Raw genomic sequence first — 128,835 nt, 5'->3', positions numbered from 1 at the left:
ATCATGGTCGATTTTTATTTCCTTATAGATACCATGGCTGTTTCTCAGTAGAAAGGCTGCAGCCTCCGGAGGTCCCATATGCAGGCTGAATACGTCATCAAGCCTGGTTTATTTAAGTCAACTGAGCATTACATTCACAAGTCATAAGCATATTAAAACAATTTACGATTAACTAAGAATAGTCAACTTTATAATAGTTCATATTCTAAAATAAGACGTATGCAGCCTACAAATGCAACCTCCGGAGAATGCAGCCTTTTGTTTGAGAAACGGCCATAGTTAAAGGAAAACACCACCTTTTTTCAATACTTTACTATGTTCTTACCTCAACTTAGATAAATTAATACATGCCTATCTTTTTTCAATGCATCCACTTTTAATCTTTGTACAGCGCCTGGTAAATGTGTTAGGATTTAGCCTAGCCCCATTCATTCCTTAGGATCCAAACAAACATTTTATTTTGTGCCACCATACTTACTGGTTTAACTACTCATGTAACAGTCTTTAAATAGGGAAAACATGGAAGTATTTGGTGGGTTCTAAATTCATCCCTGTTTGGATCCTAAGAAATGAATATGAAGTGCACGCATTGAGAAAAGATAGGTATGTATTAATTAGGCTAAGTTGAGGTAAAGATATTAATATTCTCACTATAGTAAAATATTGAGAAACTGTGGTGTTTTCCCTTAACACATTAGGATAAGGTTAGGGTAATCATCATGTGGATTGTTTCAGATTATGCACTCACACTAGTTCTTTAATTTTGTTGCCTTCTAGTGAAGATTCAGAAGATGAGGAGATTGTGGAAATGCTAACCTCACCTGTGCATTCTGACTTCGAAGATATTGTAAGTATGCCAGATCAGTCAAAGGACAAGTCAAAAGTTAATAGTTTTTGCTATTGTTTTAATTTTGCTTTTTTGTAATAAATTAGGATGAAGTTACCACTACAGATATTCTTAGGAAATTTCAGAAAGACAATCTTGATTTGGAGGACAGAATGATTGTTGTGGCCAGACGAAGAAAGATTCTGCACAGTGCATGTACTGCATTGAAAAGCAGCTACTTTGCTTGGCACAAATCACCACAAATTGAGTTTGTTGGTGAAAGTGCTGATGATTATGGGGGACCTCGTAGGGAATTTTTCAGGTTAACTCTTCTTTTGTTGCTGTTGCAGTTCAAATTTATACATACATCAAAAATGTAGCATCAAACAGTTTTTGTTTTTCTTAAAGTCGCCATGAAACGGAAGTAGCGATTGCCTTATTTTCCCCGTGGTGACGTATATCCGAATGAAACGGCTTTTGAGATGAAATAAGGCAGGGCTGGATTTGAATTTGTCCATCGAGATCTGATTGGATCGTTTGAAGTTGGGTCGTGTTGCTAATTGCTAATCACTGCGATCTTCTCCCGGACCCCGCCCACCTGCCATACTTTTGACCGGAAGTGAAGAGAGATCGTTTTGAGGAGGGGAGGAGATTTGCATTTTTGATTAAAGATTATGAGCACACACAAATTTTTAAAAAATAATGAAGCTCACAGATAAGTCATTTGTTAATAATACCACAATATTAAAAATACATATATAGTTTTTCATTTCAATTTCATTGCGACTTTAAAGTTATAGCAGAATGTTTTGTCTTATAATAGTCTAATACTTAACACATATTATAGGCGTTAATTTTAATGATAATTCAATCATTAATTATTTTTTTGGTTTTGTATTAGGCTTTTAATGCAGGCTGTTCAGTCTTCATTTGGAGTTTTTGAGGGGAAAACAGGCAAGATGTTTTTTACTTACGATCAATCATCTGTGGAGATGAGAAGATATTACACTGCAGGAAAGCTGATTTCTTGGTCTCTGATGCACGGAGGATCAGGAGTTAAAGCACTGGATACCACATTATTCAAATTAATGTGTGGTCAAAAAGTTACAACAGAGGACTTTGACTGGCATGACCTCCCAGATAGTGAAACTCAAGATAAAGCACGACAGGTACCCATCTTACATAAGTTTAAATAGAAAGCAGTTAAGTTTTGTGAGGCTAATGCAGTTTCTCTTAATTAAGGTATATCTCTGTCAGACACAAGATGAATTGAATGGAATACAATCCAGCCTTGGTGAATGGATTGCTGACTGTGGTGTTCCTGGAATATACAGTGCAAAACCTAAAGATATGAGACGGATATATGGGCAGGTGATAAAACACTACATGTACCTCAGGTATGAAACTCAAAATAATTTTTAACAATGTTACTTTTTTCAGATTGCCTTACAAAAAGTAATAGTTTTTTTCATATTTTAGAACAGCAGACATGATTAATCAGTTTAAGGATGGCATGAACTCTTGTGGCAACTTATGGAAAGTTGTTGAAAGAAACTGGAAGGCTTTCCTTCCAGTGTTTACCAATCAGCAGAAGCCACTCTCCAGAGAGGATTTCAGAGCTCTCTTTACAATATCCTGGAGTGAGGAGGGAAGCAACCTTAAAGATAAAGAGGAAGATACAATCTTCTGCTGGGAGTTATTACTGAATACAATTCAGGGTAAGCAGACAGGTTTTATCCTAATCATGGAATAATATGCATGTTTGAGCTGCTTTAATTTAAAAACATCTTGCACTGACATTTCTTAACCTATATCAGTGCCATTGTTTTGTCTGAAGATGCACACCGGTAATATTTTTTTTGTAAGGCATGTTTGTAAAAACTACTTAAATGTCCTTATGTAACTAAACCCTGTCCGGGTATTTGCGTCTTAAAATCTACCATGATTATGACACTGTTGAAAGCCTGGGACAAGCAGTGATGCAGACAGTAAAATTACTAGTGCTGTTAACTACATGTCTCTAATCTTAAAACTGTTGTTAAATTACTAGCTGCAACAGACTTTTGTAGTTGTTTTTCTCTTACTGGTATCTGGATTAGTCACAGCTTTTTTTCCTCATTTTACAGAAAAACAATCAAAAATAACCTTTGAGGAGATCTTGACATTTGTAACTGGAGCAGACAGTATTCCCCCATTGGGCTTTCAAGGACAACCAACAATTGACTTCTACACACAAGAAAATCGCAGACTTCCATTTGCATCCACATGTGGCATGGTTCTGTTTTTACCTAGAGGCATTCAAGAAGAAGAGGAACTAGCTGACATGCTCAACACAGCACTCAAAGGGTACCTTGGATTTGGAAAAATTTAAATTAACAAATGAGATAAATGCTTCCATTCTAAAATGTTCTAACAGAATATTACAACAGGAGTTAAAGTTGTTTGCAAACTTTCTTAACAAGTTCAAAAATAAGTTCAATGTTGAACATCAGAATGTTTTGAAAATAGCCAATTTAAAGGGTAAGACCCTTCTGATGGACATTAAGTAGAAAGCAAAGCACTTTGGACACTAAAAACTGCTGGGCATTAATTATTTCATAACATCTCCATTTTGTTTGGTGAATGTTTTGAAAACCAATAAAAAGTGAATGTAAAAAACAAATCTCTTTATTTTCGTTTCAATATTGCACAACCTCAATTTACAAATTTAAGGTAATCATTAACCTCCTAAGATCTGAGCTTTGGTTTGTCTGTCTTTCAAATTTTGGGGTAAGGAAGAACCAATAAATAAGAACCAAATGTTTTTCTTTAAACATGAAGCAGTGTAATTGTCTACATTTGTGTAAAACAGGTTGCAGTTACACAAATTAAGTATTAAGGTGCAAACAACAAAAATGTGATGTCCACATATGTGGACACGCCAGGTCTTAAGAGGTTAAAGTAAAACAAGGTGATCCACTGTCATGCAATGTTACATAAATGTGCCATGTTTTAATAGTTCTGTTTTGACTTCATTTAAATGGTTTCAATACACATTGTAAATATTTTAATAGGTTGTTGTGGAATGTTGAGAACGTCAATGAATATGTAACTATATAAATGAATGAATAAACAAGTAACTCAAAATAAAAACTCCATTTCCAGTTGAAATGGTAAGAATTTACTCTCCCTGATGGACAATAGTTTCAAGGAAGCTAATGGCTTGCTCCAAAAGATCAGTTCCTAAATCATCACGTCTTCCACCAAGTGGATTGACAAGCTGCACAAGTTGTTCTATTTGTCCTTCTTGAAGGTTGAATTGGTTGGCAGGGATCTGAACAGCTTCTGGCCAGTGGGACACAGTTTGAGGATGTGGGGTTTCAACTTCAGCAACTGGGGGAGCATTCGTATCTGGAGCTGGTTCCTCATCTGCTCCAAAAACTCCACGTATGCCAGTCTGGTTTTGAGTTGGCTGTAACAGACACCCTCGAATAAAGATCTGGTGTGGAGACATGTGTTGTTCAGTCCTCAGCTTGTGGTGGTTCCATTGATTAATGAACAGTTGGAGAGCCCTGTTGATTCTAGGTATATATACATAATGTAATGCCCAGAGATGCATTTCATTGTTAGAGTCAATTTTACCCTCACTCTCCAAGAGCGTGAATAAGGAATAATAAGTATTGGTGATGCCCCGCCAAACATCACCCCACAATCTTTCAATCCTTTGATTGTGCGTGCTCCTTCCTCTCAGAGCACTTCCTCTTGTTGAGCCTCGGAACACATTCATAAATAGACAGACGGAATTGTTCTCCCCTCCATTATCACAGCGAACTCTTGAAGGTATTCCATGTTTGCCAATAGCATCTACAAAGCTCTCAAAAACTGTGTTGCTGCGATTGTTGTCTGAAGCCTTTAGGAAAACAACAAGTCTGCTGTAGCCGTCTATGCCGCCGTGTATTACAATTCGCCACCTTCATAGAGATAAAGATACATGATAGTAATAAAAAAGCATATTGTAGCACTGATAAAACTTTCATCTTTTGGTGAACTACCCCTTAAAATAGGTCACATCACTGATATTACAATAAAATTATTTAATACAATTCAAAGAGACTAGATAACTTCTTGTAATGAATGATAAAAACCTAAAAAAATCTGAAAAAACTATGGGTACCTGATTAACTTATGATTGCCATCCAAATGCCATAGTGCTCTTCTGTGTAGCCTGCGTGTTGTGACTCTCTGAGCTGCTCCGACTGGATTGGTCCTGATCAAACTTTGTCGCACTCTGTGACGCTGCACTATTATCCCTTGACCTGCCAGACGTGCTCTTACTGATTCTGCCCCAAGCTCATCGTTTCCTCCAACTAGTTCTTTGACTTGGTTATCAAGATCAGAATCAGACATATCAGTATATCTGTCTCTCAGTGAAATACTGAATTTCCTGTTTGTATAAAAAAGTAAGAGAGAAAATGAGATTGAATTATACAAAACTATTTCGTGTAGATCTTGTTAAAATCTCAAAGCAGTTATATCAATGCAATAATGTATCAAACTCAGATACAATGCTAAGTAGATTATTTTGAAAACTATGATACCAGTTACTTATTTTACCCTTTCTACTCACTCACATTTAGTTAAACTCCCTGGACTATTGCATTTTCTGGTTTTAACCTGTGCCTGCTTTTGACTTTGTTATTGCTTCTGCCTATTAAATAACCACACATGGATAAGTACAAGATACCAGTTAAAGTGTTGAAGATACCATTCATTAGGGTAAGACTGGCATATAGTCACTGAAAGTGCCAATTTTAGCAAATTTACTGTGTAACATGGAATTTGTTCCATCTTTTTTATATTATAAGCATATTTGATTTATTCTTTTAGTGGTTACAAACATACACATTTGGATACGCACAGACACATCAATGGATGATAGATGAAACATCATGGATATTGCAATGAAGTTTCAGGTGCACTAAAGATTTGTACATTTTGGCTGCCTCCAAATACCTAACTTGCGGTCTTGGCCACTGGAGAGAGCATGCACGCGACAAGTGCCCAAGACTTTCCATGTCTTCAAACTAGCAAAGTGAATGCACACTAAACCCACACTCTCTCAAATAGCGCTTTGGAGCGGTATTCAATGATAAGCGTATCCCATCATGCATCATGTTCTGAATGTAAATCGTGAGACTTTTGCCCAAACCTCATGAGATTTCGAAGAAACGTATAAATGGATATTACATATTATGTTAATAAAATGAAAAGTGTGAACATTTCATTGGTGCCAGTATGTTTTTGGTAAAATATCTGTAACTGCTTTTATCACATAATTAGAAACAACATTAATTATGTGGTATATTCAAGGACTACTGAATAAACAAACTTTAATAAAGCTGCATGCTCAAAATGAAGAGTTTGTACAGGTGCAAAGAATTCTGCTTCTGAAAGTTTCAGGTAAGTAGATAATAATCTTTAAATGCTAATTTATTTATCCATTTGTTTGTGTGTTCATTTTATTTGAAGAGAAACTTAAAATATATATTTTAAGTAGCCTAAATAAAAAAATTAATATGTTTTGGTGCAAATTGCTGCCACTACCTTTATTGACATTTTTACCCTTGCTAAGTGTGTCCCATCTTACATGCACGCTGGGATCTTCACGCCCGTCGCCCACTAGAACACTTCATGTAAGTGGTCAAGTGCAAAGACCGCAGGTGTGGTTATTTGAACACAGCCTTTTAAGACGACAAACTGAAAACAACAATCTCACCTTAAACGCCGCTTCACAGTTCGTTTGGACACTCCCAAGATTTCTGCCATTTGTTTTGTCGAAAAATTATATTCTAGCAGAAACTGCAACTGCTCTTGTGTGATAGATAATTGTGGACGACCAGATGAACCCCTTACCAATGGAGCACTATAAGCCTGGAGAACTAGGGTAAACAAAAAAGAAATTTTTAAAAACAAATTTGATTGATTAATGGAAGAGTCAATCTGGCTATTTGAAGCATACCGTCCTGTTGGGGCAATGTTTCCAAAGCATCCAGAAATTCAGACACATGATCCAGGATGCCATTTGCTGTTTCAGGATCCAGCAATCGTCCTCTGGACCATACCACACTTCTCGCCATTGTCTGCATTCTGTATTAAGTAACAAAATTTGTATCAGGAGTCCAATAACAGAATATTTTAAAAGAACGGTGTTCAAATTCTGCCTGTAAATTACTGTAAATAAAGCAGTAAAACAGATTTGTCACGTTACCTGCTTGTCCACAATGTACTTACATTTAACATAACATTTTCATAATCAAAACACTGGGAAGGGGTGCCCAAACTCGGTCTTGGAACCGGTGTTGTGTCGAAGTCTGTTCGCCCTATGTTCCCCCTATTTTTCCCTTCAGTGTAGTGTTTTTATGGCGTTTTTATCACGTTATAGGTTTTATTATTTATATATTTAAAGTTTTAATGGCTACTGAGATGTATATGTGTGCATTTCTGTAATGTATCTGTATTGTTCTTAATGGTAAGTCAATTATTTTTACAGTATGAATCATATTATATGTATAATATTTATTTAATTATGTATGCAAACATTAAATTTTTAAAACAACCAGTAAAGGAAAAAAAAGAAAAAGACAGGCTATATTTTAAAAGAAATACCCTAATAGAAAACTGTCAAATGTATGAAATATTTAATAAATTGTATTATAAAATACATGATATTATGCCTTTTTAGTATAACCAATTCAAATCTTTAATCGTTCTAAATGTAACGTGATGAAAACGCTATAGCAGGCACTACACTAAAGGGAAACATAGGGGGAACTGAGTTCGACACAACACCTGTCCTGCAGAGTTTAGCTCGAAGCCTTAGTACACCTGCTGGAAGTTTCTAGTATGCATAGCAAGACCTTAATTAGCTACTTCAGGTGTGTTTGATTAGGGTTTGAGCTAAACTCATGACACCAGCCCTCGATTTCACGTTATTGGAAGGCAGCCATCTTATAAATGTAATGATTTTGGACATACCTTGTTATAACAACATTCAAATCATCATTTGTTTGATAAGACGAGACCAATCGCATGCAGTCCGAAAAGGTCCTTTGGCAATTTAATAAAAAATTTCTAAGCGCCATTTTAGAGAACAACAACTAACTTACTTACTTTCCACTAACTTACACTAGGGCATGCTGGGATGCATGAGAAACCATGACAAAAGGCTTGTTTGAGATGAGCAAATTCTGCGCAGAATCGATCACCGGTGATCAGCGCAAGATGCATTCCGGTTAGAAAAGTGTCCGACTTACGTCCGACTTGCTCTGATGTCACGCTGACGTGTACAAAATAACTCTCGCGATGGAGAGGTATGTATGGAAGGCCAACAGGGAAAAAACGTGTTAAAAATACGTGTTAACACGCACTACGTGTTAACGCGTAAATCACGTGTTAACACGCACTACGTGTTAACGCGTAAGTGCGTGTTAACACGTAAATCACGTGTTAACGCGTACCTACACTATGGAAGGCCAACAGGGAAAAAACATGTTAAAAATACGTGTTAACACGCACTACGTGTTAACGCGTAAATCACGTGTTAACACGCACTACGTGTTAACGCGTAAATCACGTGTTAACACGCACTACGTGTTAACGCGTAAATGCGTGTTAACACGTAAATCACGTGTTAACGCGTTAGAAATCATGGACATGGAGTTTTACCACCATCTAGTGGTGTGGCGAATCTGACCTAAATACACAGAACGGACAGATAGATAGGATTGTAAATTGAAGTATTTTATCCTAAATATATATTTTTAAAAGAAATTAACAGTGAATAATGATCATAAATAGGTTACAGCTTGGATTATATATAATAATTATAGTATCATTTAATTTTGTTATAAATAATTTTGTTAGCTTTGTGAATTAGGCAATAGTCCCAATTTCTATTTACTTTGTGTCTAATGTCTTGTTCTTTTAGTACCTGCCTATGGAAAGAAATATATTCTTAAAAATAGAGGTGTTAAATGATGACACAGTAGTGTCACACAATTCTTATAAACAGTAGAGGATGATTAATATTGCAAGAAAAAATTTCTTTAAACACTACTTAACCACAGGTAATCTAATTAAGTTTATGTTAATAACAATTGGTTAATAGCAAGATTATGAACGTAAATGGAATGTATGCTCAAGCAGATGGTACATCTGCATCATTTGTGAACACACACACACACACACACACACACACACATTATGATGTTCTACGTATGAAGTCTTTGGACTACCTGCCATCATGATCTGATTGCACTTAAAGCTAGTTCAGCTAGTTTATAAATGCCTTATAAAGTTTTTCACTAGTGTCATACACATATCCTTAATAATACAGTATAGCAATACCACATATAATTACAACCAATTTAGCATATGAACAACAGATGGAACTCTATATGTATGGCCTAATGGGAGAACATCAATGTCATTGTATAGAGCAGTTAGGCTTTAAAACATGCTTTTTGAGTTTAATTAATAATCTTATTTTGTGTGAAGGAGGCTCTCTACTACAAACCTTTTAAGCTTTTTTTTTTACTTTTTGGCACGCGTTGCCTCAGACAAAGTTTCCATATCAGAAAGTATGTGTCATAGATCAATCTGAGGCTTCCAATGGATTAGTCAAGCTCAGACCGTTTCTTTGTCATAGTAACTAGAACTACTCTGCAGCAGATACTAGAACAATTATGCAAATGAAATAAACTTTTGATGCTTTTTTTCTGTGTATTTTCTGATCTATAAGACACTTTGGATGAATGTATATGCTAAATGAATAAATGCATATGTGATGACTGGAAAAAAAGAAGAATGGCAATAAGACACATGTCTATAGCTTTGATTGGAATAAAAAAAAAGTGCTTTCTTGTTTTCACCTTTATTTTTTTCCCATCTGATCCTTTTTAAGGAAAAGTAAAAGTGACATAATGACCAATGTATGGTAACCCATACTTGAAATGTGACGTCTGTATTTAACCTATCAAGTGAGTGGTGAACACGCACTGCACGTCGTGAACATACACACCCAGAGCAGTACTGCAGTGCCCGGGAAACACTTGGAGACAGGTGGCTGGCTCAAGGCACCTCAGTCGCAACCTGTCAGCCGTGAGACTCGAACCGGCAAAACTCTCAGGTTATAAGGCCGACTCTAACTATTAGACCATGACTGCCTATTATCTTATGATGTAAATATTATGTTATATTTAAGAAGTTAAGCTTTTTTGGTAACTGTTAACAGCCTTTTATCAACAATTCATTGTTTCACATATTGATACAAAGTAAAAGCGTAAGTGCAAGTTGTTTTTAAATAAAACATATATTTTAGTCTAATAATTTTAGGATAAGCCCCTAGGATAAGTTAAATAATGAAATGAATATTTATGATGAACACTTGCTGTTAACAAGAAAGATAAAAACAAGAAGTCATCCTAACAGTGATTAGTTTTATCTTTACTTAGCTGAGCACTTGACCCCAAAAATTTTATTGTTTGTGTTGATGCATTGTGATAGTTCGTAGGAAGAATACAAAAAATTCTGTGGTAATTTTTAACACCTTGGGTGTGGATCTAAGCAGTGTTGATTTAACTCTGGAGCTTTGCTGAAATTAGAAGTAGTTTCAACTACCCTATCCTAAAGGACTGAGTGGCAAGGTAAGGAAAATAACAGGACAAAGAGTACACTTCTATTAGTAATCATAATAACTTCTTACATTGAACTGATTATACTTTGATTTCTGTAATTTTGTTATTATATTTGTGTGTAAGTATGAACAGGGTTGGGAGAACTACTTCAACATAATTTCCAATACAGTTACAAATAACCTTAAAGAGATGCAGTAACCTAATTCAAGTATCACAAAATGAAAGTAATCAAGACTTACCTAGACTACTTCAATGTCAAATATGTAAATAAACTTAATAGAAAAGCATCAAAAGAGTCTTTCAAACTCCAAGCAGATATGAGACAGATAGGCTACTCACTACAGGGGGCTGCAAGAATAAAACAAAAATATTTTTTTTGATTATGCCCTCGATAATCATGATAATTAATGTTGATTAATAGTTTAGTTTAGTTTATTGGTTTTGTTTGACAGGGACCATGCATAAAATAGCTTCTATACCAGGGTTAGCTAAATAGCTAATTTGCACCTGTAGTCCCTGGGCAAGATGTTCATGCACAATTAAAAACACAAACAGGATAAAAAGCCAACAAAATTAACATTACAAGTATAAGAAAAAAACTAAAAAGAAAAAACAAAAAATCAAATAAAAGAAAAACAAAAATTAATTAATGATCACAAACTTGATTAATTTTCAGCCATTTCTTCAAAGACTTTTTAAAACTTTTAAAACTCAAAGAGTCTCTGATATGGAGTGGGATTACATTCCATTTTCTAATTGCTTGATATGAGAATGCTGATTGACCAAAAGTGGTCTAAACTACATTAAAATGCTTAATTGCATTTTTATAGGTAATTCATTTTATAGGCTAAAAGGTTTGACTGGTTTTTGCTTGCTTACTAATTCAAGACATCACACTGACTTTCTGAGTGACATGGAAACAAAAGGTTTTTCAAACTTGGACTAAATTGTATAGAAATGGGCTACACTGCACAATAAAACTCCCTTTATAATGAATGACGTGGGAATTACTTGGCCCGTCTGACCTTTGGATTATAATCAGTACAATCAATGTACAGTGGAGAACACAGCAAAATTGTATTGGGAGCAATTTAGGGGCAGTTTCCCGGACAGGGATTAGACTAGTCCTAGACTAAAATAAATGTAAGAGCTGTACAAACTAAAAAAAAAATGAATTGACATATCTTAAAATACATCAGTGCTCTTTGTTTTGCCTTAAAATGCACACAAGTAATGTTTTTAGTAAGGTATGTTTGTTTATTTTTTACTAATTAGGCTTAATCCTGGTTTAAGAAAACCCCTGTCCGGGAAAACACCACTTAATGTTTGTCATTTAGTGTTTTGCGTTCATATTCTTAACTTTGGACATAGCTTTATTAATATATTATTAAAATGATAAGATCATTAATGCATTGTCGGTAAACCATGCTTTCAATGAAACTGGCTTTAAAAACAATAACTCGTGCATTGCATGTCGTTACCACTAATGATCACAAGATGGCAGATGACTTCTTCGCCACTATCATTTTGAGTCGTATTTTAAAGGAAGATTTACAAGCAATAGCATGCAATGATTTTACTATAGCCAACTTATTAAATGAAGATCCAAAATCAGGAAGCCAAATGCAGTTTGAGATTTATTAAGAATAGTGTGTTATATAACAGGATATAGAAGAGGCAGATCATTATTTTTCACACTCCATCACAGCAGGTGGCGGTATGCACCTTTAAAGTTGGTTCGTAACCCGCCATTAAACCAAAAGAAGAAGATGAAGATTGTAACGTCAGCTCATCGTAAGCATTAGGTAAGTGCTCGCTCACAAGCTTATGAATAATTATATTGCAGCGAATGCGTTACGACAGGCACTGTCATTGTGTGAATAATTAATGATATAGTGATCCAAGCATTACGTCGAGTTTGCCGTAAGCTTACCTCATAGCCATCATAAGCCAGGTACGCTGACGGAAGGGTAACGTAACCACACGGAAGAGCCAAAAAGTACTATGGAGGAATACAAACGCAAAAGCAGCAGCAGTAACAACAACAGAAAACCGTTTTGTTAGATAAATGGCCTTGGGCAAAAGTCTTTATAACTGCAATAACATAAGTTAGTGGAAACAGTGTCAGGCTTTCCCAGATGGAGACAATATAGTGAGGTAAAATTTTAGTGCTGTTTAAATGAATGCGTTGTGTTTGTTATTCATTTAAAAATATGAACATAAAGTTATGACTCATGACAAACTGGCAAGAGAGTAAATAACACAGATCTGTCCAAATATGAGGGAAACTATATTCCTTTGTAGGCCTACTGTGTAGCATTATTAGAGTAAGTTGGTCTATATAATTTCCTTGTTGATTTTACATTAATACTATGATTTTACATTTGAATAACCATTGTTTCAAAAATCATAAAAACAAATCTGATTCTAGTTATTACTAATACAAGCAACTTTTTATGGTTTTCTATATGCTTGTCTTTCACAGATTATTCACCCAGTGTTTATTCACAAGATTGACCGAAGCTTATTTAGATGACCAAATTATGAACAATGACCCACCCTGAGGCTGTAAGAGTGGGCCTGATGAGAGAATGCATACTTGAAGCAGTTATAGGACTTAATATATTCAAGAAGACCAAGCGATCCTTATAGGACTACATGCAAAGCAATGTACTCCAGACCGCACAACTGGACATACAGGTACTTTTTAAAAAGCTCATTATTCTTCTTAACTTAAACATGCATGCTTATTCTTTCTGCTATTGTCTGTTTTATTATTAGTAAACAGTTTTGTTTTAAATTGTTAAAACATCTTTATCCTTTTTCAGATGATATTTTTGTTAAAGATTTTTATTATCTACATGTCATGTCTGTGTTTATTTCAAGTGCAAACAGTAGAACTGTCACAAATTCATATATTTATGACTTTGCACCTGCACTTAATTTAGACATTTTTAAGCATTTAAGGTCAAAATCAGAGTGTAACTTTTACTTTTCATACTAAATGAAATATTCAGTTTTCACTTGTTAACCTGACCGATACAGCAACCATCACACCAAACATTCCAAAACCTGTTTCTGTCTAATGAAACAATCAATGAATTTGGGCAACCAGTATCTGATTGAATACTATAGCTACAAGTGTGTCACAGCTTTGTTCTGATTGGTTGTTTCTGTTTATGTGTTTTGTACGCTGTGTGTTTTGTCATTGGTTTGTTTTGACAGGTGGCCATGCACGTACCAGTCATTGTCTTAAGCCCAGGATACACTGCAAGATTTTTGCTCTCCTATAATATCATTACCTTATCACACTGTGCGACATGGATCATTTAAACTTGGGTACGACAAGCATGTAGACTGTATAATGATGACACCTATTGACTCATAGGTTGTGATGACTGTGACTCCAGTTAAGTGCAATGTCACCAGCATGTGCTAGTGTTAAACAAATACTGGTAAGCTGGTCGACATAGGACCACCGAAGAGCCACGATCACAGAAATTGCCACAAATGTTTCACGATGGTAATCTTTCGTTTGGGACCGCCAAAAATCATGCAGTGTATCCCAGGCTATATCCTCCCCTCCGTCTAGTCATCATCTCATTAATTATGAGATGCGCTGTCAGTGCTTTTTCTTTCTGACTCTTCTCTGTTCTCTCCAGATTGTGCCCTGATGCCATCTGCCCCGTTCTCCCAGCCTCATCTTCCCTCTCTATGCCTAGCTTCACATCGGTTGGCTCTTCTTTGGCTCTCTTCATCCCGTCTGCCTGCCTCGCTGCTCTCCCTGATAACATTTCCTGACTGATGCCTTGCACTCTGACTCTTTCTGCAAGGTGCCATTCTCAGCAGTGACTCAATTTAGTGCCACCCTGCTGCTTGGTGAGTCTCTGCATTCTGGAATTGAGATTTTCATTGTGCATTCAATAAACTGTTTTGTGCCTACAGTTGAGTCTGTGACTTTTTTTGACCAAGTGATGTAAGTAAGGTCTCAACTTTATACCTTTTAATATTGATTTCTAGTTACACAGTTGTCTTTATGATGGGCCTAGCATTTTTTAGAGAGTCTGTATTTCTGTTTCCTATGTCAATACTACCTATTACAATGTTTTTGGTTGAAAACAATTATATCCCTTTGTTGCCAATGTTTGTGGTTTATGGGTTTTATTAATAATCAAATATTAAATAAGATTCATTTACAACTGAGCAAAAAAAAAATCCTTTTGGAGTTTATATTCCATATAATTTGCCTAATTCTTACTAGAGTACATGTAATAAAGTTCTGTTTTCTTTTTCATTTATGTTTTTACTACAGTACATTCTGATTGTATGAAGTTATAAGACTTAACAGTTTACAGGCTGTGATGTGCATTAGGCCTACATATACTAACATTCCTAGGTCACCCATTTCCCAGGGCAGCACAATAAACTTTACCATTTATGTGTTGCAGGCATTGCACTTCTGAGGTCATCACCATCTTTCTTCAGCCAACCAAAATGATTCTCACCAACCACCCCAGCTCTGCTAAGCTTGATGTTGGAGGTCTGCTGTTTTTGAAGGGGGACCACTGTCCATTAAAGGCTTCATAAACCATTTAACAAAATCACATAAGATAGGGTAGTTCATACTCCATGCGATGTGCCATACAATGGAAGGGCCATGTTCTTTATCACATCTGGATACTGCAAAGCTCCTGTCTCCTCAACAATTTACGAACTAATCAATTATTAAATGAAGAAATGCTATGGAAAAGCAAAGATATTTCTTCCTGTGGAGTTTGAGTCTTAAATTTAGTAATTACTGTTTAATGGCATAAATAAAAGTTAAATATTATGTTATTTTAAAAGCATCATGTATCTTTCTTCATTCCTAATGTATTCTACTAGTAGTGTGTCAGGCACTTTAACCCTTATGAAAAAAGCCAAGGAAAATAGAGAGCATCATATCAGAACAACTGTTTATTTGCACATGCAACATTAAACTATGGTATACATCTCTGTTTTCATTACAATATTGAAAAGGATGAGTATTTGGAGTCTACAGTACTGCTTGCTCCATCTCCAGCAAAGATAAAAACATCCCAAGAAAAAGGAGTCATTCACATAGTATTCCTCTTTTTACAACCGCAACACATTTTACACAGACAACACAGCATCTGGAGGACGTATATGATCCTCACCAGTGTAATTTATTGTTTTTTTTTCCTGTGTGTGTCTAATGATAATAAAAAAATTATAATTGATCAATTATACTTTGAAGGATAAAGCAAAACTACTATATTTACTATAAAGCTATCTAAACCAATAGCAGCTTCATAAGACTTACGGTGGGTATCAAAGGGACTAACAAACAAATATAATGCATATGGGTTGACCTATGAAAACATAATGTCCTGTTTTCATTTGTCAGTTACCAGTTAGGCTTTAGAAGCATGATAAAGTTAAAGTGTATTTAAAAATATAGTTTGGAAAAATGTGTGAAAGTGGTCATGAATTTCAAGGGTTGAACGATTATAGTTAACTGTTCAAAAATATGTAGTTGTAGCCTACTAATGCTTTTATAAAATGCTCAAAATATATTTTAGATAACATCCTGTGATATCCAAGCCTTGTTTGTTTCTGTGTTTTCAAAGCTCCACACCAGTAGGTGGTGGTAAAGAAAACAGTGTAGGTACGTGTTAACGCGTAAATCACGTGTTAACACGCATTTACGCGTTAACACGTAGTGCGTGTTAACACGTGATTTACGCGTTAACACGTAGTGCGTGTTAACACGTATTTTCAACATGTTTTTTCCCTGTTGGCCTTCCATAGGCTTGCCTCCACTTTTTTTACTCCTCCCCTCACTGCAGCCGGCTACTCTCGCCTATATTTCAGGCGAGGCAAGCTGCATCTCAAACAAGCCTAGTATCTGACATCATAAACAACGAAGCAACACGTTATACTTACGTTTGCATTCGTACATGCCAACGCATTATCACGATGTCATTCGCGTACAAATATTACGTCTGACGTTTGCATAGGTATTTGCTTACCTGATGTCGTGTCATCCCTCACGAACAAATTCGACGTCTGATGTTACCATCACATCACAAATGCAAATATATCCTTGAATATGGCAATGGCATTGGCTGGTGTCCGGTTTGACGCAAAGACACGAACAAAGTAACCGTATTGATGCGGACAAACTGTACATGTTGAAGCGTCCAAATTTCACGCGTTTCTTGTTAATACATTTGTCCCTGTTCGCGTTCCATAATTTTTTGCCTTTTACTGTACGTTACGTAACCGGTAACCGGAGATTAACATAATGTGCGTGTAGAGCTAAGCTTGCAAGCTAATTGTTTTGTTTTGTAATACTGTATTTCATAAACAACGTACCATATTTACACACGTGTATGTCGAATTATGCAGACTATCGTTTTTTTTATCGATGTTGGTTTAGACATGTTTACAAACTTGCTAAGTTGCTAAGCTAAATACAAATACAAATGCCAGCTAAACTGTTACCAGTAAAATTTGTTCTCATGATCAAACTCAAGAAACTCTAAGTACAGATGATTTGTTTAAAGTTATATGTATTTTACTGTTGTATTTACTTGAAGCTTTCTTAGATTTTGAAACGAAGTAAACACGTAATGTGTGTTGCTAATGTTGGGCCATGTAATATGTAATACATTAACGTTTTAATGAATAGTCTAACGAGTTATAGTCGTTTGTACTCTATTGTTATAATATGTATTTTTGACTCAATACATGTTTGTTTTATTTGTCTATATCCTAGATTCGCAGCTGTACACATCCTTCTACACTGTATGCAAACATGCAACATCATTACACACAGTACAAGGAGTCAGACTGGCATATGAGGAGCAAAGGTGTGTAACACATATAATGTATTTAGCTAGTGAAACCACTACCAGTCTTAGATGTATAACTGATGATGATAAAGTTTTTTTTCTCTGCATAATAATAGAAACCCAGGCAGTAGCATCGTTTCACAATGTTTCCATCACCATCATCAGTGGATGCCTTTGCCGTCCGTAGCCTGAGATTTCAGATTTGCAGCAAAAAAAATTTGATTTTCTCATTTATTGGAATGCTGTGCAGGTATTTAAGTAACTGTGTTAAATAAAGTAGTATTTACTTTTACAATAAATTAATTGCTTGTTTATATTTTACAGGTATTTGTACCTTGCAGCCATCCATTACAATGTCACCAAGCCGTAACAAAAGCAGGAGAGGGAAAGTACAAGGCTATGTTCCCAAAACACACAAGTGACACACCGTAAGCAGTAATGTTTTATTTCAAATACATTCATAATTAAAAACTTAATGTATGAAGCAGGGAAATAAATGATCAAAACAAAAGATTTATTGACTGCAATATTTCTACAGTTATGTGGAGGATGTGATCAGGCTTGTGTTTGATGAGGTATTTGAAGATAAGCTGAAGGAAGCCCCGATTCCAATGGACCTGGCATCACAGTTTGAGAGACCTTCAAAGGAGGACGTGATTGCATGCCATCTTCAGTGCAGGGGTCGTCGAAAGCCAAAATTGTGACCGATCTGATCAGGAAGCTCCAAGCGTATCTGGAGAACAACACACGACAGGATGATAACCTTATAGTGTCGTCTTAAATAGCACCAGCTGACAAAGCTTTGATATGCCATTTATCTGAATAGATAGCTGTAAGAAATGAATTGAAATTTTTTTGAAACAAGAGCACAATATGGTTACTAAAGTATGTTTATTTGTATATTGTTTAACATTTAAATATATATTTGTAATAAATAAAAAAAACTTTTGACTGACTATTATATTTTCTTTAAAGTTACATCTTTTGTTCTTTTGGGTACTTTGTTACTATAATGATACTTTAGTTTTATTGGTTTAAAAATGTAATAAAACTTACTCTAGTCCTGCACCTCAAAGGCTTATAGTCGGTACAATAAATGTTCTGTGTGTAGGGATTTAGACAATTTGTGCAAAACCTGGATGATGAATCACGCAGGTAAGAGGACCTGGAACATGTTGCATTCTCCTTAAAACCTAATAAGTAAAAACATAGCACTTATAAGTAAGCAGTCTTTCATAAAAAAGTTTACCATAGTGAAATAATGTAGAACATTCATTTCAATTAATACTTTTTTTGTGCTACATTTGGTGTTTCCATACAGTTTGCACAGTAATATAGTATGTAACAGTCTTTTATAATAAAGTTTACTATAGTAAAATAATGTTAATAAGTGAAATAGTTTTATAATCATTTCAACAAATACTTTCTATGTGCTAAATTTGGTGTTTCCATATAGTTTGCACAGTAATATAGTATGTAAGCGGTCTTTTATAATAAAGTTTACTATAGTAAAATAATGTTAACAAATGAAATAGTTTTATAATCATTTCAACAAATACTTTCTATGTGCTACATTTGGTGTTTCCATATAGTTTGCACAGTAATATAGTATGTAAGCAGGCTTTTATAATAAAGTTTACTATAGACCCTTTGCAAACACGTGACCGAGACCACGTGACGACGCCATGCTGGACGGCAAAATCACTGGCGCACTAGGTTGATTAGTAATAGACGAGCGGGATTTTTGATTAGTTTTAAACAGTTTAAATATATATTACACTAAAATACATGGCTTCTTATATTAAGGAAGTTGTTGTGCCGTTATCGGTCGAGGTAGGGCATTTGGTAGGTCCTCACAAAAAGCGCTATTTAGAGAAGTTAGAGATAGCGGGACTGGATACCGACCCTTACCTTCTTCCTCCTTCAATTTTCACGGACCTCATTAAATCGCCGAATCTGCCCGACTTCAGCCCGCATGATTTGTACCACTATGTGGTAAACGGGATATCCCCATACACTGGTGCTGATCTTAAGGCTTTTAAAAGTTTGCAGAGCTGCCAACTTCTGAGTCCTAACCATTTGCCAATTGATAATAGTGTGGATTTTAGCTATTTCTGTGTTAAATAGTTGGAAAAGACTGCGTTAAAATGGTTCACAGTACAAATCGAATCATATTTTAGAAATTAAATTGAAATAAAAGCTTTTACTGAGTTTAAATGCCTGAGATTAGAGTCTTTACTATTATTTTATACACTTCTATTATGCTTTTCTTCTGATAAAATCTAATGAATGGGCTACTGGTCTCTGTAACTGCAGATAACAGCAGCTTTGATTCAGTTTATCCACTGAGAAAGAGAAGCGTAAAGTGATGATTTGTGATAGAGGGACTGTCAAAATCAAATAAACCAAATGAGTAGTTTATATTAAACTAAAGCAACAGATAATGTGTATGTCAAGACCATATAATTATATTTCGTATATATTATTGTTTATAGATGTCAAATATCAATTGACGTTTTTTTATTAAAACCTGTCACCGCAAACATCACGCAGGCTTGTACTGCTTGCAAACATGCACACGCGAGTGATGGTTGATTAAAATTGCTGTTTTCTGAGGGTATCTGCGTGCGTGGAATCCGGGCAGGTCTCTGCTTTTCATCCAGACCTTGACGCTTTGTGTGTTCGAAAGGTGCGGAGCTGACTGATCGGCGTATGACATCAGAGTAACGCGAGAGCAAAGGTAAAGGCGGACCCTTTTGTAACATTTCGACTTGCTCTCGCGGTACTCTGATGTCCTCGCTGCCGAACTTCCTGCGCAGCACCACATAAAGTGAAATGCTCTTTGACTCTTTGCAGCAAAGTACCAGCAACATGAGAAGTGGTGGCACGCAAAAGACAGTAAAGGTACGCTAAAATATAAAAGTGTCAGTACTGCGAGCACTGGTTTAGCTACTTACATCGTGAAAATGGATATGTGGCGTGAGAATGGGGCCAATTGCGATGCGTGGGAGTTAGCAGCTATGATTTATGGTGTCACTGCAGCATTAAACAATAACATTCATGTAAAAATAATGTATTTATGCCACTTTTCTGTAATGGTAGGTGCATCATAGCAACACGAAATAATCATTTTATGACCCTAACGAACACAAACACGTACTTGTTCGGCTTGCCGTCCGTCTACAATGGCCCTGTCCCAAATGGCGCACTTCATGTGGACTTTCGGTCTTGTGGCCTTAAATTGCGCGTGCTCGCTTAGTCCACGAGTCCGTAGGGTGTCCCATCTGTCATTTTTATGCTTTGAAGTGTGCTCATCAGCGTCTCCTTTGCCCCCTTGATGCGGTCTTCAGCGAAGCCCGCACTGCAGCAGGCTTCGCGCACTTTGCCAACCCAGAAGTCCTTGCGAAAGGGCAATCAGACCAATCAGACGACGGAAGGGAGGAGTTCACGCTGACGGGCAACTTCTCTACCTATTTCCGGTGTGATGCTCGAGTCTGTCCCAAAATACGACTCCGGTGCACCCACGTAGACTCGCATCAAGGGTCCCTAAAGTCTGGACTACGTGATGTCATCAAAGTGTGGACTCTGAGGAGGACCACAAGTCCGGAGTGTGCCATTTGGGACAGGGCGTTTATAGCACTTCCGCCGTCCGTCATGGCGTCCATAATTCGCGCGAGTAGACCGTGACGTCACGTGCAAGGGGTCTATAGTAAAATAATGTTAATAAGTGAAATAGTTTTATAATCATTTCAAAAAATACTTTCTATGTGCTACATTTGGTGTTTCCATATAGTTTGCAAAGTAATGTAGTACGTTATAATTACCTTTTGGATGTCTTTGCAACACATTTTCGTCTTCGTTTAGCATTCTGGCAGAGCTAAGGACACCTAAAAAAGTTAAATCCAATCGCGTTCATTGACGGAGATCGTTTATATCGTAACGGCCGTCTGAACTCTCTGGATCGAGCTTGAAGTGGTAAGGCAGTACAGACACCATCGTTTATGTAAGGGATAATGTAGAGGCAGCCGGTAGTTATCGGGAAATAAGCCCCGACAGTGTGATCAGGACCCGATAACTACCGGCTGCCTCTACATTATCCCGCTTATTACACGGCTACTTGTCACATAAGAAAAAAACTGGACATGAATATGAATTTGAAACATTTTATTGGCATATTTGTTTTAAATTAACATTTTTATCCTTCCGCGAAACTTTGCACAGATGCATAAAATGATCGTAATACCTTATTAAGATCCTCTGCTTCATACTTGTCTGTCTCCATTTTTTTCTCTTTTAGCCAGTCTTTGAGAAGTTTTAATGCCCATTCTGTATTTTTTTGTGTGTTGGCTTCGTAGCTGTCATGCTCTATTTTGTCAAGTTCAGTCTCAGTAAGCTGTCTGTGTCTTGTCGTGGTTGTCCAGTGTTTGTCACAAGATGGCGCCAAACAAACAGTAATCTTTATTGGCGCGGAGCGATCTTACTCGTAAAAGTAGTACCGGCTATGCGTTATTATTTTGGAGCGGTTATTATTCGAAAAGAACCAACCTGCAAATGTCTCAACTGACCAATCAGAATCAAGCATTCCAGAAATATAGCGCTTGTTTACTGTGACTCTCAGTCAGAACCGGAAAACCCACGAGTAGGGGCGTAACCTTTCAAACACACGCAGAACCCAGTTGACCAATAACAGTTGAGTAGTCATCTGACCAATCCGAATACACTAGACATTTTGGGAGGCGGAGACAGGAACTAAATCCGAGCGTTTTCCAGACATGCAGAAATCGGTGAGGTATGTAAGCAATTTATAAGACTCACAGTGCATTAGTTCAAGTTTTAATAACATGTATGTACTATGGGATATTACAATAACGTGCTAACGTGCTAATTTATTAGCATAATTGGTGCTCTTTAAATCATTCATTGATCTTCAAAAAAATCCTCCAGGTCCTGCAGAATCTTTGCTATTCAGCATCTTCTGCATAATTGAACCCTGAGGTTTTCTATTTAGTATTTTAGTTATTGGAATAAACCTTTTTTTAATAATTTTATATATAAGGAAATTATATAATTATTATATAATTTGCAGACCTCCAAATATTTCAAAACCAATATACCACCTGATAAGTAAACCACTTGTAATAACAAACGTCAGTACATAGAGGGCAGCCTTAACCATGTTACAAACACAAGCAATAAAATAAAGGTGTCTGCGTTGATCCTTAAATGCCTCTAGAGGTCTCAATAGTGCCTTTAACATAATGGTGCGGTCATACCATAATCTCCTTTAAGGGATAGTTCACCCAAAAATGTCACTTTCTGTCATCATTAACTCACTCTCCTGTTGTTACAAACCTGTATAAATTACTTTGTTCTGATGACCACAAAGGAAGATATTATGAGGAGAGTTTGTAACCAAACCGATCATGAGCCCCATTCACTTCCATAGTGGGAATAAAGAATACTATGGCAGTGGATTGGGCTCGTGATCGGTTTGGTTTCAAATATTCCTTAAAATATTTTTATATATATCAGAACAAAGAAATGTATACAGGTTTGTAACAACATAAGAGTGAGTAAATGATGACAGAATGTCCAGGTGAACTATCCATTTAATTAAAAAAATGATTTAAGCACAAAATAAATCATTTTGTTCTCAACAGTGTACATAAGGACTGGAGAAAGGATTTATTAGCAATTATTTATTGGCAAGCAGCCCGGCATATCCATCTCCTGTAGCAAGTCAGAACTGTTTAAAAGTTAGCAAACAGAAGAAAATCTAGTATGTAATGGTTCACAGCGTTTGCATGATAGATTGTGATGTTATGGAGACTAAAGTGAAACATGCAACTGTGTTGTCCATGTTACAACCCTGACCAAAGCCTGAACTGTCACATTGTCGCAGCCCCACAATTTATTACACCATTAACTTTTATCACCATTCCTGCACCACCATCCACCATCTCATACAGTAAATCAAAGCTCTGTTATCTTTTACAGTGGGCATGTGAATGTTTGTGTGTGTGTGTACATAGTACATATCAAGCCTTATCATTGGTGATATATACACTGAAACATCACACATGCAGAAAGCAAGAAATGAGTACAAACTACAGTATGCAATACCTTACAGTCGAATTAAAAATTCCATAAAATCATTTTGAATTTGAAGGGTTTCCCGCAGCACTTTTCAGTTCGGGCAGCCCACCTAAGCTGGGAAACCCTACCGCCTTAACTAGGTTGTTCAAAAAAAAAAAAAAATTAGCTGCAAAAAGGCCGTCAAGTGCATCTCGGAGAATGGCATCTTATACCATCCCTGTGTTTCGGTACCACCGCAGCACTTTTTCAGATCTAGTTTCTTTCTAAGGTTCGAAAAATGCATTTGAGCTGTAATGTCTTCAGGCTGTGATAGCTAATTAACCTCATTGAGCAGACATGGATGAACCCAAGGGCCCGTTTTGCATTCTTCAAATTAAGAGGGCTTCACTTTTCCTTTGTTTTGCATGGAGTCATTAGGGAAAAGGTTTATTGGGGGGAAATGAACAGGGAGCAAATGATATCAAAGCGCATTCCTTGTATGCTTGAATTTTGCAGAGTATGACAAATTGAATCTGGTGCACATACCTAGTTTGAACATTTTCCAATCCCTTAACTCCTACAGTAACTTAATCTATACGGTATAGGATGAATAATAAACAGTGACACGCGTGCTAGATTCAGATTAGTGCTGATAAACAGATGGCAAAAATCATTTAAACCTGAACTATTGACTGTGAAGTGTTTAATAGGCTTGGTTAGGTGAAATGTAAAATGATGTCTGATGTACAGTATGGCTGTGTGTGTGTATTATATGAAGTGCTGTATTGAAACATAAATGAATGTCAGCTGTGAAAAAACACAGAGACCACCAGACTCTTTTTTTATTTTTGTATTTTATTCTTTATTATCTAATATTCCACCATTGTTTGTTTAAAACCCCTTAACTGTCAATATTTTGGATGTAAATGTTTATAGAATCATGACAAACTATATATCATTGAAAAGGTTTAAGCCTCTAGAATACAGATATCATCAGTGTTTTCTTAAATAAATTATGTAGGAAGAGTAAGCGATTCATTTATAATAAGACATTGATAATCCTGCTAAATGGCACTGTCCCACCAGCATCCCGCTAGTTACTTAAGTATTTTGCATATTCTTATCTAATCGTGACTATATATAACTATATATCATTGGAAAGCTCTAAGAGTGTAGTTTTTATTTGTCATATCATTTTGGGGAAGTTTGACATAGTGCGAGTCATTTTCTAAAAGGTCACAGGCCCTCAGGTGGGCCCACTTGTTTTTACATGTAACTAGGGATGTAACGTTTCAATCGCGGTCCCCATTAAAAATGCCTGTCTGAAAGCGATTCTGAATCGCAAGGCAGGGATTCTTTGTTTCATGCACAACTTGTGCGTGTACTACGGCATTTGGTCAGTAGAAAGTCCTTATCAATCTAAAATCATTATGAGTTGGAGTTGTTTATAACGTGCATTTAAAAAAGCAACACTTGTTAAATAAAAATCATTCAAAATATTCTTTATTATCATGAAAATACCTGAAACAATTTGAAGAACAGCGATATAAATATTCCTGTAGACATTTCGTGGGATAGCGTTTGCAATGCTACTTCTTCTGTGGCACAAAGGGAGTTTCTGCATGAGAGCGCCCCCTGGTGTTCGGATGTGCCGGGATTTCACCGTAATTCATTCAAATTCATTCATTGAGAAAACGTGCATTTGCACGGTTAGTCGTTACACCCCTACATGTAACACAACCCTATTCTAAACCTGAAAATCTTGACAAACTATATATCTTTGGAAAGCTCTAAGAGTGTAGTTTTCATATTTCATCACCATTTTCAGAAAATTATGACGTTGTGAGAGTCAGTTTGTAAAAGATCAAGGGCCCAATTTGTTTATACATAATTAGAACACAAAAATCCTATTCTAAACCTAAAAAATCATTGAAAAGCTCTCAGAATGTAGTTTTCATATTTTAGGGTCATTTAATGATAGAAATGATATAGTAACAGTTTTATGACCTTCCCCCTCCTCCCAGAAATGCATATTAATTTATATATTCGTAACACTATATCCTATTATAAATCTTGACAAAATTTTGAAAAAATATATAATTGGAAAGCTCTAAGAATGTAGTTTTCATAATTCAACCCTAACAGTTAACTTAACTCAAACCATTTAAGTAAACCGGTTGCATTAGACCATTTAAGTTTTAAAACACATAAATTTAAGTACTGTGAACGTGAGTCATGTGCCATTATGCACTTATATTTAAGTAGTGTGAACTTAAATATAAGTGCGTAACTGCATATAACTCAATTTGTTTAAGTTCACAGTACGCAAATGTATATGTGAAACTAATGCAACCGGTTTACTTAAATGGTTTGAGTTGAGTTAACTTTTAGGTTTTACAGTGTAATAGTAATGCAGTGACAGTAATTTATTAATTTGTGATGAGTATGCAGCAAACCGCTGACACCTAGTGGCCTTTGTTGGTAAAACATCACAACTACTTGAGACTTATGGCTTCATGGTTACATCATTTCTTTTGTAAAACATTTACATTTTGATAATTTTATTTACAAAATTAATAGTTTTCCCCTTACACATGTACACACACATGTATGTTTGATAAGCTTTTGAATATAGTTTGTTTATAAACCTTAGGGAAATTTTTAAATGTATAAGTATAAATTTGTATAGATTTTGTGAAATACAAGTCGTCAAACCAAGGCTTCTGCGTACCGTAAATATGTTTGTTTTCAAGTTTTTTCCAAAGGCAGCATCCCATTTATATATTTTTTAAGAATTTCCAATTGAACCTACTTTTTTAAAGTTTTGACATGTTATATGTTTACATAACTTACAGTAGAAGAAACAAGTTGAAATTGTTTAACTTCATTTTTTAAGTTAAAGTAACATAAAAATATTGGCTAAATACATGGCTAAAAACTAATTGATTTATAATGGCAAAGTATCATTCATATTGCTCAATTGGTTGAGCATTGCGTTAGCAGTACAAAGGTCACAGGTTTGGTGCAGGGAACGCACATACTGTATTGATCATTTGTATAGCTTGAATGCACTGTAAAGAGATTATATTGGCGTCTAGTGTATTCAAATAGTCTTTTTAAATAAAAGTTTTTCTTTGTTTGCTTAAAAGTACCAACGAATGCATTTATACAACTTTTTATATTGTTCTTTGGTATCTAAATATAAGGTATGTGGCTTTATTAAGTGTAAAAATAATTTCAATCATGTCAATTTACAACCCTAGAATTTGCCCCCAGAGTGAAATGTTCTATTATCTTATTTGAAAGGGTCACGAATTATAATGTTGAGCTCTGCTCTGATTGGCTGTTTCTCATTTCAGTAGCGCTGTGTGTGTGCAAACCTTATATTTGAGTCTGCAGCAGACGAATATGAATTTTAGGAACAATCAATTATTTAGAGATTGTTAATGGCCGTTTCTGAGTGGTAAGTTTGTATTTTGTTAGTATGGACCTGCAAAACGTAAATGTAACGTTAATAGTAGAACTTCAGCATATGACATTAACTTAGAGGTCACAACTTTGTTTTTAGCATTGTAACACTGTAATGTCACAGTCAGTGTTATGTTGAGATTGGCCTGTTTTCCAGCGGTCTTTTGCATGCACGAGTTTTACATAAGAAGGAGGAAACAATTATGTTTGAGGCTCACAATATACCATTACCATGTACAGAACTGTTTTTATTCATCTATGCCCAGGTTAATACAGTTTTAAATTCTATGGCACCTTTAATATGCTACAAAGATTTCATTTCCCTTCAAGGTAAAAACAACCTGTGTGTGTATGTAATAAATGCTGTAAATCAAACTGTAGAAAACTTGCAACCTATGCACCATTTGTTTATATGCATTGAGCCAACTCGCTAAGTATTGGAGCAGCAACGCATTGTGTCTTTCAGAAACCTCTTGTGCCGCAGAGCTCTCTGAGAGAGCTTAGAAGCTAAACAGGAGTCTGGGAAAGTGGAGACTCATAGACATAATAGATGGATCACATGCTATTTATACAGGCTGGCTCGGAAAAGCAAGCGTGAGAGAGGGAAAAAAACGAGGAGTGAAGGAAAGAGAGGGAACATGTTGACTCTGCACTAATCTGATTCAGCTCTCTGTACACTCCCTATGTGTTTTTCTCTTAAGCTTGAGAGAAAATCACACAGATGACTTTTCAATCTGATGATCAAATCCCTACATTTACCTGCTCAATATTGGGCCATGCAGAGTCCATATCCCCAAAATCTCCTTGATAAATTAAAGACGGAACTGTGCAATATTAGTTTAACAGTGTAAGAGCAATCATATTTCTGGAGATAGGCTATTATGCGCATAACATGATACTATAAAGAGGTTGTTTACATGTAAAAAATACAATAATTAAACATGGAAATTGTGGGATTTCTCTTAAATAAGGGAATAGTTTAAAATTCTCATAATCGCCGTAAGGCTACATTTACACGGAAACGATCTGAAGAAAAACCGCAGTATTGTCATTCTTCCGCATTTATACGAGCGTTGTGGGGGGGTCTGCGTGATTTCCACTCTGGAGGGTGGTTTCACTTTTTTGCGTTTTAAAACCCCCAAAAATGCTGTCGCCGTATAAACGAAAGGCACATCCGATAATTTTTTTTACGTTTTCACCCTCGAGTGTTCTCGAGTGTAAACAGGCCCTAAAAAAATTGTTGGTTCAACCTGGTTGCATTAAAAATTTAAGTTAATTCCGCTTTAAAATGTAAGTTAACTAAAAACACATTGTTTTAAATAGGGCTGGGTATCGATTCAAATTTTCCAGATCGATTCAATTTCAATTCACAAGCTACCAAATCAATTCGATTTCGATTCTCGATTAAATTTTCGATTCTGGTTCTCGGACCGGTTTTTATACTCTATTCAACTCAATGAATATAGATTTAATACAAATACTATATTAATAAAAAGAACAGTGAACAGCACAGGGCTCAAAATTAACTTTTTTATTTGGTAGCACTGGTGCTCCCAACTTTAAAGAGTTAGGAGCACCAGCAAAAATTTAGGCGCATCCATCCAAAAATTTAAAGGCACCAAAACTACAATGTATATGTTAATAGATTTATTTTATTAAAAATAAAACGCCACCATACCCAGCATTTAAAATTTGGTCTTCTATTTATTTTATTTTTTTGCTGCATAGATTCCAAAATTACTACCCAAATGCTGTTGAAATAGTATAGCAATAATAATTTAACAATTACAGGTAAAATGATTAAGATTACCATAGGAAATCTAGCAAACACGTAAAACACTGATTAACTGGGACATTACAAAACTGACCTTAAAATAGAAGGCTAATATATATATAAATATTGGTATTGATAACTGCATTAACCAGGATGCTATTACTACTAAATAGGCAATGTTTTAAAAAATACTATAAAAACATACCATCATTGTCGTGTTCCACATCAACATGGACCACAAGGGTGTTTGTCGGATGTCCATTCACCAGCGCATGCGCACATACATCAAACACTCTTTGACAGACAGGTCGGTGTCTCCATCAATAATGAACACATTTATCATGACACTACTTGTGTTTTTGGCACTTTCGCCATGTTTAAGTAAGGTCTGGCGCTTAAAATGTTTTGATTCCGCCACCAACGCCGTTTTACAGGATTTACAGTAAACACAGTAAGTTACATCGAGCCATTCTCATAGCGGAGACACTCGTAATCTTTAAGCCACTCTCTCCGAAAGGTTTAACGTCAAGTCTTATTTTCCAGTGGTGGAGTCGCATTTGAATCCGGATCGTCGTCATTAATTAGAGTAGTAACATTGGCTGTAATCGGCTCGTTCTCGTCACGCTCGTGGTTCGTCTTTCACATTTTCGCGCTTCACGTACCAACGTAGCACGGCAACAAGGAATGACTGACGCTCAGATTAGCCAATCTGCGGTCTTCATTAAAACGTAAGAACTTAATGGTGAAATTTGATTGGTTATGTAACGTTGGAGAGAACACTGAACCTGGGACAGCAGCACGCAGCATCACAATCTAAATCAAGTCGCACCACACAACAAAAAGGGCAGTCGCACAAATGCTCCCAAATATATTTTAAGGTCGCACAGATTAAATTTCGGTCGCATATGCGAGCAAAATAGTCGCAATTTCGAGCCCTGACAGCAGGTTACAAGTGGGTAGTTAATAAAATCGACGAAGCACCAGAAACCGCCATTTTAAGCACTGTATGAATGAATGACAGGCTTGCCTCTTGCTCCTTGGTAACATCGCGCTAGGCAAAAAAGAGGGTGACATCTAGCGAATAGGGCTGGGCAAAAAAAATCGATTTATCGATTAATCGTTTTTTTTTAAAACATGGTCGATTAAAAATCGATTTTCAAAGAGCAGAATCGATTTTTTTTTCATATTTATTTCCGCAAACATTGAACGGAGGAATGGAAGCATTTTAGATTTCGCAAGCAAGACATGTTATGGCTTTTAATTTCTTTTTATTAATTACCCACTTGTAAACTGCTGTTCACTGTTCTTTTTTATTAATATAGTATGTGTATTAAATCTATATTCATTGAGTTGAATCGAGAATCGAGTATAAAAACCTACCTGAGAACCGGAATTGAAAATTTAATCGAGAATCGGAATCGAATCGATTTGATAGCTTGTGAATCGAAATCGAATCGATCTGGAACATCTGAATCGATACCCAGCCCTACTAGTGAAGAAGACTAGTAATTCGATTAATGTTAATCTTTCGTTCAATGTTTGCAGAAATAAATATGAAAGGAAAAACATCAATTCTGCTCGTTTGAGAATCGATTCTGAATCGACCACGTTTAAAAAAACTATTAAATCGAAAAATCAATAAAATGGCGATTAAAATAGTTAAGTTGAACTTTTTTTACCGTAGTTTACTCATGCAATTTATAGTTTTGTTCAGATAACATAAAACCACTGAGGCCATTTGGATTACTTTTATGATGGATGTGTTTATTTGAAGTTTCAAAACTGCCGACTAGGGGTGTGCCGGTTTCAGAATTGGTGATGACGGTTATGACGTGAGACAAATGTGACGGTTCATCACATAACCGTCTGTGGGGGGCGTTTTGCTCGTTTAAATGCTCGTGGATTGACGGGAAAGTGTCATTTTACCATAAAATCATGAATGTGATGCCAAGTGTGTTTTAAACAGTAATAACTTTGAACAATTTAACAGAAAGCAATGAAATATAAAAAAAACACACTGTTGCCAGAAGACTGCGCTGTCACTTTCTGCCCAGCATAAATTAATCCTCTATCTAATCATCTATTTTAATAGTCTTCAGAGAAACAGATTTGTGCATTGGGCTTTTTATGTCTGTAATTGTGTCTATATCTGTCATTACATGGACCAGAACAGCACGAAAACAATGTGGATTAAAAGCGTATTGAAGAGGTTTTGCTCATAAATGCGCAGGTAAAAGAAAGTAATATGAACTTGAGATTGATATTAAACGCAGCCGGTGTAAAAGCACAATGGCCACGCGCAGCAAACACTCTCCGCAGACGCGCTGCACAGTGCTCACCCGGTGTTTGAATAAACTAGACACTGATTAGCTACTTGCTCTACGTTTCTTTAAAATGAACAGCAAGACAACTAGCAGTGAATGTGCGTTCAAGAGAGTTAGTAGATTAGCATGGGATGATTTGAACTTGAAAAGCGGAGTGTACTGACGCCTTTCCGCGGTTAAAACAACATTCCTTCTCATGGTCATTCATGTTTATTTGATGCTATAAATTAACTAGAAGGAAGAGATGATTGGAAAGTTGAGACTTTGTTTAATATGTTAAATCTCAAAAGTAACCGAAAAGTAACCTGGTCTGTCCTGTATGTCAGCGCGTTGTCAGTGTCTGCTCCGCTTTGTATTTTTCACTGCGTGAGAACGTGAGGGGGCGTGTAACACAGACTGTTAACAATTGTTTTAAATAGTATTTAAAAATTCTTTATGATAAAAAATGTTTTAAAAAATATTTTAATAACACGGTTTTGGCGGTTATAGAGTTCTAATGACGGTGTTCAACTATAACCGTCGGTCTCACGGTTATATAATGACCGTCACACCCCTACTGCCGACCACTATTTAATAGCATTTGAAAGCCCCAGGATATTATTTAATATAACTCGACAGTGTTCAGCTGAAGAAGGGAAGTCATCATCTGGTAGGAGGGTGAGAAATTGAGATATTTTTTAAGGTTTTACATAATCGCGTTCCAAGGTTATGCCTCAAAAATAATGTGGTGTACTCTTGGACTTCCTTTTGGAATAGAAACCCAATTAATGATGCATGAATGGGAAATCTGCAGCGAGAACATGAAAACAAAAGGTTGCGTCTCCTAGCACAACAGATTTGCTGGCGCTCTGGTCTTTTACCCTAGGTAACGTTGTGACCCTTGTAGGCCAGGATGCACCTGTGTGTTGAAGCGGAGGTCATTTAGGACACAAAGATCTTTTCAACAGACCACCAATATCCACAGCTCCCTATTTATTCTCTCTCTTTCTCTCTCTCTCACATCCACAGGGAAGGAAGCGCATCGAGGATGTCTCGCCCATCTCCCAAGGCCTCTCAGTGGTAGATGAGCTTCAGGCTTACCCTGCTTTTTAAACCTGGTATGTAAAGGAAATGGCCACTGGCCCATGTCTACATAGCATATGGAGAACCGCACTGGGAGGAAATTAACACAATACTCATTTCCAAGAGTTCAACAATCGCCTGCTAATGATGAAGGACGTAAACATAAACAATGTATTATTACACAAACGTCAATGCTTCAGTCGTAAGACTGGAACACACTGAACCGTTTGTTCCTTTTGGTCAAACAAGTTTGTTAATGATTTAAGACAAGATTTCGGAGAATCGAGGATAGGGAGGTTCAAGGTCCTGGCTCCAACCGCAGCCCTTCGTTCCGCGCCGGGATGCGAGCAATGCTTTGATCAGAGTCCTATCTTTGGACCTGTGCTTCCAGACCCGTGCTATTCAATTACATTTGAGCCGATTCCAAACGTGAAAGGAGAACAAGAAAAAAAGCCCATTTTCATGCTGGCGCGCGAGGATGGTGTCTTGCCGTCTAGCATTGATTTCCAATAAAATAGTCCTGAACATATCCAAATACACACTGAACTAAAACAGAACAAGATTAGACCAAACTCCCCTATTAGCTATTTGAAGTCAAAGCACATAAAATGCATTTCCTGTTATCTAAAAAAAGCTACTTTATGGTTTGTTGATTTTAATGGAAGCAGCGACACAGACGCATATACGTTTCTCCCTCAACAACATTTGCACCCATTTAACGTTTTCGAAGGAAAATGAAGCTGACTTTTAAAGGTGCAATGTGGGACTTAAGTAGGATCTATTTCCAAAAATACAATATAACATACATAACTATATTATTAGTGGTGTATAAACACCTTACATAATGAACTGTATTGTTTTTATTGTCTTAAAAATAGCCGTTTTTTTATCTAGATACACCGCAAGTCCCATTACATGGAAGTCATGTTTCTACAGTAGCCCTAAACGAACAAACAGTTCTTCAGAGTGCGTTTCGTCCATATATTGTCTCAGGCTTTTTCCGAAATAGCCCTCTATACACTCATTTACTATTCCCTACATTAATCCACTAATATAGTTAGCTCGAAGTGAATGAAAATGAGTGAGTGAATTCAGACACCTGGGGCCTCATTTATAAAATGCTGCGTAGAAACCATCCTACATTTGATCTTACTATCATTTATCAAAAATACGTATGTGTGATTCATAAACATAACATTTTCTGTGCGCACCCCTTTGTTTCACATGTGAAATTTGTAAATCACAAATGATCTTGAACTTGTGCGCAGCTGAGCATTTTCAGACCTCCACGTTTAAACAATGCCGAATGAATGTCATAGACATATAAAAGAGCGCTTGCCAATGTTTAAACCTAATTTCGAGCAGCAAGAATGGCAGTTATTGCCAAAAACCTGCACCAATTGGACAAGCAAAAGTGTGTACATCTGCTTAGACCCTGACTCAGCGCTAAGCACTTTTCCACGTTAACTCTTTCCCCGCCATTGACGAGATATCTCGTCAATTAAGAGAAAACGCTTCCCCGCCAATGACGAGATTTTTCGTCTTTCCGCAATACCGCTATTATCCACCAGGTGGTGCCCTTCCGCAACTTTTTAAACCCGGAAGTATTGCCCTATGGCAAGCGGCTGCATGTCCATGTCTGTTTTAAAGATCACTCTGAATGGGATCTCTATGAAAAGTCTGTCACAAAAATGGAATTATCTCTGCTTTTTGCTCAAAATGTGGTGTTTTTGCAGAAACCTACCCATATTCAGAAGCTGATTGCAAAAGAACCACTGAAGGTAGGATGAAAAGCAGAGGGTCTGTTATTTCATTTGGTATATTGTATGTTTATATATTTAAAGAAGAACATTTTCTGGAAGGCATTAAACTTTGGTGAAAATCATGAAAAACGCTGGTGCTGGCTGGCAACTTTTTTAAAAAACGCTGGCGGAGAAAGAGTTAAAGACACTTTTTATAAATATGGACTTTGCCGTGGATTTTTGTGTATCATCAAATCTGTGCGTACGCACGCTTTATAAATGAGGCCCCTGAGCTCGCCGGAAGCGCTGCAGTGTGGGCGCCATCTTCTGTCAAGTCACGAGAATTCATAAGGCACAAACCTTGGTGGGCGAGTTGCAGCTAGCTGTTATTGTACATGGGCTGTACTCTCATTATTGCGGTGCATTGTAGGATCAAATGAGTGCACTCGAAATCTTCACTATGATTTCGTACACCACTTAAAATTGAAGTGCACTGTTTAGGGATATAGGAAGCTATTTCGGTCACAGCCTTAGATGACGACATGTTTGTCTCATGTTTGCTACCGTAGCTTCTCCATGTGTTTCAAAATTGAGGGGTGAGCTGTTGGTTGCAATACACGATCTCACCATAGATGCCGCTAAAACCCCACACTGTACCTTTAAAGCTTTGATTGTGTTTACAGTGCACATTATAACATGTGTTCATGTTTCACGTGTTAAAAGACGCTGTATTTTTCACATAATTTATTTTTATCTGTTAAGCCCTGTTTTCACTGTCCTAAAAACGGGCTGATGTCTTTCTTTTTCTATGAAGTACCTCCTTCAGAAATACGTAACGAGTTCTGATTGTGTAGTTTTAGTGTGTTGTGATTCGATAGCAGCTTAGCTTGCCGTTAGCTTAGCTGGCGACTGACGAATTCCTGTGGGCGGAGTTTAGTAAAAAAACTGTTTTACTGACGTCATTAAAGCAGGAATTAGAGCGCTGTAGTCCAAACCGGCCATTCGCTGTAGGCTTTGAAAGGAGAATTCTGTTAAAGAAAATATATCGACTGGCAGTGAACTTTGAGCTTTATCATTTTACAGGTATTATTGATGCTATTATAGCAACATTACACACTAACTAGGGTTTAAAAATGGGATCAGAAAGAACGTGACCTTTAAAAGGAATACTGATAATTTTCTCACCCCCATGTCATCCAAGATGTTTACTTCTTTCTTTGTTCAGTCTAGAAGAAAATAAGTTTTTTTGAGGAAAACGTTTTAACAATTTAATAGACTTTTTATAGTTTCAGTGCAGTTTTAACGCAGCTTCAAAGGGATCTAAACGATCCCAACCGGAGGGATAAATACAGGTCTTATCTAGATCATCGTTTTCGGCTAGAAAAATTACTGTATTTTTTCGGACTATAAGACGAAATAACATATATAAGTCACAGTGGACTATACATCGCATTTATTTAGAAAATTATTTCACAAAATTCAAGCCGATAAACAGACATTTAATCTGGACAGGCAAGTTATTCAACTAAACAAATGCACACAGAACAGCAGGCTAAATAGTTGTCCGTAAGTTAACACAATACAAACAGTTATTTACACGATACACAATAGCATACAGAACATACCTGGAAGGCTGAATAGGCTAAATTAACAAAACAAGCCAACGCACATCAAGTTCGCAGGTTCGTCATTCCACATTACTGAATTCATTGAATTACATAAATACAGAAGCAGAATATGGCGGACTCACACGGCTGTAGACGGTAATGTTGTCTCTTGCCTCATATGTCAAAATTAATTTATACTGACTTACAAGGCGAATCTGACTATAAGACGCAGCACCATCCAGATTATGAACAAAATTGTGGCTTATAGTCCGGAAAATACGGTAAAAATGTACTTTTAAACCACAACTTCTTGCACTAGCCATGTGATATCGTAGTGCGACCTTGCGTATTGCGTAATCACATCGAAAAGGTCACGCTTTACATGTGTGAAATGCACACTTGTGGACCATTTTAAAATTAAACTGGTACAGAGACATTAATATCATTCCACATACACTGTTGAAGTTTATAAAGTCTATAAAATTTAATGTTTTCCTCAAAAAAAAAAAAAGTCTTCTCGACTGAATAAAGAAAGACATAAACATCTTGGATGACATAGGGGTGAGTAAATTATCTGGATTTTTTATTAAAAAAGTGGAATATTCCTTTAAGGCATTCTGAGGTAAACGAAACTCATGAAAACTCGCTGTGGTTCTTGAATAAACAAAAATGCGACTACATTATGTAAAGAATATTCTGTTAAAATATAACCTTGATATGTTTAATATTGACTGAGTAAGGCCACGCCAATGATTAAAATCAAACTTTGATGCTTCTAATCTCATAACTAGATTATGAAACTCTACCCTGGATTTCACAGACAAGATCACATTTGATTCATTCATCTCTCCCGTTATGTTCCACTGAAAAATAACAGCATGAAGTTTAAAAACCCATGAGGGCAGATAAATGACAGAACGTCTGGAAATCTAAAAGGAAAGCACCTGAAGTTAGAAACTGCGGTTAAAAACCTCCCACCAATCTAAACAGAGCCGAGCGTGAGAAGAATGTTCCAGTTCCTCACAGATTTAGGTTAGATAACACTTTTAGACTCTGATAGAGTCAGACAGGGAGAGAGAGACACCGAAAGCAAGAAGGTGAGTAAGAGTTGGAAATTGGGAAGGAAGGAAATCCTCTGTTGGCCCTACCTTGCTAACGAAAGCACTTCTTTTTTTTCATGTAAGAACACATCCAGAAATAAAAAAAAACCATACGCAACGTCCTTCTCATTCACTTGGCTTTTATTCACATTTCAAATATGCTAACGCTAGCAAGACCTTTACATTCCACTGTGTGCATCAGACAACCAGACTTCCATCTGAGCATTCAGACAGAATAATAATATTAATTATAATAATAATAAAAGCAGCATCCCAGTTTAAAATAGAAAGCCATGTGTGATGAGTACGATAGTGTTCATCTATGTGCCTGCTCGCACATTCAGTTCATTAAAAAGGAACTAGAACCTGATAAATAAAATCAAAGCCAAAACATCTCGAAAGAATCGTCAGAACTAGAAAAAAATTCACACGCACAATAAAATCAAGGTACAAATTCAGATAGAAAAAAGTGACTCGAGCCCACGGAGGAAGAAAATTAAAGTCGAATGCGTATATGATTGTTGGATGTATATGTGCGTATGCATAAGGTGTCCTTGCTGTCAGTTCATATATATATATATATTAATGCTCCCTGGTGTTTTTGTGCGCACGTATCGGCACCTTCGAAGGATTTGAGATGTTGACTCGAGGACAGGTGGGCCCGATCTACAGTAACATCCAGGACAAGAGCGAAAGATTATTACTGTGAGCTTTCAAAGGCATCCCAAGGTTACTGTGCTTGTGAAACTCCACCACCCGTTGTATTCTCCGGGGCGAGACGTACATCTGGAGGCGCTGTACGTGCGGTTTTATTCCTGTAACACTGTTCTCCGTTTTTCTTTCAAAGCCATCAATAATTTAAACTCATGAAAATTAACAAAACAAACAAAACTCAAATTCCACCAGTGAGCCACAATGTAAACATTTTTCCTCCGCGGCCTGATGGTGGCGTTACAGTAGCACCTCAGGCGTCCTCTCGGTGTCTCTACGTGAAGGTCTGCTCTCACTGGTACTGGAGGTAATTCTTCAGAGATTGAGGCAGAGGCAAGGTTTCGATCTCCTGTAGACGCTCACGCCCTAGAGCCAGCCGCGCTGCACGTCGACACAGGTCCATCAGAGGCAAAGGCTCCGCTGGAGGGAGAGAGGAAGAAAAAAAGCAATTGTAAGGGATACATTCACAACTCTATTCACCTTATGTTAAAATATTAGAGTTTGAAGTGCCACTAGGTCTGTAAATGTGTCATAAATTACTCATCCTAATGTCATTAGAAACTCATATATCTTTATTTAATCCTTTAAACACAACCAATGACTTGTGCTATAAGTCTAATTAAAAGATGATTCATTCACGCAACTTACATTTAAATTTACGTATGCGACTTGCAGTGCATTCAAGATATACATTTTTATCAGCATTTCAGTTGAACCCATGTAAAGACACAATGCTCTACCAGTTAAGCTACATGAACTTAATCATCTTAAAGATGGACTGGAAAGCATTTGTTCACTTCTCCCAAGAATTTGCCAGGAAAATCTAAAGCTGCAAGACTTTTGGTATATAACCTAAAAATAGTGGTGGGCGATATGGGAAATATATCATATCACGACTTCGTGATTTTGTCACGATTCTTTTCATGTTGTTTTTTTAAGACTATTTTGCCATTACTGAGCCTTAATACAGCCATACTAATGCCCCCATTTAAAAATGCAGTCCAACAAGGTAACAAATATATGCGCGGAAAGTGAGCGGACAGTACGCGTACAACAGCGCATGCATGAGAAAATATTGAGACAGGACACTCCACTACAAACAATTACACAAATGAAATATACAGCATTTGCACACACACTATCATTTTCTCTTCTTTTATTTTCAATTCTTCCAAGAACAGAAAGCTGCGGAGCATTTTCGTCAATATTATGTTTTATGTTTTTTTTTATGTTTTTTCTAAACTTTGTTTGAAATGGGGGATCGGCTACTTTTCTTCACTTATCCTTAATTCTTTTTAATGTACTGTAAATGTTGCAAATCAGTGCTGCCCTGACAGCCTGGTAACGTTAGAGTAATAATTTGAATAAAAAATAATTTGTATTGCATATGTGTCGTAACACGGCCATCCGCGTTAAGTATACATTGAAAGCTCCGCGGACGTGAAAAAAGGTATGCCTGGCCCTTAACTCTTTCCCCGCCATTGACGAGATATCTAGTCAATTAAGAGAAAACGCTTCCCCGCCAATGACAAGATTTTCCGTCTTTCCGCAATACCGCTATTATCCACCAGGTGGCGCCCTTCCGCAACTTTTTAAACCCGGAAGTATTGCCCTATGGCAAGCTGCTGCATGTCGGTGTCTGTTTTAAAGATCGCTCTGAATGGGATCTCTATGAAAAGTCCGTCAAAAAAATGGAATTATCTCTGCTTTTTGCTCAAAATGTGGTGTTTTTGCAGAAACCTACCCATATTCAAAAGCTGATTGCAAAAGAACCACTAAAGGTAGGATGAAACGTTTTTTTTGTTTGAAAGCAGAGGGTCTGTTCTTTCATTTGGTATATTGTATGTTTATATATTTAAAGAAGAACATTTTCTGGAAGGCATTAAACTTTGGTAAAAATCATGAAAAACGCTGGCGCTGGCTGGCAACTTTTTTTAAAAACGCTGGCGGTGAAAGAGTTAACTTGCCTTCATGTTGCGCACCCCTTGTCGCTTACTTGATGTAGGCACAAATCACAATACAACGATGTTTCTAAAAAAGTGGATCGTGGATACATTTTTATCGTTCACGATCAAATTAGTCATATTGCAAACCCCTACCTAAAAATCAATGTGTCTCATTCATTAAGCATGCATATGCCCACATTTGGGCTTGAGACCCCCAATGTTCTTTAAAGGTCCACTGTGTAGATTTTTAGCAGCAACTAGTGGTAAAATTGTGAATTGTAACCAATGGCCTTAAGGGCTGGGGTATACCCTTTTTCCGCCTCCGAATCATGCGCGCACGTGTCCGCACAGCTTTCCAAGTTTACTCCCCCCGGCTAAACGCAGACTGTGAACGATAAAAATAATTTCTTTTCCAAATTATTACTCTACCAGGCCGTCAAGACAGCACTGATTTGGTGACATTTACAGTACTTTAAAAAATTAGTATAGGTGAAGAACAGTAGCTGATCCACCATTGCAAACACTGTTTAAAACAAACAACAAGACAAGAAAGAACAGGAATCAAACATTATGATAACAAACATGCTCCAAAGCTTTCTGTTCTTGGAAGAAGTAAAAATTAAAGAAGAAAAACGATTGTGTGTGTGCAAATGCTGTCTAGTGCCTTTGTATAATGTTTGTAGTAGAGTGCACTAAATATTTTCACACGCATGCGCTGTTGTATGCGGACTGTACGTGCGATCTCAAATTTTGGGCTGCATGCGGACGGTCCCATCCTGATGACGAAAATGACATCATGCGGACGGTGCATACGCGGACATCCCTAGTATATTTTCGGCTTTAGTCCACAGCTCACCCCCCCTTCAAAGCCCATAGTGAAGCTACGGTAGCCGCAACAGGATAAACATGTCATCGTCTGAGACAACACCCTCTCTATAGAGCAGTTTGTCCATTTAAGACTAATGTAGAAACATAGCAACACAAAATGGCGACCTGCATGCAAGGGGACCCACGGTGTATGTATGTTTTTATTACCTTAAAATGAAAACTTTTATCTAGAGTTCATAATGCAAGGTCTTTATGCACCACTGATAATATAGTTGTGTATATTATATTGCATTTCTGTCAAGAGACCCTTCTAAAAGTTACACAATGCACCTTTAAATCAAGTGTATGACTTTATAGGACTCATAATATGGGCTACCTTAATGTTGTTGTGTTTTTTTTTTACTTGTAAGTTCATTAAAATATTTAAAAAATTAAATTGAAAATGAGTGTTTTAGCTTAAAAAGTGCATTTGTTCATATCCCAGTCAAGAAGTACTGATATCAAATTAATCCATTGAATGCACTGTAAGTTGCTTTGGCTAAAAGTGTCTCCCAAACGCATACAAATTTAATTTCTCCTTTGTGTTCTAAGAAAATAAATCTTAAAGGTTTTGAATGACATAAGGGCAAACGTTGAGCTTTAATCAATCAGTAAAATATTTCTTTACACAAAGTCCCAGTGGTTGTCAAGCATTTCACTCCTTAAAATAGTGGTTCAATAATAGATGGATCCTGCCACCAGAGCTCGGTATCCATCAACAGAGCTGCTGTGCCACAGAGAAACAGGCATGATGCCACATCTCTATTGACCATTAGACCTACATCAGGACCTGGTCTGATATGACTACAGATCACAGAGAACTGGCAGCAAGGGTTGGAGCCAGCCAATCAGAAAAAGCGATTGTGACAGGTTAATAGCACTAGGTATGTGAGGCTAACGATATAAGGAGGAACGGTTATTACAGTCCAGCCGCATTTTACACAATGCAGGCATCCACACTGAATATTTATAGCTGTGATGAAGTCCCACACAGTACAGTCATGAGCTATGCTTTTCTTTATCCTGGCACATTTAACTCAAGCAATGAGTATAACGGTTCTGTAAAAATTGCATTTTGGGGTTTTGCATTACGCTGTGGGTATCTGCACTGCCTCAACACAATGATGAATATAAAAATAAATAAATACAAATATACATTTGGAAGTTTATGTATACACCAGATGGTCTTTCTGCAAAATAAACCCTTGTAGAGTAATCAGGATCCTGGCATTAGGTTGGGAGTTCCTTGTTACGCTTACCGAATAAATGCGTTAATGGATATGCATTATTCAATTGAGCTGAATTTATTTTATTATGCAAGAACAAAGAGACCACTGTGTAGTACAAGAGATATTAAATTAGCATAGATATATAGGAAATGGGTTGACTGGGACAACGGACGAGTTTAAAGTTTAGTCATCATTATACTAAAACATTTAACGGCGACTGACCAATCAGAATCAAGTATTTCAGTAAGCCGTGTACCAAATAAATGATTACAACCACCACAATAATGCATTATCCTGGAGCTAAACGCAACAAAAGATCCTATCAACCAAACGCATTATTTCCTTTTACTTAGCTTGTATTTACTTCTAGCCATATCAAATGAGTTTCTCATGAAGTGAACTGGGCAGATGGCAAATGCAGATCTAGCTGAACCCAGTGGGCGGAGTTTAGGAGTGAGGGGTGGGTCAGAAATAGATGACTGACAGTGAGGTCATAAGCGACAGATGGATCACAGTCCGTACTCTACTGCAAGTAAATCACAATTTTTCATTCCCAGCCTACGCTTGAAAACACACGCACACCAGCAAGCTCAAGGTTAGCCCGAAGTCTTCGGTAATCACATAAAACACTGCAATGTGGTGAAATACACAACACGCATGGTGACCTGAGGATTCTCAGGCTGTTTCTTGTCACTACTCAATCACATTAGGGCTCTGTCTACATGTCGCTTATGGCAGCAAATCAAATTGATGTGATTTATGTGCAATAAATCAGATTACAAGGTTCCGATATGTCAATGATCCTGTTCTGTGCGTTATCAAATTGGGAATGGACTAATAAAATGGATAATAAAACAGACTGCTGCACTAGATTGATATCTTTTACTTCCAAAAAATAAATTGAAATATGAACATTTTATTGTATAAAAGAAAATAAAGCCTATTTACCATTTATTATAGGACCGTTGACTCTCTGCATTGTGTCATTACTTTCATGGGTTTATGTAAATTATTTTGCAACTTGCATTATTCTCAGTAATAATTTTCATTTGATTCTCATGAATGCAATATAGTTATCTTTTCAACAAATAATATGTAAGTACTCTGGTAAATTAAAAGAAAAATGTGTCCTAATATGTACCATAAGTTACAGAACAGGGTTTGAAATTAATACCTGCCAACCCGCCAAATGCGTGTTTAAATCAGCTGTTGTCAAATCACTAGCCAGTTAGTTTCTTAGTAAAGCTCACGTAACCCAAATCTGCACAGTTTAAGGCAAATACTCAAATTCGTGAATCATCATGGCATACTTAATACAGCATTATTGCGCAACATTTGCGCATCTCTGGCCAGGGGCGCCGTTAGGGGGGGTTCAGAGTATGCCAGGCATATGGGCCCATAAGTACGCTAGAGGGCCCCACCGTCATCACTTTTCCGTTTTTTTTTTTTTATTGTACACGTAAATAATAACACTGTAGTAAAATGTAAAGTAAATTAATATAAAACTTATGGGAATGACGTTGTGTTAAGTAAAAGTGAGACACTTTTAAAAAAACAGCGTGCAAGCATGACGATGCAATTACATATTTGGCGGTTCTGGTGGTTTTTAATTTGATTGTGCGGGTATGGATATGGGTGAGTAGGCAACATTTTGGTTTGGGATCAGTTTGGTGGGTTTGCTATGCAAAGTTACCAGAAATAGTCGACAGCCCTACAGTATGACATTTCAAGGTAAGATCTCACATGCCACTAAAAAGCGTTCATGCTGATCCCAAACTGTATGTTTCATGAAAAATAAAAAATATTTGTGTTAATAGAATATTAGCATAGCGACTGCTGATAACTATTGCATTTTAAAGACGGACAATAACTTAATAGGCGTAGTTAAAAATAGTATTTTCTAAATAAACATGAAATAGGAGAATTGTCTAAGCCATAATTGAGTTAAATTTTAAATGACTAAAAGCTGGTTTTAATGTGACAGCGAATCATTTTCAAAGTGAAAGTGATTCATTTTTATTCAGGTTTGCAACGGAGGTTTTGCCCAAAATAGTAAGTGCAGCTATTATAAACGCTATATCAGATTGTTTTTAACATGTATCCTAATAAAGAATGTCTGTTTTATATTTATGTTTGAGTTTTGTTGTGTTTAAATATTGTTGTAATGTTGTTAATGTTTTGTTTTAATTTAATTCCATTATTAAGACTCTAATATTAAACGCCATTGGGCGTTGCAATGGTTTGAAGGCATAATATGACGATACAAAGGGGGTTGTAAGACATCATTTTAAGTTTAAATTAACTTTTGTTTGCTTCAAATATTTGCTTCAAATGAATTTCGTTTAATATAATTTGTCTCTTAATTTTAATCAATGTTTTGTTGATAAGTGTTGTGAATATTAAAGAAAAAGAACATTAAAAAGAACACCGTGCATCTCATTACGTCACAAATATAAACTACTGCAATATACTACGAAATGCCAAAACATGCAGTATTATCTTTAATCGCTTTTCAAAAAACAGCCTTCAGTGCACAGAAATTAAATTTTCATGCCCATCAGCAGCACATTTGATTGCGGCATGCTTTTGACTTTTAAAATCAACGTCATATTTAAAACTTTAGACGATTGTGCTTTTTGCAATTTCTGTGTCACAGGCAAATGGCGTGCGCGTGCGAAGCGCATACTCTTAAATATCAAGGTATTATTAATTTTAATTTTGCCGGCCACGCTTTATTGTCATGAGCAGAGGACGGAATACCACACATACATACAGAGAACAGCAACATAAAGAGAATTTAAGTTATTTTGTGTTTTTCTGACGAATACAGTCAGTTCGTAAGACAATTTTAAATGGACTATATAAGATCATCAATATGAACTCTGAAGAATGAACTAGCCTATTATAGGCTAAACATAATTGTACACATTTAGCTTCTAAAACTAGCTTCCATAGATTTCCATAAATTCAGAAATGCCTCTCCATTCATTATTCTTCTTTTAGTGACCTATTTAAAATCAATTGAATGTTTTCTGCCTTTCCAGATTAAAATGGTATTCGTTTTTCGAATAAATCTTTTTTTTTTGCTTCATTCATTTATTTTTAGTTGCAAATGCGACCTGTAAAACTAAATAAACGCACTCAACTGAGTAATTTTATATAGCTACACATTATGGTATAAAAATCAAACATTCATCTAAAGGAAGGGGCCCAAAATTCTGTCTTGCATACCCCCATTGAAACTGTTCATTGCGCCCCTGTCTCTGGCTTACTTGAACACACCTGTCATTAAGGCAACAAACAATGAGTACATTTACATGCACAGAATAAGCGGATAACTATCAAAAATCTGCTTATTACAGAAAACTGTTTTCATGCGTTTACATGCAAATCAATAAGCCGGCTATGCAGACAACTGCGTTTACATGGGACTTGAAGACTTATCAGGTTTCTCGCAGGCAGTGACGTCACCGCCTATAGTACATAGTAGTCGATCAAAAAGCCAACGGCATATCTGTCTTAAGCTGTAAAGTTGCATCTCTTCTCAGGTCTTCAGAACCTGTAAATGTAACATGAGCTTCTATTTTCACAGTTTCTCTGCCAACTGCTTTAGTCCAGCGGAGACTTTTATGCATTACTTTGCGCTTACTTCAGCGTGTGACGTTTATCTTTCATACGCGGAGACATGCGCACATGGACAAAACCGTGAGAAAGCGGGTTAAGGTGTTTACATGCCACGCGAAATCGGTGTAATGAGCAAAAAACTACCTGTGCCGATCGGTTTTTGCTTACGCCTTTTATGAGCTTTCCCCGATTAAAGAAAACTGTTTTACGCGTTTACATGACCCCACTTGTTATCAGTTTATTAAGCATAATCGGCGTAAGACTGTGCATGTAAACGCACTCAATGACGCCCTGGACTCGAGAGTCAAACATAATAATATGACGATACTTAGCCGGGGTTACTAACCCTAACGTAGAAGGGAAAGTCGCCCCAAACAGCCAAGAGAAGAAGAGGGTTTAATATCAAGTGCAAGTGGCAAACTGGGCATAAATGGCTCGTCTATCAGAGCGTCTCAATCAGTTCCCTAGCTCCCTTGGCTGTGAAACAGTAAATTTATTAGGGGTGGGCAAAAAAATCGATTCTTAGATGAATCGCGATTCGGACATGGGCCGATTCTGAATCGATTCACAAATGTCAAGAATCGATTCTTAAATGTTAGTTTACAAAATAACGTCACGTTATCAGAACCAAAAGGCGGAACTCAACTGGGGGAGCGGTGATGCACACGGACAACTTAAGAGAGCGCGCCCTGCAAGAGTGCATAGCGGAGCTTACAAGAGCAGAAGAGAAAGAACACTTTAAATGCTTGTAGGACTATACTGCATATATCTTTACATTGAATTTGGGGCTGTCACCATTACTCTTTTCTTTTTGAGGAGTTTTAAAAAAAATCCTTGAGTACATGTCGAGTACTCCTTAAAATAGCGGAGATGCGGTTTCGTGAAACAAACTAGAAAATTACAACTGTATCAGAAGCATACAAATCAGCGCTATGCTGCCTCACGCTGCCTCTCTCTCCCTCTCGTTTGCTCGCTCACACACACCATGCGTGTGAATCAGCAACTGCGTGAGGCAAGAATGCGCATCCATGTGAATTTTGGAAGTTAAAGACGACTGAGCTGCAGTGGCCTGGCAAAACACATTTGAGAAGAAAGGCGCAGCAACTCAAAAAGACCTGCATGTTTCACAATTACTCCAAAAGACCATAATGACAATTTTGCGCGTGGAGCAGCAGTTGTGCGATCTACCGGCATTGCCTTTGCGATCGACGTATTGGACACTTCTGCCCTAAACCATCCGCTGACTGTTTAGATATAACATGAATATACTTCTGTAAAAATATGCACATAGTTTGTTATTCAGTCGCTGGGTGCGCTGCATTATATAAATACAGTAATACTGCCAATCACTGTGTATAATGATGATGATTAGACGCTTAACGTTCGTGGAAGTTAATGCCGGTTAACATATAGAATTAATATGTCACGTTAAATTAATATTTTTACTGGTTTTAATGTCTTACAACAGAAACAGGACATGTATGTATATAAGAATGACATTATTTATCCCTAGTTGCATTAAAGTACAGTATATGACAGTTCAGAGACTAGCAAAAGCGCAAACATTAACCTGGCTTTGAAAGCAAATGTGACGTTATGACGTCACAGATATGCAAATTAGCACGTCAAGAATCGATTCTGAATCGAATCGGGACCCTAAGAATCGATTCTGAATCGATTCATGAGGGTCCAAGCGATTCCCACCCCTAAAATTTATATCATGTACAGTGGCTCGGGCACAGGTAGGACACTTGCTCACCATACATTGGGACACTTGATGACTTATTATCCGGTGACATGCATTTTAACTGTTTCCCCGCCATTGACAAGTTAACTCTTCAATTAACAGAAAACGCTTCCCTGCCAATGACGAGTTTTCCGGCAATCTGTAGTTCCGCTATTATCCACCAGTTGACGCTCTTACTCAACTTATAAAACTCTGAGTATGTTTTGATCATCACTCTGAATGCACAGATTTGATCGTAAAGTGTGCATACGCAAATATCCACGGCAAACTCCATATTTATAAAAACTGTTTTGACGTGGGAAAGTGCTTAGCGCCACGTCAGGGTCTGAGCAGACGTACACACTTTTGCTTGTGTGATTGCTGCAGGTTTTTGGGAATAAAAGCCATTCTTGCTGTCGAAATTGGGTTTAAACATTGACAAGCGCTCTTTTTTATGTCTATGACATTAATTAGGCATCGTTTAAAGGCGGAGATCTGAAACTGCTCAGCTCCGCATAAGTTCAAGATCATTTGCGATTTATAAATTTCGCATCTGAAAGAAAGGAGTACACGTACGCATTTTTGATAAATGATCGTAAGATCAAATGTTGGATGGTTTCTACGCAGCATTTTATAAATGAGGCCCCAGATCTCTATCAAAATTATATTTTGTATGCGATTAATCGTGATTAATCTTTGCCCAGCACCATTACCCTATCGATTACATGTTAATACGAACTCATGAATAGGCAGTTTCTGAAACACCCTGTATATCAATAATATGGAGACTCAAACAATTTAAGGTCATTAAGTCATTATTGAAGACTGTGAATATGCTAAATGTTCAGTTTCCATAACAGCAATAATAAAACACCATATGTGAGAGTCTTAAGCATGTGACTCTGCACAGCATCACTCTGCACGGCATCACTGGAGTCCTTACAGAAGTTTGACAAATCATTAAGCTCCTGCTCTTGCACATCATGGACTCCACCATTAGTGCCTTATAAATGACCTCTGGTGCAGAGAGATGAAAAAGAGCTACATTTATTTCTTTCCTACAGTATTGCTATTCCAATCATTAGTACGATACAGCATTGCCTTACTTTTGCAAAAGGTCATGGGTTCGAACCCAGAGAAAATTTACTTTGCTTTAGATAAATTGTCGGCCAAATGCACAAATGTAAATATCGAAGCGACTCATTTTGTAAAACCCAGCTAATTCACACTTTATTCCCAGCGGCCAGCCTCACACAGGGTGGTCACCAGGGGCTATATTTGGTACGTGGAAGCTTGCATCAGGCCATGAAAGAAGCCACGGCACAGAGAGGAGCGTAATTCTATAAAATTATCGTAAACTGATTAATGCCTACGGCTGATTCATTAAAAGATCTGCAGCGGTCACATCAAGAGACCCGCAATCCACCCACAGAGTGAGAAAGTACATAAGCTATCATTACACAGTAAAAGCCAAATCAAAGAAGTGCAAGTGCCAAGATAGACTCGCTCTGTTATGGGCTTGTCGTGAGTAAATGCATCCACTCAGTTTAATTATCCCATGGTGTTAAATGATTCTGTATTAACATCAGATCTGTGAAGTTCATGATCTAGGATTGATCAGAAAGGCTCAACCGTAAGTTATTCATTTCAGCCTAGTCAGGCCCATTAAATACATGTATAGTTTAGTTCACCGTGCATCACTTATGATGGGTTTAAAAGCAATTTTGGATGCGGTAATGATGATGCCATGAACTGCCCTTGAAAGTGGTGACTCAGAAAACTCACATGCATTAATAATTTAATTATGTAACAGAGGATTTTACTGTACTATGCCAGGTCAAGTGTTTGAACTCGGCTAATGCAAGTGTTACTTGAGAACATGAAGTTTATTTAATAGGCTGAACAACAGCTGGACATGCATGTTTACTGGACTCCGCACGTGTCCAACAATGGTTTTATGACATGGAAATGTGCTGTACAGTATCTACGCTGTATAGACCTGGTGAGCAGATTAAAAAATGTGTTGTGCTCACTGGCACCGATCCATGAATGAGGCAGGGCAAAACAATGGGCGCATTTGAAATGGAACAGTGCCAAACTACTTCTAGTAAAAATGCATTATGTACTGTGTTCACTATGTAAACCTTTAACAGTATCAAGAATATACAGTATACAACCAAAGCACACATTAGATACTGTAACCCACAATGCAATGCAGTTTGACAAATAACCAGGAACAATTACTAAACACAGCCACTGACAAATGCAAACAACACCAACCAATCCTCGCTCCATTTAGACCACTTTTAAGGGACATTCCACTTTTTTAAAAATATGCTTATTTTCCAGCTCCATAGAGTTAAATATTTGATTTTTACCATGTTGGAATTCATTCAGCTGATCTCCTGGTCTGGTGGTACTACTTTTAGCATAGCTTAGCACAATCCATTAAATCTGATCGGACCATTAGCATTGCCCTCAAAAATAACTAAAGAGTTTCGATATTTTTCCTATTTTAAACTTGACTCTTCCGTAGTTACATCGTGTACTAAGATGGACGTAAAATATAAGTTGCGATTTTCTAGGCTGATATGGCTAGGAACTAGACTCTCATTCTGGCGTAATAATCAAGGACTTTGCTGCCATAACATAGCTGCAGCAGGCGTAGTGATATTACTTACTGCCCGGAAATAGTTTGGTTACTTATGCAGCACCTGAAAATAGTCCCCTGCTATTGAAAGTAACCAAGGGGACTATTTTCGGGCAGTATGTAATGTCACTACGCCTGCTGCAGCCATGTTACGGCAGCAAAGTCCTTGATTATGACGCCAGAATGAGAGTATAGTTCCTAGCCATATCAGCCTAGAAAAATCACAACTTTTAATTTTCCTTTGATTATTTTTGAGCGTGATGCTAATGCTCTAATCAGATTCAATGGATTATGCTAAATTATGCTAAAAGTGGAGATTAAACCCAGAAATCAGCTGAATGGATTCCAAAATGGCAAAAATCAAATGTTTAACTCTAGGGGAGCTGGTAAAAGAGCATTGGAGTGTCTCATTAACAACTTTTGAATTAAAGTATACTTAACTTTATGCTTTATATTATAGGGGCAGTTTACCGGACAGGATTTAGGTTAATCCAGGACTAGGCTTTAGATATATTAGAACATTAAAGTAGTTTTAACAATCATACATAACATAAAACAATTCTGGTCTTGAGACAAAACAATGGCACTGATATACGTTAAGATATTTTAAAATTAAGAACAAACATTTTAGTCTGAGACAAGGATAAGCCCTATCCAGGAAACAACCTCTTAAAGTCTTGAACATGCAATCTCTTAGATTTTGTGCTATAGTATGAGCTGTAGCCATCCAATGTAAAAATATTTTAAAAGAAGGTCAGGAGAGGTGCAATCACTGTCTGCAGTTCATCCCCTAAGGCTGCAATGTGTGCACGGATCCAAACACTAAGGTCGGCGTGCCTGACCCCTCTGCAGCTTTAAAAGACACATACTCTCTACAGGCAGGGTGCATAACAAAAACAGATTCCTTAATATGCAGATATGCGATGTGCTGGCCAGCATTTACTCATAAACCACCTGAGCCATTACGTTTCAATTAGTTGAATAAGTGAATCAATAAACCAATTCACTGCATCCCCAGATGATGCTGTAGGGAATTAACATTAGCACAAAGAAATTAAAATGTCTCAAAGAGCTGTAGACCAGAATCTTTTAACGGATACATAAAGCCAGATACACTAAACAACTGGGTTGAGATACCAGAGTGCTCAAAATCCCAAAATAAGTCTTTATGTACTTTTATATTACCTACAATAACTACAAACTCTCTATTTTACGGTTAGCGTGATTCCTATTAAGCATTGTTTAATGTCCCTGCTGCCAAGTGTCTTGGATTGCGGATGCAAATTCACTGTGGATCTTTTAAGGTATTAAATCATGTTTATTACCATTTGCAATGTACCAAACAAATATTAACAACCATCAAATCCGAGAACCACTCCTGGCATCAATCTCAGGCATTTACGCGGCCAAGTTCCCACATACTCAGCAAAATGGGCTGTAGCTAAATATCGACTGTGGCAGATTCCAGCCGTCCATACCAAGCCCCCATTTCCTTCGAGGCTCAAAACTGGCCCGGAGATTGGCAGAGATTACAGCTGGTGAGTAGCCGAATGGACGCAAGGTTTTGGAAGGCAAGATTAACAGCTTTGTCATTATGACAGGAGCCTGCAGGGGGCAGTGCACAGGGGAAGCTACCTTACGGGATCGGATGGTTTTGTAATAGACAAATACATCATAGGCCTGCATCTGGAAGGGGGCTTAAAGGGACACCCCAGTTTTTTGAAAATATACTCATTTTCGAGCTCCCCTAGAGTTAAACATTTGATTTTTACCATTTTGGAATCCATTCAGCTGATCTCCGGGTCTGGCGGTACCACTTTTAGCATAGCTTAGCACAATCCATTGAATCTGATTAGATCATTAGCATCGCGCTAAAAAATAACCAAAGAGTTTCGATATTTTTCTTATTTAAAACATGACTATTCTGTAGTTACGTCGTGTACTAAAACTGACAGAAAATCAAAAGTTACGATTTTCTAGGCAGATATGGCTAGGAACTATACGATCAAACTGGCGTAATAATCAAGGACTTTGCTGCCGTAACATGGCTGCAGCAGGCATAGTGATATTACACATTGTCCGAAAATAGTCCCCTGCCAGACCTGGATATAAGCTGAATGGATTCCAAAACGGTAAAAATCCAATGTTTAACTCTAGGGGAGCTGGAAAATGAGCATATTTTCAAAAAAGTGGAATGCCCTCTTAAATGAACGGCAAATCATCTTAAACGCTGTAACGGAGCCACACTTCGAAACATTCTATAAAAGCACCGTATACTAATGTGTAACCCAAAGCCTGATGGATGCAACTTTAATCGAAGACATGCAGTATAGCAGCTTGGTCTACACAAACGCAAACACCCCCGCAAACACACATGTGGCCTGACACACACCATCGCCCACAGATTCCCAACAGCACTTAGACAGAGTTGGAGGAGGCACAGGCTTGTATTTCCCAGAAGCCCTTGAATAGCAGAGAAACATAGACGCAGATGCATGTGTCAAACGCATCTTGCGAATTTAATGACTTAAACATGCAAATAATGGGACAGTGAGACATGACAGGCTCAGAAGTCATCTGTTAAAGCTTTGATTCTAGCATAACCGTATTAATAAAGAATACATTTGTATGTAATGCACCAAACAGACACAGATCACAGCACATGTAGCACATTTTAGGTTATTCGTGGGACCAGTTAGCAAGAAGGTTCACGACAGCCATAATTCTACGGAATAGCCGACCGTTAATACGCCCTACCAGGTGAATCGACTTTTAGACGGTCTGATAATATCAATTTGAGACATTAATGAGTCAGTACGTGCTAATGCCCGCCGCAGGTGATGAATCACAGGAATAGCAGCCGTGTTTTCTTTATGGATGCCGTGGCTATAAAAGAACAGAACCGGCTGCAAATGCAAAGCTTCCCACACTATCGTATCTAAATCAGGAAGCCATGAATGATTCAGATGCGGCACCTAACTCATTAACATTTACAATTTCATTTCTTGCTTTCAGAGGGGGACGAGGTAACTTAAAATAGCTCATCTCTCCGAGCAACAAAGGTGAGTATGGGACTCCCACTGCGTGCGGGCTCAGAGGAGGTACAGATAAATTCCTGTTTATTTGCTTTGGGATTTTTGGCAAGTATACGGATCAGACGGTGGGTCACCTTCAGCAGATTATGAGTGCGGCGGGTCCGTCAGCCTCACTGTGGGAATGCGTCTCGAGTATTTAGGACAAGCGGCATCTACCAACAGCCTTTCTCAGTGTCTTTCCTGCACTGCAAAAACCCAGTAGGAATAGATTGGACTTGACCATCTGTCTCGCAAACTGCAAGTTTATAACAATTCAGGACTCAACAATGATTTTATGTTGGTCCAGTCACAGTCATTTAAAGGATTTAACATAGTTTTCTTTCAATGAAATGTTACCCACACTATCGTATAAGCACTACACAAGCACATAGCCGGGGCCGTCCTTGAGTCCTGGACAGTCATTGATGTATTGCAAACTAGGACAATTTGTTTCCCGTTCTAGTTTGGTGCGTTCAAGTGTTTCTCCGCACGATTAACTTTGGTAAACAACGTACGTCTAGTGTCTAAAGAAAAAATCCTTATGGCATTAAATGAGAATCAATACTGAAATGCACAATTTCATCCATTCGTTTCCTTGCTTCCCCAAATACTGCACAACAGCCATGACTGTAGTGGATCATGATGAGCGGGCAGTGTTTGGTGGATTCTTGCATTATGCAGCACTAATGCATGTTTAATGTGGTCAGTACACATGTAGGCCCGTGTGAGCAATGAGATGGACGATACGGTCATCCAAACATTTCTATCTGACATCATCACGATGCTGAATCGATATTGCAAGAGCAGTCATGGGAACTGACTATAAAAGGCACATGATCTGCAAAAGTGTGTTTGATAAGTGAAGCTAAAAACGCATCTCTAGCAGGTGTGCGTGTTGTACTGAAGATGCATCTGGCGCGTACAGTACTCAGCAAGATGCATTAGACCAAATAATGGGGCAATCAGCGAAAGCCGGCTGGTCCTGACAGAAAAGGTATGAGCAATATTAGATATAATAAATGAAGCACCAAAGTACCCATACAAAACCTAGACATGCTGTCAAACTCTTATAAAGTTTCTGTGAACTTTTCAAAATCAAATCTAGCACTTTTAAAGACCTTTTGGAGACCTTCACATATAAAATTAATGCTGTATGTTATTAAAGAACTCAGAGAAACTCATGCAATCTTAGAAACTCATTCGTTCTTCTACTTATTGTAGTTAAACAAGCTCAAATATTCATTTTAGTCAGGGACTACACTTAATCTCCTAAGACCCGGGCTTTGTTTTTTTCAGATTTCTTCCAACTATTTTAAGGTTAGGAAGACCCAAAAAATTTTAAAAAATTTTTTTTTTTTTTTTAAAAATGAAGCAGTGCATTTGTACATGTTTGTGTAAAACAGGTTCCAGTTGCACAGAAATTCCACACAAGAAAAATATTATGGTGCAACAAACAACAAAAATTTGATATCCACATATGTGGAAATCCAGGTCTTAGGACCTCCTAAGACCTGGATTTCCACATATGTGGATATCAAATAAAGGGATAGTTCACCCAAAAATGAAAATTGTGTCATTCTCTCATTCTCATTTTGTTCTAAATCTGTATTTATATTTATTTTCTGATGAACACAAAAAAATATATTTTGATAAATGATGGTAAGCACACAGCTGATTTTAACCATTAACTTCCATAGTAGGAAAAACAAATACGATTGGAATTCAATGGGTACTGTCAACTGTGTGTTTACCATCATTTATCAAAATATCTTCTTTATTATTAATCACAATACTTCCATTATTTTGTTTTCCTATTATGGAAGTCAATGAATTCAAACAGCTGTGCGCTTACCATCATATATCATAATATCTTGTATTCAAAATAAAAAACCTCAATGATGTAATGATGTAATGATGACGTCATTTTCATTTTAGGCTGAACTATCCCTTTAAGCCCTTTCTGGGAAACCGCACCTTTATAGCCTTAAATGTGATTAAACTGAATAAAACTTTTTTAGGATATGGAGAAACCATGACCTACTAGGCGGCCATGGTGACAGATGGCTTACATCTCAAAACTTTTAAAGGGATAGTTCGGCCAAAAATGATATTAAACCCACGATTTACTCACCCCCAAGCTGTCCGAGTTGCATATGTCCATCGTTTTTCAGACAAACACATTTTAGAAAATGTTTTAGATCTTTTAGTTGATTAAATGTAATGTTACGGGGTCCACGATCTTCAAGTCCAAAAAAAGTGCGTCCATCCTTCACAAATTAAATCCAAACGGCTCCAGGATGATAAACAAAGGTCTTCTGAGGGTAATCCGCGCAGTGTTTAAAAACTTTATTAACGAAAATAAATACCTTCCTATAGCGCCGCCATCTTAGACTCCTGTGTATTCAGGAGAGAGTATTAGCGTAGTGTACGCACTTTTCTTAGTGACGTATGACAAATTCGGAGGGCGGGGGCACAGAGCAGCAGCAGAGTAACCTCCGTAGGCTGCGTTAGCTCTCATCCTGAATGCGGACGCGACTAAGATGGCGGCGCTACCGGAAGGTATTTATTTTCGTTAATAAAGTTTTAAATATGGATATTTCTACAACAACACCGCGCAGATTACCCTCAGAAGACCTTTGTTTATCATCCTGAAGCATTTGGATTTATTTTGTGAAGGATGGACGCACTTTTTTGGACTTGAAGGTTGTGGACCCCGTAACATTACATTTAATCAACGGAAAGATCTAAAACATTTTCTAAAATATCCGAAAATCCCTTACTATCCTAACTATCCCTTTAACAACTCTTGTGTGGTTTCACTAAATGCACTTGTGATCTGTTATCGCACAATTCCTAAACATTTGGGTGTGGACGGTAAACGAATGTTACTCCGTAAATCACAGAAATTCATTCATATCATATTCTGACGTTGGAAAAACATTTAAAAATGTCACGTTTTGTGTACTAAGGAAACCAAGAAATTTATTATGCACTTGGAACAACAGTGCAAGTAATTTATTTAGGTCAACTATTCCTTCAAGAGCAACTAGAGAGTAAACCAGCAACGGCAGCAAAAACACAGATGCATGACGCAAAACTGGAAAGTACGCTTGTGTTTATACGGGTGCGTGCGTGTTTACATGTGTTTGTTGGGGAGATGGGGAACACGAGAAGCGAGTGATCTCGGGAGCCATTACAGTTTTGAAGAGGATAATAGGCTGCTACAAAATTGGTTGCCCTGCAGGAATAACACAACAACATAAAACTCGAAATGTTTGCACATGCACCCGAGACAAAATAAATCTGTCTGTAAAAATAAACCCTTACAGACGGATGCCGACAGACTATGACAGATGGACAGGAGGCCTGAGACACACTATACACTCAGGATAGGGACCCAAAAACAGTCTGAAGTCATATATATGCCTGCCTATGCATTTAAATGCATTTATAGTTTAAACAATTAACGGCTATACTCTACAGCAAGGCCATAACATAAACGAGGAAATTAGCAGAGGGAACTAAAGACCAATAAAGCATAAAACAATGGCCATGGGCCTTTATAACTTATAGAGAGTCATTTACCAGTAGCATGAGTAATTTTAACAGCTTTATATGGACTATAACTCCACTTACAGTTATTGCTCTTGAATATGTTTTCAAGCCTTAAATTTGTACCTTATTGATTACTTATAAGCATTATTACCTCTGCATTTTATAAAACTTGTTGAATTATTAATTATGCGATATTAATTGAGAGACTACTTGGAATGTTTAAACTTAATATTCACTGGACTAATGAAATTAAGTGCAAATGAATGACTTATTATTAATAATAAGCCAAAGACCCTAAAATATACACTGTCCTTCACACATAATGTCAATTCTGTATCACAGTATCATTTAACATTGGATTTCCTATTATTCAAATGATCAATAATCTCAAAGAGATTTTAAAATAAAGATTTTAATGTCCAACAGTATAAAAGATTTAAAGTTTCAAAGCCAAACATTTTTATAGTGGAGTATAAAAGCTTCTTAGTTGTTTATTAGTTGTCAAGATTACTTAATAATTCATGTTGAAAAGTAAATGAAGCACAAAGGGAGCTGCTACTAGAGCAATTATCATAAAACAACAATCTTGTTTGTAGTCTGGAAAACTATTATTATTTTATTTAGCTACTTCTGAAAAAACAAAGGTGATATGGTTGTGAAATCAGATCAGGGTGCTGTTGTCTGTTTTTAAAGAGCACTTCTGAGCACGTTTTTAAATTTCCTTTGGTGTGTAAGTGTGTATTAGCTACATGTTACAACAAACACACGGATTGTAGACAAAAGTTTACTTCCCGGGATTGGTGATGTAGACAAGACCGACATTATCATAATTCCTCCCGCATCAGACTCACAGCCTGTATGTAGGGATGGGACAGTATGAAAATGTCATATGTTTTTAGTGACCAACATTATCACGGATTATTAGCTATATTTAGCCATTTAATATTTCATTTCATGTCCCTGAAATTATTTCTGTGGTGAATAAATAAATCTGTCTAACAAGTTTAACGTGAATGAATACAATAAATTATCCATTAAATGCCTTTTTGTGCAAAAAGTATGTTGCATGTGAGCACCTGTGTCAAACTGATTATGGCTGGACAGGATTTACCGCAAGTTTTCAAAATCACGGTAATCAAACACGGTTGCAATGATAATTACATTTTAAACGATAATACTAATCATCAGGACATTTTATGGTGGTTAATCGTGAAACCAGTAATCGTCCCATCCCTACCTGTATGTTAACTCCTGTTAGCAACCGAATCTTTCAAACATGGTAAGGGGCGTCACATTTCCGGTTGATGTCAGAGGTATTCAGACCAATCACAACTTACAGATTAGCTGACCAATCAGGGACACAGAGCTTTTCAAATCTGTGCATTTCAGGAAGAGAGTGAAATCTGAAGCTTCAAAAATGTACAGTATGTGGAAATAATGTTTTTAACCATAAACCACGTGAACACATTATACCAAATACACAAAATAACTTTTTTTAGGAATGAAATAGGTTTACTTCAAACAGTCCTTCCAGAAAAACGCAGGTTTTTTTTGTGATTGTTGCGGGCAAAAGTCCTTGATCTTGCGGCACGTTTTCCTTAATAAATGCGATGGAATATGCGGGATATTTATGCAATTTTATGTGATGAAATTGTGGGAACTTGCAAAACCTGTTTGCAGTTTTTCAATGATGTTCACGTCACTTCATAACATTCCCATAGCAACAGGTTGCTGCGAAAGTGCGGCGTATTTAAAAAAATTTGGCCCCCCCTGCTGAAAAAAACAGCATACAGTTCCAGCATATGTTGTGTTTTGGTGCTGGTTTGCTAGTGAACACCAGCTAAACCAGCATCAGCACCAGCATTAGCACCAGATAAACCAGCACCAAACCAGCATTAACACCAGCTAAACCAGCATTAGCACCAGCATCCCATGCTGGTCATACCAGCATATGTTGTGTTTTGGTGCTGGTATGCTGTGACCACCAGCTAAACCAGCATAGACCAGCATAATCCCCATGCTGGTCCATGCTGGTTTGATGCTGTTTTTTTCAGCAGGGCCCGCATAAATATGCAGACTTTGGCTGATTATGAGTTGAATCATGCGATCGCATAATCACGTTTTTCTGGAGGGACTGTTTAAAGCAACAGTGCATGTAACTAAAAAAACCTAGAAAACTAAATATTCTGCTGGCTTGACATCAAGCCATAAAATCTTTGTGGTATTTAACCTTGCATTTTAATAGTGCATGCTTTACAGTGCTAGATTTATTACTATGGCTTTAACTTCTACTCTTACTAAGACAATTCACAAAGAATGTGTTTTGATTTGAACAAGATTTTCTCGTTTACGTGTTGACACCGACTCAAACGTGTTACATTATTTGCGCGTGGCCCTGATACCATTCACGTCACCAAAACAACTAAATCATTCCAACGTGTGATCGTAAAACAAGACCTCTGTTAACTTTTTATAACACATCATTATCATAATGCTTAATATGCACTTTCTTATAACTATTGCCATTCAATAAAACCTGTAATATTTTACAACCCCTATGGATACACACAAAGGTTTATCTAAAGTATAATTATGACAGAACTGGGAGGAGTTTCTTGCCACACTGCTTCTATTAAAATGCAACGATCAGCAAACAGCCCATCATATGGACACGGATAACAAGTGAATGAAATACTGCCAAACTACATTGATGGACAATAGGAATTTAGCAAACAACGGTAAGATTATGTTATTAAACAGATACATGAATGATGTGAAGAGTAAATTAAAAAAATGAGTTTGAGTGTAGATTCATTAAAAGGCATAAAACAGCGCTGGCTTTACAGCATATTTATAGTTATTGATTTCCTAGATGCTTAAGAAAGCAATTAAATTCAAAGTTTATTGTAGAAATGCTGATGCCAGTCTGTTGTGAATTTACACAAATATATAAACTACAAACTCTAACTGTGGGTTGTTGTATGTTAACCTGTTTGTTGAACTGTGGCACATCACACCCACAATCTTGCTAAACATCAGCATTCCTAAGCTGTGTTGATTTTCAAAACTCTCTCATAATCACATTTCTCTATATTTCCTTCTAAATGTGGTTTCAAACAGGTCTGAGGCTGCTAATCGTGGGTCAAAAGCGAACAGGAAGGAGTTCAGTGGGCAACACGCTATTGGGCAGACGCGTGTTCGATACGTGGGGTGGAGCGGACAGCTCCGTGGCGCATGGAGAATCGGAGGGCCGAGAGCTAAGTGTCGTAGATGCCTGCGGGTGGGGCGCAAATGAAAACGTGGTCCCTAAACAGGAGAAAGTGGCATTGCATAATGGCCTGTCGCTGTGTGATCCCGGACCCCACGTCATCCTTTTGGTCATTCCCATACTAAACTTTAGCCCCTCTGAGAGAGCGGCCGTGCAGAAACGCATGGAGCTCCTCACAGAGGGCGTGTGGAGGCACACCATGATCGTGTTCACCCTGGGGGACCGACTGCGTTACCGCAGTGTACAGGACCATATCCAGGAGTCTGGAGAGGATCTGCAGTGGCTTGTGGAAAAGTGCAGGTATAGGTACAGTGTTTTAAATAACAAGAGTCCCCAGGATAGACAGCAGGTGTCTGGTCTGCTGGACCGTGTGGAGGACATTCTGATGGAAAACGGAGCATGGCACTTCTCCCTCCATATGTACTGCAGGCTGGAGGAAGAGTGGAGCCGAAGAGAAAGGGAAATGAGGGAGAACATGAAACAAGGACTGGTTGTAGTTTCCGATCAGAGTCGACAAGGTGTGAACAGTGGTCTAGTGAAACTAGTTTACCATGGCTAGTATTACTACGTTATGGTGTGAACTGAAAAGGAACTTAGAGCTGTAAATATGGACAAAGCCAAAACTATCAGCTGTAAATTTTTGATTAAAAAAACTTTCATGTGTTAACTTTTAACATTTTATATTTTACAGATTTAGTGAAACAAGATACATTTTCTTGAAAAGCAACCTTCCATAAAATCTAATTTAAGAGAATTTCCGTTTCTTCTTTTCTTTTTGTAAATGCTTAAAACAAGAAAAAATATTTGTCACTGCACTGAGTGCACTCTAAAAATGGTTGGGTTATTTTTGACCCATAATGGGTAAATATTGAACAGAATACACCGCTATATAAAAATTTATCCAAAGCAGGGTTGTTTTAACCCAACTGCTGGGTTATTATCAAAAGCGAACTACATTGTTGCATAACAATGGGGTATTTTTAACCCAGCACGTGTTCAGTCCAAAAATCTGTGTTAGGATGTTTAGATATTTATTATATATATATATATTTATTATATTATATATATTATTATATAATATATTTATTAGATTTTTTGCATAATATATGAGTGTGTGCTGTTGTGTGTAATTATTATGTATATATAAATACAGACACATTCATGTATATTTATGTATATTTTTATATATTCTATATTATATATAAATAAATAAAAATATATACAAGTAAAAAAAATCTGAAATGACTATGTATGTGTGTGTGGTTAAATATACATAATAATTACACTCAGTACACACACACATATATTATGCAAAAAATCACTTATATATATATTTTACAGTACTTAATAGAAAACTTATTTAGTTACTATTCTTTTATGAGGACTGTTTAAGGTTTACGAGATTAAAACTATAACTCCGATAAAAAGGGCAAAGTCAATAAAGAAGTTACATAACATAAAACAGATTATAAACCACAAACATGATGGGCAAACATATAAGCAAAAACTCCTATCTGAAACTGACTCACTCCAAATACTTTTATCAGGAAGTCATAAATAAATGTGACATCATGTACTTTAGTTGCATGTGAGGGGACACACCCTGGACACCATGTGGTGTCCTCTAAATTCTAGGAACTAAAAGATAAATTGCATTATAAAATCACTCTTTTTAATCTTCTGGTTTGTGTTCCAGCTCTTGATTTCTGTAAAAAAAACCTCAAAATTACATTACACTGCAAAAATGACTTTCTTACTTAGGTATTTGTATCTTGTTTTAACCCTTTAATAGCCGCTCCCCCTTTTATCACAAAGTCATAAATAAATGTGACTTCATAAAACATTGTACTCTACTTGCATGTGAGGGGACACACCCTGGACACCATGTGGATGGTATAGGTGTCCTAAAATTCAAAAAAATCAAAAGCTTGATTCAATTCTAGGATCTAAAAGATAAATTGCATTATAAAATCACTTTTTTTAATCTTCTGGTTTGTGTTCCAGCTCTTGATTTCTGTAAAAAAATATCTAAAAATTCTTAAATTAAGATGCTTTTTTCTTGATGAGCAAAACGACACAAGAAAATAAGTGTAGCTTTTAGACCAAAAATATAAAATTTAAGTGATTTTGCGCATAAAACAAGCAAAAAAATCTGCAAGTGGAACACAACATTTTTTCTTGAATTAAGTGTTTATGTAAAAAGTAATCTTATTTCAAGAATTTTTTTATTCCATTGGCAGATTTTTTTGCTTGTTTTAAGCACTAATTTACTTAAAAGTTTATGCTTTTTGTATAAAAACTAAACTTATTTTATTAGGTCATTTTGCTCATCAAGAAAATACATCTTAATTTAAGAATTTTTAGATATTTACTCAAAACAAAACAAAAATACTATGTAAGAAAGTAAATTTTAGCAGTGCACTGCAAAAAAATACCTTCTTACTTAGTATTTTTATCTTGTCAAGATTTTTTTGGTTTAGAATAGGGTATTAGCATTACAAATATATAATAACATTTGCCCACCTGTGGACCCATGGCATTTTGGAAAATGTCTCTCATGTCATTCCTTTCCCAAAATGCTGATGATAAATGAAAACTACTCTTTCAAATGATATATAGTTAGTCATGAGAATTCACATGCAAAACACTGAAGTAAACGTATGCGTCCCGCTGGTGGGACAGTGACATTTAGCAGGATATAAATGTTTTAAGGGCAGACTGAATCAACTACTCTCCCTGCATAATTATTATACATTTTATAAAAAACTGTTGAAATGTTTATTCTAGAGGCTTACAAATAATATATAAACATGAGCAAAATAACCTAAGAAAATAAGTCAAGTTTTTAGACAAATCAAAGTTAATTTGTGCTTAAAAAAATCTTGAACTTTTTTCTTAAAAACTCAAAAAGTGAAGAAAAATGTGCTTACCCTACTGGCAGATTTGTTTGCTTGTTTTTAGCACAAATTTACTTAAATATGTCTAAAAACTAGCCTTATTATGTCATTTTGCTCATCAAGAAAATGCATTGTGATTTAAAACATTTTAGATATTTTTACTAAAAACAAGACAAAAATACTAAGTAAGAAAATCATAAAAGATTAGACTGCAATGCAAAAAATTATTTTTAAGAAAAAAATCTTAGTATTTTTGTCTTGTTTTCAGTAAAAATATCTAAAAATTCTAAAATTAATATGCTTTTTCTTGATGAGCAAAACGACCCAAGAAAATAAGTCTAGTTTTTAGACCCAAAATATCAAATTTAAGTGATTTTGTGTATAAAACAAGCAAAAAAATATCTGCCAATTTGGTAAGCAAATTTTTCTTGAATTTAGTGCTTAAGAAAAATTTTCAAGATTGTTTTGCTTACCCCATTGGCAGATTGTTTGCTTGTTATTTGATATTTTTGGTCTAAAAACTAGACTTTTTTCTTGGGTCGTTTTGCTGATGATGATGAGGAAAATCATCTTAATTTAAAAGTTAAGATTAAAAACGCTTTTTTCTTGAAAATCATTTTTTGCAGTGTGGTACATAGGCCGTATTCAATCCTGCATATTCAACTGCTCATATTCGTAATACGCATTATAATGACACGTAATTCATTAATGCATTCAAATCTTTCACCGCATATTCTTCATATTTACTTTATTTTCACCTTTCTACCAGTTTACTTAATATCATACATCCAGTCTCCCTATCCACACGCCTCTCGCATTAAAGCACAGTTAAGTGACTGATGGCCATGCCATCTCGGTGCTGAGCCCCAAGCAGTCGCTTTAATTGATATGCAATTTGTGAGTCATCTTAATCTGAGGAGGTGAGTTTCCTTAATGTGCTACTTGAGATGATGCTGACTTCATTTAACAGATCAAAGCCTGAGAAAGATAGAGAGAGACGCGTACTACTATCAAAGTGAAATTCTCTCTCCTCGACACAGGGTGTCAAACATCATCTTGTTATGGTCGGCTAAACAAGCCCGAGTGCAATGATGGGAAAGACATCGAAACAGCATCAGACTTAAAAGGCTGCCTGTCTCACAGCCCGTATAGGCAAACACACGATTTAGACGCTCACCCTATAGTAGTTTGCATATGCTGCCTGCCTAATGTAAGCTATAGCACAGTGGGTGACATGGTTTCTCGACAGCGTCTACATTTCCTATTCACTTTACAAAAGTTTTAATTCAAAGTTTACAAAATACTGTACTTCCCAAGAAGGTGCCAGTCTGACCCTGCTGAGAGCTCAAAATAAAAAATTAGACACGGCATAGGTAAATAAAGCCTTCATCAGAAAAGACTGACTCACTTAGCCTTTGAACCTTCGTCATACCCCACCATGGCACCAGCTCTGCATAAAAGCTTTTTTCAGTTGACAGCATCAACAACTCAACGACCAAGCCAACCAACAGGTTATTTAGGGGAGACAATGAGGCTTTCTGTGCACTTCACAATATAGACAGCATACAGAGATTATGCAAAACAAGCAGACTATGTAAATGATGTAGATACAAAGAGAGACTATGAGGGAGGACAGCACTATGATGACAGCCCTATAGATTTTAGATCATGCAGCGCAAGATGAATTAGGCAGGAAGAGAATCGATAGATCAGGGAGTAAAAGGAAAGAGTTTTGTGAGACAGTGTGAAAGAGATAAAGAGAGACTGGCGCCCACTGGTAAAGTGACCCGGTGGAATAATATTGGGCGAGGGCTAAGCACTCCAACTGAGCTCAAGCGCCTACACACCAGAGCTTATGCTATGTCAGAGGATGTTGAGAACAAGTTGGTTGAATATTATATCCCCTTAATGTGCTAAATTGATTATTTGGTAAACTTAAGCTCTAACGCGTTAATCCTTGTCAATTGTGTTACAGTTGACGGGTAACACAGTTGACGGGTAACACAGTTGACGGGCAACACAGTTGACATTTTAGGGCCTTGTGCAAACTGCTGACCTTAGACTTGTTAGTATATGACCTTGATTAACTTATGTTTTTTATTCTTTCTCTATGCATTTATAAATATAACATGTGACGCAAGTTCGCTAAAACATGTTGATAACACAGTTGACGGTAAATTAATCTACTCTATTTGCAGACAATAATATAGATAAAATATTACCACATTGTCTTTAAATTTCCCTCTAAAAAAAGGAAATTACATCCCTTGATGTTGGACTTGCGAGTTTGGAACAAACCATTGCGGGAGTTTTATCGGGAGTGACACAGTTGACACGGATTTCTCGAACAGACACAAAATGGATGATTTAATGTAGATGCATGAGCAAAATATTTTCAAAACACCTTTCTCATAATTTAATATTCATTTTGGACAAATACGTATAAGAAATAGAGGCTGTTTACACCTGGCATTAACATGCGTTTTTGTCGATCGGATCACAAGTGGACGACGTTAATGCCAGGTGTAAACGGGGTTCAAAACGTTTTGAACGCGTCCACTTTCGACCACTTTCAACCACATTCAGAGGTAGTCGAAACCACTTTCGATCGGATCGCTTTGGAGTTGCGGAACGCAAATGTGGTTGAATGTGTTCAAACAGCCACACGCGACCGCCTTCTCTCCGCCCATTTATCTAATCTGAGGTATTAAACACAAGTTTTATGTCTTTTTTTGACTTCTGGCGTAAACATACGGTGAACAGCACTATTTTTAGCCTTTCATTGATAAAACTACTGCGGGTGTTCTCCGTAGTTTCGTTTTGAAAGCGTGAAAGTTGCGCGATCCTATTTCATCAATTGCGCTGAAAATTCAGAGAACGCTTCAACATATAAACGTACAAAACACTGTGCAGCATGTATAATTGCTAAACAAGCAGCGGACTCCGACATAATATTAGTTTGCGTCCATATAAACTCATTATTACTCCCGCTCGTGTTTGAATGACAGCAGAGAGACTCGCCCACCGTCTCACAGACCGTCCCCTCACAGTATTCAGGACAGAAGCGGTCGAAAGTGGACAAAAGAGACGGATTTAAATACCAGGTGTAAACGTAATGTGTCTCTCTCATCCACTTGTGATCCGATCAATGAAAACACATCTTAATACCAAGTGTAAACAGCCCCATTTATACAGAAACATGTATTTTAGAGCTAATCTGAAGAACAAAACCTCACATTTACCAAATCGGACAGCACAAAAACAGAAAATTCCAGCATAGAAGAATTTAGCAAGATAAAAGATGGGTATCTGTTGTATTTTTGTATTAAATGAATTAGAAAAAAGTCCCCTAGGAAAAGTGAAGCGCATGCACAAGACTAAAGTCACGTGACTGCAGTGACGCGGCTGACGTGTTATCTGGTGCGCCCCAGCTGGGGTTTTTTGTGCGCCTAAGTTTGAAAAAATAATGATAACACGTCAGCCGCGTCACTCCAGTCACGTGACATTTACGCTGTTTACAACAGACACAGAAGAGAAATCAATGCTGAATAAAGTCGTTATTTTGGAACAAAATTAATTTTTGTTGCTTCAACACATTCTAACTGACCCTGATTCTGCTCTCTTTCGCATCAGTGATAAAAACATGTGTTGGACTAACACTAACATGCATGATGCTCATTGCAGGTTTCATCTTCATCCTACATGTGTTTACAGGCCGATATGACCTTTCCAATACAGCAGACATGCTGATGTATTACTGACATTAGTGGCATCCAGGTATTTCACATGTATGCATCTCATTACTGGGTTAGAAGAAAATTGTAGATGGTTTTAAAGGTTGCTACCCATACACAGAAACACACAGCGGGTGCAGTAAAAGGGTAAAGCTCGGTGGATAATAATGCTTAACATAATCCAAACGTCTACATGTGTGCGGTCACCCCATCTCATTTGTGTTGTCAGGCTTACTGCTGGATGAGTGCGAGGTGGAGAAACAAGAAAGTCATCTGGATTCGGCGAGAGCCAGCGGGAAGGCTTATTAACAGAGCTCATTCTTCTTCCACAGCTCTATCGCTAAACATACTCTCTCTCTTTTTCTCTTTCTCTGTCAATGACTGAATGATGTCTGTTTCCACGGAAACTCCTTCAGGCAATTAGGTGTGCAAATATTGCAGAGTGGTTTGGAAAGGACAGAACGTGCTGCAAAGATGGGGTGTGGACAGAACAAAAAGGAGAACAAAAAGAACCAAGGAGTTAACGTCAATTTGTTTCCTAAACACAACAGGCTGCGTTACACAGAGTTCGCTGGAGTTTACCATCACGCTAAACCTAATGCCAAAACTCAGTGTTTGTGTAACCCCGTGTTGCTAAAACATTACCCACGTGATGGAAAACCAAACAACGGCGATGCAAGACCAGATTTGGGTAAGCTATCTAAACAATAGACTGTAGGTTATTGCGACCGTTCGTTGGTATAAATAGTTCCCCACTCCTGTGTTTTATCGGGTGTGGACCAAACATGCATATAAGGCTCGAGGTGTTGCGACGACGCAGCCACGCTAAACCCTTCAGTACAAAAAGCGTCAACAATACCCAGAACAAACAGCTTCTGTCTTTTGTTTTCCACAAAAATAAGCCTTCAGGGAGATTAAGCCAACGGTGCTTTGTGAAGTTTTGTATGGTGCACAAATACGCAAAAGAAAATCACACGAATGCACTTGCAAAGAAAACCGCAAGGTCAGCGTTCCCAAACTCAAGCCTCATTTCAAAATATTGCGAGCCTGAGGGATTGAAGCAACCCTGGAGTGCCTTATCACGCAGGGATGAATGTGTAATGATATAAGCATAACACGCACTGGATATCTGTCGTTCTCAAATACTTTAGGGCAGAAAAACACACCGAGGCTCCAACAACAGCAAGAACAGGCGGCTTGCCAACATCGTCAGCGGAAAACAACAATCAACAGTTTGCTATCATCGGAGGCATTGTACGGATGCGCTTAACCTTCCCTTGACTTCACAGCGTGTGTGTGTGTGAGAGACTATTTTACGTTAAAGATGAATGTAACAGCTGTGAAATAGGCAGAAGCCGTATGGTGTTAGCTGAAACTTGATCCGGTAAACTAATCTTCTAATGGCCAGCTCTCAATTAACACAAGGCCAAGCTGTTTGACTTATTTCTTTCCCCCTTACCTGTATATCCATCTGTTCATTTCCTCCTATTTTATGCCAGGTGCTCTCCGTCCACTCCCAGTATCAAAAGGAAATTGTGTGGGTAGGCGTTCACAGGAGTCATTTATAAAGCAAGATGTAAAAACCGCAGTGCAAACGATATCTCAACCGTATGTGACACAGCAGGTGTCTCGGTAGGCTCGCTGACTGACAGATGCTGATGGGCCAATTAAAACGCATGACAAGATTGCACTAACTCCCTAACCCAAATGCTAATGTCCCACAAGCCTCTGGATTACCACACAAAATGTGAGCCAGCTGCTGTCATCCACTGATTAGAGACAGATGAGGAGAATAAATACGCATACTAACAAAACACACATGCAAACATCAGTTGTTAATCTGTGAATGGGATTATACAAGGGTTTTGACCCAATTTGCATATCATTCATCTTAATTAGTAATGTAACAGTATGTCCCATAGTATATTAAAACAAGTATGCCAGAATTTTATATCTTTTCCATGGATGATATAACTGCATGCATAGATTGACACTGCACTGATACACTTGATTGAAAAATTGTTGGGTCAAAAAGGACCAACCCAACCCACTTGATTGTATTTTACCCTATGCTGGATTGTTTTAATCATAAGATTGTATAAAACAAGGACGTAGTGTCCGTGACATCAACCGTAGGTTTCTGAAGAGCGTTTCTGATGCCAAAACTGACCAGATAGGTGGAAAATATGGGTGGAGCCGAGCGGATAGTAGCGGCAATCCACCTATCACTTAAGCGGCCACCCCGTAAATTATGCAGAATTTACAGTTACAGTTGTCATGAATTGCAAAATTAGCTATACAGACAAAACACCTTTTTGTACCAGGCTGTAAACAAATTATTTTCTGCTGTAAAGTTGGCCATTTTAACATGAGGGTCTATGAGGATTTACTCCCTTTTGGAGCCAAAATCTAGCGGCTAGTAGATAATTTGCAGTTTAAGTCACTTCCGTGTTGGCTTCATTAAAAAAAAAATCGGAGGATTGCCCCTCAGTTTTAACCCAAAATGCTGGGTTGTTTTAACCCATTGTTGGGTCAAATTTGGTCAAACTTTTTTGGGTTATTTAACCCAACTGCATTGGATTTTTTGACCCAACGCTGGGTTGAAAATTACCCAGCATTTTTTAGAGTGCATCTATTTCTCAATCGCCACTGAAGTACATAGAATGAGTATGTACTGTAAATTGGGATACACCACAAAAAATAGAAGAACCGTGACTAATGCACTCTTTCATTTTTGGTAGCCCGAAATGAATACAACAAACCCGAATAAAAAAATACACTGTTTAATGTAGAATATTGATAAATCCTGGATTTCCATGTAAGCCAACTATTTCTGCCCATCCCAAGCTAACAATTTGGTTCCCAAAAAGTTCCCTAACATTAGTTTTTTGTTTCTAGAATGTTATTTTCCAAGGTTTTTGTTTAATAGCAAGGAATGTTTTCTTTAAGAAAATAAACATTCCCCTAATGTTATTTTTAGGTTATTTTAACGTTTCCCTAATGTTAGAATAATTGAATTTACTGAAATATTATATGAATGTATTATAACACATGTTATTTTTTATATAATTTAATAGAATAATAAAATACCTCAACACATCACACATTGTATTTAGATAACATAGTATTTTATCAAATATATAAACAACCAGTGACTTTAACACAATATAGAAGACTTAAAACAGATATTTATTAAAAAGGAATAAACATTTAATTCCCTTTAGGTTAATAGATCTTACCATAGCCGTTTATTTTCGCTAGAATAATGTTAGACTCTGAGGTAAAACGAAATTATAAATAAACATTATATTCGCTTTAGGTAAAATATCTTATCACTGCTGTTTAGTCACCTATCAAAAGCTTCTAACATTATATTCTCATAATAGCGTAGACGTGTCAAATCGATCGGAAATCCCTCAAATATATTTTCCTTCTCACATATTTAAGTTACTAACTGAAGAAAGAAAAAAGAAACGCTAAAACAATGTTAGTCTATGAGGTAAAAATTAAATAACGTTATTTTTTTAAATGACTTGAGTTCGCGCTGAACACAAGAGCAAGCAGGTGCTCGTGAAGAGCAAAGCCGGGAGAAGCGAGTGCAGAGGGCCGCGCGTAATTCAGACGTGCACATTAAAGGATGGGTTTATTTATGCTTTCACTTCATTTCCTGACAGTTTCACTTGTTACGTGATGATAATGACTGACAAGAGGACGGCGGCCGAAATACATACAATAAAATTACCTAACTAAATCTGAGACAAAGCAAAAACATTACATTATTATTTCCTCCCCAAGATAGCCCGACGGGCAGGGCGGAAATACATTTAGGTAGCCTGACAGGAATTCACAATAGCCCTGGGAAGTCGGGCTGGCGATTTTGCGAGCCCTGAAGCGCACCTATTTTCATTGCTAAAAACAACGTTATTTTGTGTATTTGGTACAAATACAATGTTTTTGCGTGGTTTATGGTTAAAAAACACATTATTTTCCACATACCGTACATTTTTGTTGCTTCAGATTTTACTTTCTTCCTAAAATGCACAGATTTGAAAATCTCTGTGTCCCTGATTGGCCAGTTAATCTGTACATTGTGATTGGCCTGAATACATCTGACGTCAGCTGGACATGTGACGCTCCTTACCATGTTTGAAAGATTCGGTCACAATGCAATGCTAACAGGAGTTAACTTGAGTCAAACGCTGTGAGTCAAAGCAGGAGGAATTCTGACAATGTCGGTCTTGTCTACATCACCAATCCCAGGAAGTAAACTGTTGCCTACAATCCGTGTGTTTGTTGTAGTCCAAGAAACGAGATTTACGTTGTAGATGATAACTTGCGCCATCGTTTACTTTGGGGTATGTACCTTTAGCATATCGTTAACATGTACTAATACACACCTACACACCAAAGGAAATGTAAAAACTTGAATCAGACAATGGGTGCTCTTTAAGATAAACTGCTAAAAAGACCAGCCTAACTGATCACCAGCATGGTTGCAGGTGTGCTAGTTACCTCAAAATGCTTCTTAATTAGTTTAACCAGCAAGTCAACTAGTTCAACTGGTTCACCAACACCAAACCAGCATAAATCTAGTCTGAACCAGCATATAAAACCTAAGCCAGCCTGATCTGCTCAGCAGCCCCCGTCTCTAGAAACATTAAGCTTAGGTGCATTAAAAGATTCGCTACCATCAAAGGCAAGAATAAACCACAGCTTAGCAAACACAGCTTAGGTCTTAAGGAACAGATGTGGGCCAAACAGGACCGATGCGTCACACATTTCTCCCACACACACACAATCCTCAAGAGCGCCTGAAAGGACTGTAAGCTCTTCAAAAAGATTCAGACAACATATTAGCCAAGTATGCCTCGGCAGCACCATGCTGTGCTAACCTACTGCCCTACATAGTTGGCATCTTACATAAAAGTGTAGTGTCACTCGATGGTCATATCACTGAACTTCATACGAATATATGACATATCACTGGAAGTGGTAGAAAATTAAAAGCTAAATTACAATTAAGGCATTTGGCAGACGTTTCTATCCAGAGCGACTTACAAATATTGGTAAATGATATTCAGTGTCGTTACAAATTTTTGCATTTATGTTAAAAAAAAACATTGGAATGCACCATAAGAGATGCTGTAATGTTATCGGATGACATTTTATTGTCCTCACATTGACCTGACACATTATCAGACAATTACATACACACATAAAGAATGAAAGTGCCTGAATCTCTCTGTCAAGCATATCATACATGGCTGGGGAGTTATACATCGCATACTACCCAGGCATTGTTAAAGCCTTTGTCTCTTTGCTGTCTATCTTCATCACATGCTGATGGTAATCATCCTCATAGCATTTATTCTACATTCTCTATATATGTACCCTCGTCTTGTCCTCTCGGTTCAGAGGCGGACGGCAAAAGAGCATGCCAGCGAAGCGGGAATGTGGATCAGACACTATTGTGCAATGAATCATAGCTAGAGCTAATTGCCGTTTTAATCCCTCACACACTATAGTATATAGTGACAGCAGTTTTCTGCCAGTCAGAGAATGAGAGAAAGGGAAAAAGAGAGAGAGACATCTTGCAATTATATCTCCTGTTTTACACATTCACAATGAGGCGGCACATGTCAATTTCTTGCATGTTTTTTTGTCGATCACTGGCAATTAGTGGCGGTGTCTGTTCATCTTTCTCATTATTAATGGCATACCGCCGCTGTATGCAGACAGACTGGCTGACCTTGTAACCGCATGGGTTTCTGGGTCATAAACATAGCATGGAATGATAAAGTACATAATAATGCCAACAGCATCACAGCCGTTGGTCCCGTCTGAGCTGCAGGACCATTTCAGGCCATAACGGGAGCATCCAGTGTGAAATGCCAGCCGTCCGCACGTCACTGGTTGGAGTGCTGGTAAGCTTGTTCGGTGCCTGCCTGCTGATTTTCATTTGCGGCGCTATGAATCATAACCGCAGTGATAAACAATGTGCAGATACATTTTCAGATTTCTGTCACTGACAGACGTGAGTCATAGTGCTTGTGGTTTTCTCACCGTCTGTCATTTCGTAAACACTTTTACATAAAGGTTCTTACACTCGCATTTAGGCAAGCGACTTACAGTGCATTTAATATATTAACTTTTTATCAGTATGTGTGTTCACTGGGAATCAAAGCCATGACCTTTGCTTTGCATCACGACACAAATCATTCAGCAACAGGAACATATATGGGCTGACTAAATACCTACCAAGCTACCCAGTCAGTATATAGGGGTGGTTTCCTGGACTAGTCCCAGACTATCATAAACATATCTTATTGGGGCGGTTTCCCGGACAGGGATTAGACTAGTTCTAGACTTAAACACTTTTAAGAGCTCTCCAAACTGAAAACAACTTGCACTTACATATCTTAAAATACATCAGGGCCCTTTGTTTTACCTCAAAATGCACACAAGTACTGTTTTTAGTAAGGCATGTTTGTTAAAACTAGTTATATTTCCTAATTAAACTAAGGCCTAGTCCTGGATTAAGCTAAACCTGGTCTGGGAAACCGCCCTAAAATATATCAGTGCCACTGTTTTGTCTCAAGATTCCCATCAGTAATGTTATTTGTAAGGTATGTTTGTAAAAACTGCTTAAATGTCCTAATATAACTACTAAGCCTAGTCTTGTCTTAATCAAAACCTTGTCCTGGAAACTGCCCCATAAAGGTGGTACAGAATAAGCCAAAGACGCCCATATATCAGTCCTTCCAGAAAAAAAAGTTTTTTGTGATTGTTGCGGGCAAAAATCCTTGATCTTGCGGCAGGTTTTCTTAAAAAATGCATTGGAATATGCAGGATATTTGTGCAATTTTATGCGATGAAATTGCAGGAGGGCTTGCCAATATTGCGGGGGGCTTGCCAATATTGTGGGGGCTTGCCGATATTTCGATGGGGACTTGCCGATATTGCGGGGGGACTTGCCGGTATTGCGGGGGGCTTGCCAATATTGTGGGGACTTGCAAAAACTGTTTGCAGCTTTTCATTGATGTTTTCACGTCGCGTAATTAAGTCACTTCCTAACATTCCCATGACAACAGGGGACAGGGTTGCGCATGTGTGAAGTAAATGCAACATTTTTCAACTTTCTGCTAAGGTATATATGACTTTTTGCTACGTGAAAAACGTGAAATCATGCAAGCCCCGCATATTTTGCGAGCAGAAATCTGAAATTTATGCAGCAAAAGTGCGACGCATTTAAAAAAATGTGGCCCCCCGCATAAATATGCGGACTTTGGCTGATTATGCATTGAATCGTGCGATCGCATAATCACATTTTCTGGAGGGACTGATATATGCTATCAATATTGGCAACTCACTAGGGTTTTAAAACATTGTGCCTACGATGCCCAAACATGCAGTCCAAGTTGGCAGCTTAGCAGACATTGAGGAACTGTGTCTATTATGCCCAACAATGCCATCCAGTTAGCAGCTAACTTGATTTAGATACATGTCTAAATTGTCCAAGTGGGCAGCTGACTAGGTTGAGACGCAGCCAATATCTATCTATCTCTCTTTTGATCCCATTGTCTCTGCTATCTCCAGTCTTGGAAACATTAAACTCAAATGCAGCTATTCTAAGAGCAGCTGCCTCATTCAGAAAGACCCGAGCGTATTAATGAAACCAGTTTGCTTTTGTCCTCTGAGATGTGGAAGTCAGAGCATGCATATATATTAAAATTAAGGCTAGGGTTTAGATAGTGCTGCACATATCTAAAAATGTCACTGCTAACATTTGCGCCACCTTATATTGCTTGCTGCATTCATTACCTATGATTCTCCGGGCAACCATCAGTCTCAGCACTTTCTGACAGAATGCACAAAAATACACTGACATGCAGGAAAAGTTTTACCACCAAATTAAACACACACCGCACATTTGAAACCAGCACTGAAAAACAGTTTATAAGAGAAATGCAAGGATTGCGGTGACAAGCATAGTGTGTCCGCCTACAACAGTATGGAAAAACTGTGTATGTGTCTTACCACAAGTAAATCAGTTTTTATTAAACATCATTATTTTCAATGACTTTGTTATTTTATGTGTTTATAATTGTTCGAAATTACACTGCATATTATCTAAATATGTTGTTCTGCACTACTATGTTCAGCTATTCGGAAAAGGTCTACCTTTGCACAAGTATGAAAGATTATTAACAGGCTTATCCACACGACTCCGGAAACCCAAGCGTACACAGGCACACATATAAACCCACACTTAGTGCTCATCACAATCTTAACACTACTTTGAAAAAAGCGACAGCCTCCAAGAGCATCTCTGTCCAAAGATGGCATTGCCAAATACATCTCAACATTCACTCCCCTCTCTCTTTCTCTACACGATGCTTCCTCATTTCATGCAATTTTCCAGCAAATAAAGACATCTTCACGAGAAGCTTTGAAAAGGGCCATTTACTGAGTTCCTTCGCCTGAACTCTTTCCATCTGTAAAGGAAAGAGAGGCTCTTTTAACTTCAGATGAGGGGTCTTTGAGCGCATCCCACTATGCTCTCCATCCCCTGATAAAGAGAAACGCCAGAGAGTCAAGGCCGTATAATCTGTATAAACCAGGAGTGAAATGAAACTGATAGGATTTTGGTTATGAGCTTATAGCCGCTTATTAAATTAATGCTTTGAAGTTTGAATTATTTTAGAAAGTGAAATCATGCTGTATTCCCTCTTACATCTAGATTTATACTGTACCAGAGAACGGAAATCTCTACAGAGAGTAACTTTTTTTAAAGATAAGGTAATTTCTTTGGCAAATGTAAATAGCCTGGAGTTAGACAAATAAACTCTTTAACAATAAGTCACTCAAGCTTCGGGTTACAGTAATTTACTCCAGTAAATCAGTGTGTTAAGGGGATCGCACACCAGCCGCGCAGCTCAGCGTCGCACCGCGTCGAGTCGCGTCTAGGACAACTCGGAGGTATTGTAAACCAGAAGTGCACATTAAATAGCGCGAGCTTCGTCAGATAACGTCTACTTAAAAATGCAAAATATACGTAAGCAGCCAATGTTAATTGTTAATGACTTGGGACAAATACGATGTTATTTAATGTTAAACTATGTGAGTGGCACTGTGTGGCCCGACAGGGATTTGAGCAACTTCCTGAGTCACAGCTGGGCGGCGCGGACAGGCGCCACCTGGCGGCGCCGGTGTGCGTATACTCATAAAAAAACAATGTGTTCGATTTTTTTAAAACGGCGCAGAGCGGCACGGCCGGTGTGCGATCCCCTTAACATGCAGCTTTTTGTAACTTATTGCATTTTATTACATGGCTCGTTGGAATCCTTTATTCTGATTGGCCCGTCGTGACATTTGCAAGTTTGTTATTCCCAGAAAACAACATCTCGAAACAAATAAAACACGGTAGCTTGGATGCTGCAAATCATTTTGACAGCTTCAGTTTAATATTACACAAAATTAAATATAAATATGTCTTTTAATAACACATATGACATTATATTTACATATATTATCTTGTCTTATCTTAAAGGAAAACACCACCGTTTTTCAATATTTTATTATGTTCTTACCTCAACTTAGACAAATTAATACAAACCTATCTTTTCTCAATGCGTGCACTTAGTCTTTGTACAGAGCGTTGTGAATGTGTTAGCATTTAGCCTAGCCCCATTCATTCCTTAGGATCCCAACAGGGATGAATTTAGTCTTTAAATATGGAAAACATGGTTTGGTGGGTTCTAAATTTATTCCTTTTTGGATCCTATGCAATGACTGGGGCTGGGCTAAATGCTAACACATTCACGACACGCTGTACAAAGATTAAGTGCACGCATTGAAAAAAGATAGATATGTATTAATTCGTCTAAGCTAAAGTAAGAACAAAGTAAAATATTGAAATAAGGGTGTTGTTTTCCTTTAAAACCGAAAATAAATGTGTTCTGCATTCGTTAAAGAATTTAGTTTCAAATCAATATTTAATTCTCCTTATCTTACTTATGAGGTAAATAGGCGTGTAATAAGCATGATGATGTACAGGCAGTTGGGTGTAAAAAGCCCCTTCGGGGTGACTAGGACTTGACGCGATTTCTGTAATAACAATCAGCTGTCTATACATTATCCCTTACATATTATCCACATGTTAAAATGCCATATAATGCACAGGCTTGGACATGTAAACCTGAGGAGGGCATTGAATGAACAAAGGAAAATCCAATAGATCTCTGATGGCTTGTTATTCCATCAGCTGTCAGAAGAAAAACACTTTGGTTGTGCCATCAAACGCACCCCAGAGGGTCACAAAAACATGCCCCTGGTGTTAAAATTGCATCTCACACAAAACTATATCTGTCTGGCAGCAGCGGATTAGGAAAAATACTTCCAAAACAAATGCTGTTAATGGGTGAAGGAGAGTCGCAAGCTTCTGCAAACAGAGACTCAGTGTTTAGCCTTGGCTCCAAACCCTTGAAACTAATATATAGATCACATACTAGCGCAAAATGCCCCTAAGTATGCACTCACAACGTCATCTGCTCATAAGCAGCCTATTTTACGTCTTTTGTGAACATCAAAACGCATTAAGCGAAGCTCTTTGCAATAGCCTTAACGATTTGCCAGGTAGTGGAAGCCAATTCTCCATTTAGCGATGTTTGGAAACTTCCTGACTCCACTGCCATTGCGTGTTACATTGCATTAATAATTAATGTGTACCGGCATCAATGCCCAAGTTCCCTGAGGTTGTATAAGCGTGAGAGAAGAACCAGTATCCATCTCTTCCACGCTGTGGGCTTATACGAACAGGGCAGAAGATATCACAGGTTACACCCTATCTTGTACCTGGGCACCTCTGTCTTTTTGCTGAATGGACTGACAAAGCAATAGTTTGTTTAAGTGACTTTCACGTGGTGTTGATTTTATAAGACGTCACGAGCAATAAAGGGACAAACATCCCTGAAGCAACTATGAGTTAAATGCTTCAACAAGCATAAACCTCACATTCAAACACTTTCAAAATAAGACTACAAAGTTAATACAACAGCTGTTTAGAAAATGTAATCTTGGTTAGACTTACGATCTAGGCCATTGATGTAGCGCATAGTGATCTCACAGTGACCCCACACTGCACTGACGATGGGGTACAGCTTTTTGCCCTTAAGGCCTCTGAAGGCCACGCCAAGGTATTGTCCATCCACCATAAAGCTTAATGTGCCCTCATCCATGTCCAGCACCACCATTAGGGCATCAGGCAGCACAAAGGCCTCCTCTGGCTCCAGGAAGCTCGGGTAGGTGGGAGCAGAAGACGACGGTCTGTTCTTACTGTTGTGGTAGAGCTTGTTACGTCCCAGGTCCCAGCCCCAGGACTCGGCATCACTGCCAACTAACGAGGTGTAGCCGACGGAGTGTAGCGGGGCTTCTGCCGTGGCCACGCCTACCACTGCGTGCGTGCCCCGTTGCCTGACAGGCCAATGGATTCTCCAAACGTGGAGTCCTCGTGTGTAACCCACCCGTCCACGTATGCCATCGGTGCTCTGGGCGACCGGGTGGCGATGGAAGGTGAGTTTGTCGTCGTCCTTGATGAAGATGTTGAGGGAACGATCGTCCGGGTTCCAGGCGTGTCGAAGCTGCTGCTCGTTCGGAGCAGGGGGCATGTCCAGCAGTAAGTCCAATCTGGCAGGCTTAAAGAAGTCCGGCCCTCTCAACTCTCTCCTCAGGGGCCTGAAGGATGGTTCCCCACGCACGTCTACGGACTTTATGCTTCCTGAGATCTTCTGGCCCATGGCTTCGCTGGGTGGAGAGGGGTAGGGAGAAGGGGAAAGGGAAGGGGGTGGTGTGACGCAGGGGCTGGGTTTCCAGGCTTCGCCGTTACCTCATTAAAGCGGCAAGATGTCAGCCTGAGGCCTCCAAACACGTCGGCGGTGAGAGTGCCAGCCTTACGGAAACCCTACGAGACAAAACACAAACACAACCGGTATGTCATTAAACAGAAACGACGGAGGGACCAATGAGTTGGTCATATGAGTGACAAACAAGTGAAGTGTGAAAAGAGCTGTTAGGTAAGAGAAATGAAGGAAAAAGATAAGGAAAATACTAGAACATAAGGTGAAGGACTTCAAGGACAGAACCAGAGCTGGCAGCATGTGAAAAAGCAACGTGGGAACGATGCAATAATGAGGGCAGCAGGTGAGAAAGACACATAATGTGTATGACATACTGCACACATCCAGTAACACACGCATCTACATGCAATAATATTCACAAGACACCTTCGTCTCAACACACAAATGTTATAAATGTTATAAAAGAAACTTAAAAAGCGGCATGTGATAATAACAGAAGAAAACACGAGTGCTTCTTGCCCGGGGGAAGAAAAACACAGATATAGGGTGTCTGTGTGTGACTGACAGAGTGCTGCTAAGGTGTACTGAGTGGTTTTTAATGCATTGCTTTAGGGCAGGGGTATTCAACTATTTAGTGTGATATCTATTTAAGTAGCTTAGTAGGTTTATAAACATCTGCATGTAATCAATACCTTTCAATTACGCATTTCTAAATCTGGTTGTCATAAACAAATAAGTAACGTCCACTCCAGTAATTGACGAGAGAAAAATTACGTGAACTTCACTGCTTCGCTCCCATTTGTATTCAATCCTGAAAAACGCTAATCATTTGCATAAAGTTAAACTTTTCTAAACTTTCTCATGTCGCTGGAGACGCCCATCCGGACACCAATGGTCCCTTTTACCCGCGTCGCTGAAAGTTGCTACGTTTTCATTGAAATGAATGAGATCGCGTCACTCTGCTATTTCTAGTCACTGGCGTTCTGAATGGGGCATCACTGGTCTGTTTCTCTCCCTTTCTCACTCCTCTGTTTCTTTCCTTTTTCTGCGCCGGAGAAAGTTGAGAAAACGATGTGTGAGACTGCTTTTTCACAACTTTCTCTGGCGCAGTCATCTGTCTTCTCCGGCTTGATCATCTGTTTCTCCCCCTTTGTTATCTACATGCATCGCAGTCTTTCTTTTCTTTCTACGTCAATGTAAACCGCCTGAAATGTGCAGACTTAGGTCCAATCACATTTCTCTGTCTCACCCCTTACCCCTACCCCTTAGTTTTGCACATTCACGAGAGCGAAAGGGCTATCCCAATTGGGCCTTACTCTCGCGTGAACGTGCAAAACTAAGGGGTAGGGGGAAGGGGGAAGACAGAGAAATGGGATTGGGCCTTAATTGGCTAATACATGGTAATACGTGGGATGGCATAACTCATACAATTGGTCTGTAAAAACTACAAAAGTTGTGCCGGTAAAATAGTCGCACCCCTTCTGTTTTGGCTGTAGGTCCAGGTCTGTATGGGACGCCTTCTGGGTCCGGACCCGCACCGGACCTATGCTTTAGCAGTTCATATGCTGTTTCAATTTACAGTACAGTGCAAAAGTCTTATGCCACCATGCCAGAATTTGATTAGTTGGTTTTGCAATGTTATAAGTGATCATATATAATTGTTTCTCAGTCTCTTTAATAGAATACATCCAGAAAATAAAGGAAATGTGTATATGGTATTAAAAACTGTATAAAAATGTAAACTAAAGGCTCAAGTTTTAAGGGTCAACTCCCCTTCCACTTGAGCAATAGCAGGAAACTGCAGGATCTCTTGAGCCTAAATGAAATTAAATCCTAATTTCTAATAGGGATGTTCCGATCGATCGGCCGATAATGCTTTTTATGTTTCTCAATGAATTACAGTGAAATGCCACTACATCCAAAAGCCAGGGGGCGCTCTCGTGCAGAAACTCAAAATGCGCTGTAGAGTCTAGATGAAGAACATTACACACGCAGCTGTGATGACACGCAGCTCCATGAAATGGCTGAAGGATATATTTATATTGCTGTTCTTAAATCTTTTCGGGTATTTTCATGATAATAAAGAATATGTTTAATAATTATGTTTGACGAGTGTTGCTTTTTCAAGTGCATGTTATAAACGACTCAAACTAACAGTGATTTTAGATCGATAAGGACTTACTGATCAGAAGCCGTAGTACATGAAATAGCTGTAATAAGATCGGCTGTCCGATTCAGAAATGTGATCGGCCACGTATTATTAGTGGAGATCGGGACATCCCTAATTTCTAATTTTAAAGAAATTGGTCTTTTTACTTCATTCTGCTCAAAAACGCTCAAGATATGTTCAGTGCCAAGAGAGGTCACACTAAACATAGACGATGCCTAAAGAAGACCTTTAGTCCTGAACATTTAGTTTTTTTGTACATATTTCCTGTATTTTCTGTTTGTATCTTAATAAAATAGATTGAAAAATAAATATAGAACTTCTTAAACAACAAGTCTGGTGGTGGTGGCCTAAGACTTTTGCACAGTACTGTACATTATATAGTTATATACCAACAGATACAGATAACCTTAAAAGGACAATAAGTAGGATTTACCCCCATCTAGTGGTGAAATTGTATTTTGCATTCAAACGAACAGTGCTCTCTAGCGCCTCGCTTTTTCAAATGCGTGCTGCAACTACGGTAGCCGTTATGAACTCACTGATCTCCTTCTCCGTATGGGTGTGACAGTCATTATATAACCGTGAGACCGACGGTTATAGTTGAACACCATCATTTTAACTCTATAACCGCCAAAACCGTGTTATTAAAATATTTGTAAAACATTTTTTATCATAAAGAATTTTTAAATACTAATAAAAAAAGATTTTAACAGTCTGTGTCTGCGGAGAGCGTTTGCTGCGCGTGGCCATTGTGCTTTTACACCGGCTGCGTTTAATAACGATCTCAAGTTCACATTACTTTCTTTTACCTGCATTTATGAGCAAAACCTCTTCAATACGCTTTTAATCCACATTGTTTTCGTGCTGTTCTGGTCCGTGTAATGACAGATATAGACACAATTACAGACATAAAAAGCCCAATGCACAAATCTGTTTCTCTGAAGATTATTAAGATAGATGATAGATAGAGGATTAATTTATGCTGGGGAGAGAGTGACAGCGCAGTCTTCTGGCAACAGTGTGTTTTTTTAAAAATATTTCATAGCTTTCTGTTAAATTGTTCAAAACTATTACTGTTTAAAACACACTTGGCATCACATTCATGATTTTATGGTAAAATGACACTTTCCCGTCAATCCACGAGCATTTAAACGAGCAAAACGCCCCCCACCGACGGTTATGTGACGAACCGTCACATTTGACTCACGTCATCACCAATTCTGAAACCGGCACACCCCTACTTGTCCGTGTCAGCTGGTTCACGTGTTCTGAATGAAAAAGAGATGTGGAAACGCGTTGGTAGGCAAGTACTTTTTGTCCCTCTCTGCTATTATAGTTTATCAATACGGCAGAACGACATGGAAGCCTCCTTGGACTTACCCGTTCAATGTAAGTAAAGAGAACAAATTCTAAGTTTACAAAGAAAAGTCAGATCAATGGCAGAGGTCATTTGACACCAACAAGGACATATTTATGAATAAAGGCATTGATTTTGATTAATAAAACACTTAAAATCCTACGTACTGTCCCTTTAAGTATGAGCACCGAGTAGTGTAATACTGTGCTATAAGGACGTAAAACTAAAACCAAAACAAAAAGAGTGGAAAACAAAATGATTCATTCATTATTCAATTTGAGGCACTGAGAGAAGAAAATAAGAAGGAGAAAGTGAAAGAAAGAAAGAGTTTTAAGGGGGGATTTTCCTAAATATAGTTTTTTGCTAGTGGGTACGTCCTACTACGGTAAATGACGCATTGTTTTTTGTCCAGGAATACCAGGGATGAGCTCCTCTCACATATACACATACACAACAGACATTCAGAGAGAGAAATAGACAAACACTCAGTTTTCAAACAAAACGGTATGGGGCGCACAAAAACATGCACACTAATGCAACTCTGACACACTTGAAATGTTAAGGTCACTTACGAGAGAGAGAGAGAAAGAGAGAGAGAGATAGGTAGGAAAACAGACAGGAAAGAGAGGGGTCAGACATCAGACAGTCAAAGCCTGGAATCCTGGGTAAGTGTTACTGATAGTACAGGAAAAACAAATGAGGTCAGAGGAGGAATAGACTGTGCATGTGTGTGCTCGAGAGAGAGACCTAATGAATGAATGTAAGAAAAAGAAAGAGAGAGCCTGCTGGCCTAACATGCCACTCACAGCTATCATAACATGTGCTGGGAGAGTCTAGGTGTTAGGTTTCAGACCCAAGGCAACGCAAAAAGGGATCCAGTCATTCACCGTGCCCTGACACAGAAATGCATTTCATGGAGGTTGTGTTTGCCGTGCGTCAGTTTAACAAACATTCCTTCACTCAAACCGCTGCAGTCACTAATAACTGTAATAAACACGGATGCAAACATAATTACGCTGTTAGTCTGGGACTTGTAGACAAGATTTCTAAACACTATTTTCGCATTAGGTAATTGCATAAAGGCTTGTAAAACACGGCCTGAGAGTGTGCATCAAAAACAAACTGATGACAAAAGCCTTTTGCTGATCAATCGTTTCCATTAAGAAGCAGAAGCGCAGGAGTGGATTAGGAAACGCATAAAAGCGAGTAAAGTATAGCATTGCAACGCTCTAAAAATCCAACGCGTAAAAGATTGCTATATTTATTTTTACATAAAACAAAATATTTTACCCCTGATATCGATTAAAGTGCAAAAGCAGGATTTTTAATAGCAGCCGGTTTCTCAGCTTACAGTAAGTATGTTTAAGAAACAACATACTATCCTGTTTGTAAAAGTTTACAAACAGATAAAAATAATTTGGAGCCTTTATGGGTTTTTATATTCGTTCACGGAGAATACACGCAGCACAATGACACGAGCTCACTCATGCACAAGCACAAAACATACACAGCATGACAGAACAGTAGCCGGTCTGTTTAAATGCGTCACCGCGGAGTCACGCTGTGAGTGAGGGTGACCGCATGGCATGGTTGTACAGTACCTTCAGGGGCCACGCCGTAGAAAAAAAACGCAGAGAGACGAAAAACGTGTAGTACATCAATTACACTTGCTCTCCTCCGGGATAATGATTGAGACACAAGTAATGTAACTATAGTAATAACCTCATTGTAATGGAGCGCTAATGTCCCGTCTGCTAAACCAAGCGAGACGAGGCCACATATAAAAGCGGTCTGTTGGGTTGAACACTTCTGCATGGGAAAATGGCCATTTGTGCTGACTTATCTATTAGAAACACAAAAGCACTCCATTGGTGTGTGTGTGTCGTCGGGATGCGACTGTTATGTCTATAAGTCAAAGCGAGTCAAAACAACCCAGACGTAATTGTGCCCAGTGGCTTTTTTTGAGCTTTGGTGCAGCATGTAGTCTGCAATCAAAACAAATGCATCCTTTTGTTTTTAGTGACTGTTTTGTGCTATTAAACACAGACGAGAATAAAAGTGGCAATTTGCACATTTCTGACAGGGTCTTCATTTTTCGGTTGTTAACATTTTCCTCAGTTTAGCCATTCCACACTCAGGGCTTTATTTGTTTGGCCCGTCTCGTCATAAAGAAAGCGTACTTTGTTTTCACATAATTGAATTTTACGTCTTCATGTTGCGTGTTTGCCAAACGCTTCAGCATTCGAGAACTTGAATAGAGGAATGATAACATCACAGACCTCAGTACAAGCCATATAAAAGACTTGATCTTTGTATACAATAGTTAAGTCTGGAGCAGCCAAAAATAGTCCCCTTAGTAACTTTCAATGGCAGGGAACTATTTTGGGGCAGTGGGTAATATCACTACGCCTGCTGCAGCCATGTTACGGCAGCAAAGTCCTTGATTATTACGCCAGAATGAGAGTATAGTTCCTAGCCATATCGGCCTAGAAAATAGCAACTTTTAAGTTTCTGTCAGTCTTAGTACACAATGTAACTACAGAAGAGTCAAGTTTTAAATAGGAAAAATATCCAAACTCTTTGGGTATTTTTTAGCATGATGCTAACGGTCTAATCAGATTCAATAGATTGTGCTAAGCTATGCTAAAAGTGCTAGCGCCAGACCCGGAGATCAGCTGAATGGATTCCAAAACAGTAAAAATCTAATGTATAACTCCAGGGGAGCTAGAAAATGAGTGTCCCTTTAAAAACACACACCTGAATATGTGGAGCAATGCTATGTGCCCTGCAATGTGTACATCATCTGAATTTGTTTATGCTTCAGCACTCATCTAACTCTCAGCAGGGCCTCAATCTCACATGCTCTCTGGCACACGGATGCCTGAGTGTTCCTTTAGGGCAGGGGTCCCCAACTGGCGGACCCCGGTCCGAATCCGGACCGCGAGATGCGTCCATCCGGACCGCAAAGACTTTGTTTTAACACAATAAAATACATAAATAGCAAACGCTATTTAACGTTATTATAAAATCTTATTTATATCAGGCACATATATGGTCAGCCCAGTAGCGCTATATGGGTCCTACATCAACACAGGTTTCGAGTGCGGAGCCAGCGCGAACATTCACAGACAGGTGTGCAGGGAAGAAAGCAGAGAGCCTCATCTTGCTTGCGAGTCTGTTGCGGTTGTCAAAAGTGGGGACATTAAACACCATTACGAAACTAAACAAAGACACTTTGAAGAAACTTACCCTCAGCAGTCCGAGGTAAGGGTGCGAAAAATAAATGAACTAAAAGCCCAGTATGAGCGACCCACACTCACTCATTGCCAAACAACGAGCTATGCGTCATCGAGCCATCTATGAGTGTTCACTGAAAATACAGTGGATTTAAGGAAAGCATAACAAGCCCTTTACAGATGGGAAAATAGTAAAGGAGTGCGTGGATGCTGCATGTTTGGCTCAACGTATAGTTGCGAGTCAGCATTCTGAACAGTTAACATTATCAAAAGTAAAAACATGTCAACCCTTACGAAAATTAACCATGGTTTTACTACAGTTAAAACCAAAAAACCATGGTTACTGTAGTAAAACCATAGTAACTACAAAATAACCATGGTTTTGACAATCATGGTTTTCAAAAACCATAGTTAAACCATAGTTAGTGTAGTAAAACCATGGTTTTGCTGATAGTAATCAGTACACCAAAAAACCATGGTTACTACACTTTTACCACAATATAACCATGGTTAATTTTCGTAAGGGAAGAATGATCAATGAGCATAGTTTTTTTAACTAGGACTTTTTATTCTTTCGTCTTTTGAACTTATTTACATTTTTATAGACTTGAAGGAACAGTACAAATTAAGAGAGAAATGTTTTCCTGCACTTTTTCAGTTTTCCAAAACTTTTTTACTTTTACCTGTTTGTGTTTATGAATGATATTGATGATGATCTTTTACCAGTGCAACTTGAAGCAGCTAAGCAGAACTTAGTTAAGTACAGACAATAAATGAGAATGAATGTAACATGTGATATGATTTGATTAAGCCAGAGAGGTTTGTATTCATTGATTGTGATTATTACAATCACAATCAATGAATACAAACCTCTCTGGCTTAATCAAATCATATCACATGTGATGTGATTCAGTTTAGCAGAAAAGTGCATGTTAGTTTTCCTATTAAGTTGTTATGTGGAAATGAATGTGTGTTTTGCAGATTTAGAGATGAATGCATTTTGCACTGTTCCCTTCATATTTTTGTCAGACATTGTTACTGGATAAATTTAGATATTTTGTACCAAGCAACTGAAAGGACATACAGTAACAGAACAGCTTTAAAATGAAATCAATTTTGTGAAGGATTATTTATGCTTATACATATGAAGAAACATTATTCAATATGCTTGATAACACTATATTTTGTTCAATAAAACAAATATTTACACTAATTTCTTTAGTCTGGCGAAAGCGGTCGATTTATGTTTTTACATCCGGACCTCGGCTGGTGCGGAGGGTTCATTTACTGGACCTCCACCAATTTTAGTTGAAGACCCCTGCTTTAGGGGGATCGGTGATAGAGCGAGCCCATGGTGCCTGGACCCTTGCCTGCGTTACCACGGTCACCAGAGACGTGATGGACACGCAAACCTCCAGCCACTGGTGGCTTTGATGGGGAGCAGCACACATTCGCCATCTGTTGTTTACCTTTGCAACCTCCCTCTATTTCATTTGAAATCTCTCGCTCTCTCTCTCCTCTTCAATAAGTGTCATTCATTTGCTCATCCATTCACACTTTCTGTTTCTCAGTCCCTATCGAACTATAACCAACTATAAGACCTAAAATATATTTCTATTTTTTAGAGAATTTGCGTGTGCATATCCATTTCCCCTTTGTCAAGCTTGCACCTACACTCGCATCAGTTTCACATTCAGTGATCACAAACAAAGTGAAACTTGACACATCATGTCTAGTTAATACATGATGTCAACCTCTCCATCTCTCAGTCGTTCGACCTTTGTGTTATTTGGTTCACCCATCAATCTCTCCCCGTCACCTAAATGGCACCTAATGGCAGATGAGTACAACATAAGCGCACTGCTCTTTTATTCAGGCAGTAGAGAGGTCACCGGACAGACAGCCGTCTGGCCACATGTTCAATATCTCCTCCATCCACCTACACAGTCCTAATCAAACAGACCTGACCCATGGAGATACTGCTGCTATTCAAAAACACAAAGACCAGACAACAGGCATCTGTTGTGGCAGGCTGAGCTGTTTTTCTGAGAGAGCCAATGGCTGAGTCAGGTTTGCGGGCATCAATGTATGAGTAATAAAATTATAAGATGTATGGGCACACATGTGCTTGTGTGATCAATGTCATGTCAGGTGAGATGGGTTTTGAAGTGACACATAAGCTGATGTGAAGCAGTGGAGACTGTCACATCAAAGTAAACGAGAGAATGTAAGTAGAGCAAAGACAAGAAAAATGCAAACCATATGCCAACACTGTTTTCAATTAAAAATTAGAGATCTGTTTACAATGTATACAGGACTACTAGTGGCAGCACAACTACCCCCATACCTCTTGTAAAGGTAATTTAAGGTTTCATAATAGTTATTAATAGAAATATTTGAAGAGCTCAGAAGCAAAACCTTCTAAGTGTGTCAGGCTCTTATGTAACGGACAAGTAATTTCGCTTTAATGGCAATGAAAAGGTTCTTAGTTAGTAATTGAAATGCCTTATTTTCACAAATGTCACTTTAGTCGTATCATTGCTATTTAACTAATTGGATTGCCTTTCGCTGCAAAACCCATTTAATTACATGAAAACATCTACACTTTAAAAAAGTCTCCATTCACTCCTCAATGTCCTTTCTGAATAGAGGTAAAAGGCTCAAAAAGTCGGTCAATATCCTTATATATTAGATAAACCTTTAACCGCGTGAAAAATGTCTTATGCGAGCCGTCATCCATTCAGTTTTTTTTTTGTGCGCACTTAGAGGACTTTGCTGAAAAATTGTTGCAGCATTTAATGAATTCTGCCATCAACCAGGTTCTCCCCAGAATGTCTTGCCCTCTAAAATCTGCAAACATCAAAATATTTCGAATAAATCAACACAAACAAACAGCTGAGCTGCGATTGTCTCATGAATTTCTGATTTTCTGCAATTTTTGTCTGGCTCGCATCTACGCTCACATCAGTTTCACATTCAGTAATTATAAACAAACTGTGTAAATTAACCAGTATTTCTGAAGCATATTAAGCAGATTTGAACATATTTCCTAAACGTATTAAAAGTGCCAAGAGGATTTGGTCAATATTATTAAATTATATACTATTTGAAGGAGGTGGTTTTTAGTGGTCTTTGCATCATTCACTAAAGCATCCGTACACAGACATTTTAACTTACAAATCATGATTCAACAAAAACTTTCATACTAAAATTTCTTTAAATTTCTGCAAAAATGTAAGAACAACTTAGACCACACGTGCACAATAATCATGGACATGGAAAAATATATATAAAAATATATAACAGAGATAAATATTATAGGGTTCTTTTTCCTTGTTCATGATTATTGCACATATTGCACATTTAGAAGAAATTTTAGTATGAAAGTTTTTGTTGAATCATGATTTTGTAAGTTAAAACATCTGTACGCAGATTTTACGAAAAATTTGTGCGTACGCACGCTTAGTGAATGAGACCCATTGTGTCTGTGAAATCCAGGCTAAAGGTTCAAACTAATTATGGGATTAGAAACATCAACATTCGATTTCAATCATTGACATCAATCTTTGACATGGTCATACCTATTCAAATGTTAAAGATATCAAGGTTATATTCGAACAGCATGTTCTTTACATTATGAAGATGATTTTATGTTAAAAACAGTAAATCACAAAAAAAGACTTTAGCTGGGTTTTTACAGACTGGATCATGCATGTGAAAAGAAAGGCAACAACTGTGATCAAACGTAGTCACAAGACAACTGTCATTTACACGTACGTGAGGGTCCACGTACAGTGCGTGATGCAATTTTCATCATCAGAAGAGTGCCTGTGTACTGTACGCACACCACCGAATTTGTACACGTCGGTCGTGCATGTGTGTATAGGAGACTATGTCGTCGAGAAGATGCATAGCATTTTGTTGCAATGCATATGCGTCGAAGTCTGCCCACATGTACGTGTCAAATAAACTATGCTTTGCAAGGCTGTGCGTTTGACCGCACGTATAAAATTACAGACTATACTCCAGGGTTTAGTGTGAAAATCCCAACCAACGGCTCACTTTTTGCCACCAAAATTTGAGAGTGTGCCACTGAATTTTATATCCAGTTGCGACCAGTAAATTTGACCTTTTTTTGTGATGTGACACTGAATTTTTTGTGATGTGACACTGAATTTGAAACAGCACATTGTACTTTCTGCATCTATCAAAATATTTATTAGTAATACAGTGTAAATTAGTAGAAATGTGAATATTTGGTTAGCATGTTAATTTAGGGTGTGTGCCCCTTAATTTTCTGGTTGCGCCCCTAAAATTTTCAGTTGGGGGCCACTGTGCTCCTAGTGAAAAAAGTTAGTCTGGAGCCCTGGACCTAAACAAACCCATGTTAATTAAACACCCAAAAAAAAAATCCCAGGTGTAAACTATGCTACTACAAACAACCAAATCAGGTAAACTACCATTAAACAAAAGAATAGGACATTCATCTGAGGTTTGTTAAATGTGATAACTTTTTCAATTATTTTAAATCATTTTTAAAAGCCCCACCACATTTTTAAAGTCCACATTTTCCCATGCCTAACAAAACAAGCCCATATTTCGTTAAACTAGTCCATTTAATACACTACCAGGGATGCTGAACATCTATTTGTCACCAGTAAAGCTATGAAACCGTCCAAACCTTTGTAACAGGGCAGTGCTAAATCTGATTTCCATTAACGCATGATCATTTCTCTCCACTCCCCATTAAACCCTTTCAGACATCTCCCCATATAATTTCCTATTCGATTTCAATGTGCCAAGGAGCTCAGAAGCCTTCCAGCTCTGTAGCGAGAACATTAGATGCTAGCTATAAGCAGGAAGAGTGTAAATATAAGATAGCCAATGAAGGCCAGGCTTTCTGACAGCCCAAAAGCCATTCATCACCGAGACTAAAGTGTCCACCCCCATCGCAAAACCAGTAATCACATACACACACACACAAACACACACACAGCCTTGTGGCAGATGTGCGATCCCACCTTCTGTCTTTTCAAGCCCTTAAGCAGCACACACACACACACACACACACACACACACACACACACACACACACACACACAGAAATGCTTCTGGCATTAATCCAGTGGCCCTCTCCAAAGGATGGACATTGAATGGGTTAGGCAAATGGTTGTGTAGCTCTTCACACGGTTAACAGCTGAGTACTAAGCTCTCCCAGTAGAGCCTCTCTCCACAGAGCAGCTCCAGTCAGCTCTTTCCAGTCCAATGCATTCAGACAACACAGTCAGTGATTTAAAGCAGTCCCACTGCCCTCCACAAACACACACACAGTGTCCATGTCCCTCACAGTTGCAACACACAAATACACAAAAATTTACAAAATTTAAGGACCTTTTAAGGACTTTCCAGGTCCAATACCCTCAAATTCAAGGACTAAATGTGGGGACATATTTTAAGTCTTTTAAGATAAATTGTTACAGTTTCCTTTTGAGGGAACTTGCGCTGTGTCACTGTGGTGACACTTTGGGGACGCCTCCAGGGGTAAGTGCGTCTGAATGTGTATATCAAATTCTACCAATGGTGAGGCTTAATGACAAAGACAGAGTGACACGGGAGCCAGGAAGTATATCGCTATCTAAAATATTGCCAAAGACAGCGTTACAGGGACGCAGGAAGTATGGCAAGGGAGACGCAGCGTCTCGTTCCCTTCTCAGGGAACAACAGTTACATACGTAACCAGAGACGTTTTCAACACAACTATGCAAAAAAGCATTTTGGTATCAACATTCGCATACAGAATATATAAGCATTTAAAGCAAACAGTTTAGCACGTGTGCTTATAAAGTCTAGAATTGTTATGATATTATCCTACACTACACCGGGAATAATATTGATTTTTTTCCATTAAACTCATTGCATAAAACAGATTTAAGCACTTTCAATGACCTGTATCTATGTATGTATATTTTCAAAAACTTCCCAGAGCCTTGAATTTTTTCCCTCCGATTCACAAACTTTCAAGGATTTCAAGGACCCGTGGGAACCCTGTTAGCACTTTTCAAACAATTGCATTGTTTTTTTTTTTTGACATATGGTGGAACAGACAGACAATAAATATTAATATAGTCATTAAAATAAATATAATAAAATTCATAATAGATTTGTCTGTAGGATTCAAATTTTTATTTAAGTATGGACTGTACACACTTTAGGTAAAATTATGCAAGACATTTGCCACAATAAGTCATTATATAAAGTTTTTAAAGATGTTTTAACCATGCAACACATGAATACATGTATACTGTATTGAATACTCTAGTAAACTGTATTATATAGATCAATCAAGACTATTGGATATATAAAAGTACCAAGGTAATACCATCTGAGGTCTTAACTCCACCATAGTGCCTTCACAATACTTCTTTGTAAGGGATGCCCCTCTGCCCAAAAAAGAAACACACACACACACACACACAAACTGTTTCCATAAATACTCCACCACTGTAAACACACAGCCACACACTCCTATATAGACACATGCAAATTCATAAGCCGCACATGCACACAAGCAATAGTGACACAATGAAACATTCAAATCTGTTCCCGGGCTATGAGTCGCCTCTCTTTCTCTGGGACGCCGCACCATGGAAAAGAGAAGAAAAGAAAGGCAAACGATAGCCACGACATGTAAAATAGAGAAGGGAATCCAACCGTCACCCATCTCACCTAATCACCTTATCTGATCACACATGGCAGCTGAGCAAACATGAGCCGAAGGTTCAGGTGAAAATACATCCCTTTCCGACCCCCTGTCCTGAAACAACTGAGTTTCTGTAACCTAAACGCACCCCGCGGCGCTCAAAAAGTATGAAATGCATGGAAATCCCGGGTTTAAAAACATCGCAGGAGTCGGCATGCTTCAGCATGGGTGGTTGTGACATCCAACACAAAGGAAAAACAGTTTTCTTTCCTGGTTGGATCAAATCTCTAAAACAGCAATTATAAGCTACAGGACAACCCATGCCAGAAGGAACGAGTGCAAATGAGGTAACAAATACGACAGAAAGAGAAAAACTAAAAGATCCCACTGTAGTTTCTTGTATTCCCACTTACAGGCACGTGTAAACACAAACAAAACCCGAGCAAGACACATTAAGTTCTTCGGCACGCTCGAAACACACACACACACAAACACGGGCGCTTACACGAAAACTGTTGAGGTGGTCTTCCCAGCAGAACTCCTGTATCCTGTTGTCGCTCCGTGTACAAGGAAGAAAAAGGAGACCCGTAGGAATAAAGGACAAGAGCGGCTCCTCTCTTTGTGAAGATCGCACACTACTTCTTTCTCTGTTTATCTCACCCTCTCCCTGCTGAGGAAGGAGAAAAGAAGCTTTTCCCAAAAGATGTAACCCCCCCACCCCCTCCCTGAGGTTAATCCCTGCCGTGTCAAAGCCTCCGTCCCACTACGTGCTCCGGTTCCTGGTCACACACGGCTCCTAAACTCCTTGTGCACTCCCGGCTCCGCAGCTCAAGGTCGGAGGGAGAAAAAGAGAGAAAGGAAGGCAAACAGAGAGAGAGAGAAAGAGGCGAGACGGTTGTGCGGACAGCAGAGTGAGAGCCGTCTCATGATGAAAAGTGATCCGCTGATCTCATCAAGCAGGGACATCAGGCACATAGAAAGAGAGAAAGAGAGAGAGAAGCCACGCCCCTTACCCCACCCCCAACTCTGGCTTTCTCCACCCAACAGTGTTTCACACTTTCCGCTCAGCCAATCAGATGAGAGGCATTCAGAAACACAAGCTATGAGTCTCCAGCCTGTTACTTCCAGCTCTGTTATATCTGTTTTGAAAGATAATCTGACTTCAGCTGGAGTGTCAACAACTTTATGAGGATTCAACACAAACCAAAATGGAATATAAATTCTGAACATACTGTATCAAAGGCAGGAAAACTCAGCTAAAGTCATTTAGATTTACGGTTTTCTACATTAGATCAAATGTAAAGAACAATCTGTGAAAATTTAACCTTGATATGTTTAATACTGACTGAGTAAGGTTATGTCAAATATTTAACTCAATGTAAAATCAATGATTGAAATCAAACTTTAATACTCCAAAGTTTATAATAACATTGTGAGACTGTAGCCATTGTATATATGAAGAGTTATAATAAATCCATTTTGACTAATTTCGGTAAAAACTATTTTCTGTTATAAACTTTCACATAGCATCTTTAGGTTTTAAAGACATAAAAATTCAAATTCATTTTATTTTATTTTCAAAGATTTATTATAAAAATGTATTATTTGTTCCACAAAATGCTATAAATCTATTGACTCAATATATAAATGTGCATTCATCTTTGCCATGTTATATTCCTTTAGTTGACTAGTGGTATACGCTGATTAAAAAAATAAAAATTAATGGCATTAATCAAAACACTTACTTTGTCATATTAAGAACACTGTCATTGCTGCAGTTTTACTTGGGACGTCATCGCTGAACTTTTTTCACAGCGATCAGCTGTAAAATGTTTTGGTCCTGCTTCATTTTCGTTGAATTTGCATAAAATAATGGAAAGTTTTTCATAAGATCCCCTGGCGTAAATATGTTAGCATAAGAGAAGCTGGATGCTGTCGGGGGAACAAGCAACCGGTATTTTTCCGTCTCCCGAGTGCCTCTCGCGTAAATGATTAAATGTTGATGGCTTACGTTTCTTTCCTGTCACAGAAAACCAGCACAGGTTTATTAATGCCATCAATTATTATTTTGTTTTTGCTTGTTTGTTGATCACGAAGTACACAATGAGGAAAACTAGGATTCTGTGTGTATTCAACGCGCCGCCATTGTTGTTTACAATGCATGGAATGGTGCGCTGTGATTGGTTGAGCGAATTTATTGCATTCTGCAGAAAAGGAGGACTGGTGTTTATTACGTTTTGGGAAAAAAGGGAGAAAAGATGACAGAATAACAAGGCGGATATTGTATTTTGCGTGAAATTAAGAATTAACTTTTTAATACTGACCTGATACAATACTGATTTTGGCTGTAACTGTTTTTTTTTTAAGGCGTTTTTTCGCGATTTGAAACCAAACAGTAAAAACATAACATAAAAACAGCACAAAGTTATGCCTGGTTGTATACTGCACGTAGTTTATAAATTATTTACAGAACTTATTAGTTATAGACATAGTTATATTACATACCCCATTCACACAGTACTGTGGTCCCAAAAAATTTCCACAAAATTGGCAGACAGGCTTCTGTGTGTACATAAACACATCCCATAAATGTTCTGGGATCGCGCCCGTAAAGAGGATCTAGTAACATTGCCGTAACATTTACAGAACACATCCTGTGTGAACAAAAGGCAGAAACAATGCCCCAAGGGGCGTGCCGTAGTGAGCATGTCATCGCAAAAAAAACACAAATGATGGTGCAGCTCTTCGAAACAGGGATTTAAACGCAGATCAACATTCACAATGAGACATGTCTGCAAACTGGACTGAAAAAAGAGATCAGGAAGCTTGCCACTATCCGCGCTGAAGCTAAAATCATCCACCAGCATGACAGAACAGCGCATCACATCACACCCTCCTTATGATCTTGTCATACGGAAAGAAAGTCAGACAGATAATTACAGTAGCAAACTTCAGACGTTGTGAAAAAAACTCTACCTTGCGGCACTTTTCCATTGCATAGTACCCCACTGTTTGGTTTGGTTTGGTTTAGTTTGGGTCGGGTCATCTTAATTTTGGGAGCTTTTCCAGTGGGTGCCGTATGTAGTACCCAATACTTTTTTTCGTACCACCTCAGTTGGGGTTCCAAGCGACCCGAGCTAATACCAAACGTGACGCGAAAACACTGTAGATCACTAATTGGTCTGAGAGAATCGTCCCTACAAGCGTCATTGCTATAATGTAAAAGATTAGCTTTACCTTCGTTCTAGCTTGCGCTGTCTTGAGCAAACATGTTGTCATCTGTGCTCTGCTATAAGTTCCCAAACTCCCTTTAAGCGAAAAACATCCACAGGTTGAGAATCAGGGACACCATAACAGTTTTTTCCAGACTAGCAAATTGTGGCAGAACATTCGCAAAAGTGAGCCAAGCTGACCCGACCAGACCCAAACCAAACCGTGGGGTACTATGCAATGGTAAAGCGACATAATGGTAGGGACTAAATACGTCACATGTCTTTACGGGATCTTCATGGTATGTGTGAATGCACGCACAGATTCTGGAGAATCATTGGCAGGGTGGATGAACAAATGATTAAACTTCCCGGACAAATCCCAGATTTTTTGTGTGAAAAGGGCTATAGAAACAATTTAGTTATAGTTAACCAATAGATCTTTCTCACAACTTCCGTATTTATGACCGGAAATACGCAATCGTCGCGGAAATCTACTTCCTCCGCAGTCAAGGCAATTTTAAAAAGCCGTATCTGTTCCATCAATTCCCTGTTGATGGTGAAGGTATACAGAAGTGGATTCAGGCTATCCGGCGAGACTTATAATGTGTCGTTTTAGTTAACAGTTCAGTAACAGTTAGACTCGCTCTCTACTTACCTAGAAATTTATGGACAAATTCTTCATGGAAAAAGTTTTCCTCCATTAGTCGTGTCACATCAGCTAATGTAATATTTGGCAAATCCGTTAACGAAGTTTTGTAGACTCTTTGATCCATTTTAAACTTGCCCGGGTTTATGTTTTTCTAGTGTGTTGACGCTTGACAGGAACTCGGCTTACACAACGATTGCGTATTTCCGGTTACTGTGAGAAAGGTCTATGGTGTCGGTGTTAAAAGAAAAAAAAATCACTGTGACTTCAACTGGATAACCTTTAGTGATTTAACTAGTTATTGCGGCACGTCAACCCCCACATCTTCAGGACACGCATTTAGCCAGGCACACTTCACAGTCAAGCACCAGATCTTAAACAAACACCAGCACTGTCTGTCATGCAAGCTCTGAGTGCAATCAAATCCCTCTGAGACACCTAGAATGTACTCAGTCCTTCAGGGTGACGTGAATTTCCTGTCCATTTCCTCCAAGGCCACACACAAATGAAGGGTCTGCAGCAGTGAACAGAGAGCTGTTTACACCTGGTATTAAGATGCATTTTCATCGATCGGATCACTAGTGGACGACGCTAAATACAGGTGTAAATGGTGTTCGTCCACTTTTTACCACATTCAGAGGTAGTCAAAAACACATTAGACCGAATTGCTTTTTCGTGGAGTAGACGAGCTTCTGGTCAAATGTGTTCAAACAGCACAAGAGACCGCCTACTCTCCGCCTATTGATCTAATGTGTGATGTACTGAGCACAATGTTTTTCTGTTGGATATGACTTCTAGCGCAAACCCATCTTTAGGTTTTCATTGATAAAACTGAAGTGGCTGCTTTCTGCCTCTTTCATTTGTTTCATTTTCCAAGCGTTTGAAAGTTGTGCGGGCATATTTTATTAATTGCTCTGAAATATCATATAGAAAGCTCTTACATATACAAAACTCAGCATGTTTACTAACAACACAAGCCGCAGGCTCTGACCTAATATTAGACTAGATTAGATTAGACTGTGTCATTTCAAACCCGTCATGTCTCCCACTTGTCTTTAAACAACAGCAGAGGGACTCGCCCACAGACCAACCCTCAGAAAATCAGGACAGAAGCGGTCGAAAGTGGACAAAGGAGACGGTTTAAAACACTAGGGGGCTGTTTACACTTGGTATTAAGATGTGTTTTTATCGATCGGATCACAAGTGGACGAGAGAGACACATTACGTTTACACCTGGTATTTAAATCCGTCTCTTTTGTCCACTTTCGACCACTTCTGTCCTGAATACTGTGAGGGGACGGTCCGTGAGACGGTGGGCGAGTCTCTCTGCTGTCATTCAAACGCGAGCGGGAGTAATTGTGAGTTTATATGGACGCAAACTAATATTATGTCAGAGTCCACTGCTTGTTTAGCAAGTAAACATGCTGCACAGGGTTTTGTACTTGTGTATGTAAGAGCTTTCTCTGAATTTTCAGTGCAATTGATGAAATAGGATCGCGCAACTTTCACACGCTTTTAAAACGAAACTACGGAGATCCTCCGCTTTAGTTTTATCAATGAAAGGCTAAAAATAGAGCTGTTCATCGTATGTTCACGCCAGAAGTAAAAAAAAAGACGTAAAACTTGTGTTTAATACCTCAGATTAGATAAATGGGAGGAGAGAAGGCGGTCGCGTGTGGCTGTTCGAACACATTCAACCAAATATGCGTTCCGCAATTCCAAAGCGATCTGATCGAAAGTGGTTTTGACTACCTCTGGATGTGGTTGAACGTGGAAAAAAAAGTACCTTACCTCGCCTTCACGTAGAGCGCCCCTTGTCGCCTACTTGATGTAGGCACGAATCATGATACAACGATGTTTCCAAAAAGTGGATCGTGGAGACATTTTCAATCGTTCACTAGCAAATATCGTCATATCGCACACCCATAGATTCGATCGACCAAAACTTTGTCTTCAGAACACATTTTTAGATATTTTTTATGAAAACCGGGAGGCTTCTGTCTGTCCCATTGACTACACTGCAAAAAATGAATTTCTAACTTAGTATTTTTGTCTTGTTTTCAGTAGAAATATCTAAAAATTCTTAAATCAAGATTTATTTTCTTGATGAGCAAAATTACCTGAGAAAACAAGTCTAGTTATAGACAAAAAAATATATACAATTTACATGAATTTGTGCTTAAAACAAGCAAAAATATCTGCCAATGGGGTGAGAAAATTTTGCTTGAATTAAGTGTTTCAGGAAAAAAATAATCTTATTTCAAGATTTTTTATTTTTTTTTATTTTATAAATTGTAAATTTTGTCTAAAAACTAGACTCATTTTCTTTTTGCTCATTAAGAAAATACATCTTGATTTAAGAATATTTCTACTGAAAACAAGACAAAAACACTAAGTTAGAAAGTCATTTTTTGTCATAACCATTATATTATTATAGTTACTTTCACAATCCATTTCCGAGAAAAGAATGAAAGGCATCGGCAAAAAGGTCCATGTTCCATCAGTCGTTCAATAATAATAATAATAATAATATGACGCGACTAGAACAATTTTGTGCACAAAGAAAACAAAACAAACGATTTTATTCCACAATTTGTTCTCCTGCTTGGTTGTTCAAAGCACGTTCACGACCAGACTACTGCGCGTGCTGCTGACGTGGTTGTCAATGTTTTTTCCCCACTTTTTTTTATTTTAAAGCGTTACGCAAACATTGTAAACAATACTTAAACAGCCTGTAAAAATGCGCGACTTACTTTCCAGCGTATTCTGTGCCTGTACGCTGGCAACAACGTCAGCAGGTGAAGTCAGCAGCATGTGCCGTAGTCTAATCGCAAATGCGCTCTGAACAACCAAGAAAGAGACAAAATTGTTAAAAAAAATAATTTGTTTTGTTTTCTTAGTGCGCAAAAGTGTTCTCGTCGCTTCATATACTTATTATTAAACGACTGATGGAACATGGACCTTTTTGGCGATGTCTTTTGATTCTTTTCTGGGAAACATATTCTAAAGTTAACTCAAGTCAATGGTACATACAGAAGCCTCCCGTTTTTTGATTTAAAATATCAAAAAATTTATTCTGAAGACAATCAGAGTACTTTGTGGCTTAGAACGACACAGGGGTAAGTGATTTATGATAAAATTATGATTTTGGGGTGAACTATTCCTTTAATACGAGATGTAAACAGCCCCAGAGAGGGATAGAGAGTGAGAGAGAGAGAGAGAAAGAAAGAGAGAGACCCCTCAGTCCTACATGAAATCTCAATCGGTCTTTTTTAGACAGTTGACCCCCCCCCGCTAGTGAGGCCCGGTCAAAAGGAAGCAATCGTTGCCATAAAAACATACAGTACACACTTACACACCTGTGCAAGAACAACTGCACCTCATATACTTTAAAACCATTTAGATTTCCTATAAATATGCAATCTAACACTTTGTAAGAAAAGACCCTGGAAGGCAACTGTAAAAAAATATTCCACACAAAAGACAGCAGCGAGTGAACCTTTAGGGCACATTTTTGGGCTTTTTAACGTGTCATTAACTTTATATTTTAGCAAAACCAATTATGATGCTTGCCTTGGCAAGTGATCATCAAAACATTGCTTATGTTTTTTAAGTGGAGCTACATAAATTGTCCCCTAACCAACAAACTAAAGTTCTGGTTAAAAAAAGTTGGCACAAGCGTGTTTTATTTGCACATGCAGCATCTCGTCAAATAGCAGTTGTCCTCCAAACTCTTGGCTATTTCTCTGTGTTTGTCTTCCCCCCCTCTCTTCTTGGGCACAGGCTTGTGCCCGGCTGTGTAAATTGCCTTCTCGTTTTCTGCTTCAGGGCGTTTTAACACTTTTGGGACAGCATGTGGTGGGAAACAGGGGATAAGGGAGGGGTTTGTGTTAATCTACAGGACAAAAGGGGAGACCCCCCTCACAAAGAGATAATGGCCCTGTGGACCATGGGGACTCCTCTGAGTGGCCCTCATATAATAGAGCATCTTTGGAGTGGGAGGGGGGCAGGCACACCTCCTGGCAACACACGTGTCACAAACAAAGCCATGCAATTGTCCGTTCACCAGCGCTGGGGGTCTAAAAGGTGGAGGGGTTAAAATAGAAAAAAAGGAGAGTTTAGGAAGATGCTCATTTGGCAGTTACAAAACTGATGGTATACATACAAGTGCAATGAGAAAAGTGTGGTGAACACTGATGCATATTCATATTCTTTGTTTTATGATCATATCGATGAAACATTCATACACCTATATGCCTACAGCACACAACGTACAAGTTTTAGGTTACAAAGGTCGAGCAGACGCATGTTAACAGTGATTCTGTACCAGGAGTACGAACACAGATGGACAGATCCAGGAGGAAGCAACTGTATTGGCTTTTCTTTGTGTATGACACAATGGCCGCTTACATCAGCGTGTGTCAGCACATGGAAAAACTCCACCACCCCCCTCCACCACGACTACCGGTGCAAACAGACCAGCTGGATCCACACTGATATCACTCAAAAACGTGGTGTGTTGGTGAAATTCTTGCGTCAAATGACGTACCAATAGCAGCTGTTTACCCTCGCTGCCAGAAATGAACCATTCTAAAAATAGAAAAAGCCCTCACAGAAATGTTTTTTTTGCTCTTTTGGTCACGTTATAGAAATACATAAATCACTTTAATTTATTATTTATTATTTCATATGTCACTGCACACAAAAATTGGTAGAGGCCCCTTTAACGCCTTGTATAGAATATCTTAAAAATATGATACGATAAGAACTGATCATTTAAATGACTTTCAGAGGCATTCAAAAACATTAATGAGAATTTTTAAATAAGAAAATCATAAAGTTTAAAGAAAATAACCATATGATTAAAATATTTGGAAAAAGCACTTATTTTTAAATATTATTTATTGAGTTTTTACAGTATTGTTTATTGTGCATGAGTCTAACGCCACCACCAGCTTTGCTGTTTTAGCAAATTTTAACCTTTACCCTGCCAGCGTTTTTATTTTTTAAGTTGCCTGACGGCATTTGTTTTTTATTTGGGGGGGGGGGGGGGTTACAAAGGTTTCTCAAAATGGCTTTCAGAAAATGTTCTTCTATAAATATATAAACATACAATATATCGACCCTCTGCTTTCAAACATACAAACAAATAGAAAAAATTACGTTTTATCCTATCTTTGTTTGTTATCTTTTTATCACCTCTCAAATATGGGTAGGTTTCTTTAAAAATACATTAAAGGGGACATTTCAGAAGATTTTTTAAGATGTAAATTAACTCTTTGGTGTTTCCAGAGTACGTTTGTGAAGTTGTAGCTCAAAATCCCATATAGATAATTTATTATAGCATGTTAAAATTTTTAGGTCTGAGAAAAATGTGCAGTTTTTGGGTGTATCCTTATAAATTCAAATTAGTTGATCTCTGAACTAAATGGCAGTGGCGTGGTTTGATAATGCAGATTAAGGGGTGGGGTATTATTCCCTTCTGACATCAAAGGGGGAGCAAAATTTCAGTGACCTATTTTTTTAAATGCTTGCAGAGAATGGTTTACCAAAACAAAGTTACTGGGTTGATCTTTTTCACATTTTCTAGGTTGATAAAAGCACCGGGCACCCAATTATAGCACTTAAACATGAAAAAAGTTGTAAAAGAAAAAAAATATGATAAATATTTGGGAAAAGCACTTATTTTCGAAAAACATTTTTACAGAGTTTTTACAATATTGTGCATGAGTCTTACACCACCACCAGCTTTGTTGTTTTAGTGAAGTTTTAACCTTTGTTTTTTTAAGTTGCCGGAAAGCATTTTTTTCATAAGTTTCACAAAATGCCTTCCAAAAAATTTTCTTCTAGAAATATATAAACATACAATTTGTCAAATTAAAGAACAGACCCTCTGCTTTTAAACAAACAAACGGACAACAAAGTTTCATCCTTTTTTCGTTGTTCCCTTTTAATCACATCTCAAATATGGGTAGGTTTCTTCAAAAATACGTTAAAATCCAAGTTTTTTTATTGCTTTTTTTACTAAGATACAAACTAGGGATGTTAACAATTAATCGATCTTCGATTAATTGTCGATAAGAATTAAATCGTTAAAACTTAGCGATTGTTGAAAAAGCAAGCACGTGTGTCCGGCACCTGCGCAAAGCACATACACAGCTGGTGAAAAAACTAACCAAGTGCGAAGAAGTTAAACTAGCCTTGATCACAACGATGCTCGATGCCACACACACACTTAATCGATTAATCGATTTTTCGATTAATCGTTTTTTTTTTTAAAGAATCGATTATCAAAGAGCAGAATCTATTTTTTTCTTTCATATTTATTTCTGCAAACATTGAACGAAAGATTAACGTTAATCAAATTACTAGTCTTCTTCACTAGATGTCACCCTATTTTTTGCTTTGCGCGAGGTTACCAAGGAGCGAGAGGCAAGCCTGTCATTCATTAATTCAGTGCTTAAAATGGTGGTTTCAGGTGCTTCATCGATTTTAATAATTACCCACTTGTAACCTGCTGTTCACTGTTCTTTTTATTAGTATTTGTATTTAATCTATATTTATTGAGCTGAATCGAGAATAGACTATAAAAACCGACCCGAGAACCGGAATCGAAAATTGAATCGAGAATAGAATCGATTTGACAGCTTGTGAATCGAAATTGAATCAATCAAGATACCCAGCCCTATTCGAGACGAGGCTGGCTGCTAAGGCAACAAAATGGCATCCGCAGAGGATCTGAGAGGGTCCGATGCCGAAAATCTAAACACAGTTAGGATACTGAAAGCAAATACCCTCTTCAGGGAAGCCTGCAAGATTAGCATAGCAACGCTGCTAACGCTGCTTTACACAGGGAAGGCGTCCAGAAGCCGTTTTTAATAAACAGATTAAAATAAAAAACTTAAATTCTGCCAAGAAACTGTTAAATGTAAACTGTAACTGACTGTCGTTACACTCTGAACGCCCGCAACATATATCATTGATTATCATCATGACTGGCTGAGGCGCTACACGCTAAACACTGTTGCGGGTTTTCTAATGGAAGGTTGAAGTCTTCATAACATAAGCATATTTGCTGAAAGTACGCCGCAGGTCTAAAGCTGAGGTAACGACGGGAAAAGTGCCCTTTCGTGTGCTTCTTGGATATAATTACAACAAGCGGTGTATCGACGACTCAGAAAGCGAGGTGAACAACTAGAAAAATAACACTTGATGATAATGAAACTTTTATTTTGTCATGGATGCATGCGACTGTGCGGAGTGCCCGCTATGAGGCGGAGTTTACTGTGACTATTAGTCATTTTATTTCGTTACGAGATTAAATTGATGATTTTTATCAAAACACCAACTACATTGACTCATTTTACAATCCCACTAGCATATTATTTAGACAAAATAAAATCTTTTAATTCGCGTGAGGAAGCTGGCGTTTTTACGCACACTTTTATGTCATTGGCTATATGCCACTGCTGTAATGGCTTATTGCACTATTACTGTTAACGATTATTCGATTGATTGATCGTTAATTTAAATGATCACCGAATATGGGAAAATGCATAATTTGACATCCCTAATACAAACCCAAAATATACAAAATAAGTACACAATTTTCAAAACAAATCAGCTTTGGGCAAGCCTGCACTTTTCTCTATTGCTCAAGTGAAAAGCTCAGAGTATAGTCTTGACATGCAAGCTAAGATAGCACAACGTAGGGATGTGTGATAATTTGCATGTGATTGTCATTGCGCATCTCGGCAGTAAAGCCGGTTCCTTGATTAGTACTAAATTGCCATCACCTGCTTTTCAGATGGAGCAGCATTTACTACACAAAGCCGTAGTTCACGGACAAGCTGGGCCATATCGCATACATATTGCAGACGATATGTCTGCGATAATCAATGCGAAATTCGCCCGATTGTCAGTGAACTACGGCTTTGTATAGTAAATGTCACTCCATCTTAAAGCAGGTGATTGCGATTTACTTCTAATTACAGAACCGGCTTTACTGACGAGATGCGCAATGACAATCACATGCAAATTTTTGCGCATCCCTAGAACAAAGTACGAGCACGGTCGATTTGCACAGCCTTGCAAAATATACTTTGATTCGTACATGTACACAGATGAACGCGCATTGCAACAAAATGTAATGCATCTCCTGGACTACATATTACATTCTGTTGTACGCCCATGCACAACCTACTCATACAATGTATGCAGTGTTTCATAAATCCAGTGGTGCGTGTACAGTGCCCTACAGTACGGACACTCGCGTATGTGTAAAATGGTGATGGCGCAGTGGATAAAAGCGTCAGCTAAATGAATAATCTGCTGAATCAAAAATTACAAATGAACACACTCCATCTTGACCATTATATGTGTCAGTCCTATTACTGCTGAACATTGTGTACTATCTGCTGACAACAGGAACCCTTTGAGACTCATTTTTGGGAAACGATGAATGTCAGATGACCCCATAATATTTACGCAATCAATAGAGGTTCTCTACAAAACATACATAATCAATATTGGTTCACATCCAATCCAGATAGCTTTCACATCAACAATAAATTCTCCAGTTTACATTAAGCTTTTTAAAAATGAAATCTTGAGTGTTATTTCTTGATGTGCACTCAACAAATTTTACAGCAAAGCAAACATTAAGGTGAACCAGACCAGAAGATCTGAACGAAAACTATGTTAAAGTGTCTATTTAAAGCTTTTATTTCAAACTGGGCTGTTAGCCATCGACGCCTACTTCCAGATGCATTTACTGGATTCCAGTAAAATCACACAGACAGACAAATAGCTTCATACACACGCAGATCTGTCCACAAAACAGAACCGAGAAAAATGCACGGAAAAAATTGAGGAAACACAAACACAACTCATACTGAAGACAGCCAAAACAATCACTGTGTCGAAAAACAGACTCACAAAACACAGCAGACAACACAGGACATTCCAAATAAAAGCTCTCGGGAAACAATCACAGACCCGACTCAAATCTATGACATCACCTTCTAACTTCAAACAGAGCTGACGGATGACACTGCTGCACAAATATTGGCCTGAGAGATTTTGTAACAAGCGGCAATGTTCTATTAGATCTCTAAACTTCGACCTGAGTGGTGATTCTGCACATCTTTCTGAATATGATGTCTGATCGCACGCATTACAGTACATTGTAAATTGTGAAAGAGAAGAAATCAATGCCTTTAAGTGCAGCAGAACTTAAGGAAGATGAATGATAAAATAGATAATAGTTCTGGCACAGGCATTTAGAGTTCCTCTTTCTCTTTCCTGTCACTCCCTGCCCTCCTTTTAGCCGTTCGTTATATTTCAACTTCACATTCCCTCTATATATTCATACAAGCGTGATTAATTTGTATTTCCCACCTTTAAAGTTCTTTTCCTGCCGTCAGTCATGTCAGAATGATGGTTTTCGAAAAAATGAGTCCATATGAATGACACTTTCATAATTCTTTGAAAATGATTATTTGTCATGAGTCATACACTTTTACGATGTCTAGTAGGGAACTCAATTTTTTATTTTCTTTATATTTTTACTTTCTGAATTGGATTGACGAGAATTACAGAGTTAATGTTAGCCATAATTAAGTCTTGTATACATTACAAATTACATTTTGCACATCGTTGATGAAAAAGCTTGCCAGGAAACAATAATTAAATGGCATTGTTCAATCAATAGTCCCTTTCACACATACAGTCTTTACTGGTAATTTACTGGTAAATTGCAGTTAACAGGTCATGTCTGAACAGAACCTTTCCTGTAAATCAGTGGTGGCAATTTACCAGTAGAAGAGGTTGTAAGATTACCAGTAATTTACCGGTTAGTGCTATGTGTGAACAAAAATATAGATTATCTGCATTTAGAACGGAGGACATCAGACCGCACTGACAGCTTAGGGCCAATCATAACGTTTTAATACAGATGACGTGTTTACCCCCTTCCGCTTTCTTAATTTACCAGTATTTTGATATTGATGTGTGAATGATGTCTTACTGGTAAAAAGACGGACCGTCACTACGTGTGTGAGCAGCACATTTTTGTATTTACTGGTAAATTCATGGTAATTTACCAGAATTACTGTGTGAAAGAGTCTAGTATTTGCTATTCGTTGCATTGCATTAGTGCTTAAAAACTGCTAAATTTTAAAAGGTATAGTTCATCCCTTTTTATTCTGTCATCATTTATTCACCCTAATGTTGTTCTAAAACCTGCATGCGTTTTTTTTTATTCTTTAAAGCAACACTATGTAGTTTTTTTACCTTTAAATAATGTCTCTAAAATTATTTCATTGATAGAACAACTTTTAACTGGCCAAATTGTACTGTTGCTGCAACCTGAGCAGCCTCCTAGCTGCTACAAGCACACTCTGAAAGTGGCGGTGGAGGGTAGGAAACACAGCCCCGCCCCTCCCCCTGCCTGCAAAAGAGTGTCTGATACCAGGCACTGTTGCGCTTTTCAACCACATGGGGGAGCTGTAAGTCATTTTTACATGAAAACTACATAGTGTTGCTTTAAACACACAAAAGAAGATGGTCCTCATTGACTTTTATAGTATAGGAAAAACAAATACTATGGAAGTGAATGGGTACTGTTACGAATTGTTTACCATCATTTCTCAAAATATTTTCTTTTGCGTTCAACAGAGTAAAGAAACTCAAGTTTAGAACAACACAAGGCTAAGTAAATGATGACTGAATTTTAAATTTTGGGTGGAATATCCCTTTATGGAAGTGATACAAAGAGTAAAACATTAGCGTTACCCAATGTGTCTATATTTAAGGAACTAAATCATTTGAACGCCTTGTATGCACATATGAACTAATAATAAGGAACTTGTGTTCGTGTATAGCTCAGTAGTAGAGCTGATGGTCTTTGGAATAAACCCAGGGAACACATACAGCCAAGAAAAATTTGGAGACCACTTCAATTGTCCTTTTAGTTTTTAAGTAAAATTTTTGTTTTATTGTGTCAGCTACCTGCAACATTTCTCCCAAAATCTTAACAAAAATTATATTTTCTAGGGATGCTCACATTGACCGTTTAACCGTTAACCGAAGGTAAGAATTTATGACCGGTTAACATTATCAGTTAAAATAAAAAAATATTTGTTAATACATGGTGCGTGTAGTCATGAGCCGACAGACATTTCGCCACTTTTCTCTCTTTAAATTTGTTAATGTCCTGTAAATGACACAAATTATTGCTGCCCTGACGGTCTGATAAAGTAATTTGTATGAGAAATCATTTGTATGCGTGTTTGGAAGCTGAACGGAGACGCGCGCGTGTCCGCGCAAGATGACCCGGTCCGTCTCGCGCACAACCGGACAGACGTTCGGTGATGGCCTCTGACCCTGAACATAAACATCTCTCTTTTTGCACAAACGGAGAAAGACGACGCAAAAGCAAAACTTTCTGAAAAGCATCCTGCTTTAGAAATGACCACTGTGGTAGATGAAACGGAGACAATCTGCCCTTTTTGGATATGAATCCTCTGGACCGATCGCGTGCTTTTTAATAAGGTAATGTTGCGTGAATATCTGATAATGTATGAATCCTGGTTCTGTTGTTGATCTGTCACTGCTGTTTGCACGTTCATATTAAATCTTTTGTTTTTACTAGTTCACAGACAACCGTCAACTGTATTTTTACTCAATGACAATTTCATATTAAAATCTTATAAGTTAACGGTTAATGTTCGGTTTAGAAGCTACGGTTGTCGGTCGGGAAAATTAACTGATATGAGCATCCCTAATATTTTCATTTGCATTTATTTACTAAAAAAATAAAAATGGGGAAAACATGGTCAAAAAAAAGAAACATGCAGTGTTTTTCGATCTTTAATACTGCAGAGAAAAGTTCAAATTCATTTCTCAAGACCAAAATGCCAATGTTTTTACATGTTTTTTTAGGGAAAAAAATATTTTTAGTCAAATCTTTAATGGGTCTTGTCATGCTCTCAGTCTTTTAAAATTGCAATTGGGTGATATGTCACTCCTACGGTTTGCTTTTGTTGAAATTTAACAGACACTGGACTGAATTGAAATGGTCACAAAACATCTAGAAATGGTGATTAAAGTCAATACTGGAATGGCCTCTTAATTTTTCCGTGGCTATATAGAGGGGTTGCAAGTTTACAAACATTGCAGGGTGCGCGCGCAACCAAGGGGCAGAAAGACCGATTGGTGAGCTGATCTGCTACTGCAACAACCTTAATTATTGAAGCGTTCTTTAATGTTTGTACATAAATAAGACTTGATTTTAGTTGTATCTGTTTTTCTGTCTTTATTTTTGCAGTGTTACTGTGATACATGTATGAATTATAATTTTATAATTATAATGCTAGTAACGTAATAGTCGCATCTACTGGTATGTTAACATCAGGCACCCAGCACTGACTCTGTTGGTACTATTTTCCACGCAAAAATTCCTTGGCATTTTGACTTACAGACACCGCTACTAGCATACAACACAATGCACGTCTCTTCTTTCTGCCCCTCGGTTGCGCGCGCAACCAGTTAGTGACGTCGCCGTGCAACCCGTCTATACTGATAAACTGCAAAAAATCTGACTTTCTTACTTAGTATTTTTGTCTTGTTTTCAGTACAAATATCTAAAAAGTCTTAAATCAAGACTAGATATAGACTAGAAAAAATAAGTCTAGATTTTAGACAAAAAAGCATAACATTTAAGTGAATTTGTGCTTAAAACAAGCAAAATATCTGCCAATGGGGTAAGAAAAAAAAAACTTGAAATAAGTTTACTTTTTTCTTAAACACTTATTAAAGAAAAAAATTAAGAAAATGTTCTTACCCCATTGCCATTTTTTTTTTTTTTTTGCTTATTTTAAGCACAAATTGATAAAAAAAAAATTGTCTAACAACTAGACTTATTTTCTTAGGTCATTTTGAAAATGCTTCTTGATATAGAAGATTTTAGATATTTGTACTTAAAACTAGACAAAAATACTTAGTAAATGTATGTGCAGTGTAAAATGTTTTTTTCTTGTTTACAGTATAATTATCAAAAAATTCTAAAATAAGATGCTTTTTCTTGATGAGCAAAATGACCTAAAAAATAAGTCTAGTTTTTAGACAAAAAATATACAATTTAAGTGAATTTGTGCTTAAAACAAGGAAAAATATTGGCCAATGGGGTGAGAAAAAAAAACTAAAACTAAAATAAAAAAAATTCTTAAGCACTTAATTTTAGCAAAATTTTCTCACCCAATTGGCAGATCATTTTGCTTATTTAAAGCACAAATTCACTTAAATTGTATAGTTTTTGTCTAAGAATTTTAAGATATTTCTACTGAAAACAAGACAAAAATACCAAGTAAGAAAGTCATTTTTTGCAGTGTAACTTGTTATGCACTGTAAGCCGCTTTTGATAAAGGACGCTTCAACTATTTAACTTATTAACATACCATTTTTCTTTAGCTCAATTGGTAGAGCCTTGTGTCATCAGTGCAAAGGTATTGGGTTTCATTCCAAAGGAACATACATACTGATAAATATGTATACCTTAAAAGCCCCATAACCCACTTGGGGTTAAAGCATCTGCCAGATGCATACATGTAAATGTAAGCTGCCAGTGGTTTGGAGTTTTCTGTTCATACACCACAAAAAGATCTTTAAGATTCCCCCGCGACCTTTCATTTAAGGGCATGTCCTCTCTAATCTCGGAGTGTGTTTGTGGGTCATAATTTCTTCTATTGAAGTTCCAGCCGTTATCACCACAGCAGTGGCCCACAGAGGCAATGAAGTGTCTTTCTCCCTGTAACTGTTTGTGAGGTCAGGGGAGGGGTAAGAGGTCAGGGTTTAATCAGTTTAATGGTTCCTCATTCATCTCTTTCCCCTGATGACCCCCAACCCCTGTCCAGCGTGACCCCCATGGCAGCTGCTGATCTGTGGGTGACCCCAAAACCACCCACATTAGCTGATCCACCCCATCCTATTACCACCTACACTGACCCTTATACAGTACCCCAGCTGACATAAAATGCAAGGATGCTAAATACAAAGATGATGCTTATATAAAGCCCTGTGGGAAATTGATATAAGATAACCCCTTAAACTCTCTAGCACCTTAGAGACCTTTTATGTTAAGTGCTTATTATAGTTGTGCATAGGTCCTTCGGCTGGCTACGTGTCAGGTTTTTTTATTCATACTTCTGCGTCAATGTGCAATTACACACTAGTTGGCGATATACATGCGTGTAACCCACAGTTTCAGTGTGTTCACAGCAGCAGTTTGGCCAGTAAACACACAAAAGAAGCAGCAGCAGTAACTCTGTTGCAAGTAGGGATGCTTAACGATTAATCGCGATTAATCGTTAGCAGAATAAAAGTTTTTGTTTACATCATATATTTGTGTAAACTGTGTATAATAACTTTGTATAAATAAATGTACACACATGCATGTATATGTTTTAGAAATGTTTACATGTGTATATACATTTGTATATTTATGTATAATTTATATTATATATAAATATAAATACTTAATATATAAAAAAAAAATTCTTTAAATTATACATGAATGTGTTCATATTTATATATATACATATTTATTATACACAGTTTACACACATATGTGATGTAAACAAAAACTTTTATTCTGCTAATGATTAATCGCGATTAATTGTTTAGCATCCCTAGTTGCAAGCGGAAATGCCTATGAAGAAATAAGACGCAGGGAGGTGTGTGTAGAATGGACGTGTGTTCAATTTTTGGCGAGGTGTGCGTCAGGCTATGCATAGCCTACAGCATAGCTACGGCATAGAGTCCGATTTATTGCGACTATAAATTACTAGGGCTGTCGAAAGATTAATCGCGATTAATCGCATACAAAATAAAAGTTTGTTTTTGCATAATATATATATATATATATATATATATAAATACGCACACATGCACATATGTATTTAAGAATCATTTACATGTATATAAATATTTATTTAGATTTTAATATATTTTATATTATATATAAATAAAAAATATATACATAAATATTTTTTTTAATGAATACATGTATATGTGTATTTAAATATAGATAATTACACACAATACAGAAAAAAAAAAAAAAAAATATATATATATATATTATGCGCAAACAAACTTTTATTTTGTATGCGATTAATCGCAATTAATCTTTTGACATACCTTATTTTAACAATTAAAAATTAATTTCAATCATTGCTCAAACTCATAACACTCCAAATATGATTCATAAAACACAAAATGTTAATTTTTATCCTGACCTCTATTTTCCATATAATAAATGAATACTACTGTACTTCTAGCATGACTGGAGAAAGTAAGGAAAACGTAGGCAAACATTGAGATTTTTTAGTTCGCAACCACCTAAATTTACATCTGTTCCTCAAACAAAGCAAATAAATGACTACTGAAGATACACCACAAGTCATACTGAACACTTGCACAATACCTTAAAGGGGTTTTTGGTTGTTTTGCTGAATGACAAACCCAGTTCCCATTTACGTTCAATTTATAAAGCATAGGTAGAACAACTGGTAAATAAATAAACCAATGTGTCTGGAACAACCTTAGCAAAAAAATATAGTGAATAAATCGCAAGTCAAAAGAAATGAAATTTCATTTTGGGTGACTGTCCCTTTAAGAGCAAGAAAAACAAATATACCTTTTGTTGTGACCAGGCATTGTTAAAAGCTTATCAGACCACTAAACATAACCTTGATACTATGTTTACATTATCCACATCCTTTCTGTTTGTACTATCACAACAAAGCCTCTCTTCTGATTAAGCCAAATAGCCACCATGTGTTCTGGGTGCCGACCCCTGGTAATTCAACCTGAGGCTTTGACATACAGAGAGCGGTGGATGGGATGGTTGATTCGCTCATTCTGTCTTCTCGCTCTCTTTCTTTAAAATATTCAGAGACAAACCGGCTCCTGTTACCTGGCTGGACAGAAGGCTTTTAGATCTACTTTCCAACCACAGCATCTCCAAGGACAACAAGTCAGGAGTGTGTTGGTGTTTGAGAGCCCTCTCATTTGTCCATGGATAGAAAGAAAGTCTACAGTAGTTTTCATTTTCCCCTCTCGTACAAACATGTGTGATGACTCAGATATTCTCTGAGCCATTTGCATTATTTATTGAACTGACGGTCTGTTTAGCTTACAAACAAGCGACTATTTTGAAGGACACGTGTTGGATTCATTTTAGCGAAAAGTCATCTGGGTTTCATAAAAATCATCTGAAACAAGACTTATCATAGGGGTCATAGGGACTGACTTAGGGGTCAGGTTTTTCTTCACTCACTATAAGCAATTTGAAGCCTGAGGGGACTCAGAATCAAACCATAATATTGCTCTAAACACAAAATAAACAAACTTCAGAGTTGATGGAAAAAGAGAGGTATTTGAGGAACAAGCAGTCAATCTTGGTTACCAATTTGATTTCTTTTCCATCCAGATGCATAAAATGAATACATAAATTTAAAAAAATCATCCACGCCCTTATCTAATAAAACAAGCCAACATTTATAATAATTACATGCCGATATATCCAAATCTTTTTGATAAGAGGGGGAAATGGACAGAAAAGTGAGAATAACCAATACAGTGGGCTGTGCATTGAATGTGCATTTACTGGACATGATGATGCATTAAAGGTCAGAGCTTAACAATCAATGTCTCTCTCACATCACAACACTTACCATGTGAATGGTAAGGTATTTCTCATGAGCGCGGGCATGAGCAGGATGGCTGCACTGTCTGCTGGGTCTGAACCAGACACATCTCCCATCACAGTCAAAGGAAATGCAGAAGTAAACTAACAAACACAGGTCAGAGGTTGAGAAGGTCACATGACTTCTACATCCTGGCTGGGTCTAAAAGTGAAGAGAAAACATTCAGTGGTTAATATATAAACTAGGGCTGTCAATCAATTATAATAGTTAATTGCAGTGAATCGCAGTTGCAGTTTATTAGTAAACACAACGCATGCTTCTTTAAGCCAGGGATTTTCAAAAAAATTTGTTCTTCCTGGACCTACATTTTTTTACTTGAAGGTAAATATTTAAATAATTTAATAGAACATTTGCATGTTTAATTAAAAAATATACATATATATTTCGTCCTTTTTAAGATGCACCTATTTCATTGCTAAAAATATATATTTTGGGTATTTGATATAATGCAATGTGTTTGCGTGGTCCATTGTTCAAAAAACATTATTTTCCACATACCGTACATTTTTGTAGCTCCAGATTTCCCAATCTTCCTGAAACGCATGGATTTTGAACAAAACTAAACGATTTGAAAAGCGCTTTGTCCCTGATTGGCCAGCTAACCTGTACGTTGTGATTGGCCTGAAAACCTCTGACCTCAGACGAAATGTGACGCTCCTTACCATGTTTGAAAGATTTGCTCATAATGCAATGCTAACAGGAGTTAACTTACAGGCTGAGTCCAAAGCAGGAAGAATTATGACAATGTCGATCTTGTCTACATCCCCAATCCCAGAAAGTAAACTGTTGCCTACAATCCGTGTGTTTGTTGTTCTCCAAGAAAAGAAATTTACTTAAGAAACGATCATCATTTACTTTTGGGGTTTGTACCTTTTGCATATCATTAACATGTACTACTACACACTTACACATAAAAGGAAATGTAAAAACGTGAATCGGACAATAAGTATTTTTTTAGGTGAGTTGACACGGCTCTTTTTCCACCTTAACTAGTTTAACCCCAAAAAATTTTTTGCACAAAAGGCCGTCAATTGCATCTCAGAGAATAGCGTGGACGCGCTTCATACCATGAGCGGGTACGCGCGCCACATGGCCGAAATGAGATAAAGACATGGTCCGTCACTGTCTGGAGCATAACTAGCCAGTTGATAAAACATTTTATTCATTCTGTCATAGTTTCTTCAAAATTGAGTTTTATTTGAGTGTTTTAAATAAAAATATTTTCATCATGACGCGTACGCCCTGCCCCTTTGATTGCCATGCCCCCGGCCCCGCCCACCCGCACAACCCTACCACCTTAACTAACAAATTTTCTGCGGGAAACCCTGTTTTCTGTACAATGAAAATGAAAGGGAGGCAGTTGGTCCCTATCAATTTTTCAACTTTCAAATTCTACAAAGAAAAGTAATACAGGTGTGAAATCTAAATCTATAAAACAACACGAAGGTAAGTGAACGATACGATTATCAAACTGAACGTTATCAAGATACCCATCTATAATCAGTTTCTGCAAACAGCAGGGTTACTAGCAAGGAAATGCTTACAACCAATGTCACCAGTAACATTTCTCAGTTTATCAATACAAACTCAATCATTTTAAACACTACATTAAAGAGAAGACTGTGAGGGAAGTGGGATCTTGTTTCCATCATGACACTAAAACCCTAGCACATGAAATGTCTATGTTTCCATGACAACTGTGAAATTATATCATGGAGAAACAGACGCATCATGCACAGCAAGAATGACTTCCATGATATCTACAAAGATGTGTGTGAGGGAAGGAGAGATAGAGAAAAAAGTGAAAGAGACGAAGGAAAAAGAGAGACAGTAGCTGTGTCTAAATTCGCTATATGGTCTACTATATGGGGAGAAAGTAAATGAATGAGTGAGCGAATTGGGACACTGAAGTAAATATCATGCGTCAGAGTACTGTCGCAGAGATTTGTTGTAAACATAACGCATAACTATTATGTTTAAATTAGGGGTGCACCGATATATTGGCCGATGATGCTTGCTATGCTTCTCAATGAATTACGGTGAAATGCTGCTACATCTAAAAGCCAGAGAGCGGTCTTGAGCAGAAACTCAATATGTGCTGTAGACGAATAACCATAAAGACGCAGCTATGACACGCAACTCCAGAAAATGGTTTAAGGATATATTTATATTGCTGTTATGATAATAAAGAATATGTTTATGTTTGACGAGTGTTGCTTTATCAAATGCATGTTATTTACGACTCAAACTAACAGTGATTTCAGATTGATAAGGACTTAAGGATCAAAAGCTATAGTACATAAAATAGTTGTGAATAATATCAGCTGTGCGATTCAGAATAGTTATCGGCCACATATTATTAGTGTTTATCGGCATTTATTGGTGCACCCCTACAGGGCTCAACATAAAGGACTGCCCGGTTGCCCGGGGCAAGCGTGAGAGACGTTCGGGCCAGTAAAAAGTATTGTCACTTGCCCGATCCGGCCAGTGCTTCACCCTCAGTAACTAAAATATATTTTCATCAATGTATATTATTTAACATCTTGGAAGCAGACATTTACTTGGGTAAACACGACAAAAGAAACAATGCAATATTTTGCACAGTTTGCTGTCAGTTTACAGGTAAAGCAGAAAAGTTGGGAGCCTATTTTTGTTGGAACATGTCTGTTATATGTATACAATTATATTTGACTTTTGAGTTATTATTTTAAAATATGTGACACTAAGAATTTTTTATTGGGGCCAGTGAAAATATTGGGAGGGTGAGTGAAAACCTGAACCACTGGCCCGACCGGGCCAGTATAATTTTTTTTTTGCATTGAGCCCTGCCCTTAGTATACGTATGATATTTAAAGACACTATATTAGATTTCACCACTAGGGGTCGCGTTTTAAAAACAATAACAAACGTGCTGGGACGGTTGTAATTACCACCGGTGGACTGCGACCCCCGAATATTATGAAAAATATAAAGTAAAATCTCACCAAGTGAGATGTCTTATGGTTTGTGTTAACGCAAACAGCCAGCAGACGCAACGTTAATGCGTTATTTGCAAGGGAAGGCAACTGATATCAGTGATGACCCGCTGGCTTGGGGTCGGAACAATGAGGCAAGATATTCCTGCTTCTCAATTCGTAGCCTCCGGAGGTCGCATTTGCAAGCTGCATACGTAATCAAGACGGTCTTATTTCATAACATTAACAATTATAAAGTTGACTATTATTTGTTAATCATACATTGTTGTAATATGCTTATTAGGGCTGGGATAAACGATTATTTTTTAAACGATTAATCTAGCGATTCTTTTTTCGATGCATCGATTAATCTAACGATTCATTTTATCAGTCCGATTCGACTTCGATTCGATTCGAGTACCGATTATCTCCCCATTAATTAACTAATAGCAATTTATACATGCTGATTTACATATCTGAATGTAAACATTTCAATATATGTTGATTGCTCTTGAAATTTCAGAATAAAAAAAGACTATACAAGTGCAAAATAATGCATTCTTAGTCAGAGGTAGCATTTCATAAAGCGTTTGCAGCTCATTCTGTGCTGTTTAGCAACAGTATAAAAATCTCAAGTTCAAATGACTTTATTTTGCATGCATTTATGAGCAAAACCTCTTCAATGTGCCTTTTGATGGTCACACAGTGTAATTTTTATAACTTGATTTGTTTAATCCACATTGTTTTTTGTGCTGTTCTAGTCCATGTAATGACAGATATAAACACAATTAAACTTAAGAAGCACATACATTATTAAATCTCTTTCTCTTAAGTTTATTAAGATAGATGAGGACTCATTTACTGCTGTACAGAGAGTGAATGAAAACGCAGTCTTCTGGCAACAGTGTGTTTTTACATATTTCATTGCTTTTTGAATCGACGCGCATATTTTGCGTCGACGTATTTTTTGCGTCGACTTCGTCGATTACGTTGACGCGTTGTCCCAGCCCTAATGCTTATGACTTGCAAATGTCTGAAAATAATAAACCAGACTTGATGACATACAGCCTGCATAAGCGACCTCCGGAGGCTGCAGCCTTCGGATTGAGAAACGACCGTTCTCTCTTGCTCACTCAAAGTTGCGGAAAAGTATCAATCTATGCTATCAGTACACCATCAGAACGTGTTTTCAGCGCAGCTGGAGAAATTATAACCCCAAAAAAGGTTTCTCACTTCTTGTTTCATGAGTGGAAGTGCCACAATAAATACGCAGATGCGCCGATCCCCTGGGTGCTCCGGGGCTCGGCTCGAGCAGCCACCGAAATGGCCAAGCACATACGCACAGTTGCTTCACATTTACTTCACATGTCGCGTCTAAAACCACGCGGAAACCGTGATCGCGCCACTTTCCTCCTCTTCAAAGCGCGTGGGCGCTTCAGAGCGTCTTTTGTAGCTAAGTAACCTAAGAATAGCTTGACTTGTGACGAGCACCCACCGGCGGAAAAAGAATTTGGCGCCTATGAACATGCACGTTTGTTAAAAACTGTATATCTGATCCTCGTTTACATTTTTATATTTTAAAATATAATATTTTATAATTATTATATAACCACCTCTTTCGCATTTGTCCACACGTCTGAAACCGATGATAACGGGTATAACTTAATTGATGACTGTTGTAAATGACAAGGGACAAGCCGTTATTTAAAATAGGAATTTATTTGAATATACAAATCTTTGGGTACTTTTGGGATAATGTAAGTACACTGCATGAAATATATCATACTGTGCAAGTGGTTTTTGGATATTGCAATACAAAACATAATAAAAAAATATTACTTTTAAAATAAACTGTACTGCCCATCACATGTTGTTAATGTGATTATTTTTAAAAAGTACAAAATAAAAAAAGAAGTAGATAAACATAAATGTGTAGTGTTTACTGTCAGTATCCTCCAGCTGATTCCAGTCAGTCTATATATGAGATAGGGAGCAAATTCAGGCACAGCTACTGAGAAAGAATAGAAAGAAAGAGCGAGAAGAAAAGAGCAATAAAAGTAGAACAAATACAGAGCAAGATATAATGAGTGCACTACAGATATCTCATGTCGCCCCACAATGGCTGCCCTTCCTGCCAAACAGGCCCATCAGTTAAGCCCTAAATTTCCCATGAGGCCTTGCAACAGCGCTCGGCACTTCCCAGACCCTGGTGTTTAGAGCGCTCGGGGCTTTAAGTGTTTTCGACTCTACCTGAATTTACCAATGACAAGTGCTGTATAAACTGGGGCACAGGCTACGGTCAGTGACATAGGTCGGGCTGAAGACTCCCCTGATAATATTACTGTGAAAACAGTACAGATTTTGTGACAGTTTGATAGCTGTGTTTCTAACCTCCTGCCTCTATATTTAGAGCAATTCCTGGTTTGCTAAGCATTTTGTACAGGAGATTTGTTAAACCTGGTAAGCTATGACATACAATACATATAAAAATAGTTATAAAGAATCTTTGATAATTTTGATCCATATTCCCATCTCCACATCCTTTCACTTCTTTTACCTTCTTGATCTTCACAACTGCAATCTTTTTTTCCCTGAAGCACAGTAGCATGTTGCTAAAGGTGACCCAGCCTGAAATCAATAGGTGCCGCCTGAATTAGTCAGAGACATATGAGGTGGAGTGTAAGCCGAGATTTGGCAAAGCTATCGGCACAAACAAATGCCATGATTGCTCCCTTATCCTCTCCACTGAATGATGTCATCACAAAGTTTGTAGTTTGAAGTTAAAAATGTCCGAATTTGGCTTTTTTTTGCCCCTTGGGCATTTAGGGGCAGACCGATACTAACAAATTTTGAAAGACACATCAAAAACGGAATTGTGTGGATTGGGTTTTTCGGAGAAAGAAAATATCATAAACCTGGTATGTAAGTAACAATGGGACTAGTCCTAGTGAAACAAATCAGTGTATAATCATTGCTTGGTGTTTCTCTGTGCCATGACATCCAATGAGCTTCTTACTATTATCCCATATTCTGAAAATATTTGATATATATTGGCAACAGCTTATCTATTATTAACATTATCAGCTGCTATACACGCGGGTGCATTTGAACAAACAGAAAACAAAAAAAAGATGTCAAATATGTTCTGGAGACGAGAAAAAAATATATAAATGCTGTTTTAAAGAACCTGGTTCATTTTCTTTTTGTACTAAACGGGGTGTAATTTTGATCTCACAGAACAAGCGAAACATTGGGGAATCTAATCTAATTCATCCGAGCCAGGTGGTAAATTCGTAAACAAGCCAGGGTGTCAAATGTAGACCGAATAAAACGATAACTAAAGGATCTGTAAAGCACATCAGCCAGACATCCAGGGTTCTGACCCAATTTTATATCCCTAAACGCAGACAAAAATGAATGAATAAATAAATGTAAAAGAAAGGGGGTGGTGCTCTGTTAGGTGAACTCGACTCAGAGCGTCGTAAATGATTAATGCTCCTCCTCTTAGGAGTATAGCTGCTTCCTCTACAAATGACCCATATGCAACAGACACAGCAACCTTAAAGGGATAGTTATCCCAAAAATGAAAATAATGTCATTAATGACTCACCCTCATGTCATCCAAAACTCGTAAAGACCTCTGTTCATCTTCAGAACACAGTTTAATATGTTTTATGTTTAGTCCGAGAGCTTTCTGACCCGCCATTGAAAATCTAGTAACTGTATACTGCACATTTGTGATGCACCGATGTATCGGCCGCCGATATTTGATGAATTTGAAAATATCGGCAACAGCACGAGAAAGGCGGATACCGATTGTTTGTTAATTAACCACATAAAGGCAATGAGTTGCATGTCTGTTGCATAATCCAGCATTTTTAACAATAATTATCAAAATAATTAAACACATCCCAAAGCAAAATAAGTTGTATAAATTATAGTTTGTCAGACGTGCGATGAGGGAAAAAATAATAAATCACGTAGTTAATCACGCGAGATTACTCATTCACATGATCCATGCGGTCTAGAGTATTTCGGGAAAATGTCTGCGGTCTGGGCTTTCTTCAAAATCTTGGATAAAGACCGAAAAAATTGCCATTTGCCACGAGTTTTCGCAGAAATATCATGAGGAGGTAGTGTTGTATACAAATGTTTAATATCGGTATCGGCATCGGCCAGAAGTTGTCGGTTTAAATCGGTATCGGCCCAAAAATCCTAACGATGCATCCCTACTGTACATGTCCATAGAGGTAATAAAAACATCATAAAAGTAGTCCATGTGACATCAGTGGGTCAGTTAGAATGTGTTGAAGCATCGAAAATACATTTTGGTCCAAAAATTACGACTTTATTCAGCATTGTCTTCTGTTGTGAAGCGCATGCGCGAGACTAAAGTCACGTGACTGCAGTGACGCGGATGACGTCAGGGTTTCCCACAGCACTTTTCAGTTCGGGCGGCCCACCTAAGCTGGGATACCCTACCACCTTAACTAGGTCGTCCAAAAAAAAAAAAAAAACGCTGCACAAAAGGCTGTCAAGTGTATCTCGGAGAATAACGTGGACGCGCTTCACACCGCGAGCGGGCACGCGCCACATGGCCGAAATGAGAGAAAGACATGGTCCGTCACTGTCTGGAGGATAACTAGCCTGTTGATAAAACATTTAATTAATTTATAATCTAGTATGTGTTCATTTTCTGTCATAGTTTCTTCAAAATTGAGTTTAATTTGGGTGTTTTAAATTAAAATATTTTCATCATGACGCGTACGCCCTGCCCCTTTGATTGCCACGCCCCCGGCCCGCCCACCGGCACAACCCTACCACCTTAACTAACACATTTTCTGCGAGAAACCCTGGACATGCTATCCTCAGAAGTTTTTTTTTCAAACTTACAGCGTGCGTCTCCCTCAGACTGTAAACGAAGCCTGGGCGCACAAAAAATAACAGCTGGGGCGCACCAAATAACACGTTAGCCGCTCGTACATCATCCGCGTCACTGCAGTCACGCATGCGCTTCACAACAGACGCGGAAGAGAAGACAATGCTGAATAAAGTCTTAATTTTTGTTATTTTTGGACCAAAATGTATTTTCGATGCTTTAACTCATTCTAACTGACCCACTAATGTCACATGGACTACTTTGATGATGTTTTTATTACCACTCTGGACATGGACAGTATACCGTACATAGATTTTCAATGGAGGGTCAGAAAGCTCTCGGACTAAATATAAAACATCTTAAACTGTGTTCCGAAGATGAACGGAGGTCTTACAAGTTTGGAACGACATGAGGGTGAGTCATTAATGACATTATTTTCATTTTTGGGTGAACTTTCCCTTTAAATTCTAATGCATAAAAAAGCAAATTAATAAATTCAAGTGATCATTCACAAACGCACATACATTCCACTTAAGGAACATCCAATCGTGACCTTGAAGAAATTGAAGGCATTGCTTTCCTCATTTAACACATTGCATTGCATTACCTCGCATCACATTTCAAAGATAAATGATATAGGTTAATGCATACATACAAGCATGTGTATGCACGAACGCAACTGATTAACAAGCTATCAAACAACCATCTTAAATTAGCCATTCTGCCACTGACACGGCCTTTTCACAACACACATTCAATCAGCTTAAATAATGCTCGTCTGGACATAGACAGTAGACCTTCATTAAAAAAATCTGCCATCTAAATGTAAATAAGACCACATCTGCCCGTGTGCATTTATTAATCCCTTGGAGTACATAACAGACGACTAAAATAACATTAAAAAGGTCATAGCAATAATTTTTTTTCTGTTATCAGCTTGAAATAGCATTTCTGCACAGCATGCTTTGTGAACCTGTCACAATATAACTCGGGCTTTACAACGAGGCGGTCTCTTACAAACCTTGAATAACATTATAGGTAAAAAAAATAAAACGATACAACGATCGGACTCCTTTAAGAAAGCTATTGCCCAGCCAGTATAGATCAATTTAACAACCACATCACATTCAAGGAAATAACGGCGCAATTACATTTGAAGGCGTGTGATACTGAAGTATAATTTAAATATAGTTCAAGGTAAGTCTGTGGTTGTAGTGAGTCTGTCAGGCTTGGTTTATTTTGTGCCTGACACTTTTTTAAGTGTCAGAACCACAATATATGTCAGCATCGAGCTCTCAGGGGGTGGGGATGCAAAGTGCTGAATGGTGTTGTTTGTGAGGCTGGATGGGTGGGATTGGAGTGTAAATCCATCTGCAAAGGGCTGTGTGGTGCGCTGTGGACCCGCTGAGCTTGCGTCCCCCACTGTGCCTGACAGCAGTATCTCAAACTCTGTCTGCCTGATGAGTGAAAACACAGAGCTAAAAACACGTAGCTAAATGAGATACTGCCTGGAAGAAGAGACGCATGGAAGTCAAAAATATCCAACCATTTCTTCCTGGAAAGTTTTTGGGGCAAATACTGCTACATGTAGGGATTTTGCAGACAAACTTTGGTTTGATATATAGGAAACACACGTAAAGACGTAAAACTTTACAAATTAATTTTGCGCTGAACCTATCAAGATGATTTCTAGGGATGATAGCATTATAACTATAAAAGAATTTTAAAAAGTTGATTCAGTTACATTTCAATGTTAACTCTGCGATTTCTGGTGACACGAGCAAAAGTGACCATTGGCGACCGTATGGGCATGTCCAGCGATGCGAGAAAGTTAAGAAAAGTTTAACTTTATGGAAATGATGAGCGAATTTCAGGAGCGACTACCAATGGGTACGAAGCAGTGGAGTTCACGTCATCCTTCTCTTGTCAGTTATTTTGTTTATGAAAAGCAGATTTAGAAACGCCTCATTGAAAGAGATGATAACATCCCTGGCTGTCTAAATGGGGCGAAAAGCCACATTCACATTAGCAGAGACTAGCAGTAGCAGAGCGACACAATCTCCTTGATTTCAATGGAAGCTCAACGGCATCCAGTGACACAAGCAACAGTGACAAAAGTTGAGAAAAGCTTAGCTTTATGCAAATGATGAGCGACTTTCTAGAGCGACTACCAATGAGAACGAAGCAGTGAAGTTCACGTCACCCGTCTCTTGTCAGTTACTGGAGTGGACGGTACTCATTTGTTTATGACAACCAGATTAAAAAGACACGACTCCTAACAACCTCTTTGAAAGAAACAAGCTACACACAGCGACAAAGTCGCTTATGATGTGAATGTACCTTAAAATCCAGGGCAGCAGATATACAGAAATTACTTAAATATCGAAAATATGCATATTGCAAAAAAGATTTCGCAATGGTTTGCAATAACTGAATGATTTAAATACTTCAAAAAATTATGCAATTTAAGGTTAATACAGATAGCTGAGAATGGTGAGACAAAAGTACCACTTATGCTGCATTTACACCGACCGCGGTAAGGGTGTGAAGCGCGAGTGATTTCAATGTTAAGTCAATGTGAAGACGCGTTGACGCGCGTCAGGAGGTCCCGCGGCGCGGAAGAGGCGTTCGGCGCGGGGCGGAAGACGCGTTTCCGCCTCTTTCGCGCGTGAAGCTCGGGCGAAAGGCGCGAATTGAGCGTTGTGCGCGGTACGCGCGGTAAGCGCGAATGGTGCATTTTGTGCATCTTGCGGTTCACGCGAATTTGCAGCTGACGCCCGAGTTGAAAAATTTGAACTTTGGCGGAATTTCGCGCCGCGTTAACCAATCAGGAGCCTGCTTGCTGCTGTGGTGGCAGCCCCGCCCGGAGTCACTCACTCAAGCAGTCACTCGAAGCTATATGACACAAGTTGTTATTTCTATAGAGGAGACAGGAATAAAAAGGACCTCGCTTGGAAGAGTGTCAGTATGGACTTTGGGCAACTTGGTAAGTTGTAATACACGCTTCACTTTTGAGTCACGTGACGTTTATCTACCCGCGCCGTTTATTTTTCCCCATAGTAAGGTTACCCAATACAAAACTGGTAACTCTCTTGATAAATGCACAAGTAACATCAGTCATCTTGCAAACAGACACTCGCACAGCAGTTGCCCCTCCCACAAGAAGCGGATTTTGCTTCGGACGCGCGTCAAATGCTTGCTTTTTCCGCGCGTCTACTCCGCTCTACACGCGCGAATGCATCCAAATTGTTCAAGCGGCAAACCACGCGCAGTAGACGCGATTTTGACGCCCAAACCGCGTTTGGTGTAAACTCAGCATTACATGGGATATCTGAGGACCTTGTGTGATTAAGAAATTCCCCCCCTACATCGGAGTTCCTGTGGCCCATTCACACAGGATATGCAAAGCCTGTGATTTTACTTAAATTTACATACTTATCTCCCGTATATGATGCTGAGGCTTTCCGTTACACATTGTCCTATACATGCAAAGCCGCGACACGCGGTAAAAGGTACTTTTACCATGTCAATCAGAGTTTTTGTCCTAATCAGTCACAAAGCCGCCGCATCCAGCGTCAGTGGATTCTATTTTAGAAACGGTTTTGCGATGTCGCTGCTACAGCTCCACCTAAACTCAGAAATCTAAAAGAATGACCATTCTGCACATTTTGAATATTAATCATCAAACATGAATGAGGAGAGACTGATTAGAAATATATCAAATCCCTCAAGTTTCACAAAGAAACCCATAAGAAGTGAAGGTGTGTGTCTTGGTATGTGCGCTCCTCACCTGCAGTGTGAAAGGCGCAGAAACAAAGAAAAATGAAAGTAAAAGCCACACAGCCTTGAAAAATTATATACGACGCTACCAAATCCTGGCCAAATTACAGAGATGTCGATTCGACTAATATTCTCACAGAACCTCGATGTTTGGCTTCGGATTCGGCCGAATACTTGGCTTTTGACGGGGTTCGGCCGAATCCTAGATTTTTTTTCCACCGAACCAAACCCTAGGCTTGCACTATGCTGGTCGACATCACGCGGCCATTGATTACACACATCGGGTGCTGACGTGGAGATAAGCTTTATCTTTCGGTGAGCCTTAGGGGCGGTTCACATTGTGCGGAAGCAAGCGTATCGCACCGCATCGCTTTCAATATGCATAGGCTTATGGTAATTGTCAAAATAGTTTTTCACACTTGTCATCCTGGCATAATGTTGCCTATCCTTTTTTAACAGTTAAAATTAAATAAAATGAAAAATACACTGCTGTGGAAGTTGTTTACTTCATTAATGTGTTTTACTGTGTTAATGGAATAAGGATGCGAATAGGATTCGGTATTCGGCCGAATCTTAAACACTGGATTCGGTATTCGGCCGAACCCAAAAAAATCTGGATTGGGTGCATCCCTACAAATAACCCATGTGAATAGGGCTAAAGAGAGCGAAGGTTTTTGTAACATGAATTTACAATAAATTTCGAGTTTTAAATAGGAAAAATATAAAAACTATTTGGTTATTTTTTCCACGATGCTAATGGTCTAATCAGATTCAATGGATTGTGCTAAGCTATGCTAAAAGTGCTAGCGCCAGACCGGGAGATCAGCTGAATGGATTCCAAAACGGTAAGAATAAAAAAACAACTTGACTCTTCTATAGTTACATCGTCTACTAAGAACGACAGAAAATTTAACTCTTTCACCGCCAGCATTTTTAAAAAAAGTTGCCAGCCAGCGCCAGCGTTTTTCATGATTTTCACCAAAGTTTAATGCCTTCCAGAAAATGTTCTTCTTTAAATATATAAACATACAATATACCAAATGAAAGAACAGACCCACTGCTTTCAAACAAAAAAAAACCGTTTCATCCTACCTTTAGTGGTTCTTTTGCAATCAGCTTTTGAATATGGGTAGGTTTTTGCAAAAACACCATATTTTGAGCAAAAAGCAGAGATAATTCCATTTTTATGACGGACTTTTAATAGAGATCATAGTCAGAGCGATCTTTAAAACAGACACGGACATGCAGCAGCTTGCCATAGGGCAATACTTCCGGTTTTAAAAAGTTGCGGAAGGGCGCCACCTGGTGGATAATAGCGGTATTGCGGAAAGAAGGAAAATCTCGTCATTGGCGGGGAAGCGTTTTCTCTTAATTGACGAGATATCTCGTCAATGGCGGGGAAAGAGTTAAAGTTGCGATTTTCTAGGCAGATATGGCTAGGAACTATACTGTCATCCGGGTGTAATAATCAAGGACTTTGCTGCCGTAACATGGCTGCATGAGGCGCAATGATAGCCCGGTATAACCAGACTCTCGTACATTCATTTCATTTGTACAGAGAGTCTGGCCACGCTCCATAGCAAAGCGTTACTTCCGTTAAGGAGGGTCCATTGTTGAAGTTTAAAACTATTGGATCTGCCCAGAGTCACTCAGGATCTGCCAAAGCCAATCGCTAACATGTGGTCGTGATGTATATCATGCACCGAAACCGTCCGGAAACAACAAGTCAGAATAATCAGACAAACAAAAGTTAGCAAACCTGGTTCTTGCTCCGGCTTTAACTTCTGTATATTCGGCAGATTTGCAACAACGGACCGAATAGCTTTTCTCACGTCTTTCTCCGCTGCCATTACTGAACTACAACTCAAACTGACGCACGACCTCAACGTCATCGTTCTTAGCCACCCCCATCTGTTCGCTGATTGGTCCTGCAGATTTTTGCAGGAGAAAACGAAACTCTATAGAGAAATCCCAGACATACTGCGAAGCGAAATGAAAAATAAGCGGAAGCACGTAGGAGGGCGGAGCCAGGCTAGCGCAATGATATTACAGCAGCTGAAAATAGTCCCCTTAGTAACTTTCAATAGCAGGGGACTATTTTTGGTCACTGTGTAATATCAAACCTCCTTATTTTTGAGTGCGATGCTAAATGGTCTAATCAGATTCAATGGATTATGCTAAGCTACGCTAAAAGTGGTAGCGCCAGACCCAGAGATTGGCTGAATGGATTCCAAAACGGTAAAAATTTGTTACTTTAAGTGCATCAAGGTGCATCGTTAATTTGTGAAACATACAGAATAGGGCTGTAACGATAAATCGCGTGTCCCATTAAGACGACCTGTCTAAAATCGATTCTGCATCACAAGGCTGCGATTCTGTGTTTCATACGCAGCTTGGGCGTGTACTATGGCGTTTTGGTCAGTAAGAAGTCCTTATCAATCTAAAATCATTATGAGTCGGAGTCGTTTATAACGTGCATGTAAAAAAGCAACACTCGTTAAATAAAATCATTCAAATATTCTTTATTATCATTTCCTGGAATAGCGTCCGTAATGCTACTTCTTCTGTGGCACAATTGGAGTTTCTGCACGAGAGCGCCCTCTGGCTTTTGGATGTGGCGGCATTTCACCGTAATTCATTCAAATTCATTCATTGAGAAAACGTGCATTTGCACGATAAATCATTACAGCCCTAATGCAGAATGTGAAACATGTGGTGTTATTTAATTTTCTGTTCTTAAATATGTTTTATTATTACTCAAATAGATTTTAAAAACAAAGCATTATTGCATATTATATATAGAAATATTTAGCAAGTTGTCACTTTTCCCTTCAATATCTTGCACTAATAATAAGCACTAATAACAAGATAATTGCATCTTCACAACCTTGCACTCAAAAGTGGCCTGCAAGATTGGCAAGGGTGGTGTGGTAAAGCGTTGAACACCAGTTTCGTGGATGCCGTCACGCTGTTATACGATTCGCACGAATCAAGCGCTAAAACAATACAGACAGCGAGCGCAAACAATACGAGCAATTTCAAAGACACAGCTCTGCATTAAACATTAGCACCCATGTAATACACATGTAGGACAAGGCCGTAACATACGATCTATGAAGCTTGGAACAGGCAAACGACTGCTTTGTTTTTAACACGAAGACCGGCCATCCTCTCACCCATCCTGTTCTGCCGTTACGCCTTAGACATATTTAGCACCACCGGAAGGAAAGAAGAGCCGGCAGTATCATTTTCCAACCAATGTGTAATTCAGAGCCCCTTTTATCCTTTACTCCGCACGAGAGAGAGGGTGAGAGAGTCAGAGACTTATATTGAGAGCCCATCTGTCAGTCTCTTTTCTGAATATGTCCATGTAATTCTATTTTATTATTCCCTAAGGGAAAAGGAATGAAAGAGAAGAAGAGAGTGAGCGTGGAGGAGAACAGATTGAAAAGAAGAGCGGCACACGTGTGAAACCTTAGTAAGAAATAAAAGAACGAGTTGGACGGAAGAATGTCTGTTACTAAGTACTTAGATAACCCATAATATCTTGAAAGGGACTTATATGGAGCAACTGTAATAATGCATAGACCAACAGATTAAAAGAAGCTACATTGAGCCCTGCTGCTTACACGAGTACTGCAAGTTTGAGCCTGACTCGCAACATTTTCAGTCTTCGCCATCTCTATAAATAAAAGGCCAAGAAAAGAATTGTATGGGATCAAATAAAAATATATAGACGGTTTCATCGGACGCACGTGATACACGTCTGGATCCGAACCTCACTTCCGGTTTCGTTTTTTTAATGGTCTGACTAGTTGCTAAACTGATCTCTTGAACAAATGCCTCGTCGAAAATAACAAATGTTGGTTTCCTATGTAATCTGTGTTGTTTTTTAGCTTGTTATATAAATAAACTACGTTTAAAGAACTTTGTTGTTATTTATTCTTAGCAGAGTTTACCGGAAGTTACGTGTGGACCGCGACAGCCGCTTGTTTATGTTGTTACTGCTGAAACGGTCTATAGGGGGACATTAAAGTGCCACCATCTTTCCTAAGATCTCCGGCAGTGACTGTCCTGTCTGATAAGGCAGACGGATAAATGACCGTTGTCACAATGCCGCAGCTTTCCCCCACCCCTTATGACAGGGCATCAGTCAGCCTCCCACAGACTGACATCAAATTATCCAAATTAAAACAGGCTTACTCTGGCACCTGGCTCCATCCCTATGGACCCAGAACAGCTGAGCTCAGAACAGACCTCTATAGCAGTAAGACCAAAATCACACCATCACACCATGCTGTTGTATTCTGCTGGCCTATTTGTCATGGGGTTACAGGTCAAAGGTCATTCAAGCTGATGTGGCTCATTCAGTTGAGTGTACATCTTATGACGATTTAAATCATGGCTTTGCAAGGTGCATATGGTCTGAGATCAGTGCATTAGAGTGTCAGGGAAAGCTTTCCATAAACCGGAGACAGATCAGCTCTGAAAGCATAATACAGTCTCTTTTGCTCACTTTCATCGCCTGAAGGTCTGACAGGTCACGTTACAGTATTTGCAAACAGAAAACAGTGTTTGCAGAATCATTTCACAGAATTTAAGCCGGCAAGGCAGACAGTCTGTTTTCTCGCTGAGAAAACAGTCAAAAAATTACAGAAACTTTAAAGAGCACCTATTTTATTGCTAAAAAAACATAATTTTTTTATTATTTTAAAAAACATTGTTATTTTGGGTATTTGGAATAATATGTTGTGTTTGCGTGGTTTATGGTTAAAAACACATAATTTTCTACACACCGTACATTTTTGTAGCTCCAGATTTCACTCTCTTCTTGAAACGCACAGATTTAAAAAGAGCACTTATTTTCCGATTCATGATTTTACGTTTCCTTTGGTGTGTAAGTGTGTATCAGTACATGTTAACAATATGCAAAAGGTACATACCCCAAAAGTAAACGATGATGCAAGTTATCGTCTCCAACGTAAATCTCTTTTCTTGGAATAAAACAAACACACGGTATGTTGTGATTGGCCTGAATACCTCTAACGGCAATCGAAAATGTGACGCTTCTTACAATGTTTGAAAAATTCAGTTGCTAACAGGAGTTAACTTACAGGCTATGAGTCCGAAGCGGGAGGAATTATGATAATGTCGGTCTTTTCTACATCACCAATCCCAGGAAGTAAACTGTTGCCTACAATCCGTGTGTTTGTTGTAGTCCAAGAAAAGAGATTTACATTAAAGACGATAACTTGCATCATCGTTTACTTTGGGGTTTGTACCTTTTGCATATCGTTAACATGTACTTATACACACTTACACACCAAAGAAAATGTAAAAACTAGGGATGTGCATTTATGTAATTTTTTAATTTCGAGTACTAGATTAACTGGGGGCGGGGCAACCAAAGGGGCGGGGTATATACTTCATGATAAAATGAAGATATTTTTATTAAAAACACTCAAATTAAAACTTTATTTTGAAAAAAAT

At 38.0% G+C, this 128,835-nt stretch overlaps 3 protein-coding genes and 2 long non-coding RNA genes across 11 annotated transcripts in view; 4 read left to right on the top strand and 1 right to left on the bottom strand.

Annotated features, from left to right (window-relative positions):
* Positions 1 to 3,416, top strand: part of LOC135747792 (G2/M phase-specific E3 ubiquitin-protein ligase-like) — a 4,300-nt gene extending 884 nt beyond the window's left edge. The window contains exons 4-9 of the mRNA XM_065265988.1: positions 778 to 847; positions 934 to 1,148; positions 1,728 to 1,995; positions 2,069 to 2,223; positions 2,306 to 2,544; positions 2,953 to 3,416. Coding sequence (XP_065122060.1) covers positions 778 to 847; positions 934 to 1,148; positions 1,728 to 1,995; positions 2,069 to 2,223; positions 2,306 to 2,544; positions 2,953 to 3,197 — 1,192 coding nt within the window. The 3' untranslated portion in view covers positions 3,198 to 3,416. The remainder of the gene's footprint in view (positions 1 to 777; positions 848 to 933; positions 1,149 to 1,727; positions 1,996 to 2,068; positions 2,224 to 2,305; positions 2,545 to 2,952) is intronic.
* Positions 3,417 to 12,214: 8,798 nt separating this feature from the next.
* Positions 12,215 to 15,097, top strand: LOC135748907 (uncharacterized). 5 transcript variants are annotated; one of them, XR_010532253.2, is made up of 4 exons: positions 12,215 to 12,305; positions 12,986 to 13,200; positions 14,163 to 14,379; positions 14,949 to 15,097. It is a non-coding gene; the product is annotated as an uncharacterized lncRNA (long non-coding RNA). The 5 variants fall into 5 exon arrangements; XR_010532257.2 differs by lacking the exon at positions 12,215 to 12,305 and adding an exon at positions 12,312 to 12,499; XR_010532259.2 differs by lacking the exon at positions 12,215 to 12,305 and adding an exon at positions 12,347 to 12,454.
* A 1,357-nt stretch (positions 15,098 to 16,454) lies between these two features.
* On the top strand, positions 16,455 to 18,002 carry LOC135747193 (uncharacterized). The gene is made up of 4 exons (XR_010531745.2): positions 16,455 to 17,375; positions 17,474 to 17,607; positions 17,682 to 17,785; positions 17,896 to 18,002. It is a non-coding gene; the product is annotated as an uncharacterized lncRNA (long non-coding RNA).
* Positions 18,003 to 32,011: 14,009 nt separating this feature from the next.
* Positions 32,012 to 60,171, top strand: LOC135748893 (GTPase IMAP family member 4). 2 transcript variants are annotated; one of them, XM_065267213.1, is made up of 2 exons: positions 32,012 to 32,095; positions 59,012 to 60,171. In XM_065267213.1, the coding sequence occupies exons 1-2, from the start codon at positions 32,062 to 32,064 to the stop codon at positions 59,716 to 59,718; spliced, it is 741 nt and encodes a 246-aa protein (XP_065123285.1). In that variant the 5' UTR covers positions 32,012 to 32,061; the 3' UTR covers positions 59,719 to 60,171. The 2 variants fall into 2 exon arrangements, with proteins under 2 accessions (XP_065123285.1, XP_065123277.1); XM_065267205.2 differs by lacking the exon at positions 32,012 to 32,095 and adding an exon at positions 58,473 to 58,629.
* On the bottom strand, positions 36,630 to 111,858 carry spsb4a (splA/ryanodine receptor domain and SOCS box containing 4a). Of its 2 annotated transcripts, none has more exons than XM_065267192.2 (3): positions 111,700 to 111,858; positions 76,880 to 77,749; positions 36,630 to 37,640 (listed from the first exon to the last, which is right to left on the bottom strand). In XM_065267192.2, the coding sequence occupies exons 2-3, from the start codon at positions 77,583 to 77,585 to the stop codon at positions 37,513 to 37,515; spliced, it is 834 nt and encodes a 277-aa protein (XP_065123264.1). In that variant the 5' UTR covers positions 77,586 to 77,749; positions 111,700 to 111,858; the 3' UTR covers positions 36,630 to 37,512. The 2 variants fall into 2 exon arrangements, with proteins under 2 accessions (XP_065123264.1, XP_065123259.1); XM_065267187.2 differs by lacking the exon at positions 111,700 to 111,858 and adding an exon at positions 91,614 to 92,071.
* Positions 111,859 to 128,835: the final 16,977 nt, after the last annotated feature.

The sequence above is a fragment of the Paramisgurnus dabryanus genome, chromosome 6, assembly GCF_030506205.2.
Source record: "Paramisgurnus dabryanus chromosome 6, PD_genome_1.1, whole genome shotgun sequence".
Classification (NCBI taxonomy): domain Eukaryota; kingdom Metazoa; phylum Chordata; class Actinopteri; order Cypriniformes; family Cobitidae; genus Paramisgurnus; species Paramisgurnus dabryanus.
Note: the sequence above shows the minus strand (reverse complement) of the source record. Positions and strands in the feature narration are given on the sequence as shown.

What these genes read in the sequence shown, in the direction of transcription:
- LOC135748893 (XM_065267205.2), top strand. Translation starts at nt 58,578, where the DNA reads ATGAAATACTGCCAAACTACATTGATGGACAATAGGAATTTAGCAAAC. An exon ending in TAGGAATTTAGCAAACAACG is followed by an intron (nt 58,630 to 59,011) that starts GTAAGATTATGT and finishes GGTTTCAAACAG; the next exon opens with GTCTGAGGCTGCTAATCGTG.
- spsb4a (XM_065267192.2), bottom strand. Translation starts at nt 77,585, where the DNA reads ATGGGCCAGAAGATCTCAGGAAGCATAAAGTCCGTAGACGTGCGTGGG. An exon ending in CTACATCAATGGCCTAGATC is followed by an intron (nt 37,641 to 76,879) that starts GTAAGTCTAACC and finishes CTCTCCCTCCAG; the next exon opens with CGGAGCCTTTGCCTCTGATG.